The 121,929-nt window shown below is 40.5% G+C and overlaps 4 protein-coding genes across 8 annotated transcripts; 1 reads left to right on the top strand and 3 right to left on the bottom strand.

The window, feature by feature from the left end:
• Positions 1-5,256: 5,256 nt before the first annotated feature.
• Positions 5,257-63,001, bottom strand: lrrk1 (leucine-rich repeat kinase 1). Its single transcript, XM_084541017.1, has 38 exons — positions 62,871-63,001; positions 60,905-61,053; positions 50,947-51,137; positions 45,278-45,449; positions 44,615-44,794; positions 42,825-42,961; positions 41,692-41,918; positions 40,887-41,014; positions 39,908-40,071; positions 39,640-39,777; positions 37,929-38,041; positions 37,326-37,396; positions 36,080-36,209; positions 34,968-35,080; positions 34,565-34,779; positions 34,247-34,411; positions 32,923-33,095; positions 32,674-32,797; positions 31,919-32,078; positions 31,120-31,298; positions 30,938-31,035; positions 30,167-30,338; positions 29,915-30,087; positions 29,032-29,171; positions 27,786-28,095; positions 26,105-26,274; positions 24,969-25,172; positions 24,729-24,868; positions 24,449-24,586; positions 19,415-19,609; positions 18,411-18,562; positions 17,157-17,274; positions 16,494-16,610; positions 13,486-13,683; positions 13,133-13,347; positions 12,013-12,465; positions 11,228-11,329; positions 5,257-7,361 (listed from the first exon to the last, which is right to left on the bottom strand). The coding sequence occupies exons 2-38, from the start codon at positions 60,972-60,974 to the stop codon at positions 7,184-7,186; spliced, it is 6,123 nt and encodes a 2,040-aa protein (XP_084397143.1). The 5' UTR covers positions 60,975-61,053; positions 62,871-63,001; the 3' UTR covers positions 5,257-7,183.
• A 1,502-nt stretch (positions 63,002-64,503) lies between these two features.
• aldh1a3 (aldehyde dehydrogenase 1 family, member A3) lies at positions 64,504-84,167 on the bottom strand. The gene is made up of 13 exons (XM_084574915.1): positions 83,991-84,167; positions 83,705-83,809; positions 83,121-83,261; positions 80,741-80,870; positions 77,402-77,463; positions 73,980-74,108; positions 73,198-73,311; positions 72,218-72,320; positions 71,124-71,308; positions 70,331-70,495; positions 67,549-67,706; positions 66,115-66,189; positions 64,504-66,023 (listed from the first exon to the last, which is right to left on the bottom strand). The coding sequence occupies exons 1-13, from the start codon at positions 84,087-84,089 to the stop codon at positions 65,954-65,956; spliced, it is 1,536 nt and encodes a 511-aa protein (XP_084431041.1). The 5' UTR covers positions 84,090-84,167; the 3' UTR covers positions 64,504-65,953.
• A 16,720-nt stretch (positions 84,168-100,887) lies between these two features.
• Positions 100,888-111,340, bottom strand: asb7 (ankyrin repeat and SOCS box containing 7). Of its 4 annotated transcripts, none has more exons than XM_084541995.1 (5): positions 111,067-111,340; positions 110,231-110,356; positions 107,994-108,205; positions 107,091-107,696; positions 100,888-104,882 (listed from the first exon to the last, which is right to left on the bottom strand). In XM_084541995.1, the coding sequence occupies exons 2-5, from the start codon at positions 110,266-110,268 to the stop codon at positions 104,743-104,745; spliced, it is 996 nt and encodes a 331-aa protein (XP_084398121.1). In that variant the 5' UTR covers positions 110,269-110,356; positions 111,067-111,340; the 3' UTR covers positions 100,888-104,742. The 4 variants fall into 4 exon arrangements, with proteins under 4 accessions (XP_084398121.1, XP_084398123.1, XP_084398120.1 ...); XM_084541997.1 differs by lacking the exon at positions 111,067-111,340 and adding an exon at positions 110,431-110,440; XM_084541994.1 differs by lacking the exon at positions 111,067-111,340 and having other exon boundaries at positions 110,231-110,450.
• Positions 111,341-112,345: 1,005 nt separating this feature from the next.
• On the top strand, positions 112,346-119,338 carry lins1 (lines homolog 1). Of its 2 annotated transcripts, none has more exons than XM_084574701.1 (6): positions 112,346-112,801; positions 112,898-112,972; positions 113,827-113,959; positions 115,529-116,116; positions 117,381-117,564; positions 118,332-119,338. In XM_084574701.1, exons 1-6 carry the CDS (start codon positions 112,418-112,420, stop codon positions 119,128-119,130), a joined length of 2,163 nt encoding a protein of 720 aa, XP_084430827.1. In that variant the 5' UTR covers positions 112,346-112,417; the 3' UTR covers positions 119,131-119,338. The 2 variants fall into 2 exon arrangements, with proteins under 2 accessions (XP_084430827.1, XP_084430826.1); XM_084574700.1 differs by having other exon boundaries at positions 112,883-112,972.
• Positions 119,339-121,929: the final 2,591 nt, after the last annotated feature.

Raw genomic sequence — 121,929 nt, 5'->3', positions numbered from 1 at the left:
AACTGGTAATTACACAATGTTTACAAAAGATATCCCAATGAGGAATATGAAATACACAGGAAAAATATCTGCTCTTATCAAGACAGTCCTGTTTCTAAACCCAGGATTAGTATAATGATACATGAAAGCATAAGCAGGTCACAGTGAGAAATGAAACAGGTTTTAACTGTTTAGTCACGCTTCTCAAAGAGACAATGATACAATCAGGTTCAGACACAGTTCTTTGGTTCTTTTTCAAATGTTGTCAGTTCTGACAGAGCTACGGGATGTGCAATGGCCACTCATGCCGGCACATGCATGCGCCCCCACACACAAAGGGAGGTGTGGAAGTGATCAGTGTTGTTTGGAGGCTTTTCTTCACAGCGAGCCAAATGTCCTTGAGACACTGAGCTAGAAGCAAATGTAGCAAACAACTGAGGCATTGTCCTGCTCTGAGGGGGTGTTGTGGATTTCATAACCTGACCAACCAGCCTCCCACATTCTACCACTACCCCCCCCCCCCCCCCCCCCCCTTAATCCCCTTCAGTCACACTGTAACTCTGATTAGGGTTCAGGCCATGAAGGGGTGGAACCCTGTTGAGTTTGCGCTGGTTAGTTATTATTATTAGTCGTCTTATGCTGCGGCTCAAATTGGCGTGAGATGGTATCAGCTCGAAACTTGTAACTTGGCCTATAAAGTGCTAATGCCTCTCATAAAAGAGGAACCAACCCAGTTTTCCAGATAGTAACCCTGTAAGGAACAAAGGAATATTGGAAAGGTCACAGTCCTCACATGGTCTGTCTGACTGGCGTGTGATTAGACACTGTGCGCAAACAGCAGTGTGCGATTATTAATGTGTGTGTGCGCATATTGGTTCATAAATCAAGTTGTACCACAGAAATTTTGGTCACACTGACTTCACTGTGATCTTGACATTGTGCCTAGCAAAGAGGGGCTTGGAGACTGAATAAAGCTTTCCTTCTCTGGTTCTTTCATCACTAAGTGTATTAAGCAAAGTCATTTTATTCTATTAAGTGATCAAATAATTTTTTTAATTTTATTTTAAAAATAAAATTTTGTTTCATATGTATTTCTTTGTGTCTTCTTTACATGCTGATATGTGTCGTAGTATATATACATATATATGAATGTAACGTTTCTTCTGCTGTGTTGATAAACCTGTACAGACAATTCAGTTGTCTCCCTTGGTCAAAGGTCACAAATGTCATGATAGATATCAAGACAAAACCTTGTAAGAATATATTATATGGTCCACCCGTTCAGGTTCAAGGTTCAGTTAGTTAGAAATTGCATTGATTTCCCATGCATTGTTTTTTCTCATTAAGAAGCAGCTTCCCTGACTCTTCCCATTAGTGCTTTTCTATATTTTAATTGAGCAAAACATGTATGTGTTTCCTGTAAAGGTCCACAGCGTGCCATTGCTTGCAATTGATTATGATGAAATGTCCGATCGTGTCTTTCTAAGAAAGTATTTGCAGTTATGAGACTTTTTTATACTGTGTGTGTGTTATATACTGATATTCAGAGTGAGGTCTCAAGTTAACCTCAGCTGCACTGAAGTCTGGGACTTTTTCAATAAGGAATTAGAGATATTAAGAAGTCTTCTTGGTTTAAAGACAGATCACAGACTGTGCAATTTAAAGGGTTGCCTGAGGCCAGCAAAGCAAACAGTGCTATATCAGATCACATATTAAAGCCCTACTGGACAATGCCCTTGGCTTCCTGTCTGTCTTGGCGTCTGTGATAGTCCAGCTAATTATGTCTCATCAGACAGAGTATCGCAGTTGAATCTGTTTTTTTCTAATTAACTGATTTCACTCTTCTTGAAAAAGAAAACCAATCTAAATGGACTTATAATCAAGCATACGCTGGCAATCAGACCACTCCATATAATCTCAGCTCTAGTGTAAGTAGGTCATGATGGGTCAACTCTGAAATCTTTTTCAGTACTAGCTCAAGTTCAGTCTCAACAAAGTATTAACATTTAAGACATTTTTTGTCATATTTACAGCATTTACACTTGGGACTTCTTATTTCAGGGAGAATGTTTACACCCTTCTTAGAAAATCAAGTCATTTTCCCCTTGACTTGGCTCTTGTTCTTATACCTCATGAACTCTTTGCCGCCCAGAAACTGTTGACACGAAAGCTTTTCACACAAAATTCCCTTTTTTTAATCAATTAGTTTTATAGCAGGCTCTATAACAATAACAATACAAATCAGGAGAAAGGTCTAAATCCAGCCTAAAACATGAATTCAAGTATAAATGTGCTGCTCTAAAAGCCTCCAGTCTTCTGGTTTCAGGCTTTCTACCAGATTTCAGAACCTGGCTGCCTTTGGTTCCATTCACAAACAAGATGATCAGTAAGGTCCAACATTGTGGTGTTATATGGCTGTACTCACCGTCTCTGCTCCAACCGTTTCTGGATGGTTGATTGAGGTTCTAAGAGTCTGTCCAGGCATATCAAGTTCCTCCACACTGAAGTGGGAAAATGTATAAATAGATTTTCTTTTAAATAAAGAATTAAAAACAAGTTTGTATCTATTTCACTTGGCATACTGAACTATTCCAACCATAAAGCTGTTTGTTTCATCTGGACTTGGATTGTTCTGCAGCAAACCGCAGTTTGTGCTATTAAGCAGTAATCTCATTCTGCTTTCACAGCAGCATAGATTCTTGTTTAAATTGAGATTCTGAACAAACCAATATACATAAATTTAACTCTAAATCAGTCAGAATGATTTTTCCAACTTTTATCTGAACTTTGTCAGTGGTAAACATGCCTCAGCACCAGTCACGCAAGCAGATCAGATCGGTCGTCCCCACACTCAGTGGGTTTAACGTCATCACTGACAGACACAGTTAGTTCAGAGTTGGGCTGCTGCATTTTCTTTATCCCTACAACACAACAGCTCTTTTCTTCTACTTCTTGGGTTTTATTAGATTTGAGTCCTCCCTGTTTCCAATTATTATTTTGCTACTGCAGCCTTTTCTACTAATCTGTTTCCACCAATGCGGCTCTGCCCTGTCTCTCTTCTCTTCTCACCATCAATGTAAACTCCCTGACTGATAGGTCTACTGCAGAATAAAAAATCAATTACTGCTGAAGGTAATAGGTGAACACTCTGTTTAAAGATTTGTAGATATGCACTAATGAGTCACCTCTCTCCACAACACGTGACAGATACCTTGGAGGAAGAAGGAAGAAACAAGTTTTATATCTATCCATTTCCTGTTTGGCTGTGTGAATGTTTCCCTGTCAGATATAACAGCAAGAAACCTGATACAGCTGTCACCATAGCTGCCTGTTTGGTGCATGTGCATGTCTCAGATACATGATGGGAGGGGTCTGCAGCTCTGTGAGCATTCTCAGTGTCTATTTGTACTGCTTTAAACTCTATATAGATACTCTAGTGATGTTAAGGGTACTGAACATGTGATATATCAAATCATGTCACTATTAATAATGGAATTAGTGAAAGAGTTTAAATATGAGGAACAGAAAGCAATGTATCAAGGTAGCTGGTCAGGTAGAGGATTAGCTACTAAATCTACTCTCTACTGCCCCCTTCTGTCTGGTTGTCTGAGGAAGCATAAGTATGCACTATTAACTATTAATCAATGTGATGAGATTAAAATGAGCTCTTACTCACGGATACATGTTGCATCTGTCTTACTGATAAGAGTGAATCCTGTGCAGAGCTGGTTCGGTGTGAGGGGCTGGCTGTCTGCTGTCTCATCCGGCCGCGAGGCAGAGCTGCTGTGGGTATTTTTGCAGTTCAATGAGAGCACTCAAGGACTGAGCATGATTTATTCATATCAGTCCAACAGAAGGTCTTTTTAAATGACAAGAGCATCATTCACGATATTTGCAGTGCCACCATGCTGACTGCTGAGTAAACTCCTGGCACCATCCCTGTCATGTCATTTTTTAAATGGAGGGCCCGCAGGAATTCTGGATCATTTAGGGTCAAATACATTCATTAAAACTAATTATGTATTCTGATCAGTAAACTTTACCAACAGAATTAAATTAAAATGGTATATATACTGTACATGGAACGTGACTACTGTGAAAAAGTAAAAAGAGTTTCCATGCAACTGGTTATCAAACGTATTTCTCTTCCGTGGTCTTCTCTACCAAATCACTGCCACAGGGCTACTGTCCTTAGGCATGGACAGGCTTTTCATTTCACACTTAGTTCTTCTCATTGACACTCTGGTATATCAGTCTACAATACAAGCTGGATGCGTCGACAAAGTCGTGGGTGCTCACAAAGCAAGAGACTATCCTCAGGAGAAAAGATCAAGGTCTGAATTTTTCAGCTTATGCAGCTTCATTTTAACTTTCTCCCTCTTTAAGGTAATATCAAATAAGCAGATAACCAAATTACTCACTAATGTGATGTTTAAAACAGCTTTAACTCAGAAGGTAGAGCAGGTCGTCAACGAAGAAGATTTCCACAATCCTGACATGTCCTTGAGCAAGACACTGAACCCTGAGTTGCTCCCAGTGATTGTCACTGGTATGTGTTAGTGTGAACAAATGGCTAGCTCTTTGAGCACCAGTAGGTAGGAAAGCACTACATACACCAATCAGGCATAACATTATGACCACCTTCCTAACACTGTGTAGGTCTCCCTTGTGCCTCCAAAACAGTTGTGACTCATCAGAGAATGGACATGGGCCTTCTGAGGGTGTCCTGTGGTGTCTGGCAACAGAATGTTGTTAGTGGGGGCCTTTGAGGGGAGGGGCCTCTGTGGATCATCCCACAGATACTTGATCAGTTTGGGATCTAATGAATTTGGAGGCCAGATCAGGTGGGTGCTACATGTCTAAGTAACCTCCACATGAACACCAGGTCCAAAAGTCTCCCAGCAGAACATTGAATTGTCACAAGATGGTCCATGTGATTTACTCCTCCTGTCAGTGGTTTTAATGTTGTGTTTGATCAGTGTAAATAGAAAACCATTCAATTAGTCAGACACGTTTTTTCTTTTATGTCAAGTCAGGGACAAGTCAAAGCAGAACTTTTTGTAACCACATAGGAGAAAGCTTTGGCAACCTTCTGAGCAGCAGCTTTTTGTGTTACTCATACTGCACAGGGGCCTTGTTATAAGTTTGGTTTTCCATCTGTCACCCTCAGTTCATCAAGAGAGGGCAGTGCATTAATGTGTAAGGGGATATTTGTAGGTAGAGGCTACAGTCTCTGTGTGTCTCAAAGCCTAAGACAGTTTTAAGAAATGAAACAGATTTATTAAAAGAGCTTTATTCAGTACAGTGATTATGTAAAACATCTATTTTTTTTCATTATACATTGTGGTAAATAAATAACCTCTGCCTTACTACAAGGATGCTAAGGACAATTCACAGTTCTTTGCTGGCCACTGTAAAACTGTAAGCTCGCCAACAAAACTATTTACAAACGCTTTACCCAAAGCCATATTCTCAGTAATACACTATGATTTGAATTCTGAATCAAAGTGCCATGTCTGTGATTTGACATGTTATAATAACTTTGGAAATCACCTTCCTCAAATGGACCTCATCTGATGATATTAGGATTAGTGCCATGTTATGGGATGTAATGCTTCAGACTTAAAAATATCCTCAGACAAGATGAATAAAAGACACTGAATGAACATTAGTGTAGGAACATTTCTATCCCATGACCCAACTATGAGCAAATGATACCCTTTACATTATTTGACGACAGAGCTGAGGACTGATTTCTGAACAAGCACTCAGACTTATAGAGCTACAGAGTGTTTCTTCCTATCAGAAATAGCATCTGTCTCACTAAAAATTACATCTCAGGTGTTTTTTTTTTTTGTTACATGCATTGGTCAACACAAAGACAACCCCATAAAAAACTAGTGGCATGTTGACAAAACCCCATGGGAGCTTCTTTAAAGTATTTTAAAGTTCAGTTAATTTCCTAATTATGCACATATTATTCACTGGCTGCCTTGAACAGCTTCTTTGTGGGAAATACAACAAGGAACAAGTGATGTGTCTGTTTACAGTCCAGCCAAACAAAGTGCAGCTGAGAGGATTCATCAGAGTGCTTTAATAAAGAAGACTAAAAAAAGCCCATGGAGCAGCCTCTGTCCTCTGTCTCATGTGCAGTACATTTTGCACCATTTCCTATGAAACCCTTGTGACCTCTATGAGGAACAGGCAGATCTGTAACAAAACGACTACTTAATAGGATTGGTAATACCCCAATAATACCTTTAATCTTCTCAGATGATTTACAGATGCTAGTGGAGGAGAAGCCAGAGAAGTAAACAAAGGACACACTGTGGAGTCCAAAGCCAAAAATCGAGCTTCGTTAAAAAGACAAAAAAAAAAAAAAAGTTCTTTTAAATCAGAACCTGCCACAAGCATTGTAGTTTAACAACAAACGATGAACAACTGGTCTTTTGCATAATTCTGCATAAAAGACAGATGTCTGTGTTTGTTGCTTTCAGGCCTCTCAGGTACCAGTGCAGCTAGCATGCAGATCCATATGGCACAGGAGTGTCACTGGCACCCACCCATCTACCACCTGCTGTTAGTTTGCAAAAAAAAAAAAAACACTACATAGAGCAAGAGTGAAGCATTGTGCTGAGAAACAGCAGCACCGCTATCACGCAGATCAGTTAATCTAAAAACAGTCAACACTTATCCCTTAAGAATGTTCCCGTCCCGTGTCTCCTCCAGAGGGCACAACGTTCCAGACTGGAAGAGTTCAGCGAAGGAAGACTGAAATTGACAGACAGAGAATAAACAATGGACTGCAGCAGCTGGAGTCAGCCTCAAACAGTTCACCACATCTTGAATTGAATCCCAGTCATAGTGGAGTGGCTGACGGACTACTGGGGTGACGTAAATTCACTTATTAAAGCATCTTTTGTTCTTGCAGCTTTGATATGTGACTCAGCGTTTTTGCATCTGCTGTGTGATTACTGATGTTTTCAGGTCTTAACTTATTATTGTTGCTGAGGCATGTAGTGGGTGGGTAGGTGGGGGGGCATAACCGCTTTTGCGCAGCTTGAGCCTCAGCCCTGTGCTGCCCTGATGTCGGCGTTTGGCAGCCCCCCTGCTCTGAACACTGGCAGTCTGTCAGTGTGTATTCCCTTCGGCTCAGCCACCGTACAGAGCTGTGATTCTGCACCTCGCTGTCGCAGCACAACAGCTACCTTCTTTTCCTCATGTTGGTCTCCAAGCGGCCCAGCTCCTCGTAGGACTGGTAGAAGACTTCCAGCTCGTAGCAGCCCCAGCCCCTCCAGACACACAGGCACCACTCCATGTTTTCCTTGCGAAAGCCACATACAACTGTGTCCTTTGCCACTAGCGCTGCCTCTTCCAGGATCCTGCGAGAAAGAAGAGGGACACAGTGAGATAGACAAGGAAGGGATCGATGCTTGGCAGGAAAGAGTGGGATGCAGTGTGGAGACGGGACTAAAGTTGGTGGAACATCTCTGTGCACTGTAATTAGCTCTTCCTAGAAGCTAGTGGGCTGTTCTAGGAAGTGGTTCCTTCGAAAGCCACGGAGGACACTGAATGTACTGTAGAGAAGTTACTATTTAGTGCATGAATGCTGGTGAGGAACTAAATTCATGAGTTCCTGTTAGAAATGTCTGCTACAAAGCTCTTTCTCTTGGAAAGAAAACATTTAAATAAACCACACGGTACTGTCAAACAATGAGGTAAAGCAATCTACTTCTAAACTGATTATGTGTTATGTTATTTATGAGGGCTGTGACACAAAGCTTTTTGGGAGGAAGAAGGGCTTCTTGTGACCCCGCATCCTGAGCTCAACCACCCATGTATCACCCAAAACAACCCTGTATTATCTACATCCATTGTTGTTTCATCTTTCTGAGGTGTGTCATTATCTTCTCCTAAAGTTAGTTCAAGGCTACAAAAAAACAGGTGGAGCAGCACTGTTAAGACAAAAAGACCCACATAAGAGAGATGAAGCCCACACATGAGCTCTCAGATAGATTAAACAATAACCGACGGCTTAGACATTACATTTCTAATAAAGAGAAACTGTCCTCTCAGAGTGGGCAGGCAGCATTATGGCCATGCTATGTTATGGAGATAAATACAGGTCCCACAGGCCTGATGACCCGGCCCATCTTGACCTGAGCCATGAACTCTCAACATGTCACCTATGTTACAGGTGCACTTTGTAACAACTGCTTATTAAGGACCCTGTTTGAGGCAACTCTTTTATTGCCTGCTGCTAAAAGACCGGCCCCCTTTGTGGGAGCTCACACAGAAGGCTTTTCTGCAAAGGACCAGCTGTTGGCTTCTTTAGGGAAATAATTACAGACTCAGCAAAGCACCGTAAGTACACGATGAAGGATTTTGCAAAGCGTTATTGAGGCAGCATCAGTAAATTAATATACAGCTCTGTGGCCTTTCCTTCCCCTGTGGTGAAAAGTTTTGAGGGTAGCTGAAAATGGGCTCCATACAGGTGGAGGTTCAGCACTCACTAGAACATTAGATTGAATTTAACCCTTACTGGACAGAGGCCAGGCATTTTCAAGGAGCCTTAGAAACATTATTAAGAAGGCAACAGTGTAAAGCGAAGTTCTCTTCATCATTTAAAACTCTATAACACTGTAAACTGCAAAACCTTCACTTTTACAATCTGTCAGCTTGACAAAAGCACTAAAATGTTGATGTGTAGTTTCATCAATTAAAAAAGGAATCTGTACGTGTGTGCTCATCTGATCGACTTCACACTTGGTGGATGTATTGGGGACCCAAGTATGTGCAGCATTGTGTTTGAAGACTCGTTTCAATGAGCAGTTCTTATATTCTGAGCTATTTTCTGTTTTCATTTTTGGTGACGCTATTATCATTTGGCCTTCGCCATTAAGGGGAAATGACAATGAATTAACAGTTTTTAACTTAATTAGATGGGGCACTGGTGTAGTGGTTAGCACTGACGTCTCACTGCAAGAAAACTCTGTGTTCAAACTCATGGGCTGGCTGGGGCCAGTCGGTGTGGAGGTTTTCTTTACTTGGGCTTCGTCCCACAGACGTGCATGTTAGGTTCAATGGTGATTCTAAACCGGAACTGGCTATAGGTGTGCATGCAAGTGTGAATAGTTGTTTGCCTTTTGACCTGCCAGCCCCCCCGCGACCCTTTAGAGGCCAAGCGGTAACAGATAATGAATAGATGGGGCCCCTGAAGCTCACTTCCTGTATCTGTGTCATATGGCTTTCATCACTGACCGCTGCCCCCCACTGCCTAGCCGCACTTCCTGAGTGTATGCACTCTAACAGGAGAAGTGAAAGTGAACACGGACTACTCACTGACCTTTATAATGGGCTCATTGCTTACAAGCAACATTCAGACTGATCTCAGCACCACACCATCTGACGATATCTGGCAACATGTTGCTAAAACTATACTCAAAGTGTGCTGCTGTTCCTCACTAAACATTTTATTTTAAACATTTTTATTTTATTCCCATTTTATAAATCCTGTTCACAACATGATTCGTAATGTCTACAGTTAAGTTGTTACTGATATTTGTTTTAATGCAGCATGCTCTGTTAAAAACTATTTTAATACAACATGGTGACTGGTTAGTCTTTCAGTTCTATCCCTGTGCTGAGAGCGATATCCACTCAGACTGACGAAGACGAAGGATCTTCATGTTGTTAGTAGACATAAGGGGAGAAGGGAGCATATTACATGCTCGCTTAAAGGCACCTCAGTGGCGAACGGTTATGGAGGGGAAGTGGTGCTCATTCACTCGCCCACACACGGAAGGGAATAGAGAAATGGAGGAACAGTTCTGTGCTTCTGTTTGTGTGAACAAGTCAAATTTGCCATCATTTAAATTGAAATCCTCTGTGTTGTGCAGAGGACAGTGCTGGGCTAGTATACCAGGCCCCATTCACAATGGATAGCAACCGGGACCGGACTGCAGTCCCAACTGTTGAGTTTGTAAAAGCTGATGGTTTTAGATGCAGGATCAACAACGATCAATGATGTTTTACAGAAACTCATTTTTTGTTGTATTTTGAAGATCATCATCAAGAAAAGCTGATTACAGTCAGCGGCGTCCAAAGATTTGTTTCATTTTTTCTTCTTTCATCTTTGTGTGTATGTATTGTATATTGACTATATATTAATGACATTACTACTGAGATCAAGCTTATCTGACAATATCCAACTATAAAAGAATGAGTCTGTGGGTATGGGTGTCTCTTCTCCAACCACTCGGACAGTCTACGTCACACTCGGCGGGTACATTGCTGAAGAGTCTCGTAAGCAGCATCTAGTGTGAAGTCATTAAAATCAGCGGTCCTTATATTGTGGCTAAAAGTTGTTGTCTGTTGGAGTTCCACAAGACAAGCGTGTTTCCAAAGACATCCTCAGTATGCCCTTGTCATCGGGGGCGTTGGCTGTGTGTCACAACAGTTTTCAATTAAATTGCCTGGGACCTTTACAGCTCGTAGCTCACTGACTGCAGCTCATTCAATCTTTCTCTGGCTGTATGGATGAGCTGTTCTCCAGACATCTGCAAGTTGTAATCCTCTCATTTTGAACAGAACTAAACTAATTTTATTAAACCTACATTTGACCTTACACGATGTGTGTGCTTCTGTGATTTCTGGTGGGGGTGTCAGCTACAAGGGATTACCCAGTGGAAGTCTTAAGCCATCTGCTTTTCAATACCAAAGTCACCTTTCATTCACAGTATGTACTGACATGTGTATCGTGTAGTTCGGCTGGAAGCATTCATTATTTTAGTGTATGACCTAGAGAAATATTTGAAAAATGAAGAGCCTCTAGATACAGATCTCATTAATCAGCAACATGTGACCAACAGTAACAATGCATAGTGTCTGCCCAGCCTGAAACTCAGCTTTCAGCTACAACAGTCCTCTGGATCAGAGGGTGCTGCAAACCTTTAACTGTAAACTGCCTTTGGATACAACATGAATGCCTCTTTATCTCAGATGGAACAAATATCTTTGCTTGAGAACGTCAGTGATTAGAGTATTTTGTACTGTGATCACAAGCTGCCGGGAAATACAATTCTTTTATTGTAGTTTTCAGCTTTTTGAGGCTAAAGTTAACAGATCAATATTGTAAATTCTAGGGATAATAAAAAAAACTAAACGGTGGGTTGGAATCAAATCAACAGGATAGTGCTGTAAAAATTCAGAAATCGATCATTAACTATTAAAGAGGAAATAAGCTCACCCCAAAGAGGAGCATCCAGGTGGACTGAGGACAGCAATGACACGGCCCCTCAGCTGATCAGCATGTGACTGCATCTCAATGACGATCACATCTCCTCCTCGTCTGCCAAACATAAAACACATAGACAACACTTATACAAATCTAATAAGCGTAAGCATGCGCTTGTCATCGCATATGAGTAGCCTTGTGTTATGGCACTGGAAATGAAATCAAACATACTAATCCCGCCAGATGTTAAACAGAGTTGAGATATTGTTAAATATTAACCCTTCATACGTTCTGTAGATAACGCATGACACACACTGAGTGTGACGGTAGTGTGTTGTTGTGTAGATACAGTAGTCATAGTTTACAAGGTCCAGAGCCTGTGAGTCAGAGCAGGCAGCCTATCTAGAGCTCATGTGACAGACTTCTATTGCTGCCTAATGTCAGAAAGCTGTGCTGCTGTGTGCTGATGCTGCTGCAATCATCATTGCTCTGTGGTCCAGCTGAGATGTTACCGTGCCCTTTTTAGGTGCTTTTGGCAGTGGACAACTACACAGCCCCACACAAAACAAACTGTCTATCAAATGCACTACTATGTGGTTACGTGAAATGTGTCTTGTGACAAATACATCTTGTAACTTGTACACCAAGGTTCTAAAATTCTGATATTCAAACTGTATTTTTTTTATTTGCTTTGTCCCTGAGTTATATTCATAATGACGTGCTACTGCAAAGTTTTCTAGTGTACTTTTTGGCTTGTATCTTTATGATGTGGTTGGCTGGTATGCACTACTTTGTACCTGGGGATCCACAGAGTTCCATTCACTGGCAGCACAGTGAAAGCTTGCAGCTGAGGCGTTGTGGTGTTTGGGGTTTCTGCAGAGTTCAGATCAGACTCAAGGCTGATGGATGGCTGAGGCTCCTGCTCCCTGTTTGTCTCATCCAAGTCTGCAGGCAGTGGAACACTACTGGAGCTGGCTAACGAGGTGGGCTCTACGGTGCTAGAAAAGTCTGACTCTGGTGGCTCCAGGGAGCAGTTAGATGAAATGGAGCAGTAGTCCGTCAGTGAATCCTGGTGCTGGATGATCTGAGTGCCGGCCTCTTCACTGTATATCAGTGTTACTTCTCCATTAGTCCATTCCTGCTTCTCTTTTTGGTCTGGTCTGGTGTTGAGATCAGTGTTTGACGCTGAGGTGAGTCCTGCAGGACGCTGCACGGCGAAGACATCTCGCAGAGGATTGCTGTCTCCACAGCTGAAAGCATGACATAGAGGAGTAATGTGGTTAGCTTTCACTGTAATATTTATTATCCGTTGCTTTGCGACAACAAACACTGCACTTGTCCATTTTTTTTTGACTGCAGATTGAGACAGATACTGATTCAGTTTATTAGGTTAAATCAAGACAGAACTTCCTCATTAAGCTGCTGAACCATCTCTATAAAACACCCCACTGAAGTTGCTTCCTGGAACCTTAGCTGGTTGCCTGGTAACTTCATGGTCATGACAAGACTTCAGGAAGTTACTTCCCCCTGGTACATAACCATCTGTAAAACCACAACCTGATATTTTTACACAGTCCTCAAATGCACTGAGCAGAACAATGTGTAAAAACAAACTTTACAGTGCTCTCTTGTGGATTACCTACGTATGTAATGGAGTGGGTGGTACATGCCTAAGTAACATCCACATGAATGCCAGGTCCAAAAGTGACTGAATTGTCAGAAGATGGTCAATGTTATTTACTTCTCCTGTCAGTGGTTTTAATGTTGTGGCTGATTGGCGTACATTTAATTGTATATTTACCACACACAAAAAAAATCACAAAATATCTCTACATTATTGTTTCTGTTTGTTGTACTTAAATGTTTTAGACGCGGTTCTATAGAAAGTTCATCATCCCAGATCCTACACCTACTCACTAGTACTTAGCGCAGAGCTCGTAGGAGGCAGCGTGGTAAAGCAGCAGGGTGTTGGTGTGGTCGTCCAGGGTCCAGACTGCTTCATGTCCCCACAGACTGAAGCTGGTTGCCATGGATACAATGGTAGACGGCGGGCTGTAGGGATCCAGTCTTCGGACTGCCTGAAGATTCAGACAGTCGATGACCAGCACACCCGGACCGTTGGAGAACCATAACTGATAAACACATGGAGAAGGACAGAGTTAGCTCTAAAGCCGTCGGTTTGGCTGATTCCTCGTTTTCCTTTTGTTTGACCTCCTGTGCAAACTTGACCTTATGGTCAAGGTCAATATACTGACTGATCATCTGCTCACCTGGGAGCCACTGCTGACAAGAGCCATGCTCTTGACCGGGTAGGGTCTCTGCCTGGGATCTGTGTCCTTCAGACCAAACACTGTCTTGTTTAGAGTGTGTGAACACAGGTAAGTCTCCCCCTCCAGAGGAAGGTCCTCCACCAGGCTGTACACTGCCACCAGGCCGTCAGACATCCCCGCAAACACTCTGGCCAGGCTCTGAGCAGGGGAGGAAGAGAGATCTTTACATTCACATTCTACTGATACTGGGTTCAGGGAAATCTTACTACAGGATGTGATCTCAAATGTAGGCTGGGTGCATATTATTTTACACCACTGAAAGTTAGCCAAGACGGTAAGTGGTGGACATGTAAAGAAGTGGGAACCTCTTGGATACCAGAATTCCCATTCCATGTCTGTAAAGAAACTAGGGCTTACTAATACCTCTCACTGAAGATCGTAAAACAGCTCGCTACAGTAGCTTGACTAGACACCAAACCATAATTCTGTGAGAAAAGTTTCTTTTACGGTGCATTCAGTTTCTCCCCCACTGACCTCTAACCTGCTGTCCTGTTACCCATCTACACATGACTGTTAAGCAACCTGGCTCCCTTTTGAAGTGGAGATGGTGGGATAACAGTAACACGTTTTATTGTAGCTGCCAGGCTTCTTCTACATTACTGGAAGGGCCCACACAGGCCAGAGTGCACAGAGAGGTGTAGGCTCATGACAGAGACTGCTGTCTGTGGAAATATGCTGCCACAGTAAATAAAGTGCAAATCTGGTAAATTCCTCTGGTTTATATAAAAGGTGTAGCCGCTGCTTCCTTTAGGGCGCCCCGAGGTTTTCTATTTTTATTAATATAATTGTTCATGTTCACGTTCACATCTCATATGCAGCCTCATCTACATTTTGTATTTGTATTACGAAAAAATAATATTGCTATCACTAAGAGTATGTAAGTCTGATTTGTGTTTTCCAGCTGTACCACAAATCACCTTTCTGTAACAGGTTTTTATCATGTTAATTCACATTATTGCACCTTATAATATATAATATAATATATATTGACTCCTGTCTCTAATTCTTGTACATTTGTTCATATGCAAATTTTGATCATTTTTTGCTTATACTATTTATTTTATTATTACTTTTTTAAATTACCTGTTTTTCTTTTTACTACTGATTCTCAAGAGTGTTTCGTATGTATAACTGCGCTACTGTGACCAAGCTATTTCCCTTGTGGATGAATAAAGTCTGTCTAAGTCTAAGTAACATCCAGCCTTGTAGTAGCTTAACAATGACAGTGACTGGATTCCCATTATTGTAACATTATCTGGTGAAACAAACTGCTTTTATCAGTGGCTGCATGCCCATAAAAAAGAAAAATACATTTCATGTTGTGAAATAATCACAAATTCACACCCAAAAAGGTGATTTAATCCCACTCATTGATACGAGTCAATGTTGTCTCCCCATCCAACACCACCCACCAGCCTCCTAACACCTGGATTCCACCAGCTACACTTCAAAAGGTAGTAGTTATCTGTAGATGTTGTAATGGGACAGCAGGTTAGAGGTCAGAGGGGGAGCAACAGCACAGGCCATAAAAAAAAAAAAAACTTTTCTCACAAAAGCATTGTTTGGAGGCAGACACCTGAAGTCACGTTACTGACTGTGAGATGTTTTTGGACAGCTGTGAGGGGCAGGTAAGCTATTAGCACATTGTATTTATTGGGTATACTGAAGCTGAGGACCTTCCACCTGTTATCGTCTTCATGCATTCTCTTGAAGTCAGAGCTTGTGAAGTCAGACAGAGATTGCTGGCATCTTCAGCCTGAAGCCCTTCTCAAATTGGAAATATATGCTTTTGACTTCTCTTTTCCATTTTTGACAGTCCACTGGATGCCGCCTATAAGCGTGGATGATTAATAGTTCCTCTGTGATTAGACATAGATGAAAACTGACAATGTAGGGCGGGTGGGTCTGATTACTCATACGGGTGTGATCACTTCACAGACATACACTCGATTTCTGTTCTCATTTCTGTAAGAGCAGAAACATGTTTGTTTACAGACTGATGTGACGTCAAAAACCCTCAACCCATAATTCCATTTTCTGGTTTAATGAACTGGTCTGATTGCTTTCTACATAAGGGATGAAGGGAAAAATTCATTAAATGGGCGCAAAACACAGAATATAAACAGCAAGTATTTTAACTTGGAGTCCATCTCAAGCGTGTCTGATGGAACAATAAGCCTCTGTGTTCATCAATACACTGCACACATCATATTTCTAGGCTTCAAGCCTCTTTTTCCTATTTTTCTGTCTAACTACACTCATCGTGTACTGGACTCTGAGCGGATCTAAAATGCGGGTGACCTTGACTCTAACACTGTAACTGAACAGCTCCTGTGTAGACACACAGATGGAGACCTAGCTGCTGCTGCTGCTGCTCTGCTGAATGTACGACTCACACTCTCTGTGTAGACGCAGTGTAAAGTGAAATCAAAACAAAGTTCATACACAGTGGCTCTGTGTGAAACAGCAGCTGTAGTCTTTACATGAACCTGATAGCTTTCACTTCAGACTACAGAAATCTGTCCAAGAACCTGCTGAGATTGCTGTGACACAAACATTATTAACTGTGGCTTTTATACAGACTGAGACCAACATGAAAAATCACGTTTAAGTGATGATGCACGCTGAGGCAGATAACTGCATCTCATTACTGCTAACAGGCTATCATCACCTGATGATTCACAGTTGTGTCAGTTTTTGCACATAATTTATTAATAAACATTATCAAACAGGTGGCTAATCTGAACAGACTTCTAACTTATGCATGACAGGACTCAAGAAAATCTTGGGTATCTTAATGTCAATTTAGATGAATTCTGGATCATAAAGTCTACAGCTGCTGGCCAGCGTTCTTCCAGCCTCACAGTTTTAATGCAGTGTCAGTGACAACACAGATATAAGTATATCGGCTTAGGTTGGTATGTGTACATGCTGAGATGTGAACTGACCTGCTCTCTGGCTGGAACGGGGAACAGGCAGGTGATGACGGCTGGACAGGAGAGCTGTTTCTGGGGTTGGCTGAGTGGACACATGTCCTTCAGACTGTAGATGAACACCTCTTGTTCCTAACACGCAAACACACACCGAGCAATTCCTTTAACCACATCATTACATTTTCTCTGAAGATGTATTTAAACATTTTGTTTGTGGATTCAAGAGATTGTGGTACATTGACCTTTTAAATAAATGCATTTTTACAATGATGAGTAACTTCAAAATCTCTTGTTGGATTTGATTTTCCATTTCCAATCAATACCAGACACTAGTTTGATACACACTACAGCACCAAAATGAACCACCTTTTTGCCAGCACATAGTTTTCTCTGTTTAATTTTCCCTTAAAATGTGTTTAAATCTCAACACATTTCAACACATTCTCAAAAGCAAATGTCTCTGTCTGAAAGTAGTTTGTGGATGGAAACAATACAGTACTTCCTAGCATTTCGCTGAAAAACTGAAAATTAGAAACAAGTATCCTAAATATATTTTTTAAAATACTTCTATAGTTATTTTTTTTTAGCTTTTGTAGCTTTCTTTGGTATTCCAGGTTTGCCAGGAGGTGTTGCGCAGCAGAATGTGATTTCAGGAGAGACTGGCTTAGGTGTATGTACCTCAGTGGCCATCCACAGCGAATTGTATATCTTTATTTGGCTGCTAATCTTGCTTCCCGGACAGGACATCCTCTTCACCTCCACCTGGCCCTTCTTCACATTCACCACACTGTAGTTCCTACACAACACAAGAGGGATTGTTGAGTTAATTTCGTCTGAACCAGTGAGTTGGAGAAAATAAATGAATAACACAAAAAATATATCTTTTGTCACAAAAGTGATGGAAAAAGTCTGTAAATTGAATCCCAATGTACTTGGGACACACAGTACAGTGCAGTTTAAAATCATAAAAACTATGTAAAAATGTCTTATATTTGAATTTGCAATGTATTGACTAGGACTTCTACTGTCTTTATATTGGAACAGAAAACAGTTGACGTGTATGACTCCCAATAAGTTATTCTGCTACTCTATAGGATACCAATACATTTGCAATATACATGATACAGTATATTTACTCATTGCATTTCTTACTTTTTTTAAAAAAATAAATTCTTTATCTGGTTATTAACCTCTTTTGGCCGTTTCTTGTGTAAAGTCTTGCCTAATCCGATTTATGTCATCAAGAAAAACTGCTGACAGTGCCGTATTACGGTAAAGGTCACACATTACTGTGTAAAGTGCTGAAGAGAGTGCAGAAAGCACATTATCTTCACGCTATGTCTGCTGTGACCCTGATGAATATGAAAATGTTATCAGGAAGTTATCAAACCTACAAATATCTTCAATGACAGACAGGTGTACGTGCACATTTTGTAAGACACACAGTATATGTACGGTGTAGGTACTTTAAACACTTGCAAAGGGAAAAAGCCTTGTCTGAGCTTTTAGAAGTGGGAATCATCCTCCTACCAGTTAATGAGCAGAGCGGAGAGGCTGTGTTGAGGGTGAGACAAGTCACTATGCTGCATGGACTTAAAGACTTTAACAGCAGCTTGAGAATGCAGCACTGCACGCTGGGTCCATGAAGACTCAACACATATGGGTTTCATCAATTGCATGCCCACATGCTGTATTCATTTTAAGAAGGTCAGCACTTCCCCTTTTTTATTACCATACTTAAATGATGACAGAATGAAAAAAAAAATTGCAACAGCAATTATTTTTCCCGGATTCTTAAGATTATGTGACAAACATGAAACATTTGGGATCATTAAATAACTGTGCACTTGTCAAACTACACAAAATCATATGCTCACAGCATTACCACCAAATGAAAATCATCAGCTAGCAGACAGAAAAGTTCAAACAAACCTGTCTTCCTTGTCTCCACTCCAGAACACAGCGCTGTATCCCTGCAGCTCGGACAGGAAGAGCTGCGAGTGGCTGTCACAGGACAATAGATACCTGAGGCAGGGGAAACTGGGCTCCTGCATCTGCCTCACACACTGCGCCGCCATCGGCCTCTACATGAGCAAACAAAAACACAAACGCAGGTTACAATTCAGAGGACGTTGATCTATATTAATTTCCTGGAGATTTACCCGAACCATAAGCACTATTTGTTTAATCCTAACGCAAACCCCAACCTTAAGCCAGGTCTTCATCTGAAAACCCTTTATATAACAGGGATTTGCCTTTTGTCCCGGAAAATAAGTCTCTACAATGTGGCTGTTATCAGATGTATGTTTCCACAGCGTCAGAAATACATGTACACACACAATGGTGAGTGAGAGAAGTGCTCCAGATGGCACACGTGTACGTTTGTGTGGTAGTACTACTTGAAGTATGTGTGTTGGGCTTGTTTCCATCAACAAACATGCAAGTGGACAAGGGCTCCATGTGATGTCTGGTCTGGTCTAGGTGGGTGCTACATGTGTAAGTAACATCCACATGAATGCCAGGTCCAAAAGTTTCCCAGCAGAACGTTGAATTGTCACAAGATGGTCAGTGTTATTCAGGGGTTTTAATGTTGTGGCTGATAGGTTCAAAAATTTATTTAATTCTCCAATTCTTATTCTTATTCTATTCTTAATTCTTATTAAATTATTACTGTCCAGCATAATATTCCTACCACAAACAAATGAAACTCATTTAATAAAATGACTGATTGCTTGTGAGCAATCATACAAATATGACCACTTTGTTCACTGGAAGCTAATGGCCCTGGGTCTTTTGTGGGTCTCCAGCTCAACCACCAACCTTGTCACACTGTGTGCAGTCTATAATCAGTCTATTACCTACAAGGCTGAGCAAACGAGGAAACTAGATCACTGTGTCAGCCAAAGCAAATTGTGTGATGAAGCAGAAAGGCCCACCTTCTCTGGTTTTGTGTCCCAGCATTCAGTCAGCATGCTGTGGAGGCTGTAGAACTGAACCTCCTCTAGACTGCCCAGAACTGGTCGGACGCCTTTGGAGAGCTTCTTTGCAATCTGAAGCTGGTGATTTCCTAGTGCAGGCCTTCGCCCAGACAGCAGCTCGTACATCACCATGCCATAGGAGAACATATCCACCTAGAGACGGTAATGATGAGAGGAGAAAAACATGGAACATCAAGGTCAGGCTTCAGACCTCCGGAAAGATTTGTACGAACTGTCGCATGAAACATAGTCTTGAATTTCAATTAGTATGCGATGGAGGTTATGACACAAATGTCGGGAAAATAAATCAAATATATTAGGGGTAGTCATGTATGGCAGAATGACTCCCTGTTTGGCAAATAGTACTGAGCAGAAAACAGATTAGATAAGCTAAGCCTGCACTTATCAGCAATGGGACAACACATGTGTGTGTCAATAACAGTATTTTCTTTTATTGTTAATGTCAATAAAGATAGCTGTTCAAATATTCAACAGTAACACAACTCTGGTTTATCCTGGCTTCCTCGTATCACTTGTTTGCATTTATTTTGTGTACTCAAGACTAAGAACCTTTTTCTTCTTACTCATTCATCTTATCCCTGAAACTGTTATCAGAGGACCAAAATACCCGAGTGGATTCCTTCTCAGAATGTTGATTCACTGATAGTGATTGGAGGTCTCAGCCACTTGGGAATTTCGAGGCTATCAGAGGCTATCAGCAGTGCATTGCCATTAAACTACTTCAGTGGTGACATCACTTGTTAGTGACTCCAAATATATGTGAGGTTTGTGGTATGGTGTGGAGTCACAGCGGGTATGAACCACAGGATTTTCAAATAAGGAAGTGCCCCTGGCTTAAATTAGACTAGTCAAGAAGCTTTTTAATATTATCCTCACTAGAATGACGATCCTACTCACTCACAGACTACACATCTGAAATGTACACTGATCAGGCATAATATTATGACCACTGACAGGAGAAGTCAATAACATTGACCATCTTGTAACAATACAGTGTTCTGCTGGGAAACTTTTGGACCACGCATTAATGTGGAACAAGCCTGATCCACAGAGGCCCCTCCCCTCAACCCATAGGACCCAAAAGGCCCCACAAACAACATTTTGGTCATCGACACCACAGGACACCCTCAGAAGGCCCACGTCCATTCTCCGAAGAGTCACAACTGTTTTAGAGACACAAGGGAGACCTACGCAATATTAGGAAGGTGGTCATAATGTTATGCCTGATTGGTGTATGTACTACATAAAACCTTGATGAGACAGTTACAGATCCAGTTTCACATTCTGTGTAAGAATGGAGGTATCCGTTTCAATTTACACTCGAACATCTTGTGTTCTAAATGTATTCTGATGATTTCCAAGCTTACATAAAAATATGGCTGTTTTATGTGGCCTCAAGCAATTAATTTGTAGTTGTGCACATGTGAAGATGCATACACAACTAAGAAAAACTAAGCCCAACCATTGGCGCCACTGTATTCCACTGATCAACAGGTGATGTGCAACTAAGACATGAAAACACTGTTTGCTAGTAAACCTAGATGTAAGGATTCAACATTTTAAGAAAAAATGGCTTTGCAAATGCTTTATGAGATAAGAAGCACATTCACCATGTTTGTCAAGGCCGCAGTGTCTTCTCACAAGTCACATCAGAGCTAAGTGTGGCATTTTAAAACCTGAAAGGGTACATTTATAGAAAAGAGCTGAAGCTAGAGTGGAGTGGAGCCTCCTTGTGCATCCATAGGGCCTTCATCTGGAGGATATGTCATGGGACTTTGGGCGAGGCTTAAGTAGTTAAACTAGGTTTGAAGACAAGTGCCCTGGCTGCACATAACGGGTAGTACAGATTCTATTTAAAATAAAAGCTTTGAGTAAACCCATGTTGTAAAACCCTAATCTTGTCGCTCAGCAGCTTTCTATTACTGTTAACGTATGTTTTTCAGATCCTCAGCTAACAAATGTGTGCACATTTTCCATTTCTTCCCAAGATACTCAGCTGGCCAGCATATTAACAGCCAACACACTGCTTTTCATTTATTTTCCTTTTATACACTGTATTGCTTTCCTACTAGAGATGGGATTTATGGCTCTTGGAAGGGAGTCAGATCTTGTTTTTCCGTTCCTTTCAAAGAGCTGTTCAAAAGACTGGCTCATTTTGATATTTATTTATTTTTAAGATGCCATCCCAAGGGTAACTTATTTTATCCTCGAAATAATCACTTTGATAGGGTAAGATTTGGACCAGAATCATTCAAACTTAGACGTGCCGCCAAAACATATTCTCTCGGTGGGATATCTGAGTCTATCCATATCTAAAATATATATTCTTGATAGACACTTGCTTTATTTATCGGGTGAGAAATTTGGTTGTTCCTTTGTGCTGACTGGGAATCAAACCCGGGAGCACTGCTATTCTCACCACTATACCAGCTCCGTCATCAAAACCGTCTCAAAGCAAAGCAGGAGCTACTGTGTGCAACTGCAACTCGGATCCCTTCGTTCATTTTTTAAAGAGCAAATCAATAGATTCGGTTCGCTCATGAACGTCACAACTCTGTTTCCTACTTGTGCCAACTTCTTCTCTCTCCAGCTGTATATGTATCTAATTATAATAGTGAAACCTCATCAAAAAGGGAAATTAACACCCAGGAGAGGAGAAAAGGTGCTTGACTGGCTGAGGTCAGCGGAGTCTCTGGGACAAGGGGCTGATGAACAGAGGGGGAGGCTTACGGATATTTTCCTTTGCTCTTTGAAAATTTCCTCCACAGAGGAAGGGGCAGTAAAACAGTAAGCCCTAGTAAAGCTAGCCTCCCTGGGGAGAGGAGAACCTCAGAACAGCCGGAGCTAGTTAAAGCAGTCGTACTGCTGTGATCACAAAACACACACTGACATCTTTATCATGCTTAGATCAGCTTAAGTTATTCATATATTCATGATCTGATCTGATCTACATTTACTGCTGAGACAGTCGGCTGATTTATAGATTTAGTCAACAGGCATGGCAACTCTACGTCTTTTAAGTTATTTAAAACGTCCTGAAAGCATTTAGAATATTTATTAAGTTCCAGTCTCCACCATCCTAGCTAATTCATGGGCCGATTATTGATCATATAATCTACAAAGTACAAACAAGAATTCATTAATTGCAGTAGGCATACCAACTGGAATACATCTGTTCAGGACTGAAACCTAGCATCAGACGTCTGATTTTTGCTCAGATATGTCAGTTTGTGTTTCGTCAACTTTTCCGCATTTCTGGCCATTGGCTTCTGTCTGAGATGAAAAAGAGTAAAATACTAGCATGTTTAAAAGTAGTGACTACACAGCCGTGGTTCAACAGCTAATTTTCCTCCGATTCCATTCAAGCACTAAGCAAACAGTACAGCAACACGCTGCAGAGAGGAAGTAGCTAGTCAAAACAATCGGCGCGCTGTCCGAGAATTCTCTGGTGTGACAAGTTAAATAAATACTGAGTCAGGGGCAGCTCTGTCATTCCTAACACCTTTCACTCAAACACAGATCAACATATCACTGTCCAGATCAGTTTTGGTTGAGGGACGGGGCTCCTGTGGGCTGTGCATACGTGTGCACTGCAGCTAGTGGATCAAACTAATTTAAACACTTAAGGGATCACCTTCTTGTCAACATATATCCTACATTAGGATGAAGTGGCCCTGTAAAGACTTTCATATGTGATGGGGGGAAAAAAAAGGAAAACTGAATCATAGATGTATGCAGCAGAGTGTCAGGATGGAGGACCTGGTGGCCGTGATGAGCAGTCCCCCATTGGAATAAACCACATTTGAAATTGTTTTGCGATAATCCCCGTCCGCAGTTTGGAATGCAGGCCATGAGAGGCATGAGCATAAACTAAACAAAACAGCTCATGGAGGAGAGGGACATTATAAACACTGGCAGCAGCTAGAGCTAAACTGTCTGTTATCCCAACCATGGACTGGTTTTGGTTCCACTGAACATGATAGGAATCATACATAAAGTTTTATTAGATTATATCTCGAGTGCAAACTTGAAACTATGTGAGGGTGACACAAGAGGAAAACAATGAATGTGATGACAATCTGCACATTACAGACTGATATTTCCTGTGTACAAAAGGTCCAGAGAAAGTTTAGTCTGGTGGTGGAGGGAGAATATATCATGTACATTTAGCAATACTTCTCTCCTGCTCTGCAATCAGCCTGCACACCTGAAGCCTATGATCTATGAAGCCCTACATGCTCATAAGAACATCCCCAGGTCCCCAGTTCATTTTGTCGACCTGTGCAGCAACTCACTGATCCCAGCAAACAAAGAATTCGATTCTTTGTCCTCGTATGCTTGCTTGACTTCATGTAACCTGTACCTCTGTGTGTTCCAGGATCATTTGCAGTCACTTCAGCTGCCAGATCTCCAGCCCAGCGCCGCACCACCACTCCACCTACTCACAGCCATCAGCCTGCATCCTATCTGCCCTCACCCCAGCCTGCCTGCCCACAACAAACCACTGCCAAAAGTCACCCTTGGCTTCATCTGTACCAGCTGAGATTAACAGAAATATTTTTCACCATAAAAACTCTGGATCTGTGGATCTTTCGGGTCAGCTTTGGAGAGCCTTGTGACATTTAATAAAAATGCAATACTGTCTTAATACCAGCTTTGTCCACAGCACACAATATTGTCTGCTTGTATAAATATGCAATGGTGTGTTCTATGCAGGTTTAAGACATCGCAGTCAAAACAAAACATATTTTGCTATTTTTTCTCAGACTTGATTGCTACTGATTTCTGTTTTTTATTGCATCTTCTTTGTTATCCACTATCCAGGAGATAATGTTTGTTTTGTGACTTCCTCTGCATTGCAACACTCTTCCACTGGATAAAAGGAAGTGTTAAGTACAACAAAGAATACAAATTTATAAAAATGCCACCGGCACCACACACTATTGTAATTTAAGAAATGGTAATCCTTACTTTCTCATCGTACACAATGCCTGGTCTGATCTCAGGAGCCTGGTAGCCCGGTGTGCCCTCAACTCCCAGAGCCCCCTCGTGAAAGGATTGTCGAGATATCCCATAGTCAGACAGTTTAATGTTGACTGGATCCTTAACCTGGAAGAAGGCACATCCATTACTAAGCAAGCTGAATTAGGTGATGACAAAAATGAGCATAGGCTAGTGCCAATGTCAATGTTTGATATTTTACTTAATTTTCAATAAACCAAAAACTTTTTTTTTTTATTGGCATACACACCTCCAGAGACCACACCAAGATGTTGTCAGATTTGAGGTCACAGAAGATGATGTTCTTTCTGTGAAGGTACGCCAGCCCTGCTGCAATCTGATAGGCTACTTTGAAGGTTAGCATGTGACCAAGCGGCATGTAAGTGGAATCTAGAGAGACAAAACATGATGTCATGTTCCACTTACACAGAAACACACTTTAAGATCAAGATCATGTTAGAAATCACAAGATGAGGATCTCTCTACGTGCTTTTGCCTTTGTGCTTCTCCTCCAGCACTGTGTTGAGGCTACCCAGGGGGGCTAACTGCAGGGCGAAGCAGAGTGGATGAATGCTGATGCCCACCAGACAGACAATGCAGGGATGCTGCAGAGAGTGCAACATACTGGCCTCCTGACGAAATTCAGAGAAGCTCCGATAGGCATTTGCAGACTGCAGATGTTTCACCATTGTGTCTGAGGAAATTGAGAGAGGAGCAAGAGAAACCACCAATTTAAAACATAGATCTGGTTCAGCAAGCGTTTATTCTACTCAGTATTGCCATTTCAATTTCTTCCTTAATGTTACTGAACATAAAAATATGTAACTCCTAATGTGTCAGTCTCAACTAACTAATGTGATCATCGTGTATGGTTTATGCATGACCTCCAACTGTTCCAACATTCTGTCTGGCTTTAATACATGACAAAGCTAAACACTATTGCTATGCAGAGCAGCATACATTGCTTGCACCGAGTTATAAAACTAAAACTAAAATTAATGCTTTGGGGACCAAGGCCTAACGAAACAGTTCCTCCCACCTCATAAGTCTACATTCTTTATTCTATCTGTGTCCTCCTTTTATTGATACTGACTCATAGGAAACTATGCTGATGGAGTATGAGATTACACATAGGAAAGACAAGCTTACATTGTGATGTTCTTATGAGCATGATCACTCCCAGAGCATCTGTTCATCAGGACAGATTCATGGATGACCATGCTTGCACTTTAAAAAACCTGGGAGGTCGTCTATGCATGTGCAATTTAATATTAACAGAGATACCAAATACAAAGCCTGGCTTCAGCAGCCACTGGAAAAGCCACATCTCTTAGCTTAAGGTGCAGAGGGCATAACATTTGAATTCACAGTAATACTAAATAAGGCCTGCTATGGCATTGTTGTGGACTTCTTACTGCCAGACACCTTTCTCCCAGCACACATGGCTGAATAGAACATTAATAGCAGACAATTTGATTTAGGTAGGTACAGAAGGAGAAGGGCAGTTGTATTAATGGTGACTCAGTTAAGCGCCACACCTCTCCTCATTGGTATGCAGCCTCCTAAGCCATTTGACACTTTTGTTAAAAACCATCCACACTGTCAAGACAGAACAAGCCTTTGTACCTGTGTCACTGCTGATTGTTTGCTGTCGACACTTCTTAAAGTGGAAGCGCTTGATTGCCACTGGCAGGTCATGATAGTGAGCTCGGTAGATGATGGTTCCACTGCCGCCCTGTCCAAGGATGTCATTCTCCTCCTCAGAGTAGTCCAGCTGGGCCTTCTCCAGAAACAGCCTGACACAAAGACACACACAAGTGTGCACACACGCAAAAACACAAACGAGTGTGTCAAATTATTATAATGGCTTTAAACATTGGTTTTACTTTATAGAGACATTTCCCTTTTCTTTCAGCTTTGACCTAATGTCATTATGTGCACAGTTTTCTACATAAAAAGAGGGAATACTGATGACCTTTCAGGTGTTTACACTGTAAATTTAATCTCCAACTGAAGTGGTGCAGATAATCTGTCCCCAACCAACAACTAATGGTTAGTGGCAGGTTGCCATGACATTAGAATAATAATGTCACAATAATGTGACAATATTTTGAAATAAATGAAGAAAATCAACTCTTGTCCAAGATCGTCACATGCTTCTGTTTGGAGGAACATAGCGCAAACTGAGAAGACGTATATGGGCATAAATAGTGTGTGCTCTCTTGTATTACCCAGTCATCCAGCTATAAAAGTGGCTCATGTTAGTTGGTTCTTCATTATTTAGAGCTTTATTCATACACGCTGAACAAATATTTGGAGGGGCTGTTTACCCGTTGCAGCAAACATGGGCATGCACTATTTCGAAGACGCAGAGAAATGCTTGCGCAGATGACAGCCCACCCAACAACTTTGCATACACAGTATTTCACGGAGACAAAATGAATGTTTATTCCAATAGCTGAAGGAGTGGCAGTTACCCTTGAGCCCTGACAATACACGAACAGATGCTGTCACTGGCAGCAAATCAGCCGAAACTCATTATATAGTCAAAACCTTGAAGAGCTGCTGACGGTCAGTGTGGGCTTGTTTTACTCATGTTGTGGGAACATAAATCTGCTTTCACAGTCACATACAGATTTAGGAGATCAATTTTTCTAGAGAGAAAAACCTAGCCCTCACAGTACTACGCAATCATTCAACTTTAGTAAATGCTGAGTCTGGGGCAGCTAGACATGGTTTAAAGTTAGGGTTAGATTTAGGCAAGCAGCAGTGTGACAGTTATCGGAGAAGGAGAATGCACAGGTAAGCCAAACAGTTTACAAAGTTGAATTAAAAAAAAGTGGAAATCTAAGGGATTTACAGGTAGAGGACACAAAAATAAAAGTAGACATAAACAGAAGGCAGCAGCAATGTCCTCCAAACAGAAGTTAAACTCCAGAGTAGGGCAGGGTCCAGATGACAAGCAAACATGACACAATACAGGAAAATGTAACCAAAGGAGCTGTCCTGAAGACAACAGAGAGGCAGGACTGCTAAGGTGGACGGCACAAGGACAGGATGAATAAGTGTAGCCAGAAGTGATAAACTTGGAAGGAAGATGGCAACAAGAGCGGGCTGGTCATCTCTGGGTCAAGTGTGGTAAGGTTAGTTGTGGTTGCCTGTCCCAAAACTCTGCAATCTATCTACTGTACATCCCATCATTGTCTGACATTAAGTCAGGAGACACTTTCCAGCCAGGCCGACATCTAACCAACACAATAAGAGGTTTCAGACTTAGTGAGATTGTCCATTAAATGTGAGAGATTACCTCGCAGGGAAGTCAGTCATGAAGAGTTCTGGGACCAGTTCTTGGAGAGGGACTGGCTGATCGGGATGCTGAGGACAGATGATGTAGTCCTTGTCCACAGCAGCCAGCACACAGTCCTCCATGTTAAAATAATGAACCCCTGCTCCTCCACTTCCTCTATCATCCTCTCCATGTCCTCTTTTGTCTCTGACCTGGCCGGGCTGGCTGGCTGGGAGCTCGGCCTGCTTCTGTTGGCCCAGTGAGGCACAGAGCGAACAGGGGGCGTACTGCTCTATGAGGAGACTCCCGTCACTCTCACTGGCTGTCAAAGCTACAAGAGAGGACACCGAGATGAAAGACATGCACGCAACTGAAAACCGACTTGTTGCACCACACATACACATATACACCCAAGAAAATATAATTCTGAATGCCATATTAATTTTTGGCTAATCTAGGCCACTAAATCTGGGCGGTGGCAGATCTATCTTTCTGGAATCATTCAATATTGTTCATAACCACTGATATATAACCTTGATATACTGGTCCAGGCAGGGAGTAAACTATCCTTGCAGAATAAGGCTGGATCACATTCTGGCACTGTGCACACTCTGAGCTCATCTGGGACTTCCCAAGCATACAAATGCACGTTAAACCACCTGTTAAAACCCTATTCAGCAGTGTTCTTGGCTTCCTGATTAACTTGGCTCGGTGAATGCAGTTCAGTCTTTCACACATACACAACTTTTACGTTTTGGCTTTCGTCCGCGACTGACTGAGTCACAGTGGCCTTGGGTGTAGCAGTAATCTCCATGTGTGAGAGGCAATCTCTGTATGTGTGTATGCAAGTTTCTGAACTAAGCCCTAATTATTATATGCAACAATGGACCAAATGACTGTGTGCAATGCCAAACTGTTACAGTTCAGTCTCAAACACCAGCAGCAGGCAGTGAAGAAGCTCTGATAAACCCACAGTACATATTCCCATCATCAAACATCCCAAAGTTATTAGCTAGCTAGTGGATGTACAGGGTCATTTAACAGATGCAGAACCAGGTAAATGGATATATAATTGGAGTGCAGTTTCTCTGACATTGCCTTGTCTCACTTAAAAACCACCCCTGAATGTATCAAAACAAATGAGTACACTTTCATGAAAGATTTAAATAAAACACTAGGATTTAAATCCTGTCTGACCAAAAAGCATCTGTAACACCATTGAGTGTCTGAACAATAGTGAGAGCGAACGTCCACCTAGTGCACTAACCTGGGAACCACTGCTCAATTAGAGAGTTGACATGGTCTGTGATGAACGCCATGGCAGAGAAATCCCTCATCTCCGACTGGCAGATGATCTTTATGCCTCCACTCTTCTTTCGCTTCCAGTTGACATCTGATGACTCAACACTTCAGAGACATAAACAGACACATGTCATCATTTCAATTTCATTACGCTTTCACCGCTTCATGATTCAATCTGTACACAACAGCTGGCATGGACCGACAAGTGCAATTTTTCCCCTCAGAGTTGCTGCCTCTTATTTTGTCACCATGTTATAATTTAACTCGCCATTCGTTAGGTATACCTGTTCAGCGGCTCATTATTACAAATATCTAATCAGCCAATCACACTGCAGCACCGAGCTGCTGAATTTCAAACGGAGCATCAAAAAGAAAGGTGATTTTAAACCTGCCATGGTTGTTGGTGCCAGGTAGGCCGGCGTGAGTATTTCAGAAACTGCTGATCTATTGGGATTTTCACACACAACCATCTCTAGGTTTTACAGAGAATGAGCTGAAAAAGAGAAACTCCAGTGAGCCGCAGTTCTCTGGGCGGATACGCTTTGTTGATGCCAGAGGTCAGAGAAGCAGAAAAGCATATTTGAGCACACAGCATGTCGAACCTTGAAGAAGATGGACTACAGCAACAGAAAACAACATCGGGTGTCACTCCTGTCATCTAAGAAGCTTAAACTAAACAAGCAAGTGAGGCTGGCTTTGTTTTAGCTGGTTTATGCTAAAACAAAGCCGTATTTTCTAACGTATTTAACGTATTTTCTGAAAACATAATCTCCCTAAATCCTACACAATGGACCTTTAAGCATTTGTCTAATGAATTCCATTTGCATCCTTCTAGTCCCAACTCTGACCTGAGGTAACCTCCATCAAATGTGACCAGCAGCCCCTCCTTCCAGTAGATGGTTTGGCTGCGTCGGACTCTGAAGGTGCTGCAGCGGTTCCTCTGCTGGGTTCCGGCGAAGCTGTAGATCACAGAATTCCTGCTTTGCTGGCTCCTGGAGTTTTTCGTTCTGGGCTCAAATGACTGCACAACCAAAACATGTCAGTCCGTGAATGTAAAAAGCTCAAACTGGTGAATAATGAGAAAATGCTGGGTTCAGTACCTGCAGGTCCATCTCTGTGAGACTTATGAGCATCCTGGCGATGAAGCGCTCCCAAAATCCTGCAGGAACGAAGCTCATCTTGAAAAGGCGCTGAAGTGTGTTGTTGGTCTGCTGGCGGAAGCCGTGGATGTCCAAGGCTGGCTTAGGGGGAAGGAGGTGGGGCAGCAGATAGCTACGACACAATAAAAGAAAAAAATATTTAGCATATTTCTTGCTGCTAGAGCCAGAATTGATTCTGCTGTTAGCAGGCTGCTTTCACAATAACTCTTTGCATTATCTGATAGCTTATATGTTGCTACCTCTTGAAGGACATGGCTAACTGTAAGACATGTTGCATATGAGTACTTGCAGTTCCTAAGGTGTTTGATGTATGTGGTATATAGTTAGCAACTATATGTTTACTAGGATTTGAACTGTGTCAATGGTGGTTTCTGGGATTTTTTAAGGTTTTTACTAGGGTGTGGGGGATGTTTATTTGTGTTTGCCAGGGCATTGCTTGGTTGTTGTTATAATGTTCAGAGCAGTTCAGTGTTGAGACCTTGAGTATTGCAAGGAAGTTGCTAAGGTGGATGAAAGAGAGTGCTATAAGGTTGCCAGTAAGCCATAACTGTGAAACATTGTGAAAAACCATTAAAAGACACTGTACTAGGATATGATACGTGCTATCCTTAGCTTTCTGCTAGGATATTAATGTGTGAGAATGCGCATGGAACAGAGAAAAGCTACAATACAAGGACTCACCATATAGATAATAGCTAGACAATGTTTTACCTATTGTTGGCCACAGGCAGAGCGATTTCAAACTTGGCCAGAAACTGGAAATACTGTTCCTCTGTCTTCTGGGTGAACCCCGTTCCCACCAACAACATCTGCGCAACAAACATCACCACAGAAAGTCAGTATCATCATTAACACACGAAACATCACAGAAAGCTCAGCAACCTAAGCCTCACCCTGAGGTCTTCAGTTCGGATCACTCCATTCCTGGCTACAGAGCGGGAGGACTTGAGGTGTACGATCCTCTCAAGGCATTCTGACAGCCACACAGGACACAGAAAGTAGAGGGTACATAGGCCATGGCTGGTGTCCGGGAAGTGTAACAGAGTCCCTGTTTCTATCAAGAAACTGATGGCTGGATGTGGATACAAAGCAAAAAAGAATACGGTCATTCGTTTGGTTTGCTTCATAAATGACGGAGACTGTTGCTGATCTGGGAAATATTCTGATAAATAAGTAATATAATCTGATATGTCACTTGGCAGGCTCGCCTGCTTATATGGACAACCTGACATCATTTAGTAAATAAGAAAAACAACCATTGCCTGCTTATTTGGACAACCTGACAACATTTAGTAAATAAGACAAACAACCATTCCCTGAGGAAGTTAGCCACCTGTTTATACCTTGTTTGTACCTGAAAGTTATTTCTTAGTATTTTCTTTCTGAAGTTTTTGAAGAACGCAGAGAAAACATAAAGACAAGGTGACTAAAGTCTTCAGTGCATGAGCGAAATACATGCACAGCTGTGTTCACAGTTGTTGGCTGACAAATTTTCCATCACTCATACACCGGGGGAACTCCCCCACCCCATCCCATCCACCCTTCTACAGATGCTTTCGAGGTGACTTACTGAACGTACATTAAAGAACTTCCAAAGTTAATTCTATAAATATACTTTTACACAACAAAATGTCTGCATGTAGTTTGATTATTTTCACATTTTAGGTGTTTGATATGAACAGGTCACAGTACCAGTCTGCAGGTCCTCATAGTCTCTGATGTCACTTCCTGGGTTCTGCTCAATGATGTCTTCCAGCTGGGCATTAGTTAGGTACAGGACCTCTCCCTCATTATCACGCCTCTCTTTCTCTGCTATCACTGCTTCCTGAAGGGTCAAGTAGCTCCTGGGAATCTGGTGGACGGGACATTGGTAAAAACCAAAATGTTCTTCAGAATAACAAAGGAAGGACGTTTTTGATCACTTTGACAGGCATGAGATCTCTAGCGGATCTAAACAGAGATCAAATGTCAAATATATACATGTCAAAATGTTATTTTGAGCCTGAAAGGATACAATACTACACAGTAACATCCATACAATGACACTTCTGGTGTCAAAAGTGCAGGACTATAGTTTAAAATACTAGTTATTATATTGTGATTAATACAACTTTTCATTAAGAAATCTATATGACTGATGCATTGCGTATCTTCCGTAACTTCAAGGTTTTCATGTTGCTATGTAAGACGAGTTGTTTCTTTGCAGATGTAAGCTTATTAAAGCCTTTCAAAATGCAATGGTTCATTTTTAAGAAGGTGTCTTCATTAATTAAGCTCCATTCCTTTGTCTAAAAACTTTGAATTGACAAGTAATGTGTGCATATACACTGCTATATATATGTGCATGTGTTGCTGTATGTATGCAGTTACCAAGCACTCTCTCTCTCTCTGTTGGGTCAAACTGTGAAGCTTTCTCTACACAGTCCCACAGTGCCTCACTCACTCACCAGTCTGCCCAGTAGTTTACTGCCACAGGCCGAGCCGCTGTTGCTGTCTTTCATGGAGAGAACCACATTGTAGATCAGAGTCTTCAGACCATCTATGCCCTCCAGCGTTTTACAGGACACTTCACTGAGAACAAAGATATGCAAGTAATAGTTCAGACACATGCTGATTTAACTCATGCAGCCACAACTGGTTTGAATCACAAACAAACAGTGCAGCAGTTTCTTATCAATAGTGAGATGAGTGCTTACTGCAGGTGTTTCCATGTGATGTCAGGGTAGCCAGTGGCTCGAGCCCCTGATGGAGATCGGCACAGAGCCAGAACATAAGCTCTCAGTGTCGCTAGTCTCTCTGTGCGAAACTTCGTGTCAATGAGATCCAAATGTGTTCCTACAACCACCACTGCGGAGTTGGGTGCTCGTGCCTAAGGACCACAGCACACAGTAAGTAACGCGTTTATTTAACATTATTGAAAGAAAAAAACTGCAAAACTGATTTTTAAATTAGAGAGTTCGGAAACCAAATCCTGTTGTGCAGGAAAAGCCCTTTATGACACCATCATCTTTGTTGCGTTTTACAGCCTGTCCTCAGACAAATAGTCAGAATCAGAACAACATATTGTTAATGTTGATTTATTGTATAAAATAATCCCAGTTTTTCACCACACCACATACAGTTTGGAACAGCCCCGAGCACGGAGTGAATCTAGTCAAGAAACGGGGTTGAAAGACACTCAGAACTGCAGTCTCTGAGGTCACTGAGCTGAGATGTTCTGTTTACGTCATAAATCATTAGTTCTATGAGTCTTTGTCGGAAATGTAATTTCTTAACAATGCAGAAATTACAGACAATGCTGCTAAGTCATGAAAGAATATTGTTTTGTACATATGTGCAGCTTGGAGTTCATGCCTAAAGTCAAACTGGGCTTGATTATAAGTGTGGTGCCAGTCAGTAGTTTATGATGTGGATCTCCCAGTGAACACACTTAATAAATGTATTTTATGCTTTATTTTCAGGAATGAATGTTTTACTCTTTAGTGGACTCTTGCCATTGTTAAGTTAAATACTCAGAGGTCAGGATAATGAAGATCCTCATCAGCAGTCTGTAGGTGAGGTAGCTCCAAAGTCGAACCACAATTAAAATAGGATCCGGACTCAAACTGACAGGATCACATCAAGATGAGATGATGAGGCAATAGCAAAATTCATAGGTCAAAGCCAAATGGCAAACAGAGGAAGTATTCATTCTGGGTGGACCAAAATAAAACCATGCATAATTTATGTTGTCAGTAACCACACTAATCAGTAGAAGAAATGCTAGATCTAGTAATTAAAACTTCAATGAACAGTTTCAGTGAGATGACGCAAGCTGTTTCAATATTTTCCCATCGTGTCCTTCCATTAAATGACATACTCTGGCTTATAATTAATTATTGTGGTAAGTTAACCAAATAATTTTCCTCTTAATCAGAACACTCTTCCTGCTCACTGGAAACACAAACACCACCTCTTTGTTCAGCACTGAAAACTAGAGTGTGTGCGCGGTTGCGTGTGAGAAACAGAGCTTAAATTCACCTCTATGTTGAGCAGCCATGTCTGCAGGTTGGCCACAGCCTCCTCTCCAAGAGCGAGGTTCCAGATCACCACGTACAGGGCCTTGTCAGTGAAGAAACACTGGTTCACTGTGGACATGCTGGCTTGACCACCAATGTCCCACACGTTGAACAACACCGAGTCCTTCTGTGTGAAACAAGACGAGAGCTACTGTAGGTCATCTCTAAAGACGGGGAATGAATGAGTGAATATGTGACAATTCGAGCAGGAATAAGAAATATATAGAAAAGATCCTAATTTCTACCAATCCACCAGTTTATTTCATTGTGTTTCCCTCACATTGTTTTTGCCTCCATTGGGTTTGTCCAGCTCCCAGAGGGAGGTGGAGATGCAGCATTCTGCTGGGGTGAAGGGAGAGGCCTTGCCGGTCTGCAGAGCCTCCAAAAGGGCGGACTTCCCCTGCCTCGGCGGACCAATCACAAGCATCTTCAACAGTCTGCAACGCTCTGCTTTTCGTAGATGTGCCCGGAGAAAAGCCAGGACAGACGAAGGACCTGACAAAGCACAGAGGCCAAGATTGTTTTTCAGGATATGCATTAGATTATATAGCCAGATATCAACAAAGCACAGATAGGAGTCAGTGGGAAAAAAGTTTCCCACAGATCAGCAATGTGTTTGCAAATACAAGTGGCTCAAGGCACCTCAGCCTCAAAAGTCAAGTGTGTCTTTACTCAGACAGTACCTTCTTTCCTAACTTCCTGCGGGACATTAGTAATGTGGAGGTCTTCGATGTCCAGCTGCCACAGGTTGGATAGCTGACCGAGCTCTGTTGGAAGCTCCCGGATTCCAGGATTACTGCTCCCACAGCAAGAGAACATGGGTCAGTGATTCACAGTAACAATAAAACATTTAAAGCTACCAAGCATCCTGATGACAGTGACAGTTTCGTATAACTTGGTATCCGTAAATCGTTCCTATTGTCATTAAATGGAATTATTTAGCTACCCACCATAAATCTCTATTGAGAGAATTCTCTAAACTCTCTTTAAGAAACAGTCGGATATACATTCTAGCAAAGTCGCTTTTTGGCAGCAACAAGGAAATCCATAACTTCTAGAAAGTGTAATTATTCTAGAGACAATGTGAGAACAGGGCAAATCGCAGCTTGTGTAAAGCAGCTGCAAACAGCTGCAGCAGGAGAACTGATCTCATACCAAGCAGAAGTTCCCAGGGACTGAAATAAGGGACTTCCAACCCAGGAAGACAAGTTTGTTTTTTTTGGGGTTTTTTTTACTATCTCTTTTTTTAAAAAAATAAATAAATAAATAAATAAATAAATTAGCTATAAAAAAAAAAGTTTTCAAATGTTCTTCAAAGTAAAAAAAAAAGAGAGAAACTGTCATGTTTTTGATCAGATTCTGACCCCTGCAATGGACTGTATTGGCATTATACTTTAAATCTTAAATTAATATTTTCTACATCCAGAACTACAGGACTTGACACTGACTTATAGACAGCGCAGGTTTGGAAAACTTGCAAAGGGTAGCCGATAGGGATAGTTACACTTGAGTTATGAGCTTTATACAGAACATGATCACGGCCCCTGGTGTCAGCTGCAGTGAAACTTGGCAAGCAAGGAGAATTCTTCTAACACAGAGAACAGCGTTTTACATTTTCATCACGAGCTTAGATGGAATAGAAATAAATGAATGTGAAAAGCAAAACATGTGAGCTGCATCTCCTCTTTGAGGATTGTCACTTGTTTAAACCAGTAACAGCAGCATGACAGTGGGGGGAACTGCGGGGGACAACGAACGGGTGAAGGATGGCAGACAGACAGAGAGACTCACTCACTTGGAGAGGTAGAGCTCAGTGAGGTTGTGCAGACCACACACTGATTGAGGAACGCTCTCCAGCTGGTTGTCGTTCAAGTAAAGCACTTCGAGTGAATTCCGCAGAATAATGGGAAACTCTATGGGACACACTGCCAAAAAAAAGTCGGATACGGTCACACAGACACCTAGCAACTCAAAGATGCAGTTTATCAAAATGGAACCACTACTGGTTAATGTACTTGTGCATGGCTAAATTTAAAACATTTCCAGAGAAAAATAATGAGTAAGCAGCAAACTTCCACAGAAGTGGATTCTTGGCAGGATGCAATACTTCTGAAAAGCATGTGAATCTGTGACTTCCATTATGTCAACGATAGAACATGCTGCCTGACCCACACTGGAATTAAAATACATTAATCTATGACTGTTTGAACTCAGAAATAATCAAGTTAGTAGATCAGGGAGTGAAACGATCTTTGGTAATGCTGACATTTGTGCACAAGTGTGAAAAGTTTCAACACATTATTGTGACTAATGAATGGTAGTATCATGAGCGCACCAGGAGGAGGTTGAGCAACTGAAGGAACATATCTGTCCCGACTAGAGCTCTAGGATGTCTTCTAGGTCGTGTTTACTCCCCAAAATCTCCATAAATCAAGAGCCTAGTTTGTTGTATGACGTAAGAGAAGGTTAGAAACGATTTGTTTATTGGCAGTCATACAGAGGCTGGAAGAGAGATGTACCTCAGAGCAGAGGTTACCAACCTGGGGAATAACATATTTTCAGTGGACTGCACAAAGAATTTCTGGGGTTATAAGATGATTGATGAGATAGCAAAGGCTAAAACATTGCGTTGTCTTTACTTTTGTGAAATATTGTATTGTTTCACCTCTGTTATGAGATGAAATGTTGATCACTGGACTTTTAGACAGATTTCTAGCAGCGAAAACCCAGTAAAGTGAGGAGGAATGAGACTGCACAATGACAGTGACTTTGTGATATCTCTGAATGTGACATTGTGAAGGTTAATGAGCTCAAGTATAGAAATTTTAAATTGCAGGGAGACCAGGTTACAAAGGGGTCATCGACGGAGCCAGCTCACAGTTGGTATACTTCTTATGCTTAAATATACTACTTTCTAAACACTTTCCCAGTTTGTGGAACTAAGGCAAGGACAGGACAAAATCACAAGCTTTCACAAACATGCTGATGACTGGCTTTGTCTAATTACATGCATTCAAGTATTGTATTAAATGCAGAGCTACCTGGGTCTGGGTCCCTCCTGTTCCATGTAGTCAAGAAGGCCAATCTCCTGGTTTTGGGCCCTTCCTCTGTTCTGTAAGACAAAATTTGAGTCCACCAATGTTAAGTACAGCAGCATTTAGGAATGACCACAGCCATCGTCTTCTGACTGTGGTGATTGCACACTCTGTAGGTTTTAGCTTAGAAGCTGTATTTATAAATGTGTCTATTCTAAAATATCAAACCAGGTATTTGCTCTGTGTTATGAACTCTAACCCTTTCAGCTACTAGACTACTAAAAATACACTTTTCTTAAAGTGACATAAAGGGATTCAAAAAGACACTGGACTGCCTGAATCGCACCAACTCCACTAGTTAGCAGATCCAGTCAAAATGTTTATGAGTATTCTATTTTGAAATGCTCATGTTGATAATTCTGTATTTGAACCTTTAGGCTTTGAATGCAATTAATCTTAAAATGACAGACGTAAACTATGTGTTTGAAATGAGAAATTAAAATTGTGCGTCTTCACACATAGTGTTTATTGTACTCTGTGGAGTTGTCCAGCGACAGCTGATTCCAGCAGACAGTGTATACACAAGGAAGTGTTTATGTGTGGACCTACTTGCCCAGCTGGTTCCTGGAAAGATCGAGGGTCTTGAGCTGACAGCACTTCCACTTATTGGGGGCTGGGAGTGTTGCAATCTGATTCCCACACAATTTCAACGAGACCAGGGCCTGATGGGAGAATGAGTGGGAGGTGGGGTGAGACACTGTAAACACCACATTCATTTTCATTTCAAGGACAGACAGCCTGCTTACTGTGTCATGGGAGAGGTGATTAGAACAGTGCAGTCCCCGCCACTCCAAGCTAAGAATTATGCAATGATATTAGCGATATCACCAAAGTATTAGGAGAATTTTAAGTAGTGGTAGTCTCACATCACTGAGAGGATTGTTCTTCTCTTGGAGAGAGGGGAGCTAGATAGCTTCCTCGAGTTATCTTTGCCTATTCCAAAGATAACTTGGAACAGACAACTGGGACCAGCAGGGCAGGGTTCAGAGGGCAAATGACCACTAATTGAGTTATTATGGACACCCAACTGAACTGAGTGACATTATTTTTGTCATGAACTGCTATGTTTAGCCAACAAAATACTAGCTACTTTAGGGTGGCGGTACACTGCATTGCGCTGCACAAGGTTTTCTCCAAGCATTTGCATTATTTGCCTGTCTTCTAAAGTAGAGTCATGTAATTTACACTGTGTTCTAGTTGGGCAGCGAGGAAACATTTTTTCAGATTCTTTTTCTTTTTGACACAGAGCAGGACAGCACATCAGGTTTAAAATATCCACTTCCACAATGCATACCATCACATGTAGGCAGGGCAATAAATATTGCAGGACAACACAGGAAAGCTTTCTCTATAACACACTGATGAATTTATTGCTTCAACTACCCATACTCATGATTCACACTGAGTGGACAGCCACACCCAGAGTGGCAGATATTCCCTCTGATGAGACAGTGTGCATTCATGAGAAGACATCACGGGCATAAACAGGACCTTCACTATGGCTGTTATGATCTGCATTCCTGCATTCCAGGTGATCTGACATTGGGTTTTCTGATAAATTTCGTCCTTAACCCTGACATGCATAAAGTCTGAAAAGATTCTCAGCCATCCACGTCATTGTATATCTAAAACAAAGCTGTAACAGAGGCAGCTGGACGTTTTTAGGATTCCTTGAAGACGTTTGACCACACATCCAAGTGGATCCTTCAGTTATAAATGACTATTTCGGAACATGTGTGGGTGGCTTCCACCTGAAAGCCAAGTTAGCAGGCCTCAGTCAAGTGACTTTCACCACATGAGTGGTGAAAAGTCCTTAAGAAATTTCAAATAAATTATCTGCATAAAGGTCAAAGGTGAATATCAGTGTTGTCAGCATGTCACACTATCCGCACATGATTACATTATAAATATGAGAAAACTGGTGCATGCACTAGATTGTCCTAAAATGGGAATATGTGCAAAAATGTGTAGTCTACTTAAGTGCTCCATGATCCATTCATCAAATGTGAGTGCAAACAAAGTGTGCCAAATGTTTCTAACTTGTACCTAACTTGTATGCAATGCAAGTAAAGGCTCGTTTACTGTACGGTGAGAAACACAGAGCAACAGTGCCACCTAGCGGTTACCTGACAAATCACACAGAAGTCTGAATTACTGTTTTATGCCTTATTCTTTGATTTCATTTTGTTTACTCCAGTGAACAGTTAATTTCACTCCAGCTTGACTAAAATTTTTAACAGTTCTAGATAATGGTACCCACCTCCAATTCAAAGATATATGAGGGAAGCTCCTTCAGGTTGTTTTCAGAGAAGTCCACCTCCTGCAGCTGAGTCCTCCAGAAGATGGAGATGGTGTTTGGAAGATTCTCAATCACATTGGAAGACGCCTTACATTGTGTCTGCAAGGGAGAAGACAGTATCAGTCTGTCTTACTAAAGGAAATGGTTTTGTTATTTCATTTACTGGCTTCTTTTCAATTATATGTTGAAAGAGTAAGCACAGTAGATCATGATCCGTTTGGCTTCTTACCAGTGGACAGGCCCAGGGGTCAGGAAAGGTGCTCAGTTGGTTCTTGCTCACATTGAGGACACTCAAAGATTTTAAACGGTGCATGACGGCTGTGGGCAGGCTGGTCAGACAATTGTCAGACACATCAAGCTCCTCCACCTTGCGAAGACCGATCCAGTTAGTAGCTGGCAAATAGGTATTAAAGAACACAACCAAACTCTAAATTAGACAAGTTTAAATGAATGGGAATCAGTTTCAATACTTTTTTATAATTACAAAATCAATAGCAAATTTATGACAATCTCAGTGTATATCTTCCAATGTATTTAAATGGCAAAAACAACATTCAGCTTATTAACAACACATTCAAGTGTTTAACAAGAACATACAGGCAAATTGCTACATTCTCTGGACCTGGACCGATCGTCCTGGACTGGGAAATTTTTAAGCATTCATAGAAAACTGCTGATCAAAAATACTGACTCCACAGACACGTGGATGTTATTTGGCTTTGGTCATTTATGGTTACATTTTAACTGTTTACTTTATATAATTGTCTACTGAACTCAGATTATTGCACGTTTGTTGCAGGTTTATTAATATTTTCCAGAACTGCTTGCATGCAGAACAAATAACTGCACGTCCATATCCAGACCAAAATGTTTCTCTGTTAAATTTGAGGAGTCTTTGGGCTTCATACATAATTAGTGCTATTTTGTTGCTTTTATAAAAGTCCTAAATTGTATATGAAACCCACATTCAGCCAGGCAGTTTTACATGGCTAAAGCAAAGCTGATTTAAATGCTAACCCAGCCCTGGGTTGAATAAATCTATATTAATCTGTTAATCTGTAACAGCTAGCAAAGCTTTTGGTTATACTGTCTATCTTCAATTATGCTAAAGTCGAGGTGACCATATTCTTTAAAAACATCCTTGAAATTGTCTTCCTGCATACAGTAAATGCGTACTATGGTAATATATGAGCGCAGTTAGAACATACTGGTAGGGATGTCAAACAGGATCGTGAGCTGGTTCTTGGCAGCAGAAAGCCTCTGGATTTTTGTCAGATGTAATAGTCCAGGTGGCAAACTGGTGAGCTGGTTCTGAGAGAGATTTACCTGTTGTAAACTAAAGCACATGAAAAAGAGGAACATTACATAAAAACAGGAAATTCATTTTGATACATTCATTGTAATAAAAAAACATTCAGGGCTATATTAGTTGACAGTTGTCTAGATAACCTTTGATAGTGGAACATTTAAGCACTGGCAATTTGAGAAATTTATGACGTTATTCAGTAAGAAGAGGCGATTTGTACTAGTTTCAGCTTTATATCCAGAACATGGATACATGAACAATCCATCACCTGCCATTAAAATAAAACAGGAATGCACAAAAATGAAAGTAGAACAGCTGGAGGCAAGTGTTTAAGCAAATGTAATAATTTGTATTTCATTGTTATTTTACTACCAGTGGGCTAACATGTACATCTCCCAGAGATAATGCCTGTGCAGTCATCCAGGTCATGGTATATCCAGAAACGGATAGAAAGGCAACTAGTGTCAGTGTGTGTATAAGTCCAGTGGCCTTTCTTTAACGTTTTTGGATATACCATGACCTGCATGGCTGATGATTTTTCAATATATATGTAATGGACGCATTATTTCATACTGTGGATAAGACAGGACAGGAAGACGGGAAGACAGGAAGACATGCACAATGTTAGAGTCACATGACATCAAAGATGAACGACACTGACTAGCTGCTGTCCCGGGCTTTGTATCTCTGCAAACACCCTCACGTACCTGGAGCAGATGACCTCCTGGGAGCTGGGAGCTAACGGCAGCTCCTTGAGTGTGTTGTCAGACAGATCTAGAGTCTTCAGGTGGATGAGACCCCAGGGCACCACAGAGGGCAGGGCAGCCAGGCAGTTGGATGACAGATCCAGGTGGGTGATACGTGAGGAGACATCCATGAACCAATCCAGCTCCAGCCAAGGCAGCTGCAGACCACTCCAACACACACTGATGGCCTACGACCACACACAAAAGACATCGATTCATGAACAACGATTTACTCAGAGCTACTGATGACAACTCCAAATAAGGTTTTTACAACCTGAATTATTATACACTGTCATGTCTAACTTTACTTTTATATCAACTTTATATTTATATCCATTAAACTATATAATCGTTACATTCTGTGTTCTAAAACCGGAAAGTACAAGGTAATGCCTCATTTTAAAGAATGTAACCCTGTAGCTTTTTGTAATTAACCATTTTTTAACATAAGGTGGCTTCTTTCATTTTCAGCCACAGATATATACAAAAAATACTTAATTATTGTTTTAACTGTGTCTGCTCCCTATTGGATTAATTAATCGTACAATAATCATTGGAGCTGTGGTGATTTAGTTTTTTACAGTCCTGAGATAACTGAAGCTGGTCTGTTTTTGTCTGAAGCTAAAATGTTCAAGCTTCTGCTGTTCTTCAACTGCTCAATATCCCAAACAGCCTGGCATTTCTCTATCATCTAACTTGTCCATGCCCAAGAACATTCTTGATCAAAAGCGGTTATTTTTTATCACCATTTAAACTAAATATGCTTGGGACTGATCACATTTTAGGCTGAAGTTGATGGCATGAAAATACAGCAACTCCTCACGTTAATTTCTTTTTTTCTGCAAGCTGTCAGTTGTTCTCCATTGTTTTATACTCCACACGTGTGTACACATCTTGCAAAGATGTCACCCAGACATCCAACAAGCTGACTAGAAACATGGTGTATTAGTTTGACGAAGATCTGCCATTAGTGCTCCCTGAGAGTCTGTCTGAGGTTATTGCTGTGGTCAAAAACTAAACAGAAAATAATTATTAGGACCAACAAGAGCACTCTCCTCTTAAATCCTCCCATTTATTGATTAAAGTAAACTGACCTTATCTCCTTCTGCACTGGATGTTTCCTCTAGTCTGAGTCTGAGGAGATGTTTGCTGAAGGCTGGATGGTCCATCAGTGTGTATGAGGAGAATCCAGCTCCATTCTGCAGCAGAAAGCCAGCTATCTCCTCATTACCTACAATGCAAGACACATTATGTATTATTATTTATTCTGCCACAGATTAACAAAATATCTTTCGCCCAGCAGTTCCAGCAGTCCTGTTAATTCATGGCTGGTTTCTAAAGCTGCTTTAGTTGTGCATATACAAGCCATGCCAAAACAGGGAACATTCAAAAGCAAATTTTACATCTCAGATTCAAGATGAATGGCGTGCTCAATTCCTTTTGAGTTTGATTTGGGTGCTCTTCGGTCCAAGGTAGAACATCTAAGAGGCAGTATAGAGAAGGAATTCTCTGATAGCCGAGACACTCCTTAATTAAAATGTCTTTATTACAAAAATGACATGTCCTAACTGGACAACTTTAAAATGCCCACGCGTAGCGGCATGGGGCGTTCTTCAGGGCATAGTGAAGCAGATAGAAAACTGACTTTGCCCTTATAAGATCAGTTTTCTATCTGCTTCACTATGCCCTGAAGAAGGCCCCATGCCGCTACGCGTGGGCATTTTAAAGTTGTCCAGTTAGGACATGTCATTTTTGTAATAAAGACATTTTAATTAAGGAGTGTCTCGGCTATCAGAGAATTCCTTCTCTATACTGCCTCGCAAATTTTACATCTGTCAGACAAAAAGAAAGCTGGAAAGCAGTCATTAAACAGAGGACTGACAAACTGAGGTAATCTGGTGCAAACTCTCCTGCATAACTGGGTTATAACTTGGTCACAACGCTATAATTATGTGTGATGATAGAATTGAATGGCTTTGGGTCATTCAGCCTTGATTTAATCAAGTCAAACACAGTGCATGGCTGAATTCAGTGATACTGTGCTGTGGCCAGTGTTCATATTTTTTGTCAACTGTCAATTGAACGCATAATTTTTCCAACTGTGAGCATAGATGTGACTTTCGCTCAGTCTGGAGGGAAATAACAACGTTCATGAGAAAAAAAAAAAAGTTTTACAACAGCTGTCAGTCGATGTGTGATTTATGGAATACAGCATGGCTGGTGCAGCTGAAAGAGAAGCCGCTGATCCACACAAACAGTTATTTCCTAGTATATGATAAGATAAGATAAGACATGTTTATTGATCCCACGCAGTCAATGATTATTCAAAAAAGCAGTACAGATCCTGGTGGAAAAAATGTGACGGGCTGGGGATGGATGGGCAGGTCAGTCAGAGATTCTATTGAACAAGAATAGCTCAAAGCTGCTCATTTAAAAAAAAAAAAAAAAGAATGGAAAAAATTAACTGTTCATTTTGGAGTCTATGAACTTAGTTCAAAATTAAAAAATGTGAACTAGTTCACTTTTATCTGTGCGAACTGAACTTTGGACTAATTCTTGTTTAGTGTGAACTTGGACAACACTGACTGTGGCATGGATCTTCTCAAATCAGCCTTACTTCCTAGAGCAGTTTAGAACAAGGAACCATAGGCTAACTGTAGATTCATAAGGTATTTGTGAGTTGCCAGGTGTACACATGAGTGAGGAAAGCAAGGACCCCCATTAGCTTGAAAGCCCACATGGTAAAACAAATCATAGCAACTGATTCTGTATTTTCAGGCCATAAATGTTGACAAGGTTTTAACAGAACTTGGTTTTAAATCAATAAAGGAGCAAACTTCACTTTCCCATGGTCTCTGGATTGTATTCTTGTGTGGGTACTTACGTGCTTGCGCAGCAGCATACAGTGGCAGCCCAGTGATGACAGCAAATTCATTACTGTGGATGGCACAGTCCTTGGCATCAGCATCATAGTTATGGACCAACAGACGAACCACATCCAGGTGACCCTGCTGGCAAGATGTGGCCAGCATCCAGTTCAGCAAGTCTCTCCTCAGGCATGGGCCTGCCAGAGAACCAACGCTGTCAGTGGAAACTGGCTACAGCTCAACAGTTAAATAGACATCTACTACTAAATTATGCACAGCAAAGCTACACTGTTAGAGCAACTTTTTTTCAGTCAATGCCACGAGACAACCCAGATGACACTGCTACGACATTACCAGGATTATCCTCAGATTTGACACAGCTCTTCTAGAAACGGGGATTTACAACATTAGCCCTGGCTGAGTAGCAGTAAATAACTAGTAAAGAGATTTTGACATAAAAAAAAGGCAATTATTTGAAGCATTCGTTTTATGAGCAGTAAGTAAAATCACGAACATGCTGAATAAACTTCTCATCATCTTCATCTTCTCATCAACTTCTTCATCATCTTAATTGTGTCACGGCTGCATGTCACCAACTGGCTTATCATTTAAAATACATGTTTAAGCAAAATAACAGGCAGTATCTCATGAATGCTGAACTACACATTTTTTCCACCTACCAGGTATGGAGTCCAGTAGCTCTTTGACCAGGCTGGTGTGGCCATAGTATGCTGCCAGGATGACTGGGTTGGTGTTGGAGGGCTCCTGGGGCACAGTGATACGAGCTTCTTTTAGGAGGTAACGCACAGTATGTAGATCGGCATGCTGAGTGGCCACACACAGGAGACGTGCCTATGACAACACACACAATGAGAACACTTCAAAACCAGTGAACCTCGGCCACTCAGAGCAGCGTGGAACTGAAACACTCCCCGAGTCTCCCCAAGAAACACTCCCTCCATCTAAGGTAAGTATCTATCTATGTACAGATATGTTGAATTAAAAATACATTCCACCAATCAGAAAACATACACCGATCAGGCATAACATTATGACCACCCTCCTAATATTGTGTAGGTCTCCCTTGTGCCTCCACAACAGTTGTGACTGATTAGAGAATGGACATGGGCCTTCTGAGGGTGTCCTTTGGTGTCTGGCAACAGAATGTTGTTAGTGGGGGCCTTTGGGTCCTATGGGTTGAGGGGAGGGGCCTCTGTGGATCATCCCACAGATACTTGATCTGTTTGGATCTAGTGAATTTGGAGGCCAGGTCAACACCTTGTTCTGTTCTTCATGTTTTTTGAGTTGTTCCTAAAGCGTTTTTGTGTGTGTGTCTGTGTCAGGCTGCATCCTGCTGGGGATGGCTGCTGCCATCAAGGAGTGTCATTGCTATGGGGTGGGGGTGCCTGGTCTGGTCTAGGTGGGTGCTACATGTCTAAGTAACATCCACATGAATGCCAGGTCCAAAAGTTTCCCAGCAGAACACTGAATTGCCTCAAGATGGTCAATGTTATTTACTTCTCCTGTCAGGGGTTTTAATGTTGTGGCTGATCAGTATATATAACAGCATTATAATGTTTTTCTGACTTCACCAATCAGCCTTTTTTTTCATAAAGTTTGAATAACTAAAGCATTATAAGAATTATATTTCCCATTTCTTACTGCAGGTCAGGTGCATATTCTGATCCCATCTATAATCCAATCTCTATTAATTTATTTTTACATATTTTTGATATTTGCTGGATGTTAAACCATGTATATGTCTATCATGTGTAGTTAAGTGGTTAGAAATCAGTGTAAAACATTTTGATTGTCTGGCGGAATAGTTTGATGTTGGAGTCCTTGATACGGAAAGTGAGTCTATCAACAAATATATGAGCATAGTTGGACAAAATCAATCTTGGTGATGATCCTTATCTGACTAGATTCCATAACTTTCTTCTGCATCTGACAGTCTTCCTCAGCAAAGGAAAAAAATTAAGTTAGTTTGTGCTTTCAACTCTTTGACCAAGTTGTGTTCCCCCTTGTGGGCCATTTGGTGTGTGCACCAATGGAAACATTGGTCAGTGTTTTATGAGCTGCCAATCAATGATGGATGAAATTATAGTGTTAGGTCAGTTTGCGGTCTCATTTCATCTTATTAAATTTTTAAGTTCAAGTCTCAGTTTCAGGCTTTTAGGAACACAAGTCCAAGCATGTTAAAAAAACAAACAAAAAAATACTGTTGAGCCTCAGCAACAAGAGCTCCAGACCTCAACAACAAAGTATTTAAACGTCACATGTTCTCCTGCTTCCTTTTGTTTCGTTCACTATTAAGTGTGTGAGACCGGTTTTTCAGGTTTAACGGTGATAACGTTTCACACTCCTTACTTTAACGATACCAGTCTTTTCCATAAGCTGCTGCATTTTCTGTTACATGTAAACCCATCAAGATACAGAACAGTCCAACCAAGTTAATGTTACATCAGGAGGGTAATTAAGGGGAAAATACATTTAATAAATCAGTCTTCAAATGTTCCTGGTTAAAGATAAGACAAGATAGAATAATGCTTTTATTTATCAATCTTGTAGAATCTTGTATCAATATTTGGTATTGCATACATCAGGCACAGACTGGGATGAAGAGTCAGTCGACTGATATCTGAGCTGGATGCAAAACTCATTGGAAAGAGTTGAGTTTTCATATATGATTCATATGTTTGCTCAAGCCCCCCCACCAATGATATCATCAAACTGGGCTGAATTCAACATTCTGTTCAAACTGGACGACCTTCATCTTCATCCTCAATAAGGCTCATACTGACTAGTGGAGCATAGCCAACTGCCACTCTCAAACACGAACCCTTGGCTTGTATGCTAATAGTAATACATAGCACTAACTGCATTTAAACCATTATCTCCTGGACATTAGTTCCTGCTCCGGGAAATCCCATGTTATTGTTATTCTTAAGACATCAGACATAAAGCAGTTCAATACCTCAGTGAGACATATAACAAGATACAGAAGAGCACAGTCTTTTACTCCTTTCGCTAAATGTTGAACGTATTAACTACAAAAATGTGTTTCTCATAGTGTTATTTTCTGCTAAACAATTCAAATAATCAATCCCCAAATTTAATCCTATCTCAACTACCTAATTACTGAACGTTTTCCAGCTCAGCCACTCTACACGGGATACATGGAACATGGGTAGTGTCAAAACAGGACGGCAGAGTGACTGTTTCTATTCAGTACTCCAGTAAGTTATCTGCTGCAATTTATGGCCCTGATGTTGAATATTATCGAAGTCGGCTAAATGTACCTTTGGACCTTTGGGAATATAGGTTGTTAAATGAATTTATTGTGAGTAGGCTGCTGTGCTGCTCTGAGTAGGCTGCTCTGCAGGCTGTACTGCAGCTGGGCAGAGGCTGTGAATATATATAGCTGAAATGTATTAAAAGGAAAAACCACGATGGTGACGTGGGGCTCTGTAAAAAGATGAAAGATGAAAAAGCAGGAACCACAAGCACGCACAACTTGGGCTTAAATCTAACATCCACATGCTAATATAATCACAACATTCATGTTTAGCAGGACAGAGTTAACCATCAACACCATGTTGTCATGCTAATATCAGATAACTAGCACAGCTAGGGCAGACTCGATCTGTAGCTTTACAAGTATCTGGTTATACATTAAATAGTTAATCTAGCTAATCTAAGAGTTGGACATATCAGAACTTTGACCTATCATAACAATCCAATGTAGAGATTCTATTGCTAAACCAGCAAATACACAAAATGAAGGACTTGTATGTTTCATATTTCGATTTGATAATTTAACCATAAATACCTAAATATTTGAAGTTATTAGTCTAACAGACTGAACAGTCAAACTGACTTTGTGACATTTATGCAAGTTAGAAATGTAGACTGTCACATTTTTAATGCTTCCTGTATTTATGCAACGAGGCATCCTTGGATCTCCTGGAACTTGATAACAAACCAATCTGTTACACTGGTACAGAAAGTAGGCCAGAGTCTCTCCTGACGCCTGAGAAGGATGCATTTCCAAATAACAGCAGTACACCCACCCACCCCTCGTCACACGTCAGTAAACACAGTGCACTGCACCACTGCAAGAAACACTCTCTATCTCTGCAAGGAGTAACGCAACGATGACACAGGAATAAGAACAAAGGAAGGGAGAAGCACACATGAAAGACTGGCAAATACCTGGGTGAATGACAAAAACAGAAAGTATTTCTTTGCTACGTAGGAATAGATGTTTAGTTCCTGAAAAAAGACGAACTCTCCATGCAAACTTAAATTTAATTCAGTTTAAGAATACAGTTTTGTCCCAGACATCTCTGTGAAATGTATTTAAATATAATCTGAAAACAACATTTAGTTGTAATATAAACTTCAGTATTGAGTTTTTAAATTTCCCCTGACCCTCTAACCAGTCTTGCATGTTTCTTGCAAAATTGAATTCACTTTGTCATTGTGGGTGAGAAAACAATGACAATTTTAAACCATTTAAAGTTAATTCTACAGCAAAATAAACTATGTAACGGGGTGTAAAAGTATGGATACATTTGAAGTGACTGTATGCAGAGAAAAAGTCTGGAAAGTCGAAAACTGAAAAATGTGGATTTCAGAAAACAAATAGCCTTCTCCATACCATAACCTCATTGTTTCCATCAGAAAATGTTAATTGCATGTAAATGACAGAACAATTTGGATGACTTGCTTATTAAATGTGAGGCAGTTTGCTTACATAAATACAGTCTCTTCACACAGTTTCAAGAAAACGTGCATTTTATGATTCATTTGTGATAAATTTTATATTGTGTGTATCCTAACTGATTTATTTCAGGGGTATTTATGGGTTCTGTTTTGATTTAGCACAAAGCCAGCAGGGGTTAAAGTGGCACACAATACAATACTCAAAATATGGGATTCTGCATCCACAGTAATGCCGTACAAGAGTATGTAATCTATGTTATACCATGCAAAAGCAAAGTGATACTTCAGAGAAAATCAAGTTCAACCAAATTGTTAGAGTGCGCATGACCTCATCAGGTCCCCGCAGAGATTTTCTATTGTGCTAATACTAATTCTGGACTTTGGGTAATTCCAAAACATTAAGCTAAAGCCATTGTTTTGTTGACTTGGCTTGGTACTTTGAGCTATTCATGACTCACTCCACCGTGACCACCGTGCTTCACCATACTCGTGGTGTTTTTTTTTTTTGTGATGTGCCATGCTGTTTTGGTGCCAGGCATGCTTTCATGCAAAATGTTAAATGTTGGTCTCATCAGACCATATCATATTTTTTCCACACGGCCCAGATAAGATCCTGTCTATGCCTTGCTAGCTCTTGGTAGTAGCATGCAACCATGAAATCCTAAATCCTGCCAGAGCAGCTGGGATGTATTAAGCTAACCAGAGTCCTTTCAGGTGAAGACAGGTGTGTGTGCTATTTCACATGAGCTTGGTGTAATGTTGATTCTGAACACAGCTACCTGATCAGTGTGGACACTTTATTTTACAGTTTATTTTATTTTATCTAAAATGTCACTTTGCCTTTCAGTGGCTTTGGTTCTGATATATTTATCAATGTTTTTGTTTTGTGGGAAATTTGTTTCTCAGATTGCAAAAACAAAAAAAATAATTTGAAGCAAGGTTATCCAGAGAAGATTTATTGAGAGCAATGAGCTCTTCTTCAGCAATGATCTTATGGTCTCTCCTTCAGACTCAATAAATGAATACCAGAGAGCTGGCCAGTACAACCACATTCTGATCTGCTGATCACTGAGCAGATCCACAGGAGCTGTTGGTAGTTAATCAAGGGCACTTCAGGGCGTCTTTCTGAGTACCAGGCTCCTATTGTCAATTGCCTGGCTTGCAGTGGCCTGGCTTGTAGTAGTTTATTAACCTGATCAAAGACAAGGGTTTATGAAGTGCAATTGTAAAAAATGTAGAGGGTCACCATCAGGGTCATCAAGAAACACAGTGCAACCATCGACAGTGTGTGTTTCTCGATGATCCTGATGAAGGCCACAAACCGAAGCATGTTGGTCTAATAAAGCTGTTCAATTTACTATAAGGGCTACTGCATTCTGGACCTTTCTATAAGACTGTTTCCTCCTCCATGCACCTTGGTAGCAGGTGAAGTCTTGCCAGAAATTCACAAGAGATTACTCATATCTCACCCAACTGTATTAGAGCTCTGTTGCACGTATAGAATATAGTCCAATTAAAACCATTTTTCATTAAAATGTATGACAAGCTTAACGGACTAATGTTGTATTAAACATATAATGGTATCAACTATAGCCAGACCACTAGTGCAGTTGTTACTCACCCTGTCAATGTGGGGCATCCCTACGCTGCATTCCCTACAACAAGCTTGCTGAATCAGCTCCCTGGCAACCTCTTCTTCTCCATCTTCATAAGCTGCCTGGATGTTCTCCAGAGTGGGGGAAGGAACCAGTGCAGAGTTGGTCCCGGTACCCTCCACCAACGATGCTTTGGCTCCCATTTCCTCCCCAGGGCCTGACAACACAAAATTAAAAAATACTACTTGTGAGGAGGAATGGGATCATACAGAGGCTCATGGCAGCATGTTGCAGGTTGAACACATTGTATTACTGTAGTCCTGTTAGCAGCATGCAGTCGGAACTAGGTCATCTTATTAAAGAATGCTCTCATGGCTGGAACTACAGTGCAGCTGACTGGATTAGTGCACACTGTGAAACAGTAATAGCTTCTGGTGGCAGGTGTAACAAGCACTTAATACTCAACTTGCATCAGTCAGAGATATTTGCATTTAAATGCAAAAACAGTAATACTCTTGGACTCCAAAGGCCAATACTGAGTATATGGTCCCCATTGTCTATATTCCTTTTTCTTTTCTTTTTTCAGGATTCATGTGTAAAACTGAATCAGTACACAAGAACAACAAGCTGACATTTGTGCAGCAGATAGCCAAGTGTAAATTAAGCGAATGCAGTAAGAAATACAGTACATACTCTGAGGTGTTCTGCTAATATAAACATACAATTTACCTAAAAGCCGAAGTAACATATGAAAATAAAATATAACCAACTCATTTTTATGATTTTATAAAAGACAAGACAATAACATTGGACTAAAAACATCATTGTCTTTAACACCACATAACAACAAAAATACAAAACAATGCTCTTTGATCAACACACAGCGTAATTGCTGGTGTGTTCATTGTGTTATTGACTTATCACACTGTAAGGTGTCTTTTGAATGAGTCTGATGCAGATTTACGAAGCCAGAGTGACTCTTCCTGCAGTAAGTGCTGTAATCAAGACCCTCTGTGGATCAGGTTTGTTCCAGTGCATCCCACAGATACTTGATCAGTTTGGGATCTAGTGAATTTGGAGGCCAGGTCAACACCTTGTTCTGTTCTTCATGTTTTTTGAGTTGTTCCTAAACTGTTTTTGTGTGTGTGTCTGTGTCAGGCTGCATCCTGCTGGGGATGGCTGCTGCCATCAAGGAGTGTCATTGCTATGGGATGGGGGTGTCTGGTCTGGTCTGGTCTAGGCGGGCGGTACATGTCTAAGTAACATCCACATGAATGCCAGGTCCAAAAGTTGCCCAGCGGAAAATTGAATTGTCACAAGATGGTGAATGTTATTCACTTCCCCTGTCAGTGGTTTTAATGTTGCGGCTGATCTGTGTATGCAATGTATTGTTGTGACTGATGTAGTGTTTTTGTAAGCAATGAAATCTAAGTAAGCGAAGTTACAGGAAACTGCAGCTAGCATTAGCTCAGCTTCTCAGTGGTTCTTTTGATGGGTAAGCTTCTCTCAGTCCAATCTTTCATGGCCCTAATGCCATATCCACAGACAACAAGACCTTGAGGAAAATGATTATCTGGTCTGACGAGACAAGAATTCAACACTGGGCAAAACTCCAAGCACTATGTCTTGAGCAGGCATCACTTAACTACTTACGGACTTTGTGGAAGCAAGGTAGTGGCAGCATCATGTTGTGTGAGTGTTTCTCAGCATTGTGGCTGAGGGAGGAGGGATGAATTCAGACAAATAAAGAGAGGTCATGAAATAAATTTAAAAAAAAGTTCAAACGATATAGGATAGAGGCAATAGTTCACCATACAGTGTGAGTGACCTGACGCATACAGCCAAGTCAACATTAGAGTGGTCTCCGGCCAAGTGTCTGTCGGTCATCTGACTCTGGACAACCCAGCCAATTTAACCCCACCACTTCATTCAAGTACCTTACAATCTGAAGACATTTGAGAGAATCTTCCAGGAAGAATGGTATAAACTGTCCAAATCAAGGTGTGTTTAAGACTGTTTGCCTTTTCGTATACTGGTGCTAAGAATTCTTGGGCATTAAAGTTCTAATTCTGAGTGCGCAGAATACAACTAAGCATGTACTGGTTTCTGACAACTCTGACTAAATTATAAAAAATAACACGAAGATTTCTTAAAAAACCACAAACATGCATACTAAAATGCACAATGACAGTTATGTTACAGCTGAGGCATCCAAATGAGGCTAGAGGATTTCCTCTCAGCTGTGAAAAAATTAGGCATCAGTGAACTTCCGCATGTTGTATGCAAAGAGGAATATACATATACTGTACGTCTATGCTGACAGTTGGGAATGGCAAGTTAACAGGTTTACCATGTTTATTTTTGGAACTGATTTGGCATAAAGCACTATGCATACTGCGCTGTAATGTCTGGATCAATATGGTTAACCATCTGCTTGTAATTCAAGTAGCTGAAGCACAAACTGACAAATATTGCCCTCATCATGCTGGTGAAGCTGAAACTCACAGCTCACTCAAACCGGTTATTCATTTTCAAGTCTGTTTGTGTGGTTATTCACTTCGCTTTTCCTCCGTTATTCATTTCCTCTTTCAGCTGTGTCTGAGCTGCATGTGTCTACTTTATGCAGCCCAGTGGTTCTTTAAATAAATAATTAAAAAAGACTTGATGCTTAGGCTATTTGAGAAAGCCTGAGGGAGTGAAACCATTAGACCCACATTAGACTCACAGACCTCTCATCCACCATCAATGCTCCCCTATCACAGCCTTACAGAAATAGCATGGGAAAGCTGGAAGAAGACCTTGAGAATGATGAGGTGGCCAACATCACCCCATTATTAAACTTCCCTTTTCCCTTGTCCATTGGTCCATTACTTCTGAATAACATGAATAAACCGGAATTACCACCCCAAAGTGGTATTACTTCCGTGTCTGTCCAACCTAGTGTAAAGGACAGTGAATATGCAGTGAAAACTTCGAAAGAATTTATTTATTTATTTATTAGTGTTTTTGCAGAACACCACAGTGAAGACGACCTTTAAAGTTTTTTGATATAAAATAAAAGCTGTTCAAAAACGCAACAAAACCAATCAAAACACTGGATTGATATTTTGTTTAGTACCTTAACCACACAGATTTCTTGTGTTATCATAAAAACAATGGAGTCAAAGCATAGAAATCTTCTCACAACAAACCACCACAACTGCTCATACCTGGCTACTACAAAGCCATTTGATGAGATCATGTAGTCCACTGAGCTTATTTATTCTTTAGAAATCTAGAAATTAGAAGTGAAGACGGCCAATTTGGCAACACTGAGTCTAACGGCCTCTTCAGACCATGCATAATGATCTGATCTGGGCTATCCGATTGCAAGAGACCAGCTTTAGGTACATGTGTTCAGAGCTGGCACTAACATGCATCGCCAGATCCAATCTCAGTTTCGTGCTCTGTATGCAGATAACCCCAGCATCATCTGAGGGGGGTAGGTGATTGTAACATGCAGACACATGCGGACCCATGTAACACTGACCACCTCCAAATGTGGTCAGAGATCACATCTCTCAAATGCGATCTCAATGCGTTCTGGAGGTGTTCACGCCTGTCTTTTACGTGATCAGATTGTCCAGATCTTAATGCAAGGTCTGAATGGGTCCAAAGTGAAAGTCCGTGCCAAATTCGAAGAAATTCAGTCAAGGCATTCCCATCATATCACATTCATAACAATGGGATGAACAAATGTACAGGTATGTATACAGATGAATGAACACCCTCCAGCCAGTCATCAGCTATTATCAAATAAGGTTTACGAACAGTAGTCACTAAAGATCACTGTGATTAGTAATAGATGTGATCAGAGAGGAGGGTAGAAATGAGACACAAGAACCTGTTACAGAAAAGTAAGACCTACATTTTTATCTACTTTATGTGTCCTGTTACAATTCTCAATTCAGTCTTGCTGTTATAAAGCAACACTATGCTGTCTCTGGTCTCTTTTTCCCAAATGTAAGATTTGTACACAACACTGCATGAAACCTACCAGAATCATCATGTGAGGGTGGAGATTTCTTGGCACTAAATACTGTGTAAGCAGCTGGCTTTGAGCCAAAGGATCTTAATGACACAATGCAGAAACAAATTCAGCATAACACTAAAAAAAGAAACTGTTTAAGGTGGATTGATCAAGTCACGGCCAATACCTAATCTGCTTAATGAGGTCAGTGGCAGACACTGACTGATACCTGATACTGATACCGACTTGACAGATTACATCAGTTTTATTTTTAATATCAAATGACTAATTATTCTCTTGATTAATCATTAACCTTTAATCAGTAACATCATTACTGGTGTATAAATAGTGAAAACAATGGGTTGTGGCATTTCACAGTGTCCCACTGGCCAAGGTGACCATCGGTTAAAACCAATTTTGTATTTTTTGCTTGTATTATTAATTAAACAATGACTTGGTTATGATTAGTTGTTGTCAATGCATACATAAAACGGATTAACCAACTAATTGTTTGAGCTCTATGTAGCATAACACACTTCTATCTGAATGTTGTCTGGAGGTACTGGACCAGAGGTCATTATCCAAATAACATATCCAGACATACATCGATCAGCCACAAGTAAATAACATTGACCACCTTGTGACAATACAGTGTTCTACTGGGAAACCCTGCTAACGACATTCTGTTGCCAGACACCATGGGACACCCTCAGAAGGCCTATGTCCATTCTGATGAGTCACAACTGTTTTGGAGGCACAAGGGAGACCTACACAATATTAGGAAGGTGGTCATAATGTTATGACCAATCGGTAGAAATTAGACCACCACTTGGTATTGAATGGAGATGAGGTAAAATTCTCAGTTGATGGTAGTAGTATTCAAAAACATACCCAGTACATTCAGGATTCTGTTCAGAGAAACAGCTTTGGAGTACCTTATCAAGTGTAATGTAAGGCACGTACTTAACAGCTTCACTGCTTAGATTATGACTAGGGACGTTTGCTGAATGTAGTTCACCCTCGTTCTTACCTAATGCTTTCTGTTCATCCCTACGGTCTTCCTTTGAATGTAACCAAAGAAGCTGTCAAAGCAGCAATGAACACTTCAAGGATTATAGAGACTTAAAGCGCTTAAGAAGCTCATAGAATTCAATTTAGTGTTTCCAGCGTATCCCTGTAGCTCTTCACACTCCTCTCTCAGAAACTGTTCCTATAATTCTATAAATTCTATAATTGGAAATTAATTTCTTTGATGTAAACTACAGTGCATTCTCTTTGGCAACTATGTCAGTTTAAATTTCTCCTACATCTTTGTCTCATCTCGTCATGCCAAGGGAATTTCCACCTTAATCCTCTCAACACAAAGCATTCATTTAGTGTTTCACTTTCACTCTGCCAGTGCTGGGACACGATAAAGAGACAGTTGCAATACACACCCACTGTAGAGACCATTTAATCCTAATGGCAAACACACAGGCTGACACATCACTAACAGGGCAAACTACTGCAAATTAATCATCACATACACAACCAAAAGACAATAACTGCATTAACACTAGTCTGACTGTCAGGAGATTCTATTATAGATTATTAACACTAAGTGCTCGATGGTCCCTGAACGTGCAATGGAATCAAGAGTGGCATAACTCACACATTTGTAAGATATACATATTTATAAAAAAAAAAAAACAGTATACATGATGTACCTGCTGGAACATTGATCTTAAAGGCCCACAGACAGTCACACCACAGACTTAAAACATCAACCAACATAAATTGCACCCCTAAAAATGCTTTAAAAAGTTATAATCCTCCAAATGTCTCTAAGTCTTCTTCTCTAAGTCTGTCTTCAATGTCTCTTTTTGATCTGGCAAAATTTCAGCAATAGCTATTTATTGTATTTATATTTGTGATTAGCTCGCAATATTGTGCTTTGAAATTTCATTTCAAGACACTTTAAATGTACTGCTTCAAAGCAAGCTTGGGAGGCCATGGTCCAAATCCTTCTGTCATTTGTCTTCTAAATGTAATTCACCACATGGATCTACAGACCACACTGGCTGATCCAGATCTGTGTCGATTAACTGCAACAAGAATCAAAGCTCAGTGCAGAACATCTTTAAGGCTCAGCCAGTCCTACATGTGCAGCATATAAACAACGCTGCAGTCAGCATTTAGCTCTGCCCCTCTCCTCCTTTCGCCTACTAACCTGCTCATAGCGAAGAAGCAAATCCTTCTCTTCGCCCTGCCTCCATTACATCTAGACCTGATCACTTTCCTTTCACGGCATCGCTTTAGTTTGTTGGCGTGGTTTCTACCCAGCGTCCTCAATCATCCTGGCTGCGCTCCTTAGATGATCAGTTACAGACTGAGGAGACTAGCGGGATGGGAGACGCTGGGCGAGAGAGGTAGTGGAAGAGGAAGGGGGAGGGGGACGCAAGGAGAGGGATGGGGATGATGCTCCTTTGTTAAAGAGCCCCGCCAGCTTCTGAGCTTCCAGTCTTTCCTGATTTTCACTTTCTGCACTATGATCTACTCTGAGTTTCACAGTGGAACCTTTATAGGAAAAATAATCCCATCACAAGTCCAGCACAAGTTTGCCTTATCGTATATCTTGTTTTGACAAACAGTATTTACCAAGACAATATAGAAAGAAAATAAAATCATAACAAGACAAGATGAATGAAGAGGCTGCAACAAGACAGTTATAAGCATGCTGTTGTTTAATCACAAGTTAAGCAAACAGGAAGAGTATTACTTCACCAATCTATGAGTTAAAAAGGACCAGTACCTCCACTTCTTAGAGCTGCTGTGGAGAGGTTTTAAGTGTACTGTATAAGAGAGGTAATTGTCAGCCTTTATCTTTATCTTTATTATGCCCAGTGGAGACAGAGGTTCAGGCCCTGTTCAAAGTAGCATAGCTCAAAGAATAGTACAAAGAGAAACCTTTAGCAACATCAAATGGAAAAACATCACCATCTTTCACTCTAACTGTATTGCCTGACACATTTCTGTGAGACCCCACCACTCATCCACAGCTTTTCTCCTAGTTGACACCGAACCATCAACGGTCCGAGGCCAAAGGGGTGAACACACCCCGCCAAAACTAGTTTGACACTTTTTGGTTAAAGCTACGTAGGGCCTCCGATGCAGCTTGCACCAGTAATACAGAAAGGAATATCTAAAATTGTGTCAGAGGATTTGAAACCAAAGTTATCTCAGCACCTCACATCTGGATATATACACAGAACTCATTGTGAAAGAGATTCAATAACATTATAAACAAAAATTTGCAACAGCCACAGTACATCCATTTTCGCACCTTATCGTTTATCGTTCCTATGTACATTTACTTCTATTTCTTGTAGAGTTGTACATATGCAAATCTTGTATATTTTTGCTTATACTATTGTATTTTATTTATTTCTTTGACTATCTTACACCCATTTTTCTTTTTACTAGTGTTTTTTTTTTAAAGAGTGTTTTTTTTTTTAAAGAGTGTTTTTTTTTTAAAGAGTGTTTTTTTATGTGCAACTGAGCTACTGTGACCAAGCGATTTCCCCAGTGGGTCAAAAAAGCCTAGGTGTAAGTCTAAGTCTATTGTAGCAGTGCTTAAATGGCTATGGTTAGGGCAAATGAAATGAGCTGCATGCTGCACCAAAACCTATAACCAAAATCTGTGACTAAGAGAAACACAAACAGCCACCAATTTGTTAAATTTGAAGAAACATTGATTTTTCTTTCATTGTCTTAAAACTGCACTAACTGTGGTAGCGTCTGTGCAATCGGTTTTACTTTTTAATTTCAATTCTTCTTTTTTTCTTTTTTCATTAAAGCAAACACAAACTAATTGCTTTGATAGGTTTATATTCACAACTTGTTCTATAGTCATTTAAACGTCAGCATCATTAAATCAAAGTAAGTCTACAGTTATTCTTCTGTGAAGTAATCTCATAAATGTGAACCAATATTGGGTTAGCCTGTCTCTCAGTACTGACTTCACAACCCTGACTGTGGCCAGCAAGTCCACAGGATCCAAATAGAGAGCATTCTTTTTCCTTTTCTTTTCCTTTCAGCAAATATTTACTCAAATTTAGGCAAATGATGTATTTGTATTCTTTGGGGGCTGTTTTTAGCAGCAGTTTAAGCTACAATGGTCCACTGGTGTGTTTTGTCAAGGGGCTGTATGGAACCTGACATTATTTACAGCTGAATAAGTGGCTTACTCCCTAAAGTAAATGATCTTGTTTTTTAAGTGCATTTGTTACAGTGAATGTTATCCAAACAATGCTTGAAATTCATGAGAATTAAACAATCAAAATCAAAATCAAAATCAAAGCTAAGGCAATATAGCCCAAAGCTTTGTATGACAATGATGCAAACAACATTAAATATAACAGTGAAAAGGGCCTTTCCACTCACTTCACCTTAGACAAGGCTAACCACAGGGTACTTGTAACCATGGTAACTGTATCATTTCACTTCATAAAGTATTTACACCCTTTCCCCTTTTGTACCCTTTACTGTGTTGCAGATTTCATTTCAAATGGATTAAATTGGCACTACTTCACGATCTACACTCAAAGAGAGATATTCTGATACATTCTGAGCTTGTCAATTCCTCTTATTGATGCCGGGCTGTGTTTCTGACAGTAACGCATTGCAAAACAATGATGTCAAACTCTTGCATCTACGCTCCAGGAAACTTGCAACAAGGACTCATAGCGGATGGAAAGCACAGTCAAAAGCTTGGCTTCATTTCGCAGTGAAAGATGAAAACAGTGCTTGTTGGAATGACTGTAAAATGAGGTTGGAAACACCGGCAATATGCTGAGCCATCATTCCAGGTAACACGGGCTGCCATGTGTTTGACCCACTACAATGCATGAGAGCCACTGGTTTGCAACTGAGCAGCAGGTCCATTACAAAGGGAAAAATACACCGATCAGGCATAATATTATGACCACCTTTCTAATATTGTGTAGGGGTCCAAAACAGTTGTGACTCATCAAAGAATGGACATGGGCCTTCTGAGGGTGTCCTGTGTTGTTTGGCAACAAAATGTTGTTAGTGGGGGGCCTTTGAGGGGAGGGGTCTCTGTGGATCATCCCACAGATACTTGATCAGTTTGGAATCTAGTGAATTTGGAGGCCAGGTCAACACCTTGTGCTTTTTTTCATGTTTTTTTTAGTTGTACCTAAAGCGTTTTTGTGTGTGTGTCTGTGTCAGGCTGCATCCTGCTGGGGATGGCTGCTGCCATCAAGGAGTGTCATTGCTATGGGGTGGGGGTGTCTGGTCTGGTCAAGGCGGGTGCTACATGTCTAAGTAACATCCACATGAATGCCAGGTCCAAAAGTTTCCCAGCAGAACACTGAATAGTCACGAGATGGTCAATGTTATTTATTTCTCCTGTCAGTGGTTTTAATGTTATGCCTGATCGGTGTATGCCATCCTGCCACACAGGCATGCTTAGCAGATATTTTCTTTTCAGAATATGTTGTACAAATATTGTCTCTTTTCAATCATTTTAGATGACAACAGACTGTTGCTGTTAGTCAGTCAGAATAGCTTTTCCATTAGCTCCCATAAATTAGTAGATCACATCAAGTTCCTTGCTACTTATTGATAGTCAACTTACTGTACTCCAGTTTACAATACTACACTACACTCTGCTCTTAGTGTTACTCCATAATCTATTGTTGATTCTGTTGTGATTTACCATATAGTTAAACTGTAGAGAACAGTAAACCACGGATAAGAAAAGGTTTGTGTGTGCGACAAAAAGTACACTCTAGTTCACACAGCAACAAATAACGCATTTGAAACCTTCACAGTTTCAGTTCCTGTTTTGCTAAATTTAAGAAGTGTGGCAGTCACTCCACACATACAGTACAAAGATACATTTTCGAGAGAACAAAGCTGTGTCTATGACAGAATTTAGAGAGACATGGATGGCATGCTGGGAGATTACTTACTGCTTTTTGGCTCCATGTTGCCAGGAGTGTCTCCAGAGTCCTGGGGAAGGCCAACAGACCAGTAAGACATTCCTACTGGAATCAGCGGTTAGGTTACCCACTATCAGAGCACCGTTCCTCCACAGAGAGGAGGCCTGGATTTAGTCACTCTGCAAAAAGAGAAAGAAGCTGTGACAAAGAATAAATACAAACTGTATGTGTACACGTGTCATTGTGGCGGTTGTATAACACTCACAATCATGCAAATAAAAGTCAGTAACTTCAGTTTGTATTTACATAAAACATCATAGGGGAGATGGAAATGTGACCTTAGTGGCATCATTGAGTATTTCTGAAACTAATAACCTCCTGGGATTATCACACTGTACAGTTCATTGAGCTTATTTAGAACGGAGTAAACAAACAACATCCAGTGAAGTGTCTTGTCATTGAGGTAAGGTCAGAAGAGGACAGCCGCACTGGTTCAGGCTGACATAAATGCTACGCAAGTATAACTGTACAACGATTGCTCTTTACAACTGCGATTAGCATAAAAGGATATCACATTACACTAAACGTAGAAACTTGGGGCGGATGAGCAACTAAAGCAGAAGAGAGAGTGCAGCCACAGTACTTCTAGTAAGTATTCTTATAAGAGTGCTGTTTGCGTCAAAATATATCGGACAGCAATGAAATATAAGAAAATAAGAATAAGAAAAACCTTTATTAGTCCCGCAATGGGGAAACTGCAGTTCACAACAGCTTACAGAAAGATGCAGAATAAAAAAATAGCAAGAGCATGTCATATATATATATATATATATATATATATACATATACATACATGTCAGAGAAAAGAAAATAGCAGAGCTATCCAAAAACGCTTCAGTACACAACATTTGGAAGACAGATCTATTAAAATGGATGCATTGTCAGAAATGAAAATGGGACAGCCAGACAGGCAATGACTCCGGAAAAGCGTATCTAGTGGAAACATCCTGGAGCTATCCGGCACAAATATCTTGTATTTGTTTTGCTGTTGGGTTTCACCACGAACTGAAGACTCACAAAAGCACATGCTCATGGTAACAATGCTGCTTTCAGTGCATTTAGAGGTTGTACTGTAAGCTGGTCATTTATGTGTACATAGACCTATAGAACTAAATCATGTATTTTTAAAAAAATATTGCATATTCAGCTTTACGCTTCAAGTGAGGTGCAAGCAACCTTTTGCAGGTAAACACTGTGCAATTACGATCTAACACATGCCACTTAAGTTAAATCACACTCAACACTATTTACAGTAATTAATGGCAAAATAAAATAAAGAACATCTTTCCTAACCAGGTCTACACTGAATAAACCTGAACTTTTATGGTGAATATTATCATTAGGTAAAGGTTAAAGCCTGAAATGGTTTCTTTAGTCACAGACTTTACGTTAAGTAAGCACACACCTCTTTAAATCCCCCTTAATAAAGGATGGCGTGTCGCTGCATGCATTTGACCATGTACATTTAATACTTTCAGTCCACTGTGCCAACATCATGGCATGACATTGTGGTGGGGGTGGAACCGTTTTGTAAATGTTGCCACAGACACTCAGATCGGCCCTGCCTGCATACATGCATATATAGGCTTGGATCAGGACAATATTGCTATAGCAGAAAATCATCAGATTTCTAAAATTCATTTTTCTTATGAATCCAGATTTGATTTAACTTAGCGGTGAGTGGGTGGGCTGCCGCAGACATGCGTCAGATGTTTTTAAACTCGAAGCCTCTTTACTAATTATAATAACGACCAAATAAGAAGTGCAAGTTACTAATAAACAAGGAAAACAGAGGTGGGTTTCTTTATCTTCAATGACGGCGTCGCTTACTCCTCCGGGAAAGGAAACTATGGAGCACTTGTTGCGCTCATGTTTGCATGTAAAACACCAAACAGTCCATCCATAATCCCACAACATTTATTCTAACGCAACTCACCGCATGGCTCAGGCGTCCAGTGAGCATCACGACAGGGTTTCACGGCTTCACTGTCCTTGGCAGTGTCAGGTACAGATTACTGTTTAACATGAGCCTTTTACTGGACTTCCTGATTCCACGATGCAAACTTTCCAAACCGGAGGCGCGCTTGTCAAATCAAAGCTAGATAGACAGCAAAGGCACTTCCGGGGGCGCTTTTCAAAATAATGCCATTTCAATCTTTTCAATGAAAACCGGACAACGTTTTCAAAATAAATCTGGTGACTACTTTAGCCACACAAGAGTCTTCAATAGCTTCACTTCACCTTTACACTTGGTCAGAAGTGTAAGACCTAATTTCGTTGTACCTGTACAATGACAATAAGGACATTCTATTCTATTCTATTCTATTCTATTCTATTCTATAACTACTCAGATCCTTTCTTTAATTAAAAGTATCCCAACAATACAGCAATAGAAACAATACTGTAATGATAACAATAATAATAATAATAATAATAAAACATCCTGCATGAAAAACCCTACAGAAGTCCAGAACTGTTAGCAGCAAAATGTAATTAAAGTATTCAAGTAAAAGTACTGGTGTGGCCTCTAATTGATATATTATTATGTATGGCATCATTATTATTATTGTGAGATGGGTTGGTAAAGGAAAGTTCTGACACATCTGTAAAGATCCTCCTCCGTCCAGTTCATGGTATATGGGGCGATTCACGGTAGATTTGTTTGTTTGGTTCGTGGTTCAGTCCTCATCAACGGGGCGAACCATGGTTGTTTTGTTTGTTTCGTGATTCATAAAAGACTAGGCTAATTATTGAAATATTAGTTGTTGTCTACTATTAATGGTGAGAAAAACAGGTTTTGCAGTGGCAGTGTGGAGGGGGGTGACTCCAGGACGCTGGAATTCACTGTTAAGCCTTCTTGAGGTGTCGTGGGCCTAACTTAACGAAACATCGGTGAAGGGAGGTGCCCACTTGAAAACCCCAATGACATGCTGCATACTACTATTGTTTAGGCCAGGTATCTGATGTCTTCACATTGTTTGGTAGCTATGGTTAGCTGCTGAGCGGGCCATACAAGCCAGCAGCGTTAGGTTAGCTTATGTTTCATAATGTTTGAATTATCCTCTGCTGCTCTGTGGGCCTACAAGCCAGCAGCATTTACTTAGTTTATTTAGATTTTAGGTTAAGCTAGCCAGTAGCATTTGGTTAGCTTATATTTCACAAGGTTTGAGTTAGCGTCAGCTGCTGAGCGGGCCATACAAGCCAGCAGCATTTACTTAGTTTATTTAGATTGTAGGTTAAGCGTCATATTATATGACTGTAGGTTTGTTAGGATTTCTCAGCTGGACAGGGCCTCTAAATGTGTTTTGCCTGGGATTTTGGCACAAGGGATTGTTACATCTAATCCTGTGTATTAATGAATGTCTAAAACAAAGCCAAAACAAAGCCAACTGGACCTGTTTGTCCTTTCTTGAAGACGTTTCACCATGTATTAATTGTCCTAAGCTCATAAGCACTCAATAATTTTTTTTAGGAATGTTTCAAAATAAATTACTATTTTAGATTTTCTAAAAGATTCATAATGATCATAGATCAGGTACAAAGACACAAACACAAAGGGTAGTTGAGTTTCTTTATTCCAAATTTCTGATAAAGTACAAAATTAGAAACCTGTTTGCCATTCAAAACATAAACAGTATGTGAGAAAAACAAAAATCTTAAGTGGCACTAACATTATTGCTATTACAGTACTAAAATGTTACGGGCAAGGTAAATATTACCTTATCTGGGACAGGAAACAGAGTTCCTTCCAATATTTGAAAGGAAAGGCACATTCTCCTCAGCAGAGATAATATTCGTATTAGATCACACCAGGTTAGAAACAAAAAGTGTATCTGCATACATCTGCTACTCAGCAATTACATAAATAAACAACATTTTTTTTCTCTGACATTCCCATATTGCCCCATGTCCCAATTGAATGGAAATCATTTTAAAAAATCCAATAATTTTAGATTAATCCTAATTTCTTTTAGTATAATTTAATTTTAGTATATATTTCTATCTGTATATCTGTATCTATCTATAGATATATAGATATAAATATATATCCTGAACTTTATCTGCCTTAAGGATTGAAAGGATTGAACATTTTAACCACTGGAGTATTTTTTAACACTCTTAGGTTAAGAGACATCCATGCAGTTCACATGATGGAAAACAACCCCTGAGACAGGGCCTGACAGCTACCTCCACCTACTTCCATTATTTCCTGTGTTAGAATAAAAAGGAAGACTAGGACACTAAACATTCCAGCTAAAAGAGACAATTATGAACTTTTACAAAGGTGAACTATGGGTCTGCAGCTCATTAAAGGGCCACACCAGTTGAACATTTACACTGAATATTTGGGATATTTTGCCAAAAATGTATATCTAGTTACATGACATTTGAGCAGACCAAACACACTGACAGCATCCACTGGGAGAGGTTAAAGTTCATCAACCAGGAGTCAGAAATCTGGACTGAGACAGCAGCTACTATCTACCCCACACATGCAGCACTTACTAATGACAAGTGGACCAGTTCCATGTCAAGGAAGCAAACTCCATTGTCTGATGTAGGCCCTAGGATGTGTTTGTATTTTCTCCGTTGGTAAAACTGGAATATCCACCAAAATCACTGCTTCATTTAAACCAAAGGAAATATTCACTGATAATGGATTTATTGCTGGAATCTTTATTCTTCAAATATGTTGAATTGTATGCTTGGATTGGATGTTCGTCTGACCTTCTGTGTTCCATGGTTTAATTGGAAATACACCAACTGAACACTGTCTCGAGTTTCAAATCACATAGTTATTTTAAGGGATCGCCAGAAAAGATTATTGGGAAATCAGTAAATTATTGCTGAGTAAAACCCTTCCTCCTTTAATGCTCTGACATACTGTATAGACTGATATATTGGCCCAGCCCTGCTGTCATCATAGTGAGCGTGGCCATCATATGTGGGTTCGAGAGAATTGAGATGTGTGGCCTGATGTGATGGGAAGTGGAGGGAAGTGGAATTTCCCGGTTCTTCTCATATGGTTTCTCTCAGTTTGATGGTCACTGTTTTCACTTCAGAGTACTCAGCCAGAGCATACTCTCCACTGAGGAGACAGAGACAACATGCAAGGATGGTTAGGTGACGACACACTGAACAGGTATTATGAAATGTGAAGAAACAGTGATGGTTCTTACAGCTCTCGTCCATTGCCTGACATCTTATAGCCTCCAAAGGGAGTCTGGGCATGAAGGGCGTTGTAGCAGTTTATCCTTAACAAAGAGAGAGAGAGAGAGAGAGAGAGAGAGAGAGAGAGAGAGTGAAAGCTCAGATTTATTTGCATTCGGCTCTTTCATATATAAGCTGTTAATGCCAGCACTAAATCTTAATCAGATAAACAAAAAAAGGATTTAGAGCCAGTCTTGATAGAAGTAAGCAAAAAATCACTAGTCATACTTTCACTTTCAGTAGAAGAAGTGAAGATAGATATCGGTGTCACGGCTCAGCGTACATGAATACAGCACCAATTTTAGCTTGAAACCCCCTCACTCAGAATGTTTAATTCATTAAGAAACACATACGCCACCTATCTAAGAGATAAAATAATCCTTTAATCCTTTAATTTATTCCACTGCTGTTACCAACAACAAGTAACATTCCAAACCACTCACAAATTGTTGTTATGGATGTATGGATCATGTCGCGACATGTCCTTGAGCAAGATACTGAACGTTGATTTGTTCCCAGTGCTTGGCAGTGGTGTGTGAGTGTGTTTGTGTGAATGGACAGGTAGATATGTCGATGTAACTGCAAAGTGCTTTGAATACCAGTAGGTAGAAACGTGCTATGTGAATACAAGACTGTTTAACTTCTTAGACATGAAATACACCAACCTACACGAACATCTCTAAATATCACTGTTGGCATCTTTTTGTCTAATCTTTGTCACTGTTTGGCCTTTTTCTTTTGCCCCGCTCTGAGTTCAGTTTTCAGAAAAGCTGTGCCACCCGCTACAACACTTGATCTTCCCCACCCCTCTGCTCAGCTGATTCCATTCTGCTGAAGAGTCCCTGCGGTACATACTGCATATCCCCAGCTCACCACTATGGATCTGCAAGATTGTCTTTGAGTCTCAGGTTCCAAGCGTCCTATTTACTTTGTCAGTGTTTTATCTATTTTTTTGACCTCGTCTGAACTCTGGATTCTGCCTCTGTCTGCGCCCTGCTGTTTTGCTTACCTGCCTGAATTTGCAACCTTATTGAAGCTCTCTGACAAACTCTGTAAGATCTGTATGTAAAACAGCTGTTCTGTACAGTCTCTCTAGTGTTGTTTCCAGATACAGTTAGTAAGCCTCTCTGTTCATATTTTGTATCTGTGTATTCAGTTTAAGCCATTAATCATGGTTCACTGACATTCACACGAGACTTTATGAAGCTTTTATCACAGAGAAGTCAAATCAGGTGGAAATAACTCACCCACAGCTGCTGCAGAAAGGGGTTAATCATTTCATGCTTGAATTTTGTGTCCAGTAATGTGTTTGTAATCTGATCAGCACTGCTGTAGGAAATCAAATACCTGTCCTAGTGTTCCCTCTTGTTGTCTGCTAATAACAACAGCAAACACGAACTTACCAGACAGTGCCAGTCTCCAGAGCTGCGGACACAGACAGAGCTCTGTCCATACTTGTTGTGAAGACTGCTGACACCAGGCCGTACTGTGAGTCGTTTGCTCTTTCTATAGCCTCCTGCTGGCTCTTGAAGCTGAATATACACTGCACTGGACCAAAGATCTGGAGAAGGAAATCAGATCAGTAAAGACCAGGCACATGCAAAGAGAACTAATACTGTACAATACAACTAAACTGTATCCTGTCATCTGTGATGGTCAGTCATATACTGTGTATAAAAAAACAGGTGGGATTATAAATAGACTAGCTAAACAATTAAAAACTTTCCATTATTTAGTAATGACAAAAGAAGAAAGTATACATAGAATTATCCCTGCGAGCCTCTCAGTACATACCATGACAGACAATACGTCAGAGTTCATTATACTAAGTACAATTGGCCTCATTCCTTTATTCATAGAGTAGCTGGTTAGCCTGACCAAACTTAACTATTATTAGAATATGAGTCTGGTAACAAACCATTTGAATTTCATTAGGGTGTGTTTCAACCGACAGAGAAAAAGAAATACCTTTGTCTAGCAACTGATCAGAGCATTTTTGTTGTAAACTAATTCAATTCCACAGTGCTCAGATGACGTGGATAACTACTTTGCTGTTACTCTCCTGTCTATCACAGCATTAAACCCGTCTAAATGATTTGACCGACCCAGCAGGTCCTTGTAGCTGGAGGAAGTATGGTCTTCCAGGTGTGTTACTCCTGCCATCGTGGTGGCTCTCCCTGTTTAGGATTTCTTAGGCATGTTTTATGGATGACATTAAAACCTATGCAGTGCTGCTAGCAAGCCTTCTATGGAAGAACCCAGTTTCTACTTAACCAGTGGAGAGAAGGAAGACATGCAGGAGACCAAGAACAGTCAGATGACAGACAACAAAAGAGATTAGTTGTTATTTAGAGTCTTTCTGACCAGCTGGGTGGAACTCAGGCTACAGCAGGCCAGGAACCAGGTGAGCCAACTGTGTCCTCCTAAAGGAGGTGCTGTCATATCAGGGGGAGTCTTGCTTTCATTGCACGAACGTGACAGGTTAAAAGGGAAATAGCCGAGAGAGAAAGTGTCCCCACAAAGATTCTGGACCTCATGGGTACATTACATAAGGCTGGGGTGCAGCCACCAAAGTTATTTCCCCGCAAGGAAAGGTCTATTGCAAATAGTCCAAAGCGATCAACAGTTTGTCAGTCTCTATTCCAGTATGTACCAGTATCTAAATCAACATCCAGTCTTGTTATGTGAACCAAATGATAACATTTTTCAATCCAAGTAATGTAAGTGAGATGCTGATTTACTCCCCAGTCAAACAATTAAATGATGAGAAGGTGTCAGGCTTAGGGGAGAATCCAGTGGCCAACACACTCCAAAGCTTCCCAGTGCCAGTGCCAATTACGCTCTCAATTTTCTTTTGTTCCTGGCTCAGTGATCTCACACAGCATAAGATTTTGCCTGCACTGCTGTGTTCTGGGACATTGAATTAAGTTGCTGTCCTTTCAAAGAATGATCCGCTCTAGGGACTTTGATTTTGGTAGAGTCATTGTTGCTTTTGCCTGTGTCTCCACTAGACCAGCAGAGCCCAACTTCTGTGGTAGAAGTTGATTTAGCTCCTCTTCAAATGCCTGCCTTGAAGATTTTACCTTTGTGGATGACTTACAACAAGATGATTTTGGTTTCAAGGTAAGCATGAATGATGGTCGTTTCATGGAACCTTCCCTTGATGGTAAGATGGTTAAGCTAACCACCTTATGGACCCATTACCACAAGCCACCAAGACTGATCATATGATAAGGTCTGTGCAAACAATTTTCCTTATCTGATCAAGAATGTCTGATCAGAGTTTCAGGTTTCCAAAAGATGACGCACAATACTGGTATGTAATCCATCACTCAAATTCATGCTGGTTTAGTCAGGGGAAAGGTCTGGAGTAGTTTTATTTACTTAGACCTTAAAAGTCATAGCCTGTCAAACTAAGCGGCATCTAGGACACGCTCCTTAGATGGAGAAGATTGCGTTGAATATGCATGCACACATGGAACTTAGGAGAGTTTTTAGACAGGAAAATGTGTATCTGCAATTTAGGAGGAAATGATCCCCAGTTTCTTTAATAACATCACTTTTAAATTGGACATAGAAGTCTTGCAGTCTAGTTTAGATTGGCTGGCGGGGGATCATCAGAGGGTCTGAGCTAAAAGCCACCAGCCAACACAATACTACGTAACAGTTGCCAATTGGAAAGATATTAACTGATGAGTGAACCTGAATGGCATTTAATGATGACAAAATATTTCAGGGTCAAACATAAGGTGTTCAAAACGCTCACTAGGTTCATGGCCCTCTTTCTCCATGTTGGCATGAAAAGTATGGACTGGGTGTGTGTAGTGTGATAATGGGGTTGGCAGTAGCAGTAACAGCAGTTGTGCTTTTTATACATATTGTAAACTATAGCGGCGACATCACATTTTATTTTGGGAAATAAAATCTGCAAAAAATGCAGATACAAATAATTAAAATAATATTTTTTAAATAGTCAAAATTAAGACATAAGATATGAAAATGACTTAGTAATTTTGTCTGATCTCCTAATTTTCGTTTAAAAAAACTGCTGGGCAGCCCCTGAGCGTCGCCTGCTGTGCAGTTGAAGCACATTTCCACAGGGTGTCAGGCTTTATTTTCACACACTGCCACCGCTCCGTCAGAATCACTCGGGTTAATTTGTGAAGCAACAAAACAAGTAGTAACCTCTTCCTTGGCGATGCGCATGTGGTCTTTGACTCCAGAGAAGATGGTGGGCTGAATGAAGAGGCTCTTCTCACCCACAGCTCCACCCCCACACTCCAGCGTGGCGCCCTCCTTCTTTCCACTCTCTATTAGGTCCATGATTTTGTCAAACTGCTCTCGATCAATCTGGTAGAAGCATTGGACAGATGAGGAGACAAAGGAATGAGATATTTTAATGGTATGGGAACAATTGTGGGGAATTTGTTTTCCTATGAAACAATACCGAGACTTTGATCAGGGTGAGACTTTGTTTGATTATTGATCATTTTGCCATGTATTTACTTTGTAATTATGAGTGTCACAGTGTCTCTAAATACTTTTTGAAGCAATGCACATGAGAGATACGAGAGACATTACTTGGGGTGATGAACTTTCATATGATTGTCATATGAATCTGCAGATAATCTCAGGTTTATTGGGCTTTATAGCTTGTTTCAGCTCATTGTTTAACTTCTGTTACACCGTATCCTGTGAACCGTATCCAATTATGATGAAGGGGCATGTAGTGGGTGTCAGCTGAAATTGTGATTGAACAAAACATGTAACATCTCGGTATTCTCGCACACTTTGCCTTTCTTCCACCCATTTTCATCAATCAATCATGTCCGACGTGTACACAAGCAACTTCTTGCTAATAGATTGGCCATATCATTTTAAATCATGTTCACAAATAGTTTTCCAAGTGCACAGCAGTTAATACAGAAGCACACATCTTCTCAGTTTGTAGTTTGTTATCTTGATTGTTTGCTCATACCTGTGGTCCATGTGATGTCTGGGGGTCCAGTGGGTCTCCGATGACAATCCTCTTGGCGCTTTCGACGCTGCGACGCACAAACTCCTCATAAATACTTTCCTCCACAAAGACACGCGATGCAGCCGTGCAGCACTGACCCTGGTTATAAAACGCTCCCTTCTGGGTTTCTTCCACTGCCACCTGCACTGTAGACACACACATGCAATACTCACATGAGATAGACTGACCACTTGACTTACCTTGAAGTGTGTTTACGTAATGCAGTGCGGAAAAATCACATTAAATCTCACAATGGTGAAAAATGTGATCTCAGGGACTCAGACGGTGGCATGCTTTTTGGTGCTAGTTTGGTGCTGAACTGGAGTTCTGCTGTGGTTTTATACAACAGTTTACAGAGTTTACTCAGAGCGGTGGCAGTTCAGTGGTGGAAACGTGTAGCTGATGAGAAAGGTCAGATGAGAGTGGCTTGGTTCAATCTTACAGAAAAGCAACGGCAACTTTAACAACCACGTCTATAGCTGTGGTGAGCACAAAAGCATCTCGGAAAGCGCAACCTGTTGAATGATGAGGTGGATGAGCTACAATAGCAGAAACTACAATGAGCATCCACTACTGTCAGCTAATAACAGAACTCTCCGGGAGAAGGCTCACCATGACTGAAGAAGAATGGAAAAACATTCATGTGATGAGTCTTGATGTCAGCTGAGTTTGTAGGGTCACAAGTGAGTGTCTACAAGATGAACCCATGGACTCAGCCTGCCTAAACGGTCCAGTCCAATCAGGTAAAGGGTACCAATCATTGTTAGAGCCTATCCTTTTTCTAGCAAGATAATGCACCTAGTCACATTCAGCTAATAAATGTACTGAATATGAATAAAAACACAAAAAGCTGAGTTGTACAAGTGACAGGGCATCATATTTCAGCGCTGTAGTGAAAATTATGAATTCATTATAAATTCACCTGAGCTGCAAAAGTGTAACATAATCATGTAACGGGGCATTTTGTGACTGCATGCAGACATAATCAAAACACAACATGCTGATGCTGCATTTTATCACTGAAAATAACACAAGCAGATCGTGCATTTACTTACAGTCACAGTCAGCAAACACGATGCAGGGGTTCTTGCCACCCAACTCCAATGTCACTCTCTTTAGATTACTTTTAGCTGCTGCTTCTTTGATCATCTGCCCCACCTAGTTTCAAAGGAAACACAATAAGTACAAACTTGGAACAGAGGAAGGAAGGGCTTGAAAGCTCGACTAACAAGAGGTAGGATGACAGTTTTGAAAGCTAGAGGTATAAATACTGAGGGGACTGACTGCATAACGAGATCGGAGATACAGAAGACATATAACACACGCAACAACAGTCAAGTTAACAGAGAGACATTGAGGGCATTTGGTGGATTGAAGGAGTGAACCAGGGGAAACAAATGACTGTATGAGTCCATGGGCAATAGTACTTTTTTGTTTCAAAATAATGAAACAAGTATGATAAAAACATTTCAGAACTGGAAAACTGATTTTTACTGATTTTAAAATTAATTATTTCAAAAACATCAGGCTGTACAGGCAATTAAGAAGAATAGGGCCTCAGAAGAATAAAACATTTAAACGTAGCTCCTTTACTAAAGTGTAAGGTGAGCAAACAAGACTGCTCAGAGGCTTACTTCCTCATGCTTTGAATAATGGGGCAGAGTTTACAGGGTGTCCCATTGCTGGCTGGTGAAACACACATAACACAGCTGCTTTAACTTGGAATATGATGGACATCTCTAAATAATGCTCTCTCACATTAAAAACAATCCTATTTTATGAATATCTCCCCAGCTTATTTAAATTGTACTAAACCAATATATTTACTGTTTCTTCCATGGTCTTCTTTGTTGTTTTCTGTTTCCCTACCATCCAAGCATTTTCTTTTCTACTTTAGGACATTTTGACACAAGGAAATAGCTTTACCTTGTTAAAAGCAGTACTGGAGCACACTAATGCCTCCAAAATTGTTTAAACATCAGTCATATATAAAAATGTTTGTGCAAGAGAAGTGCACCGTCAAACACTGGCATACCTCAGTGGAGCCAGTGAAGGCTACTTTGTCAATGTCCTTGTGGCTGGCAATGGCTGCCCCTGCCGTGGAGCCAAACCCTGGGACGATGTTCACAACTCCAGGAGGGAACTCCGCCTTAAATGACAATCCAGAAAGCACGTTAATGCAAGGAATCCCTAGTGATCTGTCCACATCCAAGCCTGTGGCCATAACATCTTTGAAATAGCGTTACCTGTGAATTTAATTTGGCTCTTGATCTCCTAGAATCATGTCATTTAGCATCTTTTAACCTTATTTCTCCTTTGAACTTCGAACTCGAGCTACATTTGACTGTGTGAAATGTTTTAAGAAATGGAAAAACAGTATAAATCCCACCAGCTAAACATTTTCTATGTACAGTATGTAGGACAAAAGATATAATAGAATAAACTTCAGTAAAAACAACACATATTAGTGTCAATACATGGTGTGCAAGGTACCATAAAAGAAGAGATCAGAGAGATAGTGAACCTCCATCAGTCACATGTAAACCTTTCTTATACTGTGATTATGTCAAGTGGATGACAAGAACAATGACTGTCCAAACCATACTTAGGGAATAGTTGAATTCATGTCCAGATTGTCTCCTTTTTAGTCAACAGTCACTCCAAAAACAGAATAGTCTAATCACAGGCAGAATTTTCTGTAGGAATACAGGCCCTGAATTTGTTCAAGAAGAGGACGATCAGAGGTTTCTAGTCTAAGCCTCTCTCAGCCCTGAGCTTGGATCAGTCCCACTGTACGTGTTGAGCCTAATATCAGACCTCTTTGATGAGCGATCCGACGTGGAGGGCCGTGAGCGGGGTCTGCTCTGCTGGCTTGACAACCACGGTGTTTCCGCAACTCAGGGCCGGCGCTATCTTCCACACGAACATCAGCAGAGGAAAGTTCCACTAGCAGACACAAGAAAACATGTTAACTGACTGTATGTGTCACAGAATAAGCACAGTACAGGCTTTACTCAGTTCATTGAGTAAAGCCTGTCTAATGTAGCGTGACTCATGAAACCATGCTATATTAGGTAATATAATATTTAGCTTTTATCTCAACTCTGCTATACAAATGATGCAGTTTAACCTGCTATGAGGACACAGGGGAATAAACATCTGATGCTAGGTTCCTATTACCCCTCATTCCTCCCGCGGCAGAGCCAAACAAATTTCAAATGTATGATGCGGTTGTGGCCAGTGTTTACTTTACGAAGGCACAGATACCAAGAGATTGATGTGGCATCCTGACAAGAGGTTTGCCAGGAGTGTAGTGTTGCCTGTGTGCCTCTAAAGACCTGGATCTATAAAGCACACTAACACGATCTGCAGGTATTTTGTGGAGGTAAAGCAATATGCTTCATTATCCTCCAAAATATTCAGCTGTAGGCTACGGGAATTTGTTGTGCAATTATGTGCTGCGTGTGTCAATGCTACATGTGTTCTCAAAAGAAGCAACAGTTATGATTAACTCATTATTGGAGGGCCTCCAGTCATTTTTATTGGAGACACTCCTCTGCACTCCTTAAAATGATTATTTTAACACAAACCAATCATTATACAGTGAACCTGGCTCTCTGCAACAGCTCTGGGCTCCCTGGAGGTTCGGGTCTAACCGGTTGCCCACTTTGTTCTGTTGGTAATCCATTCCTTGCTATATGAAAACCCTAAACTACGCAATAAGCAGGTGTAATTACTAGCTGCGCATATAGTGCACAGACAGGATGTTAGAGAGTAGAATATGTCTTAAAAAATGAGCTCTAAAAGTTTTAGATGACAGCAGTATCTTTTTTGCTGTGACTCATTTCTAATTGCCGCTGCAACAACTCCATGAGCGGCACGAACTACAAAAAAAAATTATAATTGAAGCAAACCAAATATCATCAATATTTCTGTATTCCCCCTTAACTCCAAATAAAATTACTTTATCACTCATACTGAGGTCTGGAAAGAATATAGCAACAGAATAAAAGAAGCTCAGACTGATTGGTGCTGGAGATGACTGAAAGTAAACAAATTCATAAAATGAGGTCAATTATTTTCCATATTGGAAACGAATGTCCAAATAATTGGGCACTCAAACCCAAATCAGACAGCAATATATGTAAGTGCAGCATATTTATTATTTAGGCATTGTTAACTTTTACAACACGTTGGAAACACTCAGCACCATTAAGGGATCTTGAGATCACGGGTCCGGAGAAAGGTTTCCTGTTTTCCTCTGACAGTGACTCATGCTGTGTGTACGCCAGCAGTGCTTTCAGTAATTACACAATGTTCTACGGTATAAATTTCACTTTTATGATATAATCTCCCATGTCAAACAACAGCCGTTTTGTTTCTTTGTTACCAAAGCAACATTAGAGGTTGTAGGCTTATGCTCAAATGATAAAAAGTGAATGGCTGTTTTCTGTCATGATGCTGAAATTATACTTGTGCAACACAATATGGTTAACACCAAACACTACCCCACCCTAAATATGATGAAGTTATTATCAGGAGAAAAAAAACATACGTTCCAAATGTTTGAAAGTGAATCCCAGCAACACAAGGCTGGAGCAGTGTGTTGCTGTGAGAATAGCCCTAAAGGGTTTAGCAGAGAGGAGGTCTTGATTATGGACAGTAGAGATTAAGGCTGCTGGTACTTACCACTTACCAGGGTTTCATTTTATCCTTGCATCTGGACAGCGTTTTTAAATTGAGTGCAGTTGCCTAACTAGCACTATCTGTTTATGATCAATGTTTTCAGGGAAGTTCAGTCTTTAATGATTCCAATTAGGCCTGAATACAGTTAAAACCAGGGATGCTGCAGTGTACATAATATAACTATTCATTTAAAGGCTGAAAAATAAAAAGGCCCACTAGTGAGACACTAGTGGAACAATTTGGCGGATGCAGATGCCCATGCAGAGTAAGATGAAAAGATTTGATCTTATGTGTCCAGGGCATGAATGGATTAATGGAGCTGGATACAATGCAGCACTGAGAGGCCTGCTTTAGTACAGCAACATCAAAACCCATAAAGTAGACATCTGTAAAAGTGTCAATGTGAAGGTCTTCAGTCATCAAGGTCATGGTACTTCCAAAAAACAAGCTGAAACAAGGGCTACCGGGTTTTTTGAAGTCCTTTCATCACTCATTCAAGAAGCTTCCTCATTGGTGAAACCCTATAAGTCCAGCTGCCCTTGATTCACCTTGTTTTTAGGATACGTCTGTTAAACTACTGAAAGGACGCCTTAAACTGAACTAATATTTGTAAGGATCACATCAAATGCGTTTTGCATAAGCAATCAGACCTGCATTTAGTTCTGAGGCTATGTTTACACAGAAGGAGTTTCAGGCATGGTTGGTTGTGGTCTGACAGACAGATAAGCTGCTACAGATACTGGCTCACATTTTATTTGCGCTATATCCTTTTGAATGCTACTAGGTTTTCTTAAGTTCTAAAGTTAATAAAACTACTTGCTTTGGATTGGCAAATAATCACACAGGATAGACAGAGCTCACACACTGAATCCACCTCTTTAGGCCACAGTATCTGACTGGAGATGTGTTGAATAGACGAGACTAAATGACTAAATATGACAGTTTTTAATGTTTCTATCTTTACACGCGATATTAATTTTCTTACAGTCTGTGTGTATGGAACACGGAATCCAAATGAAAGGGGCCTTTCATTGCATAAATGCTTCTTCAGTTTATCATGCAGCTGTTTTTAACTAATGCTTCAACCATTTGAACAATGGAGATGATGAAAAAAAAATGTTCTCATACTTGTATCACTCTTTCCTTTTTAAAGGGTGTATACAGCAAACAAGTTTCTTTGGGACTCGGGGTATCATGACCAAGACTTTGCCAAAACTGCTGAACAGTGCAACTCTGGAGACTCTGGTCTGACTCTGTCCTAAGACACAGAATAAAGGGATATCCACATACCCTGACTTCGGAGAATAAAGGTAGAATCAACCAGCATAAATGCGAGAGCAATTTGTAAGTCTGATTCTGTACTTAACGTCCCCACGTGCACAAACACACTCACATGCACATGCACACACATGCACACACACAAACACACACATACATATATATTCAGACCAGTATCTGTGTGTTTTTAAGCAGAAATCCCATTCCCACCATGCCAAAGTAAGAGGAACAGTTCTCAGAATGTAAAAGAAGACAGTGATTTCCTCTGAACTTACTGGGATGATGGCTCCACATACACCAACAGGCTCATGTCTGGTTAAACACATGAAGCTTTCATCTGTAAAAAATCAGAAAGCACACATTCAGTTTGATCCACTATGTTTATTTTCCACTGCGAGCGCAGATTGCTGTTATTTCTTTAAGGTGCCATTTCAAACAAAACACGTCAAATACTACAGATACTTTCTCAAGTGTTTGCATTTGATTTGACTACAATGGTGCTGCAATGATGTGTGGAGCAAAGAACGGCTTGATGGCGGCTTGATTACTAATTAATTTAGGAAAACATGTGATGTTTGAACGCTGGAAGCGGTTTCGAAACGTTGTCCCAGTTTGGCCTCTGGTGAACAACTGAATTATAGGTGTATTTTCTAACAAGTGAAATGAGCAAAGCTGGCCAGATCCAAGACAAGACATCATTACTGTGCCGCATTACCACATATGGGGATTTTGTTAAACATATTTGTGTTGAATTCTCCCTAATATTGTTATCATTGACTTGGATTCTGTTATTTAAGGTTTAAATAAATGTCTGGCACTAACTACCGCCAAATGAGATAAGAAAAGGTTAATTAATCCTATGGCTCATTGGTTAAATTATGTCTGTGGTGTAGAGACAACCCCATACAAAATCACAAGTCATGCACAGGTATGATGTTTGATCTATAACCCATCAGTTCTCTTTCTTGTTTAACTGTTTGGATCTCTGCAGTACTTACCTGAGGTGCCACCAAAGAGAGTAAAATGGAGTTTCCAGATCGCCACCTTATCTTATTTAACTCAAAGTACAATACTTAAACTACTGTTAAACATTTTAAAACACTCCACCAACCACTAATATAACACGAGGTGACCTGCACATAGATGTGTCAGGGCCTCAGCGGATAATAGTCGAACCTGGCCTTCCAGTCTGCACGCTGACCTTCTAGAGTTTCTCGTGTGACTGATCACAGACTTGCGACTCCCCCCCCAAAACAGGAATCATCTCCAGCTGCCTTTATCCTGGAGTCACCAGATGAGTTTGTGCTCAATTGTAGTTGACTAAATCTTGCTGTCAGCGTGTAACACAAGATTTAGACGGCCAGACGGAGAACTGTAGCCCTGTTATTCTAAAACTCCTCACACAAAACCAACACGCACTGCTATTTTATTGCAAAATCCATTCCAGGTTGTGCACACACTTAAGTTTTATTGTTTTATTCATCCGTTTTTTGGTCTTTGTCTCAATCTCAGTTATTATTAATGACAGTGTTGACAGAGAAATGGAGTGTAAGGTTTGGTTGCATGTGTGGGTACTTAATTTGTACAAAGGAGAAAGTATCTTTAATTACTGTCATGACATTGTTTTTACTTTACAGCATGAGGTTTTTATTTATCAGATGCACTGCACCAAATAGTAATTAGCAATTATGCAACACTGATTTGTCAGTGATGAGTTGTCCAGAAAAATGGCTACTTGGCCTCATCTGCATCTGCTGAAACCAGCAGTCTATTCTGCAGCAAAGACCAAATCTACTTTGCGTTATGGAAATTTCATTCCACTTTTACAACGTGTATGACAATAAAATACAATTTCCATCAAACAACAGTTCAGGTATGTTTCCTAACTTGCAGTGAGACTGCTCCAGAACAAATCTGGAGATTACTGGGTGAGTGGTTGCTGGCTTGGGGAGGCGTTCAGCCAGCAATGATTGTTAATCCTCACAGACTGTTGCACCTCACTGATTACTATCTCGGCTTCTTCCTCTTCCTTTTGTCCGACCGTGCCTTTTGTCTCTCACCACTCTATTGGGATCTAATCGAGAGGAAAAGGCAATGGCTGTTTTGTCTATCTGCTGTCCCGCAGGGGAGACGCAAAGTAGGATCTGACAAGAGAGGGAAGTATTAACACGCTGGATGAGATACCACCCAGAGCTGAGCACAGTCCTCCCAGGTCAAAACACTTGCACTGTTGTAATTAAGTTGTTTCCCAGCTATGGTCATGGACCTCTCAAGAAGACAAATAAATCCCCCATCTCTCTAGCCCACAATGGATAGTATAGTACAATAACATCAACCTAATAGTATTCTGAAAACGCAAATGCATCACTTTATTAATATCCAGAGTTTGATATATCCTTGCACTCTGGATTCCAGCTAACGGCCTATAAATCAGGGAAAGGCTATGAAGAAATAATTAAAGTGTTTCATGCTTGTAATTTACTGTCCAAACTGCTATAAAGAAACATTCTTTACAAGATTTCCAAACCTGATATTGGGCAGTTTATTAAATTCTTCCTGGCAGATCATGTCAGATTCTGTCAAACTGCATGGGAAGTATCTATGACGTTCCATGCTCAGGTTTCTCCACAGATGTTTCTGGAGCTGAATGTCATGAATGTTTCTTCCTCAGGACTTTGGCTCATCCATTAGAGGACAGTAACAGACTTGACCTCGAGCTGGTCCAGCATTGTCTTGGCAGAATGCTTTGGTTTGCTGTCGTGCTGATAGGTGAACTGTCACCCCAGACTCTGGTTGTTGCACTGCAGAGCAGCGTTGCCAAAAGAGTTTGGTGTTTAACCCATTCGATTAGAAAATCTCTTCCTCATGCCAGCTCCTGCTGGCAGTGGGCTCTTGCAGTGCTCTCTATATGCGACCCTTAAACTAGGCTGTAACCGCAGCAATTTAACCCTTGAGTTCTTTACGCACGGACGTTCTGTTCATTTCTTATAAAGGAGCATGTAGAAGTAATAAGTTATAGAGGTGCAACGCATGGTATCTCATGCTGCCATTTTTTAAATGCAGTTTGACACATTCCAAGTGGAGTATCGTTTGCTCTTTAGTTGGATGCAGCCACTCTACTGCAAAGACCTGATTGATGGATTCTGTTCTCCAGTCACTGCAGAATACTTGTGAAGCATGTTAAGACCAACTGGTCACCTAACTGAACAAGGACTTACTTCCTTGTTTACTTAGTTTGGTTTTAAGACCTGTTGGTGTCTTGAATTTTGGCCTAACATGCAGTGTGAGCGGTGCACTCCCAAACTTTGTCTGGTCTATTCAGTTTTGCAACAGATTAATGGTTGGCATTTCTGGACACAGCTCAAGAATTATTAAAGCAAACAGAACACATCTGACCATAATTGTGGTGCAAATGGTCTGAATACTTTTGCAAATGAGACATTTCAGTATTTTCTAAAAACATTTTTGCTTTGACTTTACAGGTTATAGCGTGTAGAGCTGCTGGAGCAACGCCAGCTTTATTCATATTATAACTATACAGTGCACAAAAAGTGAAGGGTACTTTCTTGATTTGAACGCGTTATGCGACAGAGGAAAATGACACACGCACTCACCTACAGGCAGAGTCTTGCCATGAATCTTGTCGGTCCAACCTGCATAGTAACGGAGGGTTCTGATGCTGCCTTCCAAGTCTATGAAGAAGGACTGCAAGAAGGGCTTCCCTGTGTCCAGAGTTTCCAGAGTCTGAAAAATCAGAAAAGCCTATGTTACAGTTTTAGGGAAATCTTAACATACTAACAACTGCTCTGAAAATATAATGCATGGGTATGGCAAAAAATAAAAATTCTCCAGGCCCAGTGGAAAACAAATCATCATTACATAGCTTAAAGAGTAATTATAATTTATTACATCTTGGATCCTATTTGTGTTGCTTACAGTATTTTGCAAGAAAGAACCTACTGTTCAAGAAAAGACGGAAAAAATACTGTTTTTGTATTATTATTTTTTTACAGAGCTCTACAATTACTTTCCCAAAACAATCATAGTATAACCAATGAAAATGTTGGACAAAAACACAAAATAAAACCAAAACTGTAATAAGCCTCCAGTAAACCAAATATCAGTAATCTCTGGTACATGCCAGGCCTCTTCTTGCACAGTGCAAATTGCCCATAAATTTACTTCTGGCTGTTTTATTTCTCTGTTATACAATATGCCACAATTATTATGTCATACCTGTTGGTTCCTGATAGCAATAATAGCTATAATATGTGTGAATTAATTTAGGGTCTTACTAAGGTAATGAGTTGTTCATGGCTGAGGTAGCTGTTGTTGTAGTTTCCATGTGGAGCCAAGGTGATCCAGTGCAGTGTATAGTGTGTTGGCAACACGTCAAACAAGTTTATCATTGAATGTGTTGAGGCGTTATAGTGATTATGTTTCAATATGTTAGACATAATTTACCAGTAAATGCATTGTGTAGCGCTCCAACGTCAACACCATTTTGAGTGGAGCAACTTTATTTTACTTCTAAGTATAAAATCGGATGAGGTGAGGCCCCCGAGAAAGAACCGTGGATAATGCATCTACTGTAGGACATTACTGTACGTTTTAATGGTCTGAATCTGGTCCTTATTTCCTCAAACATAGCTGGGAGTTTAGTGTAATTAGCTATACCCTGCACACTACCACTCCAGAGCATGTTTGCAATTTGCAGTCACATGCAATCTGGCATTATTACTTCACTCGCGTTTGTAAGGGTTCATTTACAAACCAAAGATTTAATTCATGCAGGCAGCCTAAACTGAGAGAAAAGACACTGCAACAGGGATTCCGAACTACATGTGAAAGAAAGGAAAAGAAGCATCCAGCAACCATTACAAAGAGAAAGAGAGAGACTTGGCTGGGGTCCCTCTGTCTTGATGTCATGCGTTTATACAGACCCATCCATGATACAAATAAGTCAATATCATGATGGCACATTAAGGTTTTTTTTCTCTAACTAGAAGGAAAATACTATTAATATGTTTCTTATGAATCAATGCTTGCCTATGTAACAACAATGTGACGATATCTGATATGCAAGCAAAAAGAAATTGCTGTCCACGCTAACACGGCTTGTTACTGTCAGGGAAACATAGAGAGTGAGGTAGTTGTAGCTACTGTACTGGGCTACTCATTCCTGTTCCTGTAAAGTAAGTAAGTAAAGAATAATTTCCTTGAGTGTTTCCATCTATTTTATGCTGCTGTATTTCAACATTTCTGCGAAAAATGATTTACTTGCTTATACTATACTTATCTGAAAACTAAAGTTACTACAGATATTCTTCAGATTGCGATACTAAAAACTAACAAACGTAGAATATTCTACAGTAATGCAGACTACTATGCAGATGTACAGATGATAATCGATAATAATAACTAAACAATACAATATTGCATTTCTGTGAAGAACAGCTCAGCTGCATAATTAGTATTTTAAGAAATGTTTGCTTGGAAAGCTTGCATACTTATCCATAAATAGCCTCTTCAATTGTGTCAATTGTGTTCTTTTGCCTGTTCATTCACAGTTTATGAATAATTAAACAATTGTTTTAAAAAAAAAATTACATATGTCTTTTTTTTTCACACTGGAAATCAGTCAGCCAATCTAAGCATGATTAATAAAAGTCAGCATTGTGTCATGGTGACCAAACAGTAATGTTTTAATTATTCTTTTAAGTTGTATTTAGTTGGTTGTATAATCGGACTCTATTGCTACGCAGGCGAGTAAATTATTTTATGTAACCTGTCGATGCTTAATCTTAAAGATAAAGAAGTTTTTTTTGTTGTTGTTGTTGTTTTTTTTGCGTTGCCCTTCTATAACTTATGACTTGCACATGCTCCTTCATAAGAAATGAACAGAATGTCCGTGCGTAAAGTACTCAAGGGTTAAACTGCTGCGGTTACAGCCTAGTTTAAGGGTAGCATATAGAGAGCACTACGAGAGCCCACCGCCAGCAGGAGCCGGTCCCTCTCCATCAGGTCGGCCAGTTTGTTGAGGAGCCTCCCGCGGCTGGACGTGTCCATTTTCCGCCACGGAGAACCTCTCTGCTGGGCCGCCTTGGATGCCTCCACCGCCTTGTCCACATCTTCCTGCATGCGCGGAAAAATGACGCGGAGCAGTTATAGGTTACTAATAAAACAAGCTGTTCACACATTTTTTATTTATTTTTTTTCTAAAACTTTCAGGCCAATTTCCAGTTCTAATTATATCGGACTTGGTAGTCATGATAATACGCTACACATGGTGTGTAAAAAAAACTAAAAAATAAAATCGCCTCCCACCATAAATGTCCGTGCGTAAAAAGCTGTTTTGTGGATATGATACCTAGCCATCGATTATGTTATGTTCTTCTGTGATTATAACATCATTCTACGCAGATGGCATATTTAAAGTAAGTTTGATCAGATGTTTTGTTTGTCATATGTCTTTAGAGCCAAGCATTAAAGCAGCACAGCAGATAACCCGCAGATGATAATTAGTCTATTAACCTACGATCATTTAGGTTTACTAAAACAAAGCTCACAAAGCTTACTTTGTCTGCTTCTTCCACATCACAGATTTTGACACCTGTCGCTGGGTTGAATGTTGGAAACGTCCTTCCCTTGCTGGATGTGTGCCACTCATTGTCGATGAAAATCTGGGGAAATGGAAAGTGTTTGTGATATCTTTGCTTTCGCCTAATCTCACTCCTGAATCTACCACAAAAGTTGAGCACAGTCATAAACATTTTTACTGTCTAGTCACATGCACACTCAAACTGCAGCGTTACACTGCCTTTTTTTTTCTTTTCTTTTTTTTTTTTTGAGGATCCACATTACCTTGGTGTGTCTGATGCCTTGGACTTTGACAGGCTGAGGGAAAGGCATAGCAGGGATCCCTTCTGCCACTCCGTTCTCCGCTGTTCCGTTTTGTGCCATGGTTCTGGGTCAGCAGTACAGTTCGGGTCAGTCTGTCTGCTCCGTCTACTCTCTCAGTCAGCCGGGCCACAGGCTTTTTATAAGAATGTAGAGTTCCTCCCTCCTCACCAACTGTTAAGGAGAGCCCAACTCCGCCCCTATCAAAAATCAAGGGCCTTTATCTGAGGGGAATCTTGTTCTTGCTGCACACTGGAAACGTCCTGAAACCGCATTTATTACTAAGCCCTATACCTCCTGCGACCTTCTTACTGTAAGAGGCACGCTGTGAGGCACCTTTTCCAGTTAAGGAGTGCATTTTAATCTTCATTTTAAATGCTGGGATGACGGTGAGCATGCGTTTTTTCAGATTTCACAAAATGGAAAGTCAAGAGCAAATGTTCACTCCTGAATTATTTGTCTGTGTCTTCCAGCCCAGGAAATGCCAGTAAAGAGAGTTCATTGATTCTGCTGGGTATTGTTTACATCGCATCACCGCAGCTTTGATCTGCTCCTGTCTGCACATTTGGATCGACTGCTGCATGCTCATCAGTCAGGTGTTATGAGTTACGATGTTCCTCGCAAAGTTGTTTTTTTTGCACCTGGGCCTGTTGAAGTTGAATGGAGTTGAACGCATGCAAACAAATGCTTTTGTTCATGGGGACAAAGCTGCCTGCTTGCTCCGGACTTGCACTCATACACAGTCAGCTATTGTTTCCCCTTCATCGCTCCTTGTCACTCTTTATGTCAAAGTTTAATTAGGACAACGAGCTTTCGCAGGCTCATTTCTCACTTCACCAACTTTCTAACACTCCATAATTAGAGACAGAGACTCAAAGAGGCTCAAAGGGACCGAAGAGAGGGAGCGACCCACAGAGAAAGAGAGAGCGAGAGAGGAGAGAGTAAGACGTGTGTGTGTCTGTGTACGTGCGTGTACGACCGTGTGTGTGTGTGCGCGCGCGCGCGCATGGGGGTGGGGGCAGGATAATGCAAAGCTTGGACAATGCAAAAACCTAGACCCATGCAAATAAGCAGGAACCTGTTCTGGAGGTGATGACTTCATTTTTCAGTTGACAATATTAATAACAAAAAAAAAAAAAACTCAACGAGGACAACACAAGTGTTCTTCAGATGGGATCAGCAAGCCAAAATATATATTAAAATTTCCATCCAGGGGGAAGCCAGATCCAACCTTAACTGTTCTTTTTCTCATTAAAGGATGTTGTCTATTGTTCGACTGACAACATTGTCAGATCTTACTACCGTTGTACTACATTGTTTTTTGGCACTCAGTCCTAAACCTTATGGCGTCAAGTCCTTTCTTATTGCTTTCATAAAAACATTTATTTAAAAAATCCCTAAATATCCACTGTTGTTTTTTTAGTCAAATGTCTCCTATTGATGACACAGAAGACAAGAGGTGAGACGGTTGTCCATTAATTGCAGGGTTGGTGGTTCGATCCTCTGCCTCTCCAAATGTGGAAGTGTCCTTTGGCAAGACACTCCCAATGACATGCAATTACCTTGCATGGCAGCTCTGCTGTCATTGATGAGTGTTTGTATGCAATATGCTTTTGGTACCACTACGGAAGAAAAGTGCCATGTAATTCCATTTAAAGGAGACGCATTTGGTGGGAACCACTCTGTTCTCCACAGTGCATAGATTATTAGATTTGATTCAGTGTGAATAGCCACGCCTTTTTAATCTATCTTTTTAATTTTACTAAAAAAGGCAAGCAGAAACATGAAAACTAAAACACAAAATTCTTTGGATCCAGAAACATCTTGTTGGCTCAGCGCCGTGCGGGATATCCAAATGCCTGTGTGAAGGCCAGACATATTTTTTGTTCACGTTTTAACCAAACCCTGATGATCAGCATTGGAATATAACCAGTGAATATTCACTGCCACGATGCGAGGGAGGAAATGCCAACGGCATTCTGATTGATGAGTATGATAAACAGTAGTAATACTTATTTTGAACACTGTCTATGGAAAACTTAATTTATGAGAGGCAATGTCAACATCCTGACAATCTCTGGTCAGTTTTCTCTCGGACTGAGAGTTAGGAGAGTGTCCTTTCGTGGGAAAGTGGAGCTACGTGACCTCCTTCCAAGCTAATTGGCTCCGCACACATTCAAATGAAGGTCAAGTGTCCACCCATGAGTTGTAGCTTCCCGGCCAGACCTGCAAAATCATGCCTTTATTGTTGACAACTTGTCAAAATCCATGGACAAAAACAAAGGGGTATATTGTCATCCCTATCAGCAATAAAATTATAAAATCACTGATTTATGGAATAAAATTCTATTAGAATTCCATTAGAAATCCATTAGATAGAATAGGTGGAAGTGAATGTCCTTAAAAAGTACAGAAACTTTAGTTTTGCTCATGCAACCTCATGCATAATACTCATGTGCTGTACTTGAGCTTGATGAAATGCAGAAAAGGCACATTAGAAAATAGAAAAGAGTATTAAAAGGAATAATTTATATAAAAAATGTATACTAACAAAAAACATACTGGTTCTACAGAGATAAAATATCCAAGTCTGACCGGAAAAACAAAAAGATATAATGCATAAAATAATTAAAATGCCATTTAACATGCAAAAACATTTCCTCTTCCTCTCACGAAGTGTTTATTTCTCAGTTTGAAGCTCTTCAGAAAGATTTAATAGAAACAAAGCAGCAGCTAAATATTTAAGACCACAAAGAAACCCACTTAGGTTGCATATAGTGCGGAAATAATGTAAATCTGCATTTTATGGCTCATTTCAAAGAGTGACACATAATAAATCACAAACATTTATACTTTGCCTTCAGGGGGGTGGTGGGCAATTCAGACTGGAAAAGATGGACTGATAGGGAAAACAGGGAAAGGGAGAAAGAGGGAGAGGGGGAGAGAGAGAGAGAGAGAGAGAGAGAGAGAGAGAGAGAGAGAGAGAGACGGCAGGGTGGGAGGGAGCGTCTGAACACATGAGATAACTCTGCCCAGGTGTTCAGAGCCAAACAAAGGCTCTTTTCAGGCCCTGATGAGAACACATTGCTCCTCCACTTGTTGCAAAATATACAGGAGAGAAAAAAAAGAGGCTGAAGCTTATATTCTGTTACAGTACCAAAATAAGGATGAGGCGAAGGCCTTCCCAATTACACAAGCCTCACTGCTGCCAGTAAACAAGAGCTGAGGACAGAATTATGAATAAATGAATTGTGTCACATTGCAGTTCTCCAGGGTCACAGTTTTAAAGATGATAAGCTGATATAACTCAAGCAGGAAGAACTGTTAATTGTAAATATGGTTACTGGACAGTTCAACCTTTCTCCTACGTCAAACAATCAGTCAAATGTTATTTGTCAGTGTATTTCCACTTGTTTTTTTTGCCAAAATATTTAACTTCCCGTACACTTTATCTTTACAAGACAGTTACTGTCTACAGAATAATCGGGATGGCTGTGGTTGGTACCCACTAAATTAAGGCTGGAAAAGATTGTGGCCTTGGTTTAATACAGAAAATGTATGTAACATTTAACCCAAATCATAATTTCCTCCTGTACACTAAACTGAGCCACAATGTAAAAATGCTTGTACACTCATCATCAACCTTGACTACCTCCAACTCCCTGTCATGTAACACTTCATTTACTCAAAAAAGACAGCTCTTGCTGTCTCAATTGGGTAATTGGGTAAAGTGCTTTGAGTACCAACAGATAGAAATATATATAAATACAAGTCTAGTACAAGTCTAGTTACCACTGAAGCAATTTTTTTAATATATATGCAAATAACTCCGGATGAGAAAAATGACTGATATAGACAGATTTTGGTGGTTGGCATAGCACCCGCATTTAGTTCTGTGCAACATACACACCACTACTGTACATACAAAGTCCATTTCTCCGTGTTCCAAGGGGTAATTTATTTGCAGGCAAGGATTTCATTCATGTCTCCAGGCTGGTTTCTTTTTTAAATGGTGATTTCTGATGTTGCATTCATGTATTTAACAAATCAAGGCTTACTACACTGGATATAACTAGTGTGAACCTCTGTTAAAAAAAAAAAAAAAAAAAAAAAGAATAGAAAAGATGTTAAGGAATCCCTTGATATGATAACAATTCTGTTTAGATAAGAGTCTTTCAGCTTGACACGTCTTGCTATATTCCAGGTGTGTCAAACTGTGATGGCATCTCCTGTGCATGGCCCTCCACCGGTCCCCTCACAGAATAGGATTCAGGTGTGAGCTCAGGCATTCAAAACTCCATTCCAAAACATAAATCTTTTATTGCTCAAGGCATTCTTTTGTTGATTATGATATGTGCAACAGATCGTTGTCGTGCTGAAAGATGAAAGTTGTCTGGTAAATTCCACTGGTACACCGAGTTATTCATGACTCCTTCCATTTTCACTAAAACCCCAGGTCCAGCTGAAGAACAGCAGCTCTGAAACATGAGTCTGGGATTGTCATCCTTTGCATTGTGTTCTTTTTGTTAATAGGCTGGGCTGTTTTTGCACCAAACATATCTTATCCAAATTTTGGGATCATGTCCACATGGACACGTATTATTGCAATTTCAGCCAGGCTGGATACGTTTTTCATCAGGAAAAGCTTGTGTCCTGTCTCATAGGCAAGAACAAATAATGGAGATTTGTCACATTTGGGGAGCAATAGGTACAATCAGCCAGACAGAACAGCAGCTCCTTAGTGGTCCTTGCTTGGCTCTTAAAAGCTTCCCTGAGTGGTTTTCTCTTTGTCTTCTCAATCAATTGATTTTGGAGGGTCGTCCTGTTAATAATGTTGTCTCTCTGTTGGGCCATGTTTTCTCTACTTGTTGATGACTATCTAATACCTCAGAAGAAACTTCTGCAGCCCTCTCCTGAGTAAGGACAATGAGATCCTGTTGATACTTTGTAATCTCTTTGTGGCCAATGGAGCCGGCAACCGAGAACACGTGTGAAAAATCCTTCAAGAACAGAGATTCATTTGGTGTTATTCAGATTCCTTTCAGGTGAAGACAGGTGTGGACTATGAGCTTGATGAGAGTTTGATTCTGAACATAGCCACATGCACAATTAAAAGGGGCTGTTTTTAAAAACAATTTTTTTTTTTTTAATTTTATTTTATTTAAGGCGGCACAGTGGCGAGATGGTTAGCACTGATGCCTCACAGTGAGAAGGTCACCGGTTCAAATCCATGGGCCGGCTGGCCATTCTGTGTGGAGTTTGAATAAACTGTGTCTGCATGGGTTCTCTCCAGGTACTCCGGCTTCCTCCCACCATCCAAAGACATGCTCATTAGGTTAATTGGTGATTCTAAACTGGCTGTAGGTGTGAGTGTGAGTGTGTACCCCTGCCTCTCGCCCGATGACAGCTGGGATAGGCTCCAGCAGACCCCCGCGACCCTTAACAGGAATAAGCGGGTACAGAAGATGAATGAAAAATTTTTTTTGTGTCACATTGTATAGATTGTAAAATAAATGTACGGAAGTTATTATGATTTATCTTTGCTTGATATGTTTATGTCACAAAACCCCATCTGATTTAACAGGGGTGTTTGGATCATCTACAGCCACTGCATGACTGCACCAGTCACTGTACACTTATGTTGCTAGGTTCCTCTTGTGCTCGGAATGTACTTACTCTCAAGTAGGAGTTCTAAGAGCTATGATCATTCTCAGTTCTTGCAGTGGAGACATACAAATAAGGGATACTTTGCTTTAAATTATTTTAAGTTTTAAGTTTTTTTAAGACAAAATATTAATTTCATTGATTTCATCTTATTACTGGAGGAATGTCATTCATGGGAGTGATTTTCTAATGACAAAACCAGTCAAACTGGTCAATTTTGAACAACAGAACACAGTGCCCTATCTCCAAAGTAGACTGAATGAGGAATTTGAGATGCTAACAGAACAAGATGAAGATATAAAGCTCAATTAAATCAAGCACGATAGTTATAGTATCTGCTACACGTTTTTACCACACAAAGTACCTGACAAACCAGTGGGACCATAGGAGTGAAACATTAGGCTGTTGTGGGAAATTTGAAAACATGGCCTACGCTTCACCTAATGTGCCTGCAACCTGAGAGCCTTGTCCTGCATGTAAATGTTACTTCCCCTGTAACTGTTTCCCTGCTCTGGGAGGGGCAGGTATGATTCATGGATACATTGGGACAAAATAGGATATCACTTTGTTATTAATTTGATCATATAAGTCTTCAAAGGGTACCGATTTTATCTATATACAATGCAGTGTCTAAAATTCTCATGCTTAAATAAGCATTACTCAATGGGGGAGTTTCTGAGTGAAGAGGGGTCAAATAAAGGAATAGGGCTGTGTAATCGTAGTAAAATAAACAAGGACAAGAAGAAAATACGGATTACGAAGATGATGATGAGCTGTTTTCTCCCGAACTCATCCTTCTGGTTAATGTTGTATTTCCAAAGAAATCTTTCTAGTGTGAGATGGGAAGCCATTCTTTACAGCACCTCTGACATTGATCACCAACTTCCTAGAAGACCATGACTAACTGTCTTCCCCGACTGGAATGCCACCAGGTAGGAAAGTTAATCTACTGCCCATTAGACAGAGTGATGAGAGCTTCTGTGTGCAAGCTCCTTTCCTTTAATGCTGTTTGTGAATGGACTTGCAAATTGCTCTGATCTGCAAACACAAAGCGCTCTCTCACTCCTTATAACGGACTGGGTAAGTGGCTCGACCGATGTGAATCTGTGAGAAACAGCCAGGAGTAAGAATCTCTTCCTGACATCAAAGGACTACCATCTCACTTCTGTCAGCTTAGGTAGGGAGGGGTGACAGAGGGCCGCTAGGCAGACACATATCCCTCTGCAAGCTGAGCCCGGAGAGCGCTCTGCATTGAATGGATGTTGATGTCAAGGCCTGCACCGGCGATGAAACCCTGGGTAAATATCATGCCAAAAGGAAAGCTGAGATGTTCACAGTCATCCATCCTTCCTGCAACGTGGTACCAGCTCGATTATGACCACTAAAACTCCAAAGCTGTTCTAATGGCAGTTTGTTCAGACTGTGACACGCTTTAATTGTGCCTACATGCCTCACTGTTCATCTCACATCATAGCACAGTCGTAGACTTAAGATCCAATGGATCTCACTTAGCAGCATGGTTTACTGACAATGCTGTTTCAGTTAACCATATTGCCAAAGGTTATAAGTTATTTTTTAATCAGTTTTTCAGTTCAGTCTCTTTTAATCTTTGTATATTTTCCTGAAGCTCTTTCTCTCCTGCTCATTTTCACATGATGGTTATACAACTGACCAGCAAATAAACATATAGCTGAACTTGTACGGTGCACCAACACTGTCTCTGGAATTCATTCAATTCATTCATACCATGGTGGCTATATTTAAAGTCAGTAAAAGTTGTGTTCTCTGTCTATGTGACACTGTCTATCAGTGTTTCAGTGCAGACAAAACCCACGTCACAACTCAGCATAGCATGGTCCATGGATGCAAAATCCTCACTTTAGCAGGCAGGATCATATAAATGATCAATGTCTACAGGGTGTTGAGGAGATTAGTGTTATGCAGGTTGATACTGGGGATGTAAGAGAGAATGTTAGTGTCCATTCACGCCACAGAATAAGATGGCCATCACTTTCAGATTGCATGCAAATAGCTCGAGTGGATATTATATTCTGGATCATCATGGCATTCATCTTTTCCATTTCCTCACCCTACAAAAAAGCTGACATGGCTGATAAGTTAATGGCAACAAAAACTCAGGGAGTCTGCAGATTAAATTGTACACTTCATAAAAAGAAATCCTTTTATTCTGAGGAGCAAAGACAAATGACATACAAAACAAGTTTAACCAATAGAAAGTCAGTCAAAACTTTTACCAGGGAAAATGTCTCAACTCAAGTGGGATTCAACTGTCAAACTCTGTATGATGGAGTTCATTGCACTTCTCATACTTATAGTGGCTTCTTAAAAAAACATGTTTTAGTCCAATGCAAAAGAACAAACAAATATTGACCCACACAGATTAGCCACAACATTAAAACCGCTGACAGGAGAAGTAAATAACATTGACCATCTTTTGATAATTCAGTGTTCTGCTGAGAAACTTTTGGACCTGGCATTCATGTGGATGTTACTTAGACATGTACCACACACCTATACCAGACCAGACACCCCCACCCCATAGCAATGACACTCCTTGATGGCAGCAGCCATCCCCAGCAGGATGCAGCCTGACACAGACACACACACAGAAACGGTTTAGGAACAACTCAAAAAACATGAAGAACAGCACAAGGTGTTGACCTGGCCTCCAAATGAACTGGATCCCAAACTGATCAAGTATCTGTGGGATGATCCACAGAGGCCCCTCCCCTCAACCCATAGGACCCAAAGGCCCCCACTAACAACATTCTGTTGCCAGACATCACAGGACACCCTCAGAAGGCCCATGTCCATTCTCTGATGAGTCACAACTGTTTTGGAGGCACAAGGGAGACCTACACTATACTAGGACTGTACGCATTTCAGCCACAGCAATCAGGCTTCAGACCAGGCCATAGCACAATACGGGAACTGTAGTTGGGGATGAAATTATGCAGCAATATGGTGCTGTATAAGAGTGCTGTATGTTGGACTCTGTGCACAGTAGGCCTATACCAGGTCAGAAAAGAATTCTGTATTTCTACTGAATGACATTTTGATCATGTATATACTGTATATGAAACTGCTCAAGTCTTGTTTGCAAGGGAAATCTGGATTTCAGTCAGACTTTCTGAACAAATAACTAATAAACAAATTGAATTCTGATTGCAAGCTTAGTGTCAGTGCCACAAAAATGTGCCAAAATGCTTTAGGGTCGTTTTCAGTTTTTAATGCACTCAAACACACACACCTGAGCCTGTTTCCCCGCTGAGAAATGCAATGCCTTAATGGCAGCACCACAGAGGACATATCACCTGTTCTCCTGTTGCAGAGAAATTCTCAGAGACTAAACAAAGTACACAGCTCCAGTGGAACTGTTTCAGACACATGTTGAATCAATACGCTCTATTGTGTTGAAACTCTGAGCAGTTCTGTGAGAGACTCCCACAGCTTCTAGGATAGCTGGTCTGTTCTCCTTTGCTGTTCAGGGAAGCATGAGTGGATTCGTGCACATTTGGTCTGGACGCAGTCAGAGGAGGTCATTGAGACAGTTCACAGATCATGGCATCTTGCGTTGTCTCTTCTTTGAAATAAAAAACAAGGGAATGCAAAGTATTTCACAGTTTGTGCAAGTAAGGCCTATTCCACACAGAATTCACACCAATGCCTGTTCAAAATTAAAAAAGCTAAAGATACTTCCTGGAAATGTTAAAACAATTTTGTCTTAATAATAGGAAACCACAAAGAGCCTTTTCTACCTTTTCTAAAAGCCGCAAAGAAGCAGGTCACAAGGCAACAAAAAATGTTTTCACTAAAGCTCATATAGTACAAGGTACAAAAAATAAACAAAGCTAAAATAAACAGTTCTAAAAAAACAGAAACACACTGGAGTAACCATGGGACAGGGAACATAGATCTTACTACTGAAAAGTGAATGTACAGGATTACACTGTGTATACACTGAGGGCTGATGTCTGACAAGAGTTGTAATACTACGTTAGAGCAGGCAGTTAAAAAAAATGGGAAAAACTGAAGATGGGAAGTATAACTGACAAGGCCACACAAGGTAAGTGATTTTCAGTATTTATGACTTGCAGAATCTATTTTAAAGTGTAGTACAGTTTCATGTAGGTTCATAAGTTGGGTATTAGCAACATACAAGTGGAACAGCAATTCTGGTTCTCTTTTATGTTCAGTTTATTCTCCTTGTCTTTGAGCTCTGGTTATTTTGTTTCTCAATTTCTACTGTTATGGCAAGGCCTTCTCCGTTATTTCTTCTGGGCCACATGTAGTGAAAGCAGTCCTGATTCTCAATCATTCAGGACATGTTAAATGGACTTAAGTTTCTTGAACATGTCTCACCTCCTATCCAAAAGGCCAAAAGTAGAGTTACAATGTACATATTTCAGGAAAGTGGTCACCAGTTCCACTGTGTTCAGGTCTAGCTACTCTTACCTTCACAAAACACAGTGGTGCACTTGATCTTTGACAAATATTATCTTCAGTGCTTCTCTCTTGGATGTTTTCTATTTGGCTCCCTGAATGAAAGTTAGTCATATCATTTGTGGTACAATTCATCACATGCAGACTTGAGCCCAGGTGATGTACAATTGAACAACTCAACTCAAAACCAAAAAAAAAAAGTCATGTTAATAAAAAGCCAGCTAAATCTATCAACGTCTGACCAAAATTGGACAATTGGATCATATTCAACGACACCAAGATAACAAAAAACTGTGCTCTTTAACATACACTTCATCTACACGTCTCCCTCAGTCACTCCAAACGGTATAGCTTAACCAAGCACAGAGGATCTGTCTACTTTGCACATTACATTTCAAATCAGAATCACAATAACTTTATAAATCCTTGAAATAGTTCTGTAACAGTTGTTAAATAGTAGCTAATACATTGGAACTTAAAATAAATTGAACGAAAAGAAGAGGAATTATAGAAGTGGATGGACACGGGAAGGAAAGGTCTCCTGTGACATTCAGTGGAGCATTTAGTCACTCCTAATGTGTAGATGAATGTGCTCCTCTGACTCATTCGAATCCAAGAATCCCTCTTCCCTACCATATGAAGATTATCTAGCTCTGCACAGAGACAGAGCCGGGGTTCTGAATAAGTTGAGTCATGAGTATCATCCACTATCAGGCTCTAGAGTCAGCAGACCACAGCAAAGAAACTGGTTCTGGCCACCTCAGACTCATGAAGGATCCACAGCACTGTGTCACAGGAACAGAACTTTTACAGGAAAAATACGTTATGTGGTAATCTTCATTCGTCATTATCATGTTCTTCTCTTGACCAAGGGTTATTTTGCACATTATCTCAATTCAAACATTAATGGGTCCTTCCTTCCTATTGCAACTGACATCTCTGCTTTACAAGACTGAACTGTCATGTGTCCTTCAGTAGCAGCTTTGTACAGTATCATCTCTGATTACGTTTCTGTCAGAAGCATCCTCAAAATTTCATGAAACTAAATTGACTTGACAAGACACTACACGCGATACTTTTCTTTCCTCTGTTAAGTTCACATTTCAGAACAAAACCAAGGTATTTTCAAAGAACTGATGTTCTTTGAAGGCACTTATCCAAACTGCATTACATGGTGGCTCTCCTGTTCCTCTCATTATTCTGGGAACAGCGATGCAGAACGTGTCCATCTACTACACCATGGAGAAAATATTTGAATTTATTTGTACTCTCTGTCTCTGCAACCAACACAACGTCATGGGCATATAACAAATTACTAATATGCCTATCAACAACATGCCTAGGTTGACCTGTGTGATTTCTTAGAATACATTTACATAAAGGGAAAATTAAATGGAACACATCTCGACCACATGGAGAACATCATCCTCACCCTGAACGGACCAGAAAACCTGTCAGTCCTACAATGCTAAAATGAAACAATGTTACTCACGACTCTTAATAGACACACAGAGGATTTTTGAGTTCTTTCGTGATGATGAAAGATAGACATGTAAATGCAGCTAATCACAACTGCTATGGAAGCAATTAGTCTTTGCTTAAAGAGGGAGGAAAGAAAGCACCAAGAGCTCTCAATGTGAACAAAGATGGAAGAGGACAGAAGAGTTTCCATTTTTAACTAGAGTCACATGTGGGACATTGTGCTCCAAATGAACTGTAAATAGCTGGTGAGTAAGACCACTCGAATCAGGAAGCCAAGTCAGACCTGAGAATCTGACACTTGAAACAGTAAAGTTCTTTTATTTGTGCTGGCTTTCCCTCAAAAAGCAGGCTGTTGTGCAATGTTCTTAGAGTATGTGAATGAACAGAGGCAAAGTTCAAATTAGCTCTACTTGAATAGCAAGGATTCTTCATGCATATGAGCCATTCAGCAAGAGTGGGTCCTTCTTTGGAAGGTTATAAACCAGTGAGTAGGATGGAAGTGCACCAGTGCCTCCTGAACAAAATATACTGTACTTTGCATTTCAGGCATCCTGCATTTTATGTCTGGGGTGGCTACTTAAATTCACTCACATCATTGTCATGCATATTCCTAATTTTCCTGCTGGATACAAGAACATGGGGAATGTTTAGGCATCGAAGGACGCACATGCTCAGCTCTAATACTCCATCCAGTGTTGACATTAAGAGGACAGTTAGCTCAGCCCTAAGCCTTTGCAGATATTCAATAATCAACTGGGATAAAGCGAGACCGACTCCAACGTCTTAATTCGCAGAAATGCCGCTGTTTTACATTACTGGCAAGCCCCATAATTATCACTATTGACCATCTTTTAGAAGTAAAATACAGTCAGTGAACTGCTTCTGATCTGACCTGATGTGAATGAATGACACAGTGTTAAAAGAAAGGTCATAGGCAGTCCTTAGCCTCATACACCCAGCAATTATGAAAATCACTGCCTACACATCCACTACTGCGCTTTTTGTCTTTTATAACACACCTTGCTCTCTCTCATTTTACGGTTTTCATACTCTGACCTTATCATTACTTTGTTAATAATAATATTTTTTAGGCACATTATTCAACTGCAGAAAAAGTCAACTTGAAGCATATAAGACTTGATTACTCACTGGTGATACGCACATGTGAAATGAGAGAGGGAGTATCCTAAAGTCATTAAGGCCTCATATCAAGGTATGCATAATCATAAGGCATGTTCACTACCTCAAGTAAAATACACACACAAAGCACGACTAAGGGTTTTGTTGCAAATAGTCAGCAGGGTCCCAAACATGAGTGAAGAGTATAGGGTGAAAATTAACTATAACAAGGTGGAGAAATATTAAATACGATACTAATATGATCCTTCGCCACTTCTTCATCATTCCAGAACTGCGGCAACTGCGCAGAAGTCAAGAACTCAGAGACATGGTCGAGGTAACTGGCTGAAATGACCACCACTGAATTAGAAACCCTAGCTGAAGCATCAAGATTCTGCCACGAAATACAAGAAGGAAGCTAGTATAGACACTTTTATTCACTGAAAAAAAAGAAGAGGGACTCTTGGTTGGACCGGACAGATGGGCTTCTGGTTGAATCAGTAGTGGACACAGGTAACCTCTTTGAATCAGGCAGAAATGAAAAGAGAGGTTGTGGTATGGACTGCTATCATTAAGGAGGAGTGAGTTTAACCTTTTTTAATGTTCTGTGACAATAGTTGCCAGAAGAACACTAACTGTTGAAGCCATCTATGCCATCCCTATATCAGCCGACATCGCTAAGAGACTCTTCTCTCTCTCTCTGCTAAATGTGGATCTGGAATCGTGGTCAGCTGACAGTCGGGAGGTGAGGTGTGGCAGAAAAAATATGACATGTCCATAAGATAAGGCAGAATAAAAGTGCAATTAATTATACATTATATTAGTGGGTACCTTTCAAATCACTCAAGACCACCTTACAAAAACAGCAATGCATAAAACATCAAGTCAAGAAAAAAACAAACAATGGTTGCCAGATTTTCTGCACTGGCCTTGGATCACTCTGTCGCCGTGGTTCCTGCATCAGGTGAAGTGCTTTCACCACAAAATGAAGTCCTGATAAAATAGTGCAGCTAACAGCTGGTTATAGTAACAGGGGGGTGAAGGCCATCAGAAAGAAGTTCTTTGTTTTCTCAGGGTTCGGCACAAGGCAGCCGAACGTCACACAGCTGACCCCTGATAGCTGCTTGTCTCCTGGACCGAGCAATAATATAAAGAGTCCCTTGAGAGTGGCCAGCTGAAAGGAGCCAATGGCAGCGCCTGGAATGCCTTCTCATTTCCTGGAGGACGAATATGTTTCATTCATCTCGCAACAATAACACGTCAATCCGAGTATGTCTGAAATTAGGGGATTTCAAACGATTTTTGAGTATTTAGGATTGGCTTAGGGTATTTGCATTTGACTTTTTAAAGTAACCAGGTATGTTCTAAGGGAGTTCAAGTGAAGGAAAGTAAAACAGAAAATCTCAAGTATTCTTACCCTTCTGATTTCCGCCCTCCCCAGTGCGCATTTCTCCTGAAGCTTGGAGTTACAGTTAGAGGACACTTCAGATGAGAGCCAACTCCTCAGCTCCTAATCTGTGTTGGATGTCTTTGGCAGTGTACCTGAATTTCTTTTCTTGAATTCCAGTAGTTTAACTATTGGCCAGAATGTATTCGGGACCACTCTCAACAACACTGATCAGTGATGTTCTTTTTTTCGTTTTGGAATGGATCACATGCGCACTCACAGATGGGCCCAACAAAACTCATGTACATCTGGTGTGTCCGACCAGTAGTTTGACAGTTTGCTCCACTCCAACATTGTGACTGATTCTATTTCTTTCATTTCACGTTACGTTGTCACATTTGTATGACGAGCTGTGTGTTACCTTCCCTTTTTTGTCAGATACACTATGTGTTTCTGGAGGTCTTTCTTGTTGTATTCTTGCGACGGCTATGCTGCCACCTGCCACTGAAACTCCCTGCAACTGAGCAGTGCTCAGATTTAATTGAAAGGAGTCTGAAATCTTTGAAAACAAAGGCAGAACCAGTGGCGGTGGATAGCTGTTACATGTCCTGAAGTTCTTATGGCGGAAAGGGGCTGCTGCCAAACCAAATAATGAGCTGAAAAGGTGAGGGTGGTGATAATGTTCGGTGCGTTCATCACTGCTAGATAGCCCTGTGAAAATCATATGATTTGATGTTAAAAAAGTGAAAAAGACATCAGAAATACAGCAGTAAGACACTGGCAGAGAGTATTATTCCGATGTTGCCTGAAGTAAAGTTCCCCCTTCCTCATATTACATTACCAAGAATTGCGAATGAAAGAAAGGTTTTGCATGACTAAGTACTGCACAAACACATCATAGAAGATGTGCACATGTTTGATTTAGGTGGGGCAACATGGAGGTGCCATACCATGTAGAAAAGGAAGAAGCATTTCTATATTTTTAGGCAGCACACAGAGCTGTACAAACTACCGACAAAGCTGCTATTGTTCCTACTGTCTGAGGGCTTGCTGGCCCACAGAGGGATGGTATTGTTTTATCATGTAATGCTACCAGTGATCTGTTCAGCGATAGCACCCTATGTTTGGTAAAGTAAGACAGAAGTATATCACAGCCACTATTAGGTCACCTCAGCTCGGTGCAGGGTTTGACTCGGTGCTGCTGAGAACAAATGAAGGCGAAAGCAGAAACCGCCTCTTTTAAGACAGCATTCCGGAGGGAAAAAAGAAAGGGGAAATAAAGAAGGAAGGGGGAAAATGCCTTCTGTAAAATGATACAGAGCTCAGGAAAGATGCTTGACAAAGTGCCATTTTCAGATTTCTTTGTTGCTTTTATTTATCTTTGGCCTGAGGTGGGGGACACATTCAATCAAATTTGCAAGAATTTTAAATCTTGCAGGCCCTCTAAGCTAAGCAGGCACGCACATGTGCAAAGCTATCCTCTGAAAGGTAACACCGTGCTGGCAAAGTGAGTGGAATGACCTGAACAGGATCAGTTGTGATTATTATGAGATAATACCTTCTACACGGGATCCACTCAACTAGTCCTGACATATTAACCTAGTATATTTACTACTCCTTACAAATGCAATAACTATGCAATAATGTCAATAGTCTTTAACATCCAGTATTGAAGAAAATCAAGTAATCCCCACACTGAGAAATTTCTTTTTTTTTTTTTTTTTACCCCGGCTGTGATTAAAGGGGGATTTATGAATGGATTATCCACCTTACCCTTGCCCAAAATGATCTCTTCCACTTTGTAACTACCAAGAGACGAAATGATTGCCGTAAGATGTCATTCAGCAGAGGACTTATTATAATTGTGTTCAATGTGAGAATAAGAAAGATGATTCCTTGAACTGGTCAAGGTCTTTTTGTGAACAAGCCCCTTTACGACAAACCATCCCAACACCATCCCACACCTCCTTCTCCTCGGTGGAAACCCCACATGCAAACACCATTCATTCACCTCACCTGTCTTTCACAAAGACAGCAGTTGGAACCAAGAGTCTCAAACCAGATTTCCACCGGTCTAATGTTCATTACTTGTGTTTCTTATTCTTCAGTTCTCTTTTTCTCATTGGTCTCAAAATCATCTCAGCTTTAATCGCCATGCATTTAACCCATCCAGTAGGGAGCAGGGGGTAGCCATGCAAGGAGCAGTGTGGGTGTGGGGGTGAACAAGTGACCTCATGCTCCATACTTCCAGATCATGAGGTACTATTCAGCAATCAATCATGTAGATATAAAGACCTGCAGCAGGTCTTGACAGTATCTTTCAATATGAAGATGAACATGATTTATTCAACAATTTATCCAGATTATCTAAAGCACTTTTTTTACATGTCAAATTTAAAGTGAGGGCACCTGAAATAATGCCACTGGTCATGGGAACTGAGTGCAAACAAACACAGATTCATTTACACTTGACGACTTGTTTCTCTACAGGTCTCTTAACTGTCTATTGTATTTTGTAAACAGTTGAAAATGCATTGTTTATATGATGTTGTGAATGATTACATAATGTAAAAAGTGCAACTTGAAAAGCCTATCACATTTCTGTCCCATTTAAGCTCTCACTGGAAATACATTATTCATGCATATATTAACAAAGCAGCTGGCAATCCAGAAATGTTAATTTTAGTTTATTCAGACATTTGATTTTTTTTTTTTTTTTTACATTTGAAAATCTGCATATTCTGTACATTCAGTAATGATGTGGAAGACATATAGCCATTTGATAGCCATGTAGGACATGTACGTAGTGTTTCCCTGACTGTGACGACTTGATTCCTGGTTGTGTTGCATTTGCAATTCAGTTGCCTCTTTTAGAGGACAAGTTTTAACTAATTGGGATTATCCTCAATAAATCACAGTTTACGTCAACATGTAGGTCTTGAGGATAATGTTCTAAATAAATCTCAGTTGCAAACTGAGGCATGTTGGATTGTGCAACGAAGCTTTGGTGAATCTTTGTGTACATAGAAAAATGTTTTATAGAAGACATCCACTCATTTTCTTATTTATCAAAAAACATTAGCTATGACAAAATGTAAATGATTGACCACATATCTGCAATATGTATTTTTATGGGTGCTTCAGACAGGTGGCAACTGTTTCGTTTCATGCTGTATTTTGTTGAGAATTTGGTCCTTCATCCTAAATCCTATTCTAAATCTGTCATCAGTAAACATATCTCACAGTGAGATCTAGGACAGCTGCTTTGAGTAAAAGGTACCCTGTGGAGATCTTGGCCTCTAATAGGGCAATAAAGCAATACGTTTGAACAGTGAGCCCATTTGTCTTGTACAAGGACGCAAGCGCAAGTCATACAATAAACAGCCGAGCCAGTTGTCTCACACTGTTCTACTGACTGACAGCTGGCAACAATATTAGATACACTGCATTTAGAAAGTATTCAGATCCCTTAACTTGTTGAACATTTTGTGTTGTTGCATAATCCATTTTTAATTTATAAAACTTTTATCTTCCCATAAGTCTACACTCAAGATAGGAATGTGAAAACAGGATTTTAGAATTATTTTCCATGTTTTAGAAATGTCTAAAATTGATCAAATTATAGTCCTCTTAGGTTAAGTCTCTACAGGATTGGCACTCTTTGGATTTGGGACGTATATAGCATTCTTCAGGCCAGTCAGTTCTGACCCGTCTACCTATCCCTGCAGCTGAGAACTGACCACACAGCATGATGCTTCCTCCACCATGCTTCGCTGCATTGATATCAGCTAAGAATTAGCTTAAGAATTAAGAATTGTGTGCTTCATCGACAGAATCCAAGCAAGTCTGTCATTTGGCTTTTACCCTCAGGTAGCATTCATTTAGCTACTCCAGACCTGATTCATGGAGCACTGCTGATCCTTCCAACACATTCTCTCATCTCCCTTAGGTTGATTCCTTAGCCACCTGCAACTTTACTGCTGAGACTTCATGGACTTGTCTTTTTTCAGTGCTTATTATGAGACCATATATATAGTGTGTCCCTTCCTAATCAGTGTCCAATGAACTCCATAGGCCAAAGGTGGACTTATTCAGTTCTAGATACATCTCAGAAGGTGCACCTTCAATTGTGGTCAGCAAAGGGACTGAATATCTTTGGAAACAAGAGATTTCACTTTCTGATTTTTGATAAAACATTTTGTTTTTGGCCACTGAGTGTAGACTGATGGGCAAAATAATTCTTATTATGCTATAAAGTTTGCAAAATGCAAAGGGGTCTTGATATATGTCCTGATTCCACTGTAAATGTAACCTTGCACAAACAAAGGCAAACAATAAGAACATCGGTAAGCAAACATGGATATAAAGAAAACTCAGCATTGCAAATGATTTATGAGGAAGGAAATGCACTTATTGAGTCCTGAAAGGCAGAGTTTGACAGTAGCAGCCCAGAAATTGGGACACCAGAGTACATCTTCATGGTTGTGATCCAGGTTATTCATAAAAAACAATATCCCATGCATATCCGATGACCTCCATGGTCAGTTTAAATTTTCTAGTTAAACCCCTGAATGTCTGTTTCAGTTGCATTAAACATTTTCATTTTTGTAGCAAGGGAAATGTATTTCTATTTCTGTTAACCTGCATAGAGCACAGAGTTTGAATTTCAAAATGTGCCCTTTTTCTATTATGTCCCAATACAAAGCTCAGTCGAACATGCAAATGGAAATATGAAAATGACACTGGCATGTTAATACAAGTGAACACTGTCAGAATGGATTTGTAAATGAAACATGTGAGGAAAAACAAATTTAGGAACCACACCATTTCACTACGCATTTTAAACACATACGCAAAATAATAATAATGATAATAATTCTGTGGCATTATTTAGACACCAATTCCTACAATTTATTTTTGAAGTGTCAAAGTGAAAAAAATTCACAGTATAACCCCTGCAACAGTCACCTGCAACAGAGGCTGAATATTAAGAAAGCACCCAACATTCCTGCCATAACAATCAAACAGAAACTTGATTTCAGATTATTACTGTACCAGGATTTGAACTCTGACAAACACACACAAAGAAATTGTCACACCAAAAAGATCACAATACTTTCCAAACTTTAAATACATTAAGAATACCAGAAACATTGCTTAAATAAACTCTACAAAAATATCTGTCGTAGTTATTTACATTGACTGTAGCTTCTAGAGACTGTGCACCAGTGTTACCCAAAACAGACTTTATTTGTTATTCCGTCTACAACTGCATTTGTCAGTAAATGTGGTCTTTCAGAACAATATTCACAATGCACTCACTCAAAAATCAAACATACTACACATTGCATGGAAAAGAACAAAGCAATTTGATTTATATTTCAAATGATAGCATCACATCTCTACAGACTGAACTTCCAAAGTTGCAAAATTGTTGGAACTGCATGCTATATTCTTGCTTGTGTTATTTAAAAAAATTAATAATAAAAACGTCAATTGTATTTATTCTTGACAGAAAAAAATAAGTTAAGCTATTTTGGAGTACTTCCAAGACTCACTCCCTGGTTTTGAAGAACCCAACCCTTACAGTTCCCCGTGTCTTAGTGTTGAGAGGATGTTTAATATGCTGATGTCACCATATTCAGCTAATATTAGAGCTCATCCAAATTTAAAGACAAGCTGTTTTTGACATTGACAGTGAGGGCGGGGGTGGTGGTAATGGTCGGATGAGCTGATTATTATCTTCTAGGGAACTAGTTTTATTGTCACTGAAGTCTTTGCTCAGATGTCTGCTGTGAATCAAGGAGACCTTTCTGTCCATACCTCCAAGTTTTTCTTTCTGCTTTCTGTTCAAAGAGGAAAGGCACACTGAAACAGTGTTACTGATAATTACATCAGCTTTATCAAAGAGCACGTCCAAATTGCCTAACTCACATGTAAAGCTTTGACTGATCAACTGTTTCTCTAAAGTTTGGACATGGAAACAATACAGCTGATACTTGCCAATTTAGCTTTTGATTCAGAAGAATGACAGCGGGTTATTATGGGATTTACACTTACATATTGTGTAGTAAAACAAAGCCAGGGAGCGTGCCTTTTCCATATTTTTTAATGATTAAAAACTTGTCGATTTGGAATCGGAAAGAAAAGCCCCATCAGGGAACCACTTTGTGTTGACACATCTGTTAGCTCACAAAATAAATAAATAAGTTATGTCTGATGCACTCATTTAAAAAGTGTGCACTTGATGACAATCTCCCACGGCAAGAATTACATCATGCACATTTACAGTAAGAAAATAAATGGTAAAAATGTTATCTGCACTCAAACGAGGTTTCCTTTTTCCACCAAACCTTTGCTCATATGAGGTGTATCCATTTCCAATCTTGAAATTCTTGCAACTTTTCCTTCCAACTCTAAAAAGGCTGAAGGGGAAAATTAAGCAAAAAATACTTAAAAAATAGTCCTAACGTGTTGGACTGGACAAACAGACTGGCCTGACCACAGACCTGTGGACTTGTCTTACAGACAGAGAGCATACTGATTGCATAGTCTGATGTGGTGTTTTTAGTCACCCTCTTCTCTTCTATTGTCGTCGTTTCACACACTGTCAAACTTGTGTTTTAAATAGTCTTTCATAACCTTTGCAATTGGTAGATCCTCCAAGAATTTCAAGCTTTGAAGGCCAATACAGTGACGAATTTTTATTCGACACAAGTCTTGTAGAGTCCGAGGTTGTCCTGAAAGAAGAGCAGAAAACTTATTTGTAACGCTAATAACATTCAGATAATACTATAGCCTGACTGATAAGTTAGTAGGCCAGTTTCATCTTGTGCACATAAAAGGGTTTGTATGTCAGCTGAGTAGGAGAAGAGAAAAAGACACGAGTATGAACAATTTTCTCTATTGCATACTTTGTCCACAGTGACAGCACTCCACCCTGGTAGACCTCGATTCTGCAGTATTCCGTATATATACACTGCGACTACTCTCCATTACATACCACATAATAGTTGGTTTCACTCACACAGTTTCTGGTGTACGATAAGTGAACTAGGGAGCGATAGGCTAGTGTATAATAACAGCTCAAATTCTCAAGCTAATCGCTGAAGATGCCATACAGAAATACATTTACCCCTAAGCAAGCATTGTCCTGCTCCCCACGATCACAAAACTGCATGTTACTGCAGCCAGACAGCAGCGACCGATTTTGAAAGCTGGTGGCAGGAAAAAGATTTTATGAAGGTGCCACAGAGCTGAAAGATACCGAGCGTCTGCTGCATTTTTGTCAGCTTCATGTATTGGAAGGTGTTAAACGAATTGGCATACTATGTAAGAAAGTGCAAAATCATTGGTCCACATGTGTAACCCCCCCCCCCCCCCCAAAAAAGTGTAGATGTATGAAAAAAGACTGTGGCCAACCACCACCAAACCACCAAAACTCCAATGCTTAAGATCTGTTATGAAGCTTTAAAGACTCTCCCTCTGCTCTGTAAGGTTGTTCAGCAGCTTCCCAAAGGCATCACTCAGTCTCCACTCTGTTATCAGACGCATGCAAACAACTGTGGAAAATCCCCTCGACTCCAGGAAGTGATGCATGTGAATGTTATCAGTCTGATGTGGGTAAAGTGACTCCTCTGCCGTGAACACGTCTCTTCCTCCACCACAGGAAACATGATGAGGTAGGTGAATAAATCTTAACAACACAGTCCACTGTGTCTATGGGCTGCATGGCGCTTAACATGCATTATGTATCCCTCAAATTTGCATTGAATAAATGAAGAATATATTTATTTGTTCATTCATGTCCATAATTCCTATTCCTAATGGCTGGTCTGTCCACTGTCACTTCTTTAATGAAGCAGCAGTGAAAACTCAAAGAGAAGCCTTGTACCAGAGCCATACAAGACTGTTTAAAAGCTCATGTTATGAGTCCCAGGTTATGGTTTGCACACATAGAAATTCATACATATGTCCTTCTGCTCTCTGAGATTGTTTGTTCACTACTTAACAGCCACAGAATATGAATAATGTAACTCACACTATCATCTCACATCAACAAAAGACGGTGCTAGAGCAGTGACACGCTACTCAGTGAGTACAAAAACCTGCCTAAGCACAACAGGATGCCAGATACATCACTGTATTTTCTACAGGAGGCAACATTATGCTACAAATCCAGATATGGCTGTCAAAAAGATACACACAACACATGTGAAACTTTCCATAAGGGTTAGGGTTAGGGTTAGCTGAAGTGTGTCTAAGCTTTTGGTTGTGAAGTTTGTAGGAGGACAGTTGTGCTTCTAAACGCTAGCGTATCAGACACAGGGAGAAACCTACAGGCAGCAAAAGTGACGTGTGCAGCAGTTGAGAGGAGCTGGGTGCCTGTCATTCTGTGTTGGATGAGCCCTTTCATGGCATATGAGTTAATCCAGGAGGTATCAGTGTAATCAATAACCCACCAGATATGTGATCTGGCTGAAGGCTTGAGTCTCTGAAAGGACTTGTCTGAATCAGTGCACAGCTCTTTGATATCTTTGATATCAAAGTTCAAGGGGCAGTGGAGGAATGCAGCCATTGTTCCCTGTAAATCATAATGCTTCAGGTAATGTGCTCTCCTGTTCCTCCAACCTGGGATTGTTCCGCCACTGAACACTGGTCATTATAACCTTGTGTTGGCAAGCAGCCCTCATTCACTCTCTACATTTTCTAAACTTTGTCTCCTCTCAGCTTACAATAAAAACCTCAACCACTTTTTGTACTTAAGTACCGCACCGGTAGGTTTCTTCTCATAGTTAAGGACAACACCTTTTCCCCACGCCGCACTGAATTAACAAAGGGGCACGTAACAATGGCTGCTGTCCATGCTTAAAAATGCGGTAATCACATGTTCAAATTGATGTTGCATGACATGCTTATATGAGAAGCTCTGTACTAGTGACACTTACTGGTGACCTCCTGCAAGAAATCCAGACAAGGCCGGCTGATCCCGGACATGCTAACAGAAACAGCTACTGGTGTCTGGCCCTCGTAGTTCCTGGTGTTGGTATCAGCCCCGTAGGTGTAGAGCATCTGGGCACATAACACGTCATCCCTAAGGGCTGACAGATGCAGAGGAGTCTGGCCATCTTCGAGACGTCCAAGATTAGTGTCTGCTCCCCTCTGCAGGAACATTCGGCAGTATGAGTGATTGCCTTTGATGACAGCGTATCGCAGCAAGAAGCCATTTTGAATGTCAATGTTGGCACTGTGGTCCAGGAGGATCCGTACGCAGCTGGACCGCTCACGGATGATGGCCAGCTGTAATGGGGTGGTCCCTTTGTCACTCAGTGGGTCCACCTCGGCCCTGAACTCAAGGAGGAGGCGCACAAATGAGTCTCGGCCATAGTGGGCGGCCACATGAAGCGGTGTCCAGCCATCATTGCTTTTAGCATTTATAATGTCACTACGAAACTCAGACTCCAGCATCAGTCGGGCAATGCGTGCTCTGCCATGCATAGCAGCATAGTGAAGTGCTGTGAAACCACCAATAAAGTCCTTCACTGTAGGGTCAGCTGTAAGGAGAATGGACATTTATTACACTTGAAAGAATCTCACAAAAGCATTTCACACAAGTTGTAAACAAAATATGGAACTTAAGGCTTGTGGATTAGTTAAGGCATGTTATACACGTTTAACTTTTATGTTTTCTTAACATCTTTCAGCCAAAGCAGACATGAATGAAATGCTGTGTCTTTCAGTAAAATAATGCCCTCTAGTGTTTCAAAAGAAAAACTTGTCATTACTTTACGCAAACCACCACATGAAGCCAGCTTTAGCAGCAAGACAGAGAAAAAGATAAAGCCTCTGACCTCCATGTTCAAGAAAGACTCGAACACATCTCTCTTTCCCTTTGGCAGCGGAGAAGTGGAGCAGTGTCCAGCCATTGGCATCGCGGATCTTAGGTGAGTATCCTTGTTCGAGCATTCTCCTGACGGTGCAGACATCCCCCGCTGCCACTGCAGCCTGGATCTGCAGCTCCTCATGAAGCTCAGGGTTCCTTCTGCAGTGATGGTTCAGCATCCTGTCATATTTCGGAATGAGAATGTTCATCTGCACCTAACCTCTGTTAGGAGAAATCAGTGAATACATTCTGTATGTCTCTGGAAACTGGTGGGTATACGCAGCTTGTCTAAATGAAAGTTTCTGATTTCCTTGCCACGGCCTGGTGACCTGAACAGACTAACAGCTCTGAAAGTATTGTACTATCCAAAACAATATACAATACAGGTATACCTGTTCACTTTTACACACACATTTTAACTTATAGCTTCAGCAACCAGTTTTAATAAGCAAAATCCATTCATCCAGACATAATGTAACGTAATTCTAACAATGCTATGATTGCCCACCTCAGTATGTTTAGGGTTGCATGGTTCTCTTCTACTATAGCCACGCTCTACAATACAACCATTCATTGTGAAATGCCAGAAAAAAATTAAGTGGGACAATGTGAAAAATGATTTGCACATCGTTCAGGCAATGTTGGCAGCAAAACATACTACTTTGCAAAGTTCTCGCATTAATCAATACGCCATAAGCAATCCATACACATAAAAAGACATGCATACATTTTCTGCACAACTGGTGTTCATAAAATAATGTCTGGTGACAATGTATGCAGCTCATGCATATTTTACATACTGTACAGCAACCACAGCACAGTTTTCTAGAGTCTAAATGATAAGGAGGAGATTCACTGTAAGATATTTAACACTGTTAATGTGGTTTTCCAATTTTGCCGATTTCAAAACTCTTCACAGGCATATGTAAAACTGTCTGTAAAAGACTTGTCTAGAAGTTCAATTTAAATGACTGTTTGGGGATGATAGGCTTTATCATTCTTTTTGTTTGCATTCCTACCATTAGCTGCCCATAGTTAACATATAACCGCAATGACAGTTTGTAGACAAATTAGTGGTAAATGAGTTAGAACACTACAGTCATGCATAATGACTGGTGTGGAGCAGAGACATGGCAAACTGCACTTTCAACTCTGTGAGCTATCAGGGCCCTATAGTCCTCACACCAGGTTTGACTCCAGCCTGTGCCCTTTGCTGCATGTGACCGCCCCTCCCTCGAACTATCACTTCCTGTCTCTCTCCGCCAAGAACTATCAAAACAAGGGCGCAAAACGCCAAAAAAAATGGTGCACAAAAAGCTAAAAGCTGTGCCATTGTCAACTGACCATAAAATCCTAACAGTTATGTACTTTCCACTGTACCTGACAATATGTCTAAATGATTATTTATATGTATGTGTGTATATATATATATATATATATATATATATATATATATTTTTTTTTTTTTATCCCAGAATGATTTACTGTTTATTTTAGACAGGGGTCACGTCGGACCATCAAAACAAAGCCTGTAATTTTAATACAAATATAAATAACATTTGACTTATAATACAAGCTGTCTCTATAAAAGCCACTGGCATTGTTGCCTCACATGCAGTGGTGCCACATTTGACCAAGTTGACAGGCTAGAGCTAAAGACATTCGTTGTCATGACATTTAAAACTTTTGTTTTAATTTGTTTTGCAAATAGTCAATATAATAATAGCTTGTTTTCATTTTTCTACCAGTCCAATTTTGATCATCTTTTCAGTTAAGTCAAATGCTTTTAGTTCTTGGGTTAGTTTTCATTAACTTCAATAACGATAGTAGATCATTTAGTACAGGCAAGAGCAAATATTAGATAATCAGTAACCCTCTGGCTGGAGTCAAAACGTTGAGGAAGTGGCACTAACACTTAGTACCCTAAGTGTTAACATATAGCTGACAATCTGTTGCTACCAAAATGTATGAAATCGTAGCAAGCACTCAACATGTGTGAACGTGTACATACAAACATCCACTGCTCTATGAACAGACCTGGGTTGTAGTCGGACACTACGGGCTTCTAAGACAGTGATGGAGTTTCAGAGACTTAACCCCGACAGCTCTGTCAATAATTTATCTTGTTGAGAGATTTTTTGATCAAATATGGCTTTCCATTCTTAAGCGAAAGTCAAGATGACAAAAAAAATAAACAAAAATTACCTTTTAACCAACTGAAGAGATGGGCTTCTCTTCGTCATATCTGAGCTGCACCTGTAAGTATACTGCTGCTCAATCAGGGAGGCTGAAGGAGGATCAAGAAGGCACTCTGTCTTCAAAGAGTTTTTCCTGCAAGAGACACACTCATTTTTAATAAGTGGGCAAAAGGGCAGGAAACTATGACACATTAACCTTTAGACTACCTAAGAAATATCACAGAATACCAAGTTTGTTAAGGATCCATCCACACTACTCTTAATAACAACAATAAAGACAACAAAAAAGCTAAATAATGGATGTAAAACGAAAGGTGTGTAACAAATACAAATAGTTCTGGTTTAAAATAAAGAAACGCCTTATTGTTACATCGAAACTACTAACTCTTATAAGATTTAACATTAGCACATTATATACTCTCCATTTCTAATAGGTCACTGTAATCGGTTGATGAAAACCAATGCACACCAAAGCACAATGGGTTGGATTTATTTGCCAACATAACCAACAAATTCAACACCGTGCAAGTAATCATTACAACGATACCGAATCAAAGCGTTGAATCACAATGTGTTATTTCACACATTACAGAAAAAGTAATGAACGCCAGACTCTTACACTAAACCCTAAAGGCTATATTTATCTCAGGCTGTTAGCTGGTTAGCCTGTAAGCTAACAAACTCACTAGCGCTAGCTCGCTATGTTGTATGTTTCTTTACTTTTTGTACGTGCAGAAACGGGTGTAAATAAACCCCCAGTGTACTGAGTGCATCGATATTAAACTTAACTGCACATACTCACTGACAAAACAGCAGCTTTGATTCCATAAAACAAAGACTTACTTGTCAGACGCTGAGCCGACATTTAATTTAGCCAATCAGCTTCCAGACGAGAAGATTGGAGTTATCAAAGCAGCACATTTCTGACACTTTCCTCACAAACCAAACACTAAACTGAAATGTTGTTCATTTAAACTTTGCTAAATAGCCTTGTGTGTAATATTGAAGATCATTTCGCCGTTTAACAATCAGCTTTAACAACCAAATCTCCGGGAGTAGCTACAACAGTGCGACCCCAACAGCAAAAACAATTGGACTTCCGTCTTCAAACTTTCAGAATAAAAGCATCATTCCAAAACGAGGGCACCAAGCAAAATCGTCCATTTAATCATGGCAAATGAAGTGTAAATGAAATGTGAGTAGCCTACTGCGACTGAAAAGCACTATCTGTGCTGAAGCACTGTCTGGAATTCAGAGACTGTCCATATCACTAAACAGTAATTTATGCAGATTTTTTTCTTCTTTTTTTTTTTCTTTGCTGTGCTGTGCTGTGCTGTGCCATGACTGAACCTTGAACTATGTTGGACCTTGAAAATGTAGGGTGTTCCACTCTAATGCTGAAATTCAACGTTTTCGCATGCCCACATGATTTAAAGTAGCCTCTCCTATCCAATGAACAAGCTGAACAGGAAGAAAACGGAAACAAATAGTACTTTGAAATGACAAAATATGCCTGTTTTTATATTGTACTGCAACCACTAACATAAACTGTGGGTAAAACGAAAAAGGTGCGTGGAAACCATTCACTGCCCACAAAGAGATGAGAAACTGAACAGTTTTTTCACGTCAGTCATGCTGGCAGCAATACGTTGCTGAAATATCAAAATAAAAGTCTGACAGAGAAATTGTATTAATATATTCTAAAAGGCATGATCTTTAAAACTATGTGACGATCCTCGTTTGGGCAGCTTGATAATTGTACCTTCTATTTATTGTGCTTGTGATTATGAAAGTGATGGAGCTCTATTAAGAGCATGGTCGGGAGGTCATCGTTGAAGTGATTAATTTCCCATTGTATTCAGAAGGCATTTCAAAATAAGGGTATTTCACATAAGACCGTAAAACATAGGCCTAAAGTAAAAAATAAAATAAAAAATGTGCTTGTTCCAGATAATGATGATGCCAGTTCGAAGCTCACAGCAAACTCTCAAAGCTGCCAAGACATCTGCGCCTACTGAGCAACCTGAGCGCCAGTCCATGGTTTTGTAATGATTCTTGTTATAATATGTTACCGTCATTTATATCTGTTCATTTATAAAGGCACGGTCTGACTGTCGCTTTATTTTGGTTTTATTTTGTTAACTCCCGGTGTCTTGATTCTGACCAATTGCAGTGCCACTTCCGTGTGGGTCACATGACAAGACCATGCGGAAGAAGCGGCGCCATGCAGGACGGGGGCATCTGCAGGGATCCCTCGAACATGGGAGAGTTCTTCAACTATTTAACAGATGCGTACAAATGTTTTGTCAGTGGAACATGTCCCAAACAAAGTGCTGCGGATTTAGCGAGTGTGATATTTTCCGGGGTGTGTGTACAGATGTCCGCCGGGGGCAGAGAGTGTGCTGCCGCCAGAGAGTTTAGGAATGTAAACAGTTCTGAACTGACCTGCATCAGCGTGACTCTGGTGGAGAAGATGTGCTCCAGTATAACGTCTCAGAGTCTGCCTCCACAAGTTACGTTATATTGCGTAGAGATCCTGAAGGTTTTGTTTGATGACATGGATCTCATGCCACAGCTTGTAAGAGTATTCAAATTGGGCAAAATGACAAAGTACCTGTGTCACAATAAATAGTGATGTGAAAACTCTATTATCCTGCAGGTTTATCACTTTCAGGCAGAGGACCAGTTTATCTCACATCTGGCTGCTAAGACTGTAGCAGCCCTTGTGTTCTACCATTTCCACAAATCTGTGAGTACTCAGCGCAAATGTGCAATGTTAATAGTCCCTACAGGGTCGTGTCCAAGCCTTTACCTGACCATAACAAACCAGTCTTACCACATTTTTGTTTCTGTTTATTAGAGTTTCATTTTCCACATCAGTCTGGCTCGATTTTAAGAGAAAATTATCCACAAATCTTACTAAACATTATTTTTAGTGTGATGCAATCTTGACATTGAATATTTCAATCTGTTTTTGTCATTGTACTGCGTGAGGGAATGAAATGTTCCTTGTGGGTTATTGGGCAATGTAGTATACACATTTGGGGACTATTACAACAAAAAATAGTAATAGTATCTTGACATACCAGTCACAAATATCTCACCTTCATGTGAAGGTGCCATAAATTGACAGTTTATTAACATCACAGTTGGTTTTTACTCTAAACTGTGAGAGCCCTCAAAGAGATTGGCCTAATCATGGGTGCAGATCCCGGGGGGAACGGGGGGTCATGCCCCCCCCCCAATTTCTGAAAAACATGAATTGTCCCCCCACAATAACAATAACCTAAATTATTCGAAATTGTCAATTTCAGTTATACTTTTTTAGTACTTTTTGAATGATATGGCGAGCCTCTACGTAGTTGTGATTTATGGTGGCATGGTATGAGTTGCATACCGGCAAAAGAAAAAATCACTTTTGTGTCCCCCCCCAATCCTGACATCGGATCTGCACCCCTGGGCCTAATCCCGCTCTACAAGTATTGTTATGAACAAGAGAGATCAAAGGTCAGCAGATTGAAATGCCTCCTCTGCTCCTCTGTTGTGATTACTGTACTATAGACTAACATTATGAATGTGTGTGCATATACTTTAATTTCTCAGGGAATGATCAGTCCTGTCTGGCAGGAGAAGTGTGTGCAGGCATTACACAGCTCACACCCTGGGCCTGAATTAGATGCCTGTCTGTGGTCACTGACTGAAGTCGTAAAAAAACTTCTCAGAGGAGCTCACAGAGGTAAAATCTGTTCATTTTGTGCGTTTAAACTGTGTGCAAAAGCTGTCGGAAGGTTTAACATACACTCACTTGCCAATTTATTTGGTACACTAGTGAAAATGAATGGATTCTGATACAACAGTGCTGCACCAAATCCCTTCTTTACTGTTCTAATGTAAAGAAATGTTCTAATCTTTACAGTTCATGTTGGAGATAAGATAAGAGATAAGATAAGATAGGACTTTATTCATCCCCGTGGGGAAATTAGGGTGTTACAGCGGCAGGAAACAACAGTGCAAGATGCAAAAAGATAAAAAAAAAATAGAATACGGCAGACAAATATGTTATGTACAGTGTCAGAAGGGTGGTGATTCAACTGGGTGATCATTTTGGAGTATGCGGTCTGTTAAACTGGATTAAAATAAACACAGTTTTTCTGTTACTTAGCCTAGCCCACTGACTAACATGGGGTTGTCAAGAGAAAAATGTGTAGGTACAACATAATACAGTTCAATAGTACTACAAACCACATCTTCTAGATTAAAAATAAAGCTGAATCAACATCTCTCTCAGTTATTTGAAACTAACTAACTAATGCTGAATACCAGAACCTTTCTGAATCTTCTAGGACTGTCACATCAGAATGCGCTTATTTTCACTGCCTTACCTAATATTTTTGGCAAGTGTGTCATTTTTTGATGACAGACAAACTTATGCTGATCTGTAGACCAATAATACTGTAACGTTGGTCACAGCTGAACTGTAGCTCTAATAATGTCCCTTAGCAGCTCTTACTACAAGATGAATAAGAAAATATTTTAGCCTTGTTTATAAGATATTGGTATGCTGATAGTGAGTTAAGAAAATTATTTATTTAGGTAGTGCAACATTTTTCTGTGTAAGAATTACCATGTCAGGATTGTCAGTGTCTTACAAACCTTGTAACGGAGACTCTTTTTTTTTATCATTTCTGTCTTGCTATTAATTGATCAACAGTGTGTAATGAAGAGATGAGGGGTAACAGCAAGGTTAACAGTGAGAACAGACAAAAAAAATAAAGATTACCCATACACTCCAGAACCTATGTTGCAAAGCCTACAGTTATATGGTTCACAATCCTCATTGTATAGACATGTGTTAACAATGTCCTCATTAATTTATTTTTTTAATCTATTTCACGGCAGACATGCTGACTTTTCACAGTAGGGAGGGTATAGCTTTATTAATAAGTGTCACTTAGTCTTAGTACGCCATGTCAGTAAATCAGAATTCAGAAAGACCTCCCCAATGTGGATTGCAGTCACAATATAAACGTTTGTGCTTTCCCAGCCATGACGGGAAGTCAAAATCTCAGCGCAAGTTCTATTAATTGCTGCTGTGTGGTGGGAAAATCCAATACACAGTCAAAGGTACATCTGCAGCAGGTATTATCTGCTGTGTCAGTTAATATGACGAGTTTTCTTTTAATCATTCATTTTAATTTTTAAAGCCAAAGACTTTAAAATTCAAAGACACCCAAAGGCCAGAAATTAGCAGCCCAGGTTAACTGCAGAAAATATTCCTCATTTAAAATGTATTGTCTTCTTCTAGAGCTCCTTGGGATCCTTCTGGCAACCTTTGACTGTAGCCTAAGTGCTTTGTTCTCAAAGTTGCTCCCTGAAGAGAGAAAAGATGTACCAGATTATACCAACAACAGACATTGGGGAACAACGTTCTGCCTCCTCCTGGACCTGCTGGAGGTGTTGACTGCTTCCAGACTGACGTGTGGAGCTGGTGCCTGTCTGAAGAGTCAGAGAATAACCCACATTTACGCTTCACGTCTTCTGACAGCCATTAGCTGCTCCTCTGAGTATTTTGTCAAAAAGAGGGCACTGCTGCTTCTGAAGAGAGTTTTGCTTCAGAAGGTTGGAGAGGACTGGGCTTTAGGAGAAGTCATGGCCACTGGACTGAAATGTGAGAACCTGAGCTCTGACATGAGCATACTGGTTCAGAGTGTGTTAACAGCAGTGGCAGATAATTGGTTACAGAGTGTTCCGGTGGAGCGTGCTGCTTTCTTTGGAGGCACCAGACACATAGAAGGAGCTGAAGGCCAGAAACCAGACAGTGTGCTGCTGAGAGCTGTCAGCCTGATTATTCTCAAGTCCATAGAGCTTCATTTCCAAGCAGCTGGTGGAACAGGTGAGGACTCATGATAAAAAAAGCGCTGGTACACATAGAGTAAATATTGTATGTATTCCGTCAAGACATTTTAATTAAAGCAGCTATTTAAGGTTTTCTGTCCAGATGGAGCAGCACATACGTCATCAAACAAAGTTAATTTATATTCTCCATCCAATAATGACTGAACGTAGTCTGGCTGTGGGTCTTAGACTCTGACCTAGGGACTAAGAAGAGACACTTTCCAAAGGATCTAGTTGGTACATATAATAGAACCGTGTAAGACTGGGTGACAATTTTGAGGTTTGTGAACCCATAAAAAGTTAAGAAACTATTCTTAATCTCACAGCTAGCAGCAATATTAAGTAGGTGTGGAGTGAGCTTTCATTCTGGTCCTGGTTAGCACATAAGCATCTGCAAGTTGTAGTTTGTCTATGATGTTTTTTGGTTGATGATTAGATGCATTCAAATAATCCAGGCTAGCTTTCAATTACATTTGGATGGGGTCACTCTCCAGATGTGAAACAAGTCTAGAATCTCCAGTAGTCAAGGTTTTAGCATGGTGTCTGCGTTTAAATGACAATGACTTCGGTGTAGAGGTTAGTTTCTCTCTCTGTGCCATCACTCTACTGATGTGACCTGTACGTCTGTTCTGTCCTGGTTGAGTTAAAGGAAATTCATCCAAACTTTCTTTTATGAAATACATTTGTGGAAGACATCAGTCGGGCTTGTGTCAGTGTTATTGTATTTAGGGCTGCAACAACGTCAGTTCCATAATATTAATAATTTGTACTGTATTGTCCTGATAGGTCAGTTTGTGTGGAATAGGTCAGCGTGTCAAAATGTTTTCTTTCATCGGCAACTATGACGGCTCCTGGTGCTGGCCATGCTGAAAAAGACCAAAAATGACTTAGCACAAGATATTAAAACAACAGATTTGGCTCATTTTCACTGGGTCCAGCAGATAGTCCATGATTTACATAGCCAGAGACTCCGAATGAATGTTGTGTTGCTGCCTGGTGTGTAAATAAGAAACAGTTTTAACAAGTTTGCTACATCAACTTTACATTTACAGGGAGTGTTGTTTTCTATACATATTGGGTTCATAAGCTGTAATCTTGATAATTTATGTTTTCAAATGCATGCATTGTTTAATGCCCAACTGGAGTTACAGATGTGGTGGGAAAAGTCTGTCAGTTGTTAATGTGTTCATTGCAGCAGGGACTCTCTTCTCATATGTGAGCTAAGTTTGCGTGTCGCCTCTGTCTGTGTCATTTCACTACAGGGGTGGAGGGTGCCACAGACGCTTATGGATATCTACAGAGCTTGTGGGGCTTCCTGAGGCGGTGCAGTATGCAACTGATGGAGGTCAGCCACCTCTGCTGCTGGATTAGCTTTCTATTTGGAGAACAGGACGATGACATGATGGAAGCAGCCAGATCGTTGCTCTCCATGTTCCTCAATCACAGGTACAGTATATAGCAGACATACATCAATCACCCACAACATTATGACCACTGATAGGTGAAGTAAATAACATCTTTGGACAATTCAGTGTTCTGCTGGGAAACTTTTGGACCTGGTATTCATGTGGATGTTACTTAGACATGTAGCACCCACCTAGACCAGACCAGGCACCCCCACCCCATAGCAATGACACTCCTTGATGGCAGCAGCCATCCCCAGCAGGATGCAGCCTGACACAGACACACACACAAAAACAATTTAGGAACAACTAAAAAACATGAAGAACTGTACAAGGTGTTGACCTGGCCTCCAAATTCACTTGATCCCAAACTGATCAAGTATCTGTGGGATGATCCACAGAGGCCCCTCCCCTCAAAGGCCCCCACTAACAACATTCTGTTGCCAGACGCCACAGGACACCCTCAGAAGGCCCATGTCCATTCTCTGATGAGACAGAACTGTTTTGGAGGCACAAGGGAGACCTATGCAATATTAGGAAGGTGGTCATAATGTTATGCCTGATGATCAGTGTATGTGTTATTTATATTATTTTATCAGCAAGTTATATATTCTGTTTCCATGTTTAAAGATACCCCATATAGACAATTTTTTTATATTACATAACAAGAGGTCTCTTACTTTAGTGTCACTTCACTCTCTTGACTGTGCCGCCCCTTCAACCAGAGTAAGGGAAAGAAGCTTTAGCTTTCAAGTAGAGGGCCAGCAGTCATGTTTTCAAAATGAGCTACTTGCTTCTCTCTTTCCACAGATTGTGTTCAGGGTTGGATGATGTTGCTATGTTGGAGGCAGCCTGTGCATCTGGCTGCAACCCTCACTGCCACTTTGTGATTCTGCTCCAGAGCATCTCCTTTGACCACAGCATCCTCCTTGACTTCCTCATCTCCACCGAAACCTGCTTTCTTGAGTATTTTGTGCGGTACCTCAAGTACCTCAGAGATGATTGGCAGGGCTTTGCTGCATCATGTGCTGCCGTCAGTGTGTCAGACTCACTGCAGCAGCCACTTACTGCTTCATGTGGTGGTGATGAGAAGCCCGCACTGACATACAAAGCTGAGCCAAATAAAGCTGGACTCGCTTCCTGCATCCAGCCCACAGCTGTTAATCCACCACCAGAAAGGTTCAGTTTGGCTGTGGAGCCTCGCCTTGTGGAGTATGATACTTCTGATGAGTCTGAATCAGAGAACATGGAGATTCCGGAGGTTAAACCAGGGACGTCTGTGTGTGAGGAAAGCAGATTTGGTGCCACTGCTGGCCTACCAGCATCTATCGGCCAGAGACAATATGAGTTATCACCAGCATTAAAGAGTGGACATAACCCTACACTGGACAAACCAGAATGTCGGTCACGGCCAGTGTTACAAAGTGAGCCAATATCACATACAAATATGGCAGACAGAGCTATGCTCTGTTTGTCGGAGCTCAGAGAGGTAGTGACGAGGCTGCAGACGAAGAAACTCTTCCCATATAACCCTTCTTCACTCTTAAAGCTCCTTGCACAAGTAGAGAACTGTTACCAGCAGTCCCATCTGTCACACTTCAATAAATGATAAAGAGAAATAATGTGTGTTGTGTTCGGTTGTGTTGCATGCGAGCTGCACATGTGGAAAAAAGTCTGGGCAAAGAAGCAAATACGACCCCTTTCAAAAATGTGCGATCTTCCCTTCGTGACCAGGCGAGCCACTGGATCAAGAATGGATCTTTAAATTGACCGAAGGATCTCAGCCTTTTTGCCACCTCAGCATATTACACCATGTTTTCCCCTGAAGCACAGGCGAGTTTAAGAATTGACCAAGTATTCACATTATTCTAAATAAATATTAATCATTTTTTCCCATTACTGCAACATCTCTTTACTGGAGTTAAATCTTATAAGTGTGAGGGACTTCTTTTATGTGTAAAATACAAACATAAATGTGTCTCCATAAACAAAGCAAAACCTGATTATCTCTAAATGTTTTATCTCCCTGTTATCTCCTTGGAGCTCCTCCACCTGTACTGTAAATAATAACAACAGTTGACATTAGGCATTAAGTAATTATATTTTGTAAGTAAGGTCTAACTTAATTTGAATACACATTGTTTTCAATGAAAAAGTAGTTTTTGTATGAAAATATACCTAATAAGTTTATTGCTGCTTGTTCTTGTGTTGTGTTCAGCTCTGTGCCAGCAGGTGGCAGCAGAGTCAGGGTGACGCTGAAGTGCATCCCTGGTGAGTGACAGTAATGTGACAGTAATGATGCCCTTTAAGAGCCTCAATCCAGTTCTTTGACACATTTTAAACACTTTCAGTGTAATTAATTAACTGTAAATTTTCTTACTGCCACTGTCTGACCTATTTAGACCTATTACCTCACCTGACTCCTTAATGACTAATGATAAAAAAAAAATCATTAAGTAGTAAAGTATAGATTGGTTTTTTAGTCAGATGCATCTGCCCTGTGGACTATGAACGTCTTTCCCTGTATGACTGTTTGCCTGTCTAGGTGTGGATCAAGAAGATAAATAGGGAGAGTTTGAGAGCCATATCAGGCGACTTCAGCGTCCTCCTAACTTAATCTTGCAATGATTGCAAAAAAAAAAAAAAAAAAAAAACTCACAAACACACCTCACGCCGGGCTTTCCTTCATATCTGGCACTCATTTCTATATTTCTATACAATGACCTTCCTAACAGAAACCTTTATGTTTGAAAGCTCTTGTCTGGTTTGTCCTAATAGGTACCCTTCCATGCCATGTGGCCAGCATGTTAATCATTGCTTAGCAGTGTCATCATAGGGCTCTATTGATTTAGCATGACATTGGTACACTGTTTGCTCTGTCAGTGCACACGCCCATCTAACCCACACAGGGATAGAGCTCATAGTAAACTCACGTTAAGCTGATCTGTTAGTTCACAAGAGAATTAGGCTTAATGGAATCAGTCTTGTGGGAACCGCATGGACAAATTATAATTGAATAAGGCAACATTAGTTTTCAACAAAGATTTATTTTTGTTCATTGTATTCCTTCATGATTAAAAGCAGATCTTGGTAAGGAAACCAAGTTTAACCACTGAGAACACTTTACGACTAAATCAGTTTTACTGTGTGATAAAACTCTTCCATGTTAAGAAATTTATCTTGGATACATATTTGGTGTATTTTGCATTCTTAGCAATATCATTTTCCAGCGCTCTCTCTTCCCTTAAGGTTTGTTCTGTGGGAGAACTTGCTTTTGTACTTTATCTGGAACACAGAACAAACAAGGTTATTGGATCCCTTGAGGGCAGGGAGAAAAAGAGGTTGTGTGTGTTGTGGCAATCCGCTAGCCTACCTCTACTTCCTGGAGGGCAGAAAGAAAAAAACCTTCCCAGGTTATTGTGGCTGAGTTGGGTGTGACTCTAAAGAATGTCAAACAAAGAGAGTGGCTCGCTGCTTGTCGAAGGGGGGGCATAGAGGATTCTGCCATCTATGTTCATCTCTCCAGAGCAAACACAAGCAGTCAGCTGGTTTGGAAGCAGCTCTCCTTACCTGCTGTTTTTGGTCACACTGACAGTGGAAAGGTAAGCCTTTGTTTTACTGTGACCTTGAAGAGTGACTGGTGAGCTCTCTGACTGTTTTTAGTTTGAAAGCGAGAGGGATGTTTTTGGCTTTCTCTTCTGCTGTAAAATGATCTGCTGTGCTGAAATTAGAGGTACAAATCTTCCTGTAGCAACAGGGGGGAGTTGTTTGATCCAAGGACATCCTACAGTCAGGAAAGTTTATTCTCAGACTGCGCCTGCATTGTTACGGCTGAGTTGGGATGAATGAAGTCTCTGTTCTCAGAAAGATCAGCACAAAGATCCTGTGAGCTCCGGCTTGTGTGGTCTGACCACTTCAAATCAAGAGGTTTGAGCTGAGATTAGTTGCGGGGACTGAAGATGTTTGAGGGCTGTTTCTTATCTCAGTTTGGGTAACCTTTGTAGGGCCAGCAGCTACCTACAGGTGGGATGACAGCTTCATTGTAAAGAACAGTATTGTTAGGGCTCATTATATAGCCTGGGGTAAAATAAAATAAAATAAAGCCCTTTGTAGAGGTTATTTAAAGGTTTGACTTATTTGCTTTTCCTGAATATTTCCAATCACTTGAGACTTTCATTTTTTGTTCTTTGTTTCAGAGAAACATTTTGATCATTCATGTTATTGTGCCGTAAACATCTTAGTGTTCAGAGTAAACCAGAAGACAAGTCAGACAGAGAATTGGCACTCATGCCTCTAAACTCAGTTTGTTTTCTACAAATAATCCATGGAACACCTGCAGCTCTAAGCTTAAAAGTAGCAAAAGTCAGTCTGGATATTCTACGCGTCTGCTTTTCAGTCGTGCCAGCTC

The sequence above is a fragment of the Chelon labrosus genome, assembly GCF_963514085.1.
Source record: "Chelon labrosus genome assembly, chromosome: 3".
NCBI classification, from domain to species: domain Eukaryota; kingdom Metazoa; phylum Chordata; class Actinopteri; order Mugiliformes; family Mugilidae; genus Chelon; species Chelon labrosus.
The sequence above is the reverse complement of the archived record's forward strand: the minus strand, read 5'-3'. Positions and strand labels throughout refer to the sequence as shown.

Coding starts and splice junctions, on each gene's coding strand:
- lrrk1 (XM_084541017.1), bottom strand. CDS start 60,974: ATGTCTTACTGGTCTGTTGGCCTTCCCCAGGACTCTGGAGACACTCCT. Junction 40,072..40,886: donor CCTGTTTGACATCCCTACCA/GTATGTTCTAAC, acceptor CCTATTTGCCAG/CTACTAACTGGATCGGTCTT. Junction 36,210..37,325: donor CAGGAGGGACCCAGACCCAG/GTAGCTCTGCAT, acceptor TTTTTTTGGCAG/TGTGTCCCATAGAGTTTCCC.
- aldh1a3 (XM_084574915.1), bottom strand. CDS start 84,089: ATGGCACAAAACGGAACAGCGGAGAACGGAGTGGCAGAAGGGATCCCT. Junction 83,810..83,990: donor AAGGCATCAGACACACCAAG/GTAATGTGGATC, acceptor CCATTTCCCCAG/ATTTTCATCGACAATGAGTG. Junction 67,707..70,330: donor TGCGCATCGCCAAGGAAGAG/GTTACTACTTGT, acceptor TTCCTTCTCCAG/ATCTTTGGTCCAGTGCAGTG.
- asb7 (XM_084541994.1), bottom strand. CDS start 110,415: ATGTGTCATAGTTTCCTGCCCTTTTGCCCACTTATTAAAAATGAGTGT. Junction 108,206..110,230: donor TCTCTTCAGTTGGTTAAAAG/GTAATTTTTGTT, acceptor GAAATATGACAG/GATGCTGAACCATCACTGCA. Junction 104,883..107,090: donor TTTCTTGCAGGAGGTCACCA/GTAAGTGTCACT, acceptor CTCTTCTTTCAG/GACAACCTCGGACTCTACAA.
- lins1 (XM_084574700.1), top strand. CDS start 112,418: ATGACAAGACCATGCGGAAGAAGCGGCGCCATGCAGGACGGGGGCATC. Junction 112,973..113,826: donor TCTACCATTTCCACAAATCT/GTGAGTACTCAG, acceptor TTAATTTCTCAG/GGAATGATCAGTCCTGTCTG. Junction 113,960..115,528: donor TCTCAGAGGAGCTCACAGAG/GTAAAATCTGTT, acceptor GTCTTCTTCTAG/AGCTCCTTGGGATCCTTCTG.